The following is a 139,020-nucleotide window of genomic DNA, read 5'->3' on the forward strand; positions in this document are numbered from 1 at the left end:
AGTTTATGCCACCCTGTAGCTCGCCTGGGTGAATGTTCCTGTTGCAAGGCAAGGCCACCATTTCCCACCTGACCTTTAGTGTCAGATGTTAATTAGTGCTGTGAGGGCACCTCGTTATCACCTTACCAGCGAATGTGCCCAAAGGATAGCTCTGCATCAGGCACTGATGTCCTTGGAGAGGTGGACTCCTTTTCTGCTGAAAGGCCACCTCTGCTGGTGTCAACAACTGGTGACTGAGCTTCCAGAGCACCTGTACTGAAATGCAGATTCTGGTTCTGCATCACAGTCTCACAAAAGGCTCATTTTTAGTGAGATGATCTCCAGTTTAAGTGTGAAATCAGTTGTGGACTGGTTGAAGGGCTATTATCGTTCTGCATTCAGGGTGCCTCTGTGTTTTCATTTTGTTCATGGACCCTTTCACACAACTCTCTGCCTTTCCTGAGCCGCTTTCTCCCTTCCCTACATCCTTGCTCTGCCACTTCTTTGTTTCTTTACAAACAAATAAAAGAAGAAACGCACCAGGCAGAAATATGGTTGTGTAGTAGGAGATTAGTGCTACTTAATGTGATCTCATTAACTTGGCCTTTTCAGCTGAAGGCAGCCAGTCAGCTCTGCTGAAAACTGCTGTGTTGTGTGCAAAGACTTTGGTCCCGTTTGGGGCTGCGAGGTCTGTGTCTGTCCTTTTTGTGCCTACCGCCTCCCTGCTGGAGTTACTGCTGGAGTCACGGCTGGAGGCAGGCAGTGGTCACTGTCGATGGAATGGATGAGCTACCTGCAGTGTCTGCAGCTGCTTTCCCTCCCCACCTGCGTTACAGCAGCGTTCAGTAAGCAGCCATGGGAGATGTCTCCTTCTCACAGGGATGCCAGCCAGGCTGTGGGCTGGTGTCCTGTCTCTGCAGAGCATCCCCACCTGGTGTGGCTGTGTCTCTGGTGCCTTATGGAAACCTGGTATCAAAGGTCAAGTGATGCAAACCTTTGTGGGCAGTAACCAAAGCCAGTGCGCAGTATGGATGCAGTGTCTCCATTTGCTAGCTCAGGAGAGAGATAACATTTGTTAGCTGACAGTTCCTGCTAATTCCAAAGGCAGCACCAACCTTGCCTCCTGTGGAGTGGGCTGCAAGTTGTCTCGTGCTCAGCCTGGTTGACCCCAAACCAGGAGATCCCTTAAGGATCCTGCCTAGAGAAAGTGCGTTGGAGTGCTTTGCATCATGCTGTAGCTCCCAATTTCATCCATCCTTTATCTTCCTGTAGCTTCTCCTCGGTGCCAATACTCTACTTGTTCTTGGAGTTAACAGGGAATTTTATGAATTGAATGTTCAGAATAAGTGGTCTGTCTGGATGCGTGCTTATAAGTGAAAATCACTTGGTGCTCTTTTGGGGACATGTGAGAGAGCTCCTCAGTTAGAGAGAAAAACTCCTTGTGTTCCACATTGCTAAGAGTGGGCATTGCCAAAGAAGCAATTTCTGATCAGCAGAAAAGGGAAGGATTAATTCCTTGTTCAGCTTCTCAAGTTAGCTGTAATTGGGATTGAAAAGAGCTGAAGTCCAAGCACAGTCTTATCATAACAGGGTATTCACACCGTGGGTTGATTGGTGCATAAATTCTTACTTGGGTTGTTTTCCTAGGCTTTCCTCGCACATTGTCCTGTCGCCTCATTAACACCTCCTCGGTGCTCAGGACCTTCAACCTTTACATTCCTGACGATGGCTCAGGAGAGCCCAGTGTCACCATTTCTGATCTGATGTTGGACAACACCCTCCCATCTCGAAGAAGGAGGAGTCGAAGACAGGTCAGGCCGACTGAATTTACCATCACTCCTTGCAGAGGGATCATCCAGCCCCAGGGATTCCAGGATATCCAGGTATGGGAACAGTCTGGCCTTCAGCAGGTGGAGCTGAAACTTTGCTCATGTACAAGAGGGTTTTAGTGCTGCTAGCATACACAAGTAAGATATACGCACTATTGTGAGGCATTTCTTGGCTGGGTTACTCCGGGGAATTTCTGAAGGAGCACTTTTTTGCTCACACGTGCCCTGATAACTGCATGGCATAGTCAACAAAGCAGATATAGTCACAAGACTTTCATTACTCCCAGAGACTGTCCTCTACAGTGTGGGTCAGCAGAAGGATTAGGGTAAAACCTTCCCTTTCCTTACTGTGGGAGGAGAACCAGAGGACACCATGCATGGCCAATGGCTTTTGGGAGCGATGAAGTATTTCATGATCTTCTCTTCCACCAGATCACCCTGTGTTCCAACACTGTGAAGAAATACCGTCTGGCACTGGTGGTGGACGTGGAGGGTGTTGGCAAGGTGTCTTCATTGCTCCTCAGAGCCAGGTATCAGCACTGTCCCTGCAGTTCATTTTCTCTCCTCATGCATCCACCACCAGCACACTGCCTTGCTCACGGTTTGCTAGCCCCATCTCCAAAGAAGAAGTGCTGCCGAACGAGCCAGCTCTGCCCAGCCAGATAGGAGAACAGCAGCGCTTTGAAAGCGGCCCACGTTGCAAAGCACCTGGGCTCAGTAGACAGGCTTGGCCCCGAGCCTTTCTCTAAAGGGAACAGTACTTATGTTCATTATTGGCCTGGTTTTCGATGCTTGAGGTATAACAAGTTTCCAAAGGGCTACCTCTCCTCCTTCCTGCAAGTGCTGCGCTTGGGCTGGGTTGCAACCAAAATGCAAAACTTGTTTGGTATGCAGGGAGCCTGCTGAAAGCTGGTGTCTGGTTCAGTCAACAAAGGTGTGTGCAAGGGGGAAGGGGCTTGTGGCTGGTCTGGTGGGGGGAAAAATAAAGGTAACATTTCACAAAGGGCAGAACAGTTTATGAGGTGAGGTCGGGTTTCTTCCCTCTGGTTCCTTTGGACATTCTCAGACCCAAGCAAAACGTTGTTCTGGCTGCAGCCAGTTCAATCGTGTTGTGCTGCAGTGGATGTGAGTTTAATCGTAAGAGGGTTGAGTTTCCCCTCGTCCAGGCAGAGCTGTTCAGTCAGTGTCTGGGCTGCAGTTTGGTAAAAGAAGTGCAGATGGGAACCGAAAGGTATGGATTTGTGGGGATGGAACTGGGAGAGGGCAATCACCCACTGCGTAAGGCAGATGGTGACTTGCGTCTCTATTACTGGGACACGTGGCTGAGTTTTCAGGCAGAGCAAGAGCGCTATGGGAGAGAAGGGAATCTCTCAATTTTTATTGAGATACTGGAGTGCTGTGGTCTGTGAGCCTTGACAAGCACTGGGCTTTGGTGGGAAGGCTCCCCCAGAGCTTGCATCTTGCTGGGACTATTGGGAGGGTCCTCGCAAGCCTCCTGCAGTGAAGGTGCCCATCAGACAGCTCTGGCACAGGGCATCATGCTCTGCCTGGGCACCTGGCAGCCTCTGTCATGCTGAGTCTCAGGGTTTGCCCCTCCTTTACAAGAGGTTATTCGGTAAGAAGAAGTTAAAGGTGGTTTATTGCTCTAGGGGTATTTAATGTCTGTTTGGGAGTGACAAACATGTTATGCTCCATTTCACACTATTTGGAGAGTAAACAAACTCTGTGTTCTATGTCTGGTCATCTCTCTGCCTAGGTGTGTCATTCCTCAGCTGCGAGTGCTCAACCCTATTGTGACGTTTGAAAATTGCTTCCTGAAAGTCCCCTGTCAGCAGACGCTGACCATTGTGAATGACAGCAATCTTCCAGGCTGCTACAGGGTTCTTCCTCAGGTTTGTCATTGCATCCGCCTCCTGCCCACAAATGTTATTGAAGGGTTTATGAGAGAAAATAAAAGGCTTCTGGGTAAGACCTTGGTGATCATATTCAGGTTGGTTCCTGAGTTCATATTCCTACCTGAATATAAACTCTTTGGGAAGCAGATTGTCTTCTAATCTCTGGGATTCTTTCATGCACAAGAGCTTAGAGGGTTGTGCAAAGCTGCTGCAAGGAGGCTGCCTGCACAGGAGTGGGTGTTTGTGGATGCAGCAGCTTTTGGACCCCCTCAGAGTGCTACGTCCATGCTGGTCTTACATCTGGCTTTGTGCCTTCTGCTTTGTCCTGGGGCATTTTAAAACGTGTTAGATGTCAAGAAGTTAAGTTTCCTCTGAAGTTGGGTTTGATTCTGTCCCTTATAGGAACACAAGGACGCTGCTGCTGTGCAGTACTCCAGCCCTGTGCCGTGTGGGATTATCCAGCCTTGCAGCTCAGTGGAGGTCCCATTTACACTGGAAGCCCAGGTGACGGGAGAGGAGGACACTGTTGCTTGTGTTGCGGCATTTGGGAAGGAAGAATTCCCGCTGGTGAGTGCTAGGGGAGAAATATGCCATTGTGCGACTCGTGCTGGGCGCAGGGACACTAAAGTGTACAGGGATTCTTCCTGGGAAAACAAGGACTTGTAGCACACGGCTGTGGAAAATGACAGCAGGGATTCACAGCATGAGTAACAGCCTAGAGAAGAGGAATGATGGCATCTTCTTTGGTGTCTGACACAGCGTTTAATGATGGATTTGTGGTAAGGGATAACAAGCCCAGTCTGAAACCCAGCACAGTCCCTGGATCTCACACTTTGCTGCATTCTTGGATGAGCAACTGCTGCTTCACTGGGACTTTGGTTCAGGAGGACACAGGGACATGCTGTGTCAGGAACTATGCTGACAGTCAGGCCCATCGTGTCTGAGAAATATCCATTCTACCTCTCTGCCAAAAGCCCAAGCCTTTTTTGTACCTCCTGCACTGGTGGCAGAATGTACTCACATGGATCCCATTGTGCAATTCCGACCTCAGGGGAATCACTGCAATGCATTACGAGAACGCAAAACATAAGCTTGGTCTTGTTCTCTTAGGTTATGCTGTCTGGTATTGACGCGAGGTCTTTATAGAATTGGGTGAAGTCTCACATGGATCTTTCCTCCGGGCTGTGAACGGTTCCTCTGTGATTCTGTTCCCTGGTGTTTTCTTTTCTGGTGACTGCGTGCCAGCTTCCATTTGGTGTGTGCCTTCTCCTACATTGAGGGGCTGCTGGTGGCCGGGCAGCCTCGTGTGCCACAGGCAGGGGGTTTGGCAGCTGTTCGCTATCGGAATAAGCGGTCACCCACACTACGGCTGCTTGCTGGGACAGATGTTCTTCATCCAGAAGAGCAGGCACAGGGGAGAGGAAGGAAAGCTAATGCATGGAGGAACTGTGAAAAAGCAAGCATGGGAAACTGGGTTTCTTCATCTGTTGGTAATAGGAATCTGTGGCTTTCAGATGGGATTGCTTCGGGTTCCACGCTAGCTCCAGGCCTTTTGTTTCAGTCTTAAAACACTGAAATCTTCAAACAGCAGTAATTATCCTTGGTCTAGGAGTACCCTTAGAGCTGTCTGACCTTTTTAAACTTTCCCTGTTCTTTTTGATCTTTCCTACCGGCTTCCTGGAGTAGGAAATCCATTTGGTGAGCATTGCAGAAGGACCAGTTGTCTATGTCTGGCCAAGTAAAATAAATTTCGGCAGTATCCAAGTCCTACAAGACTCTTCCCGGACTCTCCGCCTCTGCAATCAAACCATCATCCCTGCGTCCTTCACGGCACAGATGGTAAGTCTCCATGGGGCTATTTTCCCACAAAAATGGCTGATCCATAGCAGCCTGTGATTTGATTTTTGTATACAAAATGTAGATCTGTGACCCTCGGCACAAGTGTGTCATCCTGTACTCGTCCACTGCATCCTGTGTCTGTCTGAGGTACTTTTCCTTGTCAGATTGCTCTCCCAGCTGCCAGGCTGCCCTGTTAGAGCATCCCCTGGATCCAGCAAGGGGAGGCTTGGCCTTCTTCCTGGGTAGAAAAGACTGGAGCAGTAGGTCAAGACGAAGGAGCTGTTGCAGCTTAGCCAGAGGACTGATGTGACTTGCTGGAAAAACTGGCTGTTTCTCCTTCTTGCTGCCACGGCCATCTTCTTTTCCTGTTTCCCGAAGTGCCTGATTATTGCCACATTGACCAGTGCAAAAGCTTTGTATGTATTAATGGAAGTTTTTGATCTCCCTGCAGAAAGGCAGAGAGGACAAAGGATCTTTCTTTGGTCATTTCCTACTTTTTCTGAGTCCTGCTTCTTCTTCTCTTGTATAAGGACAGAATGACCCTATCACTTTAACTAGCTAACCTCAAGCAACTTCAAGAGAATGGAGTGTGGTGGCTCCTCAGCCATCCCTGAGGTCAGTGCCCATCCATCTCTCGCATGCTGCTGGTAACCAAGCTGTGGCAGCTCTTATTCACAGGAGAAGTCCTCTGGGAGAAGATAATGATGAAGTGATTGATTCCCACCATTGTCTAGCACACAGGGACTCTGCTGCCCAATAGCACAAGCTCTTACAGGGACAAAATCAGCCACTATTTTTGTCTATCCAGTGCATACAGATATTGCATTGTTTTCCAGAGCATTCCAGGATGAGCAAGGAGCAGGGATGTTGTCAGAAGTTAGATTTTGGTCTTCAAAGTGGGAGGATTTTTTAGTGTGGGTCCAAGAAATTTCTTGTCCCTGGGACACAGCCTGGATCAGTGTAGGCAGAAGCTGACCTAGAAACCTGAGTGAAACTGGCCCAGCAGAGCTTGTTGGTCCTGGCAGGTCTCCTCTTTGGTGCTGCCCCTGGACCCACTCCAAGTGCTAACAGATGCAATGAGGACTCCATGCTCCTCTGGAGTGGGCTGTTGGCCTGGCAGGGCATGGTGGGTCTCTGCTGGGTCACCCTGAGAAATTCAAAGTCTGGCTCCCTCGAGACAGCCTATCATGACTCCTCAGTAACAGTTTCTTGGGTACAATGTACTGCCGTGCTTGTTGCCAGGCTGTGACCGATGGACTTTGGCAGAAGGCACACTTGCAGATTCACCTCTGGAGCAGAAATGTCAGGTTTCCTTTACAAGCGAGCTGCCCTGTGTCAGCACGACCAGAGGAAGAGATGCACACGAATGTCAATGAAAACCTGACCGCCACCAGCTGGGTGTGAATGTGTTGTCTGGGTGGCCCTCAGCTGGTGGCAACGCAGTGGGTGCTGCTGAGGCTCATGATCAGCTACGCACAGGATGCAGGGAGAGCAACAGAGGGCTGGTGGGATCCTGTGTTGTCAGTGAGGCCCCAGTGTTCACCCTGTGCCACTGCTCCTCCATCCCATTCTCATCTTGCTTTTTTTAAGACTTTCTTCTGCAGCTCTAGAGGAGAAATTAAATGAAGCTGGGTTTATAAATTCTGCCAGTGCCTGGAATCATTTTGATGCCTTTGGCATTCTCCATGCTGAGATGCAGGCATGCAGACCTGACCTGCTCTCCATGCAGGGCACAGTCAACCGAAGGAGTTATTGTAGCTGGGGCACCCACACATGCTGCTGGGACCCTGAAAGCACATCAAATTCTTGCTTCCCTGCCCTCAAGCTTGTCTTATCCTCGCCATCCTAGCCTTCTCCTGAAGATGACCAAGTAAATGAGGTATCTCTGTTAACGGAGGGTAAAATACAGGCTGTATAAGTTCCCCCACAGTTGCTGTTTCCAGAGAGTGTAGCTCAGATTTAGGAAAAGTAACCTGCTGATTTTTACCTCATATTTTTAGTCCTTCCTTTTCCTGCACCCCATAAGAGACCAGGGTCTGTGTTTTCCCTCCTCAATTAGTGTCTGGCTTGTCTTTCAGGCTGGCAAACACTCACGCTGGAGGATTGAACCCAGTCAAGGAGTGATTCCCCCCAACACCGACCTGGCTCTGGCTGTTATAGCAAACTTGGATGGCATCAAGAAATTCAAGGATGAGGTGAAGGTCTTCATAGGGAACAGCCGGAGCTACATCATCCCCGTTCAGGCTGTTGGCGTCGGCACCACGACGGTTATCAACAAACCCATTGCTCCAGAGGTCAACTTGGGGCCCCACTTCAGGTAGAGTGTGTCTGAGCTCCTGCTCCTCCTGTGGGTTGAGCAAGGAGGAATTTTGCTGTAGTCCTTCAGCCTCGCTCTTCAGTGCTCCATGTCCTGGCTCCGTTTCACCAAAGCCACAGGAATTCCTTCAGAAACATTGAATGGCCATGTGAAAGTTGGTAGATATCCTCAAAAGGCACCAAAACGGAAAGCCGTTGCTAAATCATCTCTCAATTGCCCGTAGTTAGAATACATTTATTTCAGTCAGAAAGGCAAAAACACATGTCCCACGTCCCTATCCAAGCAGGAGAATCCATGTAAGCAGTTTAACAGGTTTTACAGTGATTAACAAATGTACTTTGGTGACTAAAATGGGGATTTAGGCTAAATTCAGATCTGTAAGGCCCGGAAAGCTGGATCTATACTGTCGACACTCAGTCACTTGCAGTTCTGTCCATAGAACCTAACTCTGGAAGCACTTTAAGCTTTTTATCTGTGCAGTCTGTATCTCAATATGGTTTGAAAATTCATGCCTAAAGTCTGCTGATGAACAAGAGAAGCAACTCTTGTTACAGCTCAAAGATAACAGGCAGCACTTAATTTCTCTCTCTTGGAACCTGCATGGACGCATTCTTCTGCTATTCTCAGAAGTCATATTGCAGATGTGACCGATTTCCGCAAAGTGTGGCAGCAACAGTCACCTTCATAATAAAAAGTAGAAGTGAGACAAGAATCACAGAATCACAGAATCACAAGGTTGGAAAGGACCCATTGGATCATCGAGTCCAACCGTTCCTAACACTCACTAAACCATGTCCCTAAGTACTTCATCCACCTGTTCCTTAAACACCTCCAGGGAAGGCGACTCGACCACCTCCCTGGGCAGCCTGTTCCAGTACCCAATGACTCTTACTGTGAAGAATTTTTTTCTGATATCCAACCTGAACCTCCCCTGACGGAGCTTCAGGCCATTCCCTCTAGTCCTGTCCCCTGTCACTTGGGAGAAGAGGCCAGCTCCCTCCTCTCCACAACCTCCTTTCAGGTAGTTGTAGAGAGTAATAAGGTCTCCCCTCAGCCTCCTCTTCTCCAGGCTAAACAACCCCAGCTCTCTCACCCGCTCCTCATAAGACTTGTTCTCCAGCCCCCTCACCAGCTTCGTTGCTCTTCTCTGGACACGCTCCAGAGCCTCAACATCCTTCTTGTGGTGAGGGGCCCAGAACTGAACACAGTATTCGAGGTGCGGTCTCACCAGTGCCGAGTACAGAGGGAGAATAACCTCCCTGGACCTGCTGGTGACCCCATTTCTGATACAAGCCAAGATGCCATTGGCCTTCTTGGCCACCTGGGCACACTGCTGGCTCATGTTCAGTCGGCTGTCAACCAGCACCCCCAGGTCCTTCTCTTCCGTGCAGCTCTCCAGCCATTCTTCCCCCAGTCTGTAGCGCTGCATAGGGTTGTTGTGCCCCAAGTGCAGGACCCGGCATTTGGTCTTGTTAAACCTCATCCCATTGGTCTCGGCCCAGCAGTCCAGCCTGTTCAGATCCCTTTGCAGAGCCTCCCTACCCTCCAGCAGGTCGACACTTCCTCCCAGCTTAGTGTCATCTGCAAACTTGCTGAGCGTGCACTCAATGCCTTCATCCAGGTCATTGATAAAGACATTGAACAGAGCTGGACCCAGTACTGAGCCCTGAGGAACTCCACTTGTGACTGGCCTCCAGCTGGAGTTAACTCCATTGACCACCACTCTCTGGGCCCGGCCATCCAACCAGTTTTCAACCCAGGAGAGTGTGCGCCTGTCCAGGCCAGAGGCTGACAGTTTCTGCAGCAGAATGCTGTGAGAAACTGTGTCAAAGGCTTTACTGAAGTCCAAGAAGACTCCATCCACAGCCTTTCCCCCATCCAGTAGTTGAGTGATTTTGTCATAGAAGGTGATCAGGTTAGTTTGGCAAGATCTGCCTTTTGTAAACCCATGTTGACTGGGCCTGATCACCCGGTTCTCTTGCGTGTGCTTCATGATAGCACTCAAGATTACCTGTTCCATGACTTTCCCTGGCACTGAGGTGAGACTGACAGGCCTGTAGTTCCCCGGATCCTCTCTGCAACCCTTCTTGTAGATGGGCACAACATCAGCCAGCCTCCAGTCTAGTGGAACTTCCCCAGTCAGCCAGGACCTCTGGAAGATGATGGATAGGGGTTTGGAAAGGACATCCGCCAGTTCCTTCAATACTCTTGGGTGGATCCCATCCGGCCCCATAGACTTGTGGACGTCTAGCTGGGCAAGCAAGTCTCTAACCGCCTCCTCTTGGATCACGGGAGCCTCAATCTGCCCCTCTAACTCTTGGATTTGTAAACAGAAGGAACAACTTTCTTTGCTATTAAAGACTGAGGCGAAGAAGGCATTAAGTACCTCAGCCTTGTCCTTATCCCCTGTCACTGTTATTCCTTCTGCATCCACTAGAGACTGGATATTCTCCCTCGTCCTCCTTTTCCTGTTAATGTACTTGTAGAAAGACTTTTTGTTGTCTTTCACAGACTTAGCGAGTTTTAATTCTAGTTGGGCCTTGGCCCTCCTGATTTTTTCCCTGCACGATCTCACTTCGTCCCTGTAGTCCACCCAAGATGCCTGTCCTTTCCTCCAGAGCACATAGAGCTTCTTTTTCTTATTGACGCATCTTGAGATCACCCTCTTCCACCAAGCTGGCTTTTCCCCCCGCCGGCTCCTTTTCCGGAACACAGGGATGGCCTGCTCTTGAGCTGCTAGGATTTCATTTTTCAAGAGCGCCCAACCCTCATGGGCTCCCTTGCCCTGAAGGACTGTTTCCCACGGGACTTTGCTAATCAACCTTCTGAACAGGCCAAAGTCTGCCCTCTGGAAGTTTAATGTGACTGCTTTGCTAACCCCCTTCTTAATCCCACCTAGAACTGAAAACCCTATCATCTCATGATCACTTAATCCCAGGCGTCCTCCAACCGTCAAATCCCCAACAAGACCTTCCCTATTCACAAACAGCAGGTCTAGGAAGGCACCCTCCCTTGTTGGTTCGCTAACCAGTTGTGCAAGGAAGTTGTCTTCGATGCACTCCAGGAACCTCCTAGACTGTTTCCTTTCTGCTGTATTGTACTCCCAGCAGACATCCGGAAAGTTAAAGTCTCCCACAAGGACAAGAGGCAGAGATTTAGAGACTGTCCCCAGCTGTTTATAGAAGAGTTCATCAACAGCTTCTTCTTGGCTGGGTGGTCTGTAACAGACTCCTATCACAAAGTCCCCTTTCTTGTGGGCTCCTCTGATTTTAACCCATAGGCACTCGATCCCGTCCTCACCGTAATCCAGTTCGAGAGTTTCAAAGCACTCTTTGACATAGAGGGCTACCCCGCCTCCTTTCCTACCCTTCCTGTCCCGCCTGAAGAGTTTATATCCCAACATAGCTGTACTCCAGTTATGTGAGTCATCCCACCACGTTTCTGTGATGGCAATGACATCATAGTCACCTTGCCCTACAACAGCTTCCAGCTCATCCTTCTTATTGCCCATGCTGCGTGCATTGGTGTAAATGCACTTCAGCTGGGCTGATGAACCTTCAGCCCTCATAAAGGGAAGAGAGTTTATTCTCGATTGACTGGTCCTTGGAATAACTAATTCCACAGACCCAGTTTTATCCTTACTGTCCCCACTTATACTCGCCCTCACTTGCCCTGTTGTGGTGTACTGGTGGTCCTCTCCAGCACACCATTTCTCAGCCGCTGGTTTCCCACTTCCAGGCTCATTCCCAACTAGCCTGGTCTCCTCCCCTTCCCCCTTCACATCTAGTTTAAAGCTCTATTTAAGAGCCTAACCAGATTTTTAGAGATAACTTTAGTTCCCCTTCGAGACAAGTATGACCCATCCCTAGTAAGAAAACCTGGGGGTGGGTGGGTCACCCCATGATCAAAGAAGCCAAAGCCTCTCTCCTCACACCAGGCTCGGAGCCAGGCATTAATCATCTGTACGTTCCTGACTTCCTGCTCCATATTCCTTAGTATTGGGATGGAGCTAAACACCACTTGCGCTCCAGAGCCCTCAATCATCTTCCCTAAATCCCTGAAGTCTCTTTTGATGGCTTTCAGCTTTCTGCGCTGTAAGTCATCATTACCTATTTGAAATACTAAGAGGGGATAGTAATCCGTTTCCTTCACCAAGGAAGGGAGTTTTCTATTGATATCCCTCACTGATGCCCCCGGCAAGCAGCAGACCTCCCTGTGGAGCGGGTCCGGTCTGCAGATGGGACCCTCCATTCCTTTAAGAAGGGAATCCCCTAAGACGATCACTCTCCTCTTTTTCTTGACAGAGGATGTTTTTAGGGCCCTCCGAGGATGCTGGAGCCTAGGGAATGTTTCCAGGCTGTGGGGACCATCTCCTTCTTCCACTGCTTCTTCCTGGGGAATAGGTTCTACCTGCAGCATTTCATATTTATTTCTGAGGGCTATCTGGGGGTTAATTGTCTGGGTGGGGGGAGCAGGTTTCCTACGCCGGACAGGAACCTGCTGCCATCCCCCATCTCTTGTTCCCCCTGCCTCACAGATTATAGGATCAAGCTGCTCCGCCGCATTGGCTCCAGCAGCCTGCTGGGTTTGTGCGAGGGCACTGCTCCAAAGATCTATGTCCCTCAAGACAAGCTTGCTTTCTGGTTAGGGGAAAGACTGAACATGTGGGTTCAAACTGAGGTTCAATCTCAAAAGACTCAAACCCAGATTCCTTACTTCCTGCAAGTGTGCTCTGCCTGCTGTGCAGTACAACAGTCTGGGTTACCATCCCTTCTAATTGTCATTCCAAACTAAAGCTATTAGATCAGAAAGATGGTGTGTGCTTGTGTGGAGGGAAGCAGCTTGGGGGTGTCATACAAGCAAAACACTATCTCACTCCATTGCCAGCTTAAGTTGAGGGTATTCAGCTTGAGAAGGGAACTCAGGGAGGGTCTTTTCTGATCACCAGGTTAATACGCAAGTATCGCCGTTTAGCCCTGGCCCGGCCCAATTTGGCAGCTAAAACCAAGCAGCTGGGCTCCCAGTTCCCTCCTCCCGTGCTGCCAGGGAAAGGGGAAAGGGAAAAGAGCAGAAAGGACTTGCCAGCTGGAAATTCAAACTAATAATAATAATACATACAAATATATGAGCCTGTGCCCCCATCCCACCCCCTGATGCCTATCCATCACCACAAATGCTGCAGAGCAGGTATGGAGAAGAGTCAGAGGCAGGAAGGAGATGGACTCTCGAACAGGATTCAGGAGTGCATAGATCCAGGATCAGAGGTAGACAGACAAGGTCCTCACTGGACGTTAGCCACCAAAAGAAGAGCGACTGACCCTCATGTTAGATAAACGTGTATCAAATTCAAAAATGTTGGTTCCAATTACTTTTTTAATTGCATTTTAAAGTCTTAGTCACACATTTAAAGATATTGCTATTCACAAAATTAAATTGGACAGCTCAGAAATTGAAAGTAAGGCAAATATCTGGGTTTTATCTTCTTGGCATTACATATCAAAGTCTACATAACATTAAAGTTTTTTTCCTACTTGCCTCAAAAATTGAACGACTTATACAAAGAAGTGTCACATTTCACATTTTTTAACAACTAACATCCTTCTCTTCCAGATAAGCAGACGACGTTGGAAGGCAGCTATCATACAGGAAAACTTCCCAGAAGTTCTTGAACTTTTCCAGTTCAGTTTGTATCAATGTTTATAAATGCCTCCAAAAAGCCACAGTCATACAACCCATACTCAGTCTACATGGTACCATACTGGATAACAATTGTCCCCTTCAAAAAGAAAAATAAAGTTAGAACCTGACCGATTCCCCCATGCACACACAAAGAACAAATCTTTTGGATTAGAAAACCAAAAAAAAAGTCATTTAAATTCTTACATATTTAAATATAAGAATATAAATTCTTAAATATTTCAATTATCAGGTTTCCTTTAGCTGCTTTGTGTTCCCCCCTAAAGAAACTGACATTACTGGGAGCGGAGGAATCAACTTTCCCAGTGCAGATCTGCAAATACCTTCACACTGTCCTAACTGGAGCGGATCTCAGCTCTCGCCTCCCAGCCAGGGACACAGAGGGCTCATTGCTGCTGCCCATACACAGATGATGAGCAGCACTTCTGTACCCTTAGTGCTGAGGTGTCTTCTCCATGGGTCTGCCAGATAATGGAGCTGTCATGGGAGAGCTGTGCCCTTCTGAAGGGCTGCCCAAAACACAGAAGGACTCTGCAGGCAAAGAATCAAACATCACAAATGCCGTGTCCCCCGAATGGAGAATCTGGTCATTTGCATTGCCCTGAACCTGCTGATTAGGAGAGGGATTGGTCTCTACTCCCATGGCTACACCTGCATGGCAGGACCCGCGGGACTGATCTCTGAACTGCAGCTTAACCCAAACCCAATCCCAGAAGGTCCAGTGGTAAGAACCAGGTGAGCGAAAACAGGAGAGGGAAGAGGGAGACATGCACAGTGCTGCTGCAGAGGGAGACAGCAGAGACATAGACAGTCAGGGGTTTGGAAATTTCTCCTTTGAAGAGCTGAAGGTGCTGATAAGGTGACTGACCAGCCATGGCCTGAAGAGAAGAGGTGGGAAAGGAGAGAGTGGGTTTGCTCCATCATAGATGTTTGCACTGCAGGGGATGGCAGGGAGTTGCCTCAATCCCCATTCCCATGTTGTTAATGGGAGCAGATCCTTGTCCGTCCCTGCTCATGTCTCTGCTGCCTGGAGCTTGTCCCTGCTGGGAGCTGTTTGTCCCTGGATCTCCTCCCTGTCTGTGCTCACAGCCCATCCTACCCACTGTGTGCTCAACTGTGCCCTGCAGACCCCTCCTGGCAGCAGGGGCCCCTCTGGGTGTGCAAGAGCTGAGGAGAAGCTCAGACGGATCCTAATGGGAACTGGGGTCCCAGTGCCTTTCAAGAACAGAGAAATAAATTCCCATCCCCACTGTCCCCCCTTCCCCCCGAGCACCAGGAGTGGAAACCTGAAAGCACAGACTCCATTGCTTCCAGGTAGATGCTATCCTGATGTCATTCTTCAAAAAGACCCTCTGCAATTGCTTTGGGGATGATCTGGAGCGCTGAGCAGCCCTGACGCACACAGCACCTTCTTGACAGCAGGAGGACCCTGCCCTGCCCTGCCGGGAGTCGCTCCTTCCACCCGCAGGACTGCAGGGAGTTTCCTGGCAGGACTGTCCAGGGCACCCCTGGTTGCACTCTCAGCTTCACAGCCCTGCAGCCACCTCTGGGAGAGGGCAGCCATCACCCCCAGTCCTTTGGCGGTGCAGTAGAGAATCCTGGCTCCAGAGCAGTGTCTTTCTCCTCTGTACCAGAGAAACTCCTCATAGAGTCCTCCTGATAGATTCCAAAAGCTGTGGCCTGTGCCAGCTTTCGGAGATCTGCAGGGAAGCTCACAGCTTGGAAAGAAACCTCATGGAAATACCCAAGTATCTTAATGATGGTGTTTCAGTAAGCAGAGTCAGCCCTTTCCTCAGGGAATGACACAGACTGCTCTGCCCACAGTCCCACGGGTGAGGTGAAAGCTTGGACACTGCATTCCCACAGACACACCTGCATGGGAGGAATCAGAAGATCAGTGCCTGTCTCAACTGCTGAAACTCCCAACCCCAGAGAGCCTGGCAGCGAGAACAAGAGAACAACAGCAAGAACACAGACAAACAGAGAAGCCAGCAAAGGAGCTGTGCAGGTCCATCTGTGAGGCCAGGGCAGGGGCAGACGGGCACTCAGGGCAGCGTCACCCTAACCCAGCTGTGCTCACTCCCTCCCAACTAGGAATTTTGTGGCACTGTTGCTCTCAGCCCCTGTGCTCTGAGACGAAAATGGACTCACGATTAGAGAGCTCTACCACAGCTCTGCTGGAGCTCTGTCTGCAGAGGCAGTGATTCAGTCTTGGACCCCAAGCTGAGGGCAGAAGCTTTGCTGGGTGGGAGCGGAGGCAAGGGGACTTGCTGAGAGGAAGGGTCTGCATTGGATGTGATCATCTGTTTTAAGTTTCCTCTCATTCTCTGATCCTATCCCTTCTGCCTGTAGATTTCCCTCCTGGGAGTTGTCTCCCTGTCCCATGTCTTTTCCCTGACAGTGCTCACTGTCACACTGAGCCTGATGGTTCCAGCAGAGGTGATGCTTGTGCTGTCCATGGGTGGAGGAGCAGCTGGAAACACTTTCAGAGGCTCCTATCAGACCTACTGACCACTCAAGGACAAAGCTCAAGAGTCTCAGTGCTTTGTTCAAGCACGACAGCCTCTTTTATCAGTTCTCCCCTGAAATTACCCAAGTGTAGGAAAGTAAAAAGGCAGACTCAGGAAAGTTTCTTACCTTTAACGTAATCCATGTCCTGATCTTCCCCTTGAAATGTCATCTTAGAATTGTCCTGGGGTGCGTTGGAGCCGTGAGCAGCCCTGACTCACACAGCACCCTCTTGAAAGCAGAAAGACCCTCTCCTGCCAGGAGTCGCCTCTTCCAGCCACAGCTTCTCCCTGTCCCACCATGAGGAGCTCTCAGGGCAGGCTGAGCGCTGACCCTGTTTTTCCTCTCTGCTGGAGACACGGCAAGAGCCCTCGCGACAGACCCCACAGGCTGTGGCTGTGCCGGCTTCAGGACACCCCTCCAGGTGAGTGACATTTTCAGGCTGTAGATGAGTGACACTGTCCCCTCGGTGCGGGAAGCGCCGGCGTCTCGGTCAGGGTGGGCCCGAGGGAAGGCACGGTTTGCGATGCTCTGGAGCCCGGCGGTGGCTGAGAGGTGTGCGGCAGCGCCGTGGGAGCGGCTGCTGCGGCCGATCCGGAGCCCATTCGCGTCTGTCACAAAAACCGATACGATGGTAAAAATGGCAAAAAAAGCCCCCGCACCGCTCCCCTCGCAGCTCAGGGCTGCCCCCGTGTGGCCGCAGCGGGGCACTGCGGGAATCATAGAGTCACCGGGTTGGAAGGGACCCTATGGATCATCGAGTGCAACCATTCCTATCAATCCCTAAACCATGTCCCTCAGCACCTCGTCCACCCATCCCTTAAACCCCTCCAGGGAAGGTGCCTCCACCCCCTCCCTGGGCAGCCTCTGCCAGGGCCCAATGACCCTTTCCGTGAAAAATTTTTTCCTGATGTCCACCCTGACCCTCCCCGGCACAGCGTGAGGCCATTCCCTCTTGTCCTGTCCCCTGTCACTGGGGAGAAGAGCCCAGCTCCCTCCTCTCCACACCCTCCTTTCAGGTAGTTGTAGAGAGCAATAAGGTCTCCCCTCAGCCTCCTCTTCTCCAGGCTAAACAACCCCAGCTCTCTCACCCGCTCCTCGTCAGACTTGTTCTCCAGCCCCTTCCTCAGCTTCGTTGCTCTTCTCTGGACACGCTCCAGAGCCTCAACATCCTTCTTGTGGTGAGGGGCCCAGAACTGAACACAGTATCTGAAGTGCGGTCTCACCAGTGCTGAGTACAGAGGGAGAATCACCTCTCTGGACCTGCTGGTCACACCATTTCTGATCCAAGCCAAGATTCCATTGGCCTTCTTGGCCACCTGGGCCACTGCTGGCTCATGTTCAGTCGCTGTCAACCAACACGCCCAGGTCCTTCTCCTCCAGGCAGCTCTCCAGCCAGACTTCTCCTGGTCTGTAGCTGCACAGGGTTGTTGTGCCCCAAGTGCAGGACCCGGCATTTGGCCTTGTTAAACCTCCTGCCATTGGTCTCAGCCCAGCGGTCCACCCTGTTCAGATCCCTAAACAGGCTTCTTCCTGAAGATCAGGAAGGATTTAAAGATTCCCACCACCCCCCCTCCAAAAGCTGCTCCTTCCCCGTTTCCCCCCTGGGTTCACAGGCCGTTCCACAGACTTTCCTCTGCAGAGCCGCCGCGGTTCACACATACTCAACCCCTGATCCTGTGGGACAATGAGGGAAACGGAAACAAACAATTTATTGGGGGAGGAAATTGCATTGCGGGGCTCCCAGGGAGGTGCACATCACCTTCTTTTTGCTTTGTTTGTTGCCAGCATTGCTTGAGGCGCTGCTGCCACTCCCGGTCTGCTTTTATATTTAGCTTCTCTAGGATGACTTTATTTGACTTGAGTTTTACGTAACACGTAAGACATTGCTGTATGTGATGGTAATGCTGGGAGAATGGCGAGAGGAGGATCAACAAAGAGCAGAACACACCTTCTAGAGTTTGCTGCTCATTCAGCTGCTGAGAAACAAATGTCTCTGTGAATTTGCTACTGCATAAGACCAAAGAAGTTTAATAAAAGTTCAGTTCTATCTAAATGGTAAATGGGAATATGCTTACGTAAAGCATATTGTACGTAACTGTTATCAATATCCTTCAAGGCACTCTACCTCAGTGGCTAGAACATGGAAGGAATCTTTTAATCTGGATGGGTTTTTAACAAAGGATAATTGACATTTAGTGGTTTAATGATGTATATGCCGTTAACTTATGTATATACCAAGCCTGACTGTCGTACATGAACTTTCAGTAAACCACCATTTTATATTTGGAAGTAATTTCTTGTTATCCATCCTAAGTGGGATGCTAGTTTTGATATTATAAGGGTGGGTCTTGCTCAAAAGCCCCTGAAGGTAATAGTTGGGTTGGTTAAGTCTGTGCCACATCTGTGGTCACCAATTAGGTACAGGTAAAGAGTTTGCCCCTTAAAAGGGCTCTTGATGTAGTGCCCACTCTCACGTGCAGCAAGAGCACTACGTGAAGTGAGGGGTCACAGAAACTTTCCTTTCTTTGCTCTGTTTTGAATGGTCATGTGCTTTTCTTCTTCACACATTTGAGCCTACTATGATCGTCTATTCCGTGAGTTTCAAATAATTATTTTGATTGCGGGTTTGCTTTTTAGTTTTAGAGTAAAATCGTTTTGGAACGTGGCAGCTTCAGAGAAATGTTACCACAAACATTTGCAGTCCATGATGTCTTGTCTTTCTTTGTTCTTGTTTTATTATTAGAGGTAGGGATTTTTTTGTTTAGCTTTTTCTTTTTGATCTATTGAGGCACAAAGGATTTAGGCTCAGCCTAAATGAGATTTCCAAAGTAGCTGTAGGAATAGCTGTTACTGGATTTCTCAAAGATGGTTTGTTTAATTTGGGTTTCGTGTCATAAGGAGTTGAAAACCATGTTTGCACAGAATTTTTTTAAGAAATACCTAAGAAAACTGTTAGCTTGCCTGTATTTCTGAGTATTTTTTTGCTTAATCTACATCGGTACCTGAGGACTCCAGGGAGGTAAATATGAGGGCAGTTTTAAAAACACTTTCTAGGGGAGGGTCAGCAAACTATTCACCAGTAGGGCTGTGACAACTGTGTAAGGCAAGTTATTAGAAATGGTAACAAAGCTTGGAATTAGAGAGTATGGATAAGTGTGTTTGTATGTGGAAATCCTACTGCACGCATCTGTCAGAGTTTTTTGAGGAAAACTGCAACCATGTAAATTGGGATGATTTGGTTAACGTTGCATTATCTACTATTTATGTGGTGTTTTCTCAGAAGCAGGAAGAAAAAGCTATTCCTATACTCTAGCTAAAACTATGTAAGGATTCTTTTGCCCACAGACAGAACTGTTGAGTTCTGTTGACTTACTGAATGAGAATATGGGGGAGGGGGAATTTCTGCCCTGTTTGGTGTTTTTCTGTTGTTGTTTAATTCCTGCTCAGAACTTGAAAGTGTTTTGAGTACAGAGAATGTAAGAGGCTTTAGATCGAGTGCCTATTTATACAAGAACATTTTGGAAAATGTTTTCACTTGTGTGGTGACTGTTCCAAAGTGTTTCATGTAGAAAACCTTGTGTAAAGAGCAATGAATAGTGAGCTCTTGCAGCAGTTAAGGTTGTTCAGACAGGGTGAGTGAATCTGGTCCAGAAACACTGCTTTTCAGTCAAGTGAGCAAAACAGAAACTGAATCATCCTCTTCCTCACCAAGCTGTGTGCGGTTGTGTGTTTCATCGTGTGTGCACCAGTCTGGTGTGGTGCCTTTTGGCAGCCTGGGGGGTTGGTGTGTGCCCAGCGGATGCTCTTCCCCTTCCAGCCCTGACCCAGGAGCTCTTTCTCCTCCGGCAGGGTCAGCAGCAGCCCTGGCACAGAACTCCAGGGACAGGAATCTCCCTGCCCACTGTCCCGCTCGCAGGTGTCCCGGCAGCAGGAGTCATCGAGCCGTGAGCTGGAGGAGCTGCGCCAGGAGTCCTCTCGCCAGGCGCACACCCTGGCCGGGGTGTCCAAGCCAGGTGTCCAGCGCACATCGTGGAAAGGAGTGCATTGGGGAAGCAGAAAGCTGGGCTTTAGAGATGAGTTGAAGACACAAGGCAAAGGGCAAGGTCCTGCATCTGGGTCAGGGCAATCCCAGCACAAACCCAGGCTGGGCTGAGAATAGATTGGGAGCCGCCTGGAGGAGAAGCACTTGGGGTGCTGGGGATGAGAAGCTCCACATGAGTTGGCAATGTGAGCTCGCAGCCCAGAAACCTGTCCTGGGCTGCATCCAAAGCAGTGGCACCAGCAGGGTCAGCGAGGGGATTCTGCTCTGGTGAGAACCCACCTGGAGCCCTGCATCCAGTTCTGGAGTCCTCAGCACAGGAAGGACGTGGAGCTGTTGGAGTGAGTCAAGAGGAGGCCACAGAGATGATCTGTGGGCTGGAGTATAAATCACTTACCAAAAGGAGAGTTAATTGATGACACCAAGCTGAGTGGTGCAGTTGCCACACTGGAAGGATGGGAAGCCATCCAGAAGGACCCAGACAAGCTGGAGAAGTGGGCCTGTGTGAATCTCATGAGTTTCAGTAAGGTCAAGTGCAAGGTCCTACACCTGGGTTGGGGCAACCTGCAGTTTCAATACAGGATGGGGAATGATGAGATTGAGGAGAAGGACTTGGGGATTCTGGTTGATGAGAAGCTTGGCGCGAGCTGGCAATGCGTGCTCGCAGCCCAGAAGGCCAGCCGTATCCTGGGCTGCATCCGAAGAAGTGTGGCCAGCAGGACGAGGGAGGTGATTCTGCCCCTCTATTCCCCTCTCGTGAGAACTCACCTGAAGTGTTGTGTCCAGTTCTGGAATAACATAAGAAGGACATGGAGCTGTTGGAATGGGTTCAGAAGAGGCTATAAGGATGATCAGAGGGCTGGAGCACCTCTTGTATGAGGACAGACTGAGAGAGTTTGGGTTTTTCATCCTGGAGAACAGAAGGCTCTGAGGAGACCTTATAGAGACCTTCCAGTTCCTGAAGGGGCTACAAGAAAGCTGGGAAGGGACTTTTTACAAAGGCTTGTAGTGATAGGACAAGGGGGAATGGCTTTAAACTGGAGAGGGGCAGATTTAGACTGGACATGAGGAGGAATTTCTTCACAATGAGTGTGGTGAGGCATAGGAACAGGTTTCCCAGGGAAGTGGTGGCTGCTCCATCCCTGGAGGTGTTCTAGGCCAGGTTGGATGGGGCCTCAGGCAGCTGGATCCAGTGCGCCGTGTCCCTGCCTATGGCAGGGGTTGGAACTGGATGATCATTAAGGTCCCTTCCAACCCAAACCATTCTATGATTCTATGAATTAGAAGACTGACCCTGAAGAAGCACTCAGTGAATCCTTACTAGCAGGCCTCTTCCCAGGTCAACTCAGACCTGTGGTCCTTTCCGTCAGCAACAGGGCTCTGTCTCCTACCAAGCAATTCAGTGTAGATATGTCTATACATCAGCGTCTAAAAAGTCCTTGAGAAATCTTAAGGCCAGTTGAGACCAATGTCATGATCTGTCTTTACTTTGAGTCCAGCTGCTTCCTGTTTGCCAGTTCTGAGATTTCACCCTTTCAAGACATGCAATCAGCAGTTTTAGCTCTGGATAATGAAATGTTTTTTCTGTCCGTTTAAAACTTTAAAATCTATGAGTCTCCTGTATATACCTTAAGTATAATCAGTTTTCTGACTTCAGCTCAGCCTCATTTGAGTAACTTCATTTTCTGAAAGTTCGCTGCAGATTTTCAGACAGGGTTTGTTTCCAGCAGGGATCACACGTGGCACTGGGATGCAGAAAGGCCAGTGCTGATGCTTATTCCTGTAGAAACCAAGGCCAGCCTGGAGCTGGTGGAATGTCCTAAGTCAAAGAGGCAGAAAAGGGTGGCACCTGCAGGGAGGGGTGGGCAGGACGGGTGACCCCAAACTGACCAGCAGAGGATTCCATCCCATAGACATCATACTAGGGATAAAACTGGGAGTGTGACTTTTCAGAGGGAGGTGGTGCTTGCTGATCAGCTAGAAGAGGACCCAGCTGTCCAAAGCCCTAGGTGACCAGTGCAGGTGACCAACACAGTAGGATATGTTCCCTGCTCTGACTCCTGGACTTCACTTCCACAGGAAGCTGGCAAATGCAGGTGTCCAGGTGGGCAGGCACTCTGCCCTTCTCTTTCCACTAGACTCTTGGTTCACAAAAGCAGAAGCAACCTAACACCCAGGACATGATGAACCTCCTCCATGGAAGCTAGAGGAGGACCCAAGCATTCAGGATTCCTTCAACCCTGCACTTCCTCTTACCCATGGGAGGACAAAGGCATGCAGGGTCAAAGCACCCTCTTCCTGCTATAAGGTCAAGGATTCCACCCAGCTGTGAGGAGAACCCAGAGCCCAGGAAACAGGCCCCACAGAAGAATCCTGTCAAGAAACCCATCTTCCATGCTCCCACACCAGCCTCCATGGGAAAACACAGCCTTGATGCCTGTCCTGCCTGTCCAGAGGGCCCTGCTGAGGGGCAGCACAGAATCTTCCTGCTTAGAGTCATCCCTCAATTCTACAGTCCCCAGAAGCTTACTGATGTCGTGTCTGGCCTCAAGTCCTTCTTGAACGTCATGGTCACCACAGGGGAGAACCACATTTGAGCCATGTGCTCAGTCTTCGCAGCCTTGGAGATATATGTAAGCCTCCATCTTCTACAACTGGTTAAGGGTCAGGGTGTCTGACAGTGAGACTTCAGCACCGAGTGATGGCAACGTAGTCATGCGGTCTTGGCCCAGTTAGGTGATCTGGTCTCCTCAGCAACTGCCCTTTGACCTCATGGCGGGGACCACCCAACACTTGGAGATGATACTGTAGCACCTTGGCAACCCCTGGGCCCATGATCCCGATCATGACATTTCACCTCAACATACCAACACAATCAAACTTGGACTTTGGTGATGACCTCTGGGACTATGGCAATTACTCCAACCCATTGAAACTTGGAGCTTTTCCTGTTACTTCACCTGCCTTGTGCCCTCTTGAGTCCCCCGTTCTCCTTTTGACACCATCTCATCATCTTTGTGTTGGGTTTATGTGGCCTTGTTTAGGAAGTGGCAGGGCTGCAGGGGTGGCTTGTGTTGAGAAGACACCAGTAGCTGTCCCCACGTTGACCAGAGACAATTTTAACCAGCTTCAAGATGGACCCACCGCTGACCAGGGCCGAGCTCATCGGCAATGTTGGTAGCTCTGGGATAAAGTATTTAAGAAGGAGTAAAAACTGCTGTGCAGCAGCAGCTGGGCAGGAGTAGTGGGAACATGTAAGAGGAACAACTCTGCAGACCCAAGGTCAGAGAAGACGGAAGGGGAGATGGTATGCCAGGTGCCAGAGCAGAGATTCCCCTGTGGCCCATTGAGAAGACCGTGGTGAAGCAAGCTGTGATCCTGCAGCCCAAGGAGGTTAAGGTGGAGCAGACACCCACCTGCAGCCCAAGAAGGTTAAGGGTGGAGAAGATACCCACCAGTTGTCCATGACCTCTCCATGCCCCTGACTGCACTGTTACTGAAGGATCCACCAGCACTGCAATATTTATTATTGTACTTTATTTCCCCGACCCTCAAGGCATGCAACAGAACATGCTGCCCTGTCACCTTCAGTGGCCTAGGACCCCTGTCTGACCCCAGACCCTTCCTACAGGCTTGAATTGCCTCTGGCAGGTCTGTGGCGAGTCCATGGCAGGTCTGTGGCAAGTCCCAGCTGGAGCCATGGTGCTCTCGTGGCCCAGCTGCCAGTGTCCCTTTTGTAGGAACGTGCTCACAGTCCACCCACGTGGTCCTGCAGCCTCCCCAGCACTCCTTGTGCCTGCTTCAGCACCTTCTTCGCATCCATACCATGGAAGGCCTCGCTAGGGGTGATGGGGAAGGGGTGGTAACTTGGGTACTGTGTGGCCTTGTCGTCCACACCGCAGCCACGCAACCACTTCACCTCCTCTGCCAAGCCCTCGAGCTTTGGCTCCACCACCTCCAGCCATTGGGCTAGCTCCACCAGCCCCACTGGCGCCTCAAGGGCCTCACCATGGCAAAGCACAGCAGCCACCAGTGCCTTCTCCAGGGTTTGGTGCAACTTGAAGAGGACCCAGTTCGGGCAGTTGTGCCTGGTGTCATTGAGGGCTGCCTGTAGGTCACTCCTGGCCTGCCGCAGCCAACGCTGGGCCTCTGGGATGGATGGAATTGGAGTTGTGGCCTCCTCATTGCACAACCAGGAGCCATGGCCTTTCTGACCCCAGAAGTCCTGCTGGGCAGTGCCCTCAGGGTTGTGCTGGGGGTAGAGGTCCCGTAACACCTTTGGCTGCTTGACAGCAAGCCACCGCAATGAGGCTGTCAGGCTGTGATCTGCATGGCCTTTCACCTCTGACATGAGGCCGCATTGGTCCTTCTGTGGCTTCCCCTCTGCCACAGCCTCCTCCTGCAGCCTCATCTTCAGCTTTGGCTCCAGCTTTGGTGCCATGACCTCCTCTGGCTCTGGTACACCACCCACCAGTGCCACATCATTCTCCTCCAGAACAGTGGCCACTTCCCGTGGCACCTGGCAGACAAGCATTTCACGCAGCACTGACAAGGCAGGTGCTTCCAGTTGTCCACCCATGATGGTATTGATCTCCTGCACCAGCGTCTCCAGGACCCTCAGCTGGTGCCGGTCCAGCACCATATCTGTGTGCCGGATGTAGAGGAGCCGCTGGCCACCACCAGCCAGAGATACATGGACGGCCCGTGACTGGGAGCTGCCCTCCACCTTTGTACCACAGTGGACCAGCACAGTGCGGATGTCCTCACAGCACTGCACTTTCAGCTGCTCCACTGCAATGCCACCGTTCCCCTCCATTCTCATCACAGCCTTGTGGCTCTGCCACTGGAGCAGGGACTCCAGCCCCATCCTAAACCACGGGGATACCAGAAGGGTCTGCAGATGCCTCTGCACAGGGCAGTGAGAGCCATAGCGACATGGCTGCAGATTGTCCTCCTCCAGCTTCTGCTCCATGATCTCTGAGAGTGCCTGAGGCCGCAGGCGCTGTGGGAGCATTTGCAGCAGCCACCAGGCATTGCACCTGATCCCTGGCAGGTCAGCCATAAACACAAAGGTCTTCTCCAAGGCCTTGGAGGTACTTGAGGACACGCAGTCGTTGAAGTACAGGCTGTTGGACGGCTCCAGGCGGTCAGCAGTGCTCAGCAGGTACAGCTCAGACACAGAGAAGAAATCAAGGCGCTCCGGTGGCTCCTGCAGCAGCCGGAAGAATTGCTGTGTGGCCAGCAGGACTGTCTTCTTCTGGTTAGCATTGAGAATTCTACTGACAAGGCTCTCCTTGTGGATTTGGGCCAGGATATGGCTGTAGTGAGTCAGCGTGGGGAGCAGGGCCACCCCAAGGTGTTGCAGAAGGTCTCCGTAGGCAGCCACGCAAGGGTTAGGAGAGAAGAGATAGGGATAAAAGTCAGCCTCGTTTGGGAGTGACATTACTACTTGCCGTGGCATAGCCATGTCTCCTGACTTGGCCAATACCACAGGCAGCTCAGCAAGGCGCCCTGCATCCACCTCCTTCAGATGGGTCTGCAAGAAATTGTACATCTTCTGGAGCACCCTGGTCCTTGTGTTCACCTGCTGTTGTGTCTGGCAGGCTGCCCTGCATACCTGCTCCAGATTGGCCAGCACCAGGGCAGTGGGTATCTCTGCAAGGACTCCCATGGACTCCTGGAGTTTCTCCTGGAGTACTAAGGACATTGGCAGGATGGTAGCTGAAGTCCATAGGAGCTCAGCCACATCTTGGCGGTGGTAAACGCTGCCCCTCAGGGCCACAGGCTTAGTGCAGGCTGCAAAAGGGGGATGCAGGTTCATCAAATCTGTGGGAATCTCTAGCGGAGGCAGAAAGCGGATTGCGGCAATTTGTCTCAATGAATCCTCTGACAAGGGATCGTTCAGCAAGGTGCCAAGCTGCTTGATCATCTCCTTCTGTCGCGCCAGCAGGTCTTCAGTGCGGTGCCTTGCCTGACTGGCTTCATGCTCTATCTCCAGGGCCAGTGCCACAAAATCCTCCAAAGAGAGGCTGGTGCGGACACCTACCTTTAACAGGAAGATCTGAGCATCTGACCGGCTGCAACCCAGCTTAACCAAGAAAGACTCAGGCACAAAGCGGTTTTGGAGCCGCAGAGTACGGAAGGAGTCCATGTTGTCGTAGAAGTAGGAGGGCAGGCACAGAACACCATGGGCATCGGGTATAAAGGCCACAGACTTAAAAGCTGCCACAACCCTTTCTTTGGACTCAAAGTCAAAGATTCTTTGCTGTTTCAGGGCAAAGAACAAGTGCACGGCATTCATAAGCTCTTGCATTGTGAGCTGGGACAGTTGGGGCAGCACGATGGTCATGAAGAGCTCCTTGTCATTTGTGAGCTGCCACTGAAAATGCGAGGCCAGCTGCCTGTGGATCTTGTTTGCCGTGAGCAGCAATGTGTCCTTCTTCAGGCTGTACAGGGCTTGGGCAGCCCGGGGCAGGTTTGGGCACTGGCTGTCGAGCAACAGCACCTTGCGGTAAGGTGCCACAGGTACGTAGCCCCCACCATACTTGTGGAAGAGAGGCAGGAACTGAAGCTTTTTCAGTACTTGTGAATCCAGGTTTCCCTGCACAAAGCGCAGCAGGTCATTGACATCATCATCGTTTAAGTCCTTCCAGCAGAGATTTGCTGTGGTGTCTGCCAGCTGGGCCACCACCGCCCTGGGCACTGTGGTCTGCAATGTCCTTGTCTTCAGGCAGTGGTAGGCAAAGTCAAAAGGCAGCAGGGACTGCTGGAGCACCGGGATGCCCAGCTTGTGCAGCACTTTGGACACGGCTGTGTCCAACTGAAAAAGAACTTTGGGGAGGGAGGATAGCGGCAGGAGGTCCTCTGAGCCTGCCTGATGTCTCTGAACAGGCAGCACCAGCGCATTCTGGAAATGATCCATGAATGAATTCATACCTGCCTCCAGCTCCTGTTTGTCCTTTAAGGCTGTGTAGACCACACTGCTGAAGAACTTCCACAGCTCCTTGAGCCACTTCTTCTGCTCTGTGGTCTGTTTCAGCTGATCCAGTGCCTCCTGGATGAGTGGTGCGGCTTCTTGGAAGCCAAGCTTCTTCACAAAGTGAGGCAGGCTCAAGTTAGAAATTAACTTGTCAGCAAAGCGGTGGGGATGGTAAGGGAAGAGGTGGGCAAAGGAGTTCTCGAAGACTGGGTGGTTGATGCTGAGGGTATTCAGGCAGCCATCTTGTGTGACCAGCAAGGGGAGGCCTTCCAGTTCTGCGTGGTTCCTATCTGTGGGCTCCATGCACTGTCTTAGCAGGATGGAGCAGTTCTTCGGGGTCCCTAGGGGTGTCTCAGACAGTGTGCAGGGCACAGGGAGCGGCAGGGCCTTAAGGAAGCACCGGAGAGAGGCTGGCTGCAAGGTGACAGCCTCCACACTGGCTTCAACAAATGCCTCGTAGATCCACTGCATGTCAGTGAATGCCGGCACTAGGTTCATGTTCAGGTGCTGCAGCACCTCCTGGACAGCTGGGTCAAGTGCCACCTTGAGGAAGTATGGCTCTGTTAGCACATCCCCACCACCTGGAGATGCCCAGGTTACCGTCACTGTGCCGTCAGGGGAATTCACGTGGTGTACAGGCACCAGGGGCAGGCGTGCATGACTGAGGTGCCTATAGACGTCCTTTACCAGATTCTTAAAGTCAGGTAGCACTTTTTTCACATCAGGGAAGAACCGGAGGTAGTTGTAGGCCAGGTGCTGCTGGCAGGCCCTCAGGGAATTGAACTGGAGCCTTTCAGACCCCAGGGCTTTCCACTGCTTGGTGAGAAAGGCACAGTATAGTGGAGCCACCAAGTGCTTGAGCAAGAAGACGTTCCAGGCTGCCTCTGTGCTACCTGGGTCCCAGCAGACACTGCGTCTGGCCGCATCCACGGAGAAGTTGGCATTGATGTGCACAGGCAGCCCTGTGCTCAGTGGTAGTGGGAGGGTGCAGAAAGCTTTGCCTCTGACTTTGTCCAAGCCCGCTGGCTTCAGGCAGGCAGCCACAGCCCCGTAGGGCATCTGCCCAAGCACCGGAGACTCCTCCGCCCCCTCCCACACCCCAATCTGGGAGATGACTCTCCACGCGGTGCTGGCCTTGGCCTTGGCCTTGGCCTTGCTGGTTTGGACTGTCATCATATAGGAGACATAGGTGGGGCTGTTCCCATCCACAGCATGACTTAACCTTGATTGAAAACTCTGTCTCAGCTCTGCATCACCATCTGTCATCTTTGTGGTAATCCGTATCTTCTGCAACATTTCTTTCCCATTTGGGGGAATCTCAGAGAAGACCACGACCCGGAGATGCCGGAGGAAGAGCACTAAGTCCTCACCTTCCTCAGACAGTATTGCCTCCATATCCATGAGGTCTTCATCCCGCACAGCCATGCCGGACACCTTGGAGATGGCAGCCCCAGCTGCAGTGCGGAGAGGCAGCCGGAAAAGGACACCCTGGTTCAGATTGAAGAGAGAGGGTAGGAAGGTGCCGTAAACATCTGGAAAGGTCTTCTTGAATTCAGGGTTGACAGCGAACATCCCACCAGGAGTCTCAGTTGTGGCTCCTGGCACGTAGTGGAGGTGGGGATCAAAGACACACAGGGCACTGTCTCCAGTAAGGAAGGCTGGGCAGTCAGTAAAGTGGAAGACAGTGTTGAAGCCAAGGCCGTATCTGCCTGTGACATCCTGCCGGCCTTGCTTGCCACCCACTCCCAAACGCTGAATGCCTTCGATGTCCTGCTGCTGGAAGGGAGCGTCGTTGTAGATGCAGAGGGCAGGGCCTTGCAGGGAGTTCCAGTTCTCACTGAAAGTGGAATCCACTGGGTGCTGCCGGCGGTCCCACACAAAGTGCACAAACCCCGCACCAGCATCGTCTGCATTCTGGAGCAACTCTGTCACCAAATCATGAGCAGCTGCTCGATACTCACCCAAGATGTTCTTCAGCCGTGTAGGCAAATCTTCACGGGCCCCAAATGGCTGTGCCCAGAGGCTGAGATCTGCAGCGTGCAGTCGGCTCCTCTCTAGTGCCCAGTGGCGTGTGGTAGGCACCCCACAGTGCAGGGCTGTGGCTCGAGACAATTGGTCATGGCACAGCAGGACATCTCTGTCCACTGGCATCCATGGCGTATCATTGAAATGGAGCTTGTCCCGTGGACGCAAAACACCCTCATGGTCAGGCAGAAAAAGTTGCTGGCTCTGGTAGGCATCTGGCTTTTTGTCATCTGCCATCAAGCCACAAGACACCAGCCGCAAGGCCAGAGCCAGCTCTGCGGCAGGCAGTGGCTTTCCAGCATGCATCTTTGCCAGGGTGAGGAGCACTTGGGCATAATCATCCCAGGTGAATGTGTGGCGCAGCCCCACACACTCCCAGAGTTGACTGTAGGGCCGGTACTGCTCTGGGAGCTGGTGAAGATATGGGACAGCCTCAAATGATAGAGTCTCAGCCACAGCCGTGACTGGCATAAAGCGGGAGCCCACTAAAATGAAGGGCTCCCCTTGGGCCACTGCAGAAGCCACCTCGCCGCGGATGGAGTGATCTCTCTGGAGCAGTGTGTGCAGGTGCCTGTAGCAGCAGTGGGTGCTGTGCTGCAGGTTCTCCAAAGGGAGAGCGTTGGAGGTACAGCTCAGTGCCTGCAGCTGCTTAAGGACCATAGCTACTGATGGCTGCTGGTCCAGCCCCAAGAAAGATGAAACCTCATTGGAGAGGCTGAAGTCTTCTCTCAGCATTTTAGGGGCCAAGATAGGCTGGATGAGTCCCACTAATGGGGCATGGACGTTATGGTAGAGCTGGGCTGCTGGCAACAGCACGTGTTCACCAGTGGGCAGTGTACCAGGGAGGAAGGGCACAGTCCTGAAAGCTGCCTGCATGGTGTTGTTCACCCTCTCCTCCACTGCATCCTGAAGCAGCTCAAGGATGCAGGCAGCCCTCTGGCAGCCCTGGGCACGGTTCTTAGTCCACACAAACTCCACTGTCTTTGCCACCTCCAGCAGCTCTGGCAGAGTCGTTTTGTCCTTAACCATGCCCAGCCTCTCCAGTTGGCTTAATCTTTCTGGGGAAAGAAAGGCCTTCCCAGTGGGGAAGCGTCCATCCTCAGGGTCATATAAAGAGGCAGCACGGCCTCTGGGATGCACCAGACGACTGATGAGCTGCAGGCGGCCATGAGGCGTGGCTGGAATGCAGGGCACTGTCCGCAGCATTTTGTCCACATCTTCATGGGACATATCCAGAGCATGGAGAATTAGAGGGTCTCGGTCAACAACAGAGAGATTTTCCAAGTTGGGAAGTACGAGTTCACAGTAAAAGCGGGGCCAGTCATAGGTGCCAGCATTCGCTGCCTTCCTGAGGCCCTTCTGCACCTTCTCTGGCAAGGCCACAGCTAACAGAGGATGGGGCAGAGTGGTGGCAAAGACGCGCTTTGCTACAGCACCCAGCTCGGGGTGTCTGACCACTGCTTGGTGCAGGAAGCGGGCATCCTGCAGTGAGCACCATGAGCGACCATCAGAAAAGAGCCTGGGGCCATTCTTGCCTGACACAGCCTCGTAGAAACCAGTGACAGCTTCTGTAAAGGGGTAACGGGCAGTGCTAGTGTCTGGCCAGAAGTCATGATATTCATAGCTCTTCAACTCACCCGCCTCATGCATGGTACAGAGATGGTCCAACGCCCGGAGCCAGGCAGCTGGCACAGCACTGCGGAGTAGCACCCGGTTCCACTTACCCCGCTCTGCCGTGTCCCACAGCCCCTTACGATTTGAGAGGATGCTGAAGGCTCCGTGCACGTGGATTGGCAGCCCTGAGGCAATTGGCATGGGAAGGTGGCAGAAGACTTTCCCCTCCTCAGCATCCAGGCGTGGCACCCACTTGCCATCTGCAGTGAGGGAAAGAGGAAGGGCCACACCAGCCACTGGAGGCAGAGGATGGAGCCCTGCCTGTGAGTTTTGGTGAAACAATTCCAGCGACTCCCCGTCACCCAGACACACTAAAACTAGATAGTGCAGTGTGGTCTTGGATGCCTCCTCACAGGCTGTGAGCTGCTCGATGGCTGCCCAGCTTGGGGGGTCCCCAGGCACCCCCAAGTCTCGGATCTCCTTTCGCCGCAGTATAGCCAGAGGTGTGGTATCCTTTGCAGAGGTGGCTACTTCTGGCAGCGTCTCCAAGGACACTTCCCTCACTTTCCGCAGGAAGAGCAGCAGGAGCCGGTTAGAGCCAAGGAAGCTGGTGCCAAGGGACTGGATGCGCTCTGTACCAAAGGCCTCCGAGCAAATCTGAGATGTCACAGCTTCCTCTTCAGTGCGAAAAGGCAGGCGGAAAAGGCTCCCTGGAAAAGGTCCTGGCTCAGGCAGGCGGCACCCAAAGATACCGTGGTAAGGCCAGAATTGCTCAGCAAAGGCACGGAGGATGCGTGGTCGTCTGGAGAAGTCCAGGCGGATGCCAGGGCAGCCGCCTTTGGGGATGTGCTTGCCCAGATGGGTGCCATTGGGATCAAAGATGAGTAGTGTCTCCCCACTCAGCACTGCTGGCACATCTGTGACACGGTAGACAGAGCTGAAGCCCAGCCCAAAGCGTCCGATCTTGTCTGCCTTGCCCTCCTTTGTAGCAGCCCCAATCCGTGTGATGTTACGGAGGTCATCCTCAGTGAATAGGGCATTGTTGTAGGCCCAGAGGGCTGGGCCATGGCAGGCAGCCATGGCAGGGTCCAGCAGCCCAGAGGTGGGCTTTTTGCAGAGCCGGAGGTCCAGGAGGAAGCGGCATATGGTAGCTCCAGCATCCTCTGCGTTCTGGACCATCTCCGTAAAGAGGTCACTCTCCTCGCCGTACTCCCGGAGGATGTTGCGAAGCCGCAAGGTGATGGGCTCTGAGGGGCCACAGGCTGCGAATGGCTCTGGCCCCAGCACCCGCGTACTGAGCAGTTCCGTGCCGAGGAATGTGGCTATGCTGGGTGGCACTGCCTTGTGCACCACCTCCTCAACATCCTCTTCTGCCTCCAGTTCCATGTCCAGGTACACAGTAGAGGCAGCTGAACGGAGGGCAAAGCCAAAACTCTCCAGGATCCTCACAGGAATGGGCACTGTGCCCTCGCCATGGTGCCCTCGGCTCTTAAGCCACTCCAGGACAGCTACAACCACCTGCAACTCTGCTTCAGTGCCGGCTCTGGAGCTGCGTCTGTCTATGTCCTGGCCCAGGCAGCGCAGGGCTGCAACCACCCTCTCCTCGCTCACCCTTGCCTCCACACCCCAAGCCCTGAAGAGGCAGCTGTAGGACAAGAAGTCATCGGGCACCCGGGGCACCAGTGCCCCCAACTCCACCTTCTCTGGGTAGTACAACACAGCATCACGTGGCAGGACAAACCCAGCCCCGGTCCACACCACAGCATCATCTGGGGCAGCCCTAAAGGTCTTCAAGTTTTCTTGCATGTGCTGGTAGACAGGTCGGAGTGCAAGACCTACCTTGGCCAAGTCTCTGCACGTTGCCAGCTTTCTCAGCTGCTCCCACACTCTCTCTGGTGGTGGGGTCTGGCTCAGCCCGAGCTTCTTCTCTGCCTCTGGAGCAAAGGTGTCAGTCAGGTGCATAGCGAGTCCCACCACGGGCTGGTACTTGGTAGATCGTAGCTCCCTGGGGGGCAGGAAGGGCTGTCCAGGCTTTCCAGTGCACTTGGAGCGAGGCACCCATGGCAGCTCCTGGAGCTGCCTGAGCTCTGCAGCAGTGAAATCATCCAGTGCCTTAGGGTGGTTGCAGACCTCAATCAGTGCCTCAGCCCTGCCCAGAGCCACTGCATCACCCCGACGCACACTTGCTGCAGCCTCTAGGATGTCTGAAGGCACCAGGCACCCCTTGCCGTGCCGCAAGCCGAGGGTTCTCAAGGCACGGAGGACAGGCGACGTGCAAAACGCAGCAGGAGGAAAGCGCTCAGGGCCCAGCAGTGCCTGCAAGGAGTTCTCTCGGGGGTCATAAAGATCTCGTGGGCGTGCTGGGCCTTTAGAGGTCTCCAGGAAGGCCAGTCTGCTGCATGCCTGCTGGAGCTGGGGGTTCTGTGCAAAGAGGAGGTCTCCGTGCTGCAGCACCCAAAGCAGCAGAGCCTGTCTCTCAGCCACCCGCCCTGCATAGGCACCGTGGTCCACAGCTTTGATGGCCTTCAGTGCCACGTGGGCTGCACTGACGAAGGACCTCTGGAGCCTCCCCAGGAGCCGCCGGTCAACTTCATCCCTGCACTGCAACACGGCCTCTGGGAGCACCACATCTTGGGGCACCTCCAGCTCTGGCTCCAGTGCTGGCATGGCACCGGCCGGTACCAGCTCCGTGGGCTGTGGGGTGGCCAAGCAGGGCAGTTGGACAAAGAGGGGCAGAGCAGCCAGTGTGTCCTTGTCTTCCTTTGTCAGGGATGGGACGTCTGCCAGGTAGAGTCGGAGAGTGACCACATCCGCAGCAGGCAGTGAGGCCAGGCGGGAGGCCACAACTGCAGGTCCTTGCCTGCCCAGGGCACGCAGGGCATTGAGTGGGGATGGAGGCAGGATGTAGTGGGACAGGGAGCGGTGCCACACGCCTGGTGGTACCACTGCACAACCCAGGACCTCCAGGACAGAAGCCACAGCAGGTGGAAGGCACTGATCTTCCCACACCTGGAAGATAAGACTTGACTGGTGTATCAGCGGAGCAAGACGGATACTGGGGCCATCCAGTGGGGACAGCGGGATGAGAGGGAGCCCTTGCAGAGGACTCAAGTCTTCTACATGGTGTTCCAGGAATTTCCACAGGGCTGGTAACCAGGAGCCTGGAGGCTGAGGAGGTCCTTGGGCTGGGCACCAAGTCACTGGGGTTGAAGACTTGGAAATCCAGGTGCAGGGTAGAGCCAAGCATAGCATCTGGATGGTCACAGTTGGGTCCAGCAGAACCAGGTTGGGGAAGAGACCTGTGTGTGAGAGGCAGAGGCTGGACAAGGAGCACGTGGGACCCAGGATGTGGGAGGTGGACCCAGGACGTGGGAGAAAGAACCTGAGATCTGTAGGGAATGGGGAGCCCCCTCATACTGGGAATGTTGGATACTCTGAACGGGAAGAACAGGGGAACCCAATATTGCAGGGGATAGAAGAGATCTGAGAGGGTCAGAGGTGTTAGAGGCACCAGTATTGGAGGGCACAGAGCACCTCAGATGGGGAACATAGGGAGACCCAGGATCCCAGGGAGCACTGAAGGGGCAGGAGAATGTGGGAAGAACAGCAAGGACAGGGCAGTTCCTGGAGATGTAGGACAGGAGAGATGGACCTGGGCTCAGCCAGTGTGCCCCAGACTGGAGAGAGACTATGAGGCTTGGGATTCATTGCGCTGCTGAACAGATGGTAGAAGCCCAGAGAGGGGTCTTAGACAGGGATCAAGGGACCCCAGAGTGTACTGGGAATATCAGCATGGTACACGGGGATATTGGGGCTACAGAGGAGCCCAAGGGCGCCCAGGGGTTTTGGTGTTTAGAGGGAGATCAGGGGACCCAAAGGCGGCCCCAGAAGCCCCATCTCTTACCCGCTTTGGCAATGTCTCGCAGGAGGCTGTCCAAGCCTGGATCCAGGTCTGAGGGCAGGAAGGACCCAGCCAAACCAGGCAGGAGCTCCCTGTGGGACAAAAGGAGGTGCTGTGGGGCTACCAGGGCAATACCTGGCCACATGGTGCAGCTCCCACTTGCTGAGACTGGGGCAGAGGAAGAGGGCAGTGAGATGCCCAAATGTACAGGTTCAGCCCTGCCCCTCATTTCAGCTCAAGAGCAGGAGTTAAACCCTGGGCAACTTGGGCAACTGTCTCACCTCCCCACTCCCGCATGGGGCTGCCTGAGGCCATGGACTCACCTGGGGCAGTCGGCCGTGTCCACGTAGACCATGGCTGATGCAGTCCCAAAGGCCACAAAAGTCCCATCAGCGCGAGGCAGGAGGGGGAGACCCCATAGCTCAGCATGTCTCCCATCCCTGGCCACGTAGTGCAGTAGGGTGAGCCGCTCGGCAGCCGGGAGTCCTATAGCCTCATGGCGCCGCAGCACCTCCCGTACGTGGCCCGCCGTGGCCTCCCGCACACCCTCTGCCATCCCCAAAGCCAGTGCCTTCTGGACATGGGTTGGGACCTCGGCCACTGGCTCCCCGGCTGCCACCAGCAAAGTCCGGACCACTCGCCGCATGGCCATGTCCCCCGCCGTCTCCGGCAACAGCACGGCATCAGCTGCCCGCAGCCGCCCCAAGGCGCCCTCCTTGGCAGGCACCAGGGTGTGGGCAGCTGCCAGCTCCTGGCAGACACGGGTCACCAAAGAGTGGATGCGGCCGCAGCTCGGTGTGCGCTCAGGGTCTGGCCAGATTCTGTAGGCGTCTGCACCAGGCAGAGCCATGGCCGTGGTGGCCATGTGGCTGTAGACCCGTGGCAGGAGGCCAAGGAGCAGCAGGGCATTCCAGCGGGCATCTTGCTCACCCTCCTCACCCTTCTCGGGCCAGCGGAGGTGGCGGCGGTCGTCAGAGAGCGCAAAGGGGGCACTGGCATGGACAGGGAGCCCTGTGGCTGTCTCATCTGTGGCTGGCAGGGGTAGGAAGCAGCACAGCCGCCCTTGGCAGAGCCCACGGAGGGGGTGCGCCAGGCTCAGCTCAGGACGGCACCCCAGCCTTCTGCCCAGCTCCATGGCTGGCCCCTCCGTGGCCCTGCCCGTGGCCACCAGCCACTCGCTCCTGTCCTCCACCCCATCCCCATGCAGGGACAACAGGCACCACGACAGACTCAGTCCCTCATCCCCTGATGGTCCTGGGACCGGGAGAGGCCGAGGAGATGCCACAAGGGTCCCCATGAGTGTCTGGATCCCATCAGGGGCCACACAGTGCAGGGTCACGCGGCGGACATGGCGGAGGAAGAGAAGGGCAAGGGGGGCCTCAGCAAGGAAGGTTTGGAGGAGGCTTCGGATGTGCTCAGTATCAGAAACCCCTGCAGCAATTCCAGAGGGCTGCCGGCGGAGGGGAAAGCGGAAGAGGGTGCCATGGGCAGAGCCACGGTGCTGTCCTACAGCTTCCAGCCCTGCCCAGAAGGGCTCGAAAAGGCCAGGAAGGTCTTGGGCTGCAGAGACGTCCCAGCGAGCACCAGCACCTGGCAGGACCTGGCATTCGGGATCCAGTAACCCCAAGGATGGAGGGCTCAGCACACCTGGCAAGTCTTGAGATAAGGGAACCATGAGGCCACAGAGATGGCATGGACACCACTGCCTCCCCAGATTGTCCCAAACCATCAGTGCCCACCCAGAACCCTCAAGTTCAACCCCACAGTGCCTCCCATGATCCCAAGCTGAATCCCAGTTCATCAGTTCTCCCACAGTTTGCTCCTGCAGCCCTGCCCTCCATTACCACCCAGCATCCCCCCAGTCTCCTGGTGCTCCAGGTTACCTCACTTCAGCCACAGCCCCCATTTTGCACCCCCAGTACCAGCCAGTACTCTCCAGCACCTGTATCTCAGTGCCTCCAGTACAACCCATAAGCCCAGTTCAATTCCAGAGAAGACCCTCAGCACAGCTCACCGGTGAGGTGGTAGACGGAGGTGAAGCCCAGTCCGAAGCGCCCCACAGTGCTGGGATCCTTCCGCTTGTGTGACACCCCTGGGCGCATGAGCCCTGTCCAGTCTCGGGGGGACATCACGGCATCATTGTAGGCCAGGAGAGCTGGGCCTGGGGTTCAGGACCATGGGTTAGGTGAGACATGGAACATGTAGGTGGACTATGAACCACAATCAGTGTTCCCACAGTCTCAGTCCCCCCACCTAGTCCCACAAAATCCCCCTCGGTGTCCCCAGTACCACTGAGCCCTCCCAGTGCCTGCAACACATCCCAGAACACCTCACTAGTTCCAGTTCCCCCAGTTCACTCTGATCCCTCTTTAGTTCTTCACCAGTATCTCCCAGTCCCTCCCAGTGCCATTTCTGTCCTTTATCCAGTCTGTCCTAGTGCCTGTAGCACCTCTCACCCTGAGTGCCCTCCAGTCCTCCTCTGGTGATGTCAAACTCCCGCTCGTCAGACACAAACACGACCTTGTTAGCGCCGGCGTCATCTGCATTCTGCACCAGCTCCTGTGTTCAAAGATCAGTACGTTGACACTTGCCCTCTCCCCCTCAAAGCCCCAGAGAAAAGCACCATCCCGTGCTTCCAGATGGCCAGCAAGATCCAGAGGCTGCTGGTGGTCAAGGACAACAACCTACCTCCACTGTCTATGTTTCTCTGCCCGGCTGGGCAGGAGCCCTTTCCCCACTGCCTGAGCTCCCCACAGATGAGCTTCCAGATGGGTTCCCTGGGGGGTCTCACCTTGAGGATCTGCCCCCCGTTGGGGTACTTCTGCAGGATGCTGTGCAGGTAGTCAAGGAAGATGGGTGCCCGCTGGCAGAAGGCCTCCCTGCAGAGCAGACAGACAGGTCAGGGGCACTGACCTCCATGGATAACCAGGACCCCCATGTCCCCCTCAGTCCCTCAGGACACTCTCCTCCCTGCACTGCAAGGAGCATATCTCTTCCCAGGATTCACTGCAACAACCACCTGCAAGGACCTCTCCGCCTTCACAAGGCACCCATCTCTTCCTGGGATAATTCAGCAACCCTGAAACTTTCCCATATCCCACCCAGCAAGTCCTAAGCCCTCCTAACCCCCACCTCCCTCAGTAACCCTTCAGCTCTCCCCACTAACCTGAGCCCTCAGTTCCACCAACAGCCCCTGGTAACCCCCGGAGCCCTCCAGCTGTCCCTCATGCTCCCCTCCCAAATCCCAGTTACATCCCAGTGCCCCCCCCCCTCCAGCCCCACTCACGCATTTGGCTGCTTGAGGGCCATGACAGACACTTCGGGGGGATGCCTAGGTCCCCACTGGTGAGCTCCTGGACGCTGGGTCCCCTGCGATGAGTTCCCGATGCCTGTGTCACCAGTGATGAGCTCCTGGATGCCCGGGTCACCGGTGATGTGCTCTCAGACCCTGGGCCCCCTCTGATGATCTCCCAGACACTGAGTCCCTACCAGTGAGCTTGCGAACACTGAGTACCCACTGATGAGCTTCTGGACACTGAGTCTCTGCTGCTCATCTCCCAGACACTGGGTCCCCTCCGATGATCTCCAGAAGCCTTTATTCCCCCAGCGGTGGCCCTGGCTCCGCCCCTCCCTCTGCACCAGTTTCGTTTCCTGACAAAACAGAACTGAGCTTGAACTGAAAACCGGCAGCCGGGAGGGAGGAGAAGCGGAGCCAGGAGGACACAGCGATGGATCCTAAAGTCGTGAGGCTTTTACAAGGAGCTTAAAAGAAGCAGCAGTTCCGCAGGAGCTGACAATGTGTGATCACAGCTGAGAAAGCCAAGCGTGTCCTGGGCTGCATCCACAGCCGTGGGACCAGCAGGGAGGGAGGGGATTCTGCCCCTCTGCTCCGCTCTGTGAGACCCCACCTGGAGCCCTGTGTCCAGTGCTGGAGTCCTCAGCGCAGGAAGGACCTTCCTATAGGAGATATTGCTGTCTGTGATCTGAAGAAAGACACTCCAGGGCAGGTGGGAGGAAACCGAAAGGGAAGCCGAGTTACTTCCCTCCTGTTCCAACCTGTGGAGCCACCAAACCTGCGCTGCAGCTGTGGGAAGAGCAGAGCCTGGGCACAGACTGTGGCTGGACCCAGTGTCCTTTCCCTCTCTACCACCAGGCTGGGGGGCACCATGCGGGACTTCTGGGTGCGGCGAGGGTGCACGACACGGTGCAGAGGTCTGCCCGGACCTCAGTGAGAAAGGCCTGACCACAAAGGGAGTCATAAAATATCTGTTCTAATGGCATAGAATGAAAAAGAGGAATATAGAATCATAGAATGGGTTGGGTTGGAAGGGACCTTTACAGATCCCCTATGCCAATGCCCTTGCGGGAGCAGGGACTCCTTCTACTGGATCTGGTTGCTCAGAGCCTCATTGTGGAATGTTTCCAGGTATGGAGCCTCCGCAATCTCTCTGGGCAGCCTGGGCCACTGCCTCCCCACCATCAGTGTCAAAAAATTTCTTCCCAATATCCAGTCTAAATCTCCCCTCCCTTACTTTACAACCATTCCTGCTCATCCTGTCACAACAGGCTTTGTAAAAAGTCCCTCCTCAGCTTTCCAGGTGTCCCTCTCAGCACTGGAAGCTGCTCTAACATCTCCCCAGAGCCTTCTTTCTCCAGGCTGAGCAACCCCAACCCTTTCAGCCTCTTGTCATATGGGAGGTGCTCAGATCATCTCCATGGCCTCCTCTGGACTCGCTCCAACAGCTTCTTGTTTTTCCTATGCTGAGGACTCCAGAACTGACACAGGGCTCTGGGTCTTGTATGGATATAGATCACAAGTAAACCTTAGTTCCTGTGGGAATGTAATGGGAAATCGTTGAGGAGGAACTATAGATGTGTTCAAGTGTCCTTGCAGCTGGGATGTAGAAAAACACATCTGTTGTGCTAGTTGTTGTGTAGCCTTGTGTGCTTGATGAGTAGAACCTCTGCATTCACCTAACACAGCCCTGTGAAACTGATTCCAGCTCCGCCCTGAGAAAGACCAAAAGGCTCTGCTCTCCCCTGATAAAGAGGGGAAAAGTAGCAGTTTGCTCTCACACTCTCTAGCAAGGAGGGAGCTCCATGGTGCCTGCGTACCTAGTTGCATTTCCTCTTTGCCTCCGTGCTGTTCAGAGCTGCCCTAGATCATGAGGTAACAGGAATAAATGTATTCATTTCCTTTTATTGTTGGCTTTGTGGTTGTTCCTGCTCCCTGCCTGCATTCAGCTCGTACGCCCCCCTTCAGATGCTGGGCATGTCTCCACAGATGAGATTTGTGTGGCATGTTGTGGGAAAACCTATCTGGGGTCCATCAGTCACAGAATCGCAGAACCACTAAGGTTGTAAAAAACCTCTAAGCTCATCCTGCCCAGCCTCACCGTGCCTGCTAAACCATGTCCTTAAGTGCCATGGCCACATGGTGTTTGAACCCCTCCAGTCTGCCCTGGGCAGTTGGTTCCAGGGCTTCACCGCTCTGTCAGTGAAAGAATATTTCTTAATATCCAATCTAAACCTCCCTTGGCATATCTTGAGGCTGTTTCCTCTCCTCCTATCACTGCAGGAACACGGGGTGCCCTGCCTCCAGAAGGATGTAAGATATCCTATATAGCCCCATTTTTATTTTGTGTTGTTAAAACAGCTGCTTTATGACACCACTGTTGAAGGTTTCTCACGAAGGGTGAGAAAGAGCCTTGCGCTGTCTCTTCTCCCCGCCCTGGCTGCAGAACATCATCCTATTTCGCAAGGGCCATTTCCCCATCAAGTGACCAGTGATAAGAAAGAGAAACCAACCCCTGATACCTCCTCTCCAAAGGTCTGCAGGGTCCTAAGAGCAGGTCATCGCGGTGCACAGCCCTGGGTAGGTGACTGGGACATCCCAGTTCAACCATCTCAGCCCTGCAATTGCACCTGCAGAAACCCAACCTGTGGGACAGAAGGTGGCTTGTGGCTACGAGGGCATTAACAGGACCCACAGGAAGCCACTCAGCTGCTCAGTGCCTCCGAACCAACGCCTCTCTCTGAAGAAGCTCTGAGGACAGAGGGAGCCCAGAGGGCCGCGATGCTGGCCGTGACCTACGGGCTTGCCTTTGGTGAGTGCCAGACCCTGTGTGGGCTCCCAGAGATGGACTCGAGGCATTCAGAGACATTACACGGCTGTTTCTCTTGCAGGTGCTTGGCTGGTGGCACAGAACAAGGCTACATCAAGTGAGTATCATGAGGGGGTATGAGGGGAGTTTGGACCCCCACCCATCTTCTAGGGCTTTTCCCCAGCCCCACACGACAAAACTCACACTTGTGTGGAGTTGGCAGGGCAGCCAGACACCGGGCACTCCCCGTCTGTCTGGCAGCATCTCTCTCCCTGTGCAGGTCCCCCCACAGTCTTCATCTTCCTACAGCCACCTGGGGTGATCCCACCAGGAGGCTCCACCACCATCTGCTGCAGTTGCCGTTGTGACAGTGGGAAGTTTGTGCTGTACAGGAATGGCATAAAGCTCCGCACCCTGGAGCTGCGTGGCAGCAGGGCTGAGTTCTCCATCTATAATGCCACCAAAAGCGACAGAGGTAGCTACAGCTGTCATTACCTGGATGGAGGCAACGTGCTGGCTTACAGCAACTCCGTGGAGGTCAGGGTGGAAGGTGAGGGATGACTGTTAGCCCTTGGCGTGGGGTCAGACCGGGCAGCATGTAGCCACTTGGCTTCCCTGTCCAGGTGATGATCAGAGTTTTTTCTCTCTTCCTTGGCTTGGAAAGATGAGGACCTTCTTCACCTCTGCCTGAGCCAGGTGGTGTGATCACAGAGATCCTGTTGGCTCCTGGCATTGTGTTGAAGCACCTTGTCAGGCCCTTTCCCCTTCCCACAGATTTCCATCTTCACAAACCTGTCCTCTCCATCCTTCCTGGGCTTGAGGTGAATGCAGGAGCTTACGTGACTGTCCGTTGCACCATCGAGGACTCCGATGCTGGCTGCTTCCTGTACCTGGAGGGCCAGGCCAAAGACTTTCCCTTCCTCCCAAAGGGACAAGACAATATCAATCTCTCCCATGTGCATAAAGGCAATGAGGGCCGCTACAGCTGCCAGTGTTTCACCGGGGTCAGTTCTATCAAATGGTCTGCTACCAGTGAGCCCCTCTATTTGGTGGTGAAAGGTGAGACATCCCCCCAGCCACATCCAACTCTTCTCTTCCTCTGTGTCATCTGCTGCATCCTGGGGAAACTAGAAAAGAGGATGTGGGGTAAGAAAGCAACTGTAACACGGCTTCAAGCAGAAGGTTGCAGCTTCAGCTTTGAGTCTACCCGACTCCTCAGGGACCCTATAGGTGACCCATAGACAATATGGACATAGGGCTGCCAGGTGGGGGGCAAAGAACACCTATAGGAAGCCCCAGGGATGGCTGTATGGCTGGTAGCAGCCCAGTGGCACTGTCTGTCTGGCAGTGGCAGGGAGAACCAGCTCCATGTCCCTGTCCTCTCCACCAGCAAGGGTGACAGGTCAGAGGCTGAGGGTTGCAGGTACCCTGGGAGCAGGGATCATAGAATCATAGAATGTCCTGACTTGGAAGGGACCCACAAGGATCATGGAGTCCAGCTCCGGTCCCTGCACAGGACAACCCCAACATTCACCCTGTGTGTCTGAAGGCATTGGCCAAACTCTTCTTGAGCTGTAGGGGACAGAGCCAACAGGAGCCCTTAAGGTTCCCTTTGAACTTCCTTCACCCCTCCGTAGCCCAGGAGTTCCCTTGTCTCCCTGCCTCCATTTGCCCTGGGAGCCCCACATTCCCATTCCATCCCCCTGTTGCTCTCATGGTCTCCCTTGGCCTGGGGGGACTCTTGGTGACCAGCCCTTCCCGTTCCCTGCAGATTACACCTGGATCAACATGGTGCGTCTGGTGCTGGGTTCGGGGGTCCTGCTCCTGCTGGGGCTGATCGTGGCCGAGGCCCTGTGCACCCACCGGCTGGGGTCCCGCTAGCCCGGCCCGCAGCGCCCTGGGGCCCTGCACACAGGGCTGCCAGCAGGCGGGACCAGCAGGAAAACGGGATTCCACCCTGGCGTGGGGGTCAATAAACCATCCCTGCCCATTGGCTGCTCTGGGAGTCACTGCGGGATGGGATGGGATGTGATGGGAATGGGATAGGAATGGGATGAGGTGGGATAGGAATAGGATGGGACAGGAATGGGATGGGAGAGGAATGGGATGAGATGGGACAGGAATGGGATGAGGTGGGATACGAGTGGGATGAGATTGGACAGGAATGGGATGAGATGGAGCAGGAATGGGATGGGACAGGACAGGATGGGATGGGATGGGACAGGACGGAGTGAGATGAGACGGGACAGGAGGGGGCTGGAGTCTGGCCTGGGGTCCTAGGAGGAGGGGGCACTATGGCCTGGGAGATGGAGTCTAGAGGTCTGTCCATGTCCTCTGTTCCCAGTGTCCCCAGGGCTTAGTAACCAGTCCCAGACATTGCTCACATTCGTTTATTGTTTCAAACCACGGACGGCACACAGCACACCATGACCCGTATATATAAATTTATATCCGGGGCACAGTAAATCTATATATACAGGACCTTTACACCTCGCTATACTTGGGACACAACGTTCCAGAAGAGCTTAACCGGCTACAACAAAACTCTTTTTGTTATGAAAACACAGAGAGGAGGTGCCAATATCAAAACCACGGGGGGAAAAAAAAGAAATTAAAAACAAGTGCAAAAATGAATGAAAGTGCAAAAAAGCTTCTGTCATCATCATCACACTCCTTCCAAACCACCCCTTGTCCCCACTCCAAGGGCGAGTGAGCCGCAGGCCCCAGCAGGAGCTGGGGAGGAAGGGAGCCAGGCTGCAGCCGAGGGGTCTCCATCCCTCTCCGCTCTGTGTCCCCTCTCTGACACCCCTCCTTGTGCTCACATCCCAAGATTTACCTCTGCTGCTGGCAGCTGCCCAAAGCCCTCAGCCCTCCCAGACAGCTCCAGAAGCCTTTATTCCCCCAGCGGTGGCCCTGGCTCCGCCCCTCCCTCTGCACCAGTTTCATTTCCGGACAAAACGGAACTGAGCTTGAACTGAAAACCGGCAGCCGGGAGGGAGGAGAAGCGGAGCCAGGAGGACACAGCGATGGATCCTAAAGTCCCTAAAGTCGTGAGGCTTTTACAAGGAGCTTAAAAGAAGCAGCAGTTCCGCAGGAGCTGACAATGTGTGATCACAGCTGAGAAAGCCAAGCGTGTCCTGGGCTGCATCCAAAGCCGTGGGACCAGCAGGGAGGGAGGGGATTCTGCCCCTCTGCTCCGCTCTGTGAGACCCCACCTGGAGCCCTGTGTCCAGTGCTGGAGTCCTCAGCGCAGGAAGGACCTTCCTATAGGAGATATTGCTGTCTGTGATCTGAAGAAAGACACTCCAGGGCAGGTGGGAGGAAACCGAAAGGGAAGCTGAGTTACTTCCCTCCTGTTCCAACCTGTGGAGCCACCAAACCTGCGCTGCAGCTGTGGGAAGAGCAGAGCCTGGGCACAGACTGTGGCTGGACCCAGTGTCCTTTCCCTCTCTACCACCAGGCTGGGGGGCACCATGCAGGACTTCTGGGTGCGGCGAGGGTGCACGACACGGTGCAGAGGTCTGCCCGGACCTCAGTGAGAAAGGCCTGACCACAAAGGGAGTCATAAAATATCTGTTCTAATGGCATAGAATGAAAAAGAGGAATATAGAATCATAGAATGGGTTGGGTTGGAAGGGACCTTTACAGATCCCCTATGCCAATGCCCTTGCGGGAGCAGGGACTCCTTCCACTGGATCTGAGGCTCAGAGCCTCATTGTGGAATGTTTCCAGGTATGGAGCCTCCGCAATCTCTCTGGGCAGCCTGGGCCACTGCCTCCCCACCATCAGTGTCAAAAAATTTCTTCCCAATATCCAGTCTAAATCTCCCCTCCCTTACTTTACAACCATTCCTGCTCATCCTGTCACAACAGGCTTTGTAAAAAGTCCCTCCTCAGCTTTCCAGGTGTCCCTCTCAGCACTGGAAGCTGCTCTAACATCTCCCCAGAGCCTTCTCTTTCTCCAGGCTGAGCAACCCCAACCCTCTCAGCCTCTTGTCATATGGGAGGTGCTCAGATCATCTCCATGGCCTCCTCTGGACTCACTTTGGCTTCTCCTCTGGCTGCTGTGGGAGTCACTGCAGGATGGGCTGGGATGTGAGAGAAATGGGATGAGGTGGGATAGGAATAGGATGGGACAGGAATGGGATGGGAATGGGATGAGATGGGATAGGAAGGGATTGGACAGGACAGGATGAGATTGGACAGGACAGGATGGGGTGAGATGAGACGGGACAGGAGGGGGCTGGAATCTGGCCTGGGGTCCTAGGAGGAGGGGGCACTATGGCCTGGGAGATGGAGTCTAGAGGTCTGTCCATGTCCTCTGTTCCCAGTGTCCCCAGGGCTTAGTAACCAGTCCCAGACATTGCTCACATTCGTTTATTGTTTCAAACCACGGACGGCACACAGCACACCATGACCCGTATATATAAATTTATATCCGGGGCACAGTAAATCTATATATACAGGACCTTTACATCTCGCTATACTTGGGACACAACGTTCCAGAAGAGCTTAACCGGCTACAACAAAACTCTTTTTGTTATGAAAACACAGAGAGGAGGTGCCAATATCAAAACCACGGGGGGAAAAAAAAGAAATTAAAAACAAGTGCAAAAATGAATGAAAGTGCAAAAAAGCTTCTGTCATCATCATCACACTCCTTCCAAACCACCCCTTGTCCCCACTCCAAGGGCAGGAGCTGGGTTGCAGGAAGGGAGCCAGGCTGCAGCCAAGGGATCCCTTCCAGAGGCGAGGGAACGAGGAGCAACCCAATTCCATCCCTCTCCGCTCGCCCTCCTTCTCTGACACCCCTCCTTGTGCTCACATCCCAAGATTTACCTCTGCTGCTGGCAGCTGCCCTAAGCCCTCAGCCCTCTCAGACAACTTGGAGGGTTTCTGGGTTTCCTTCTCTCCTAAAAGTGCTTGTGACAGGCATGGGAATCACGGGACAGAGCTGGTGGCGCTCCATGGAGGGGGCACAGCCACCCTCCACACTGACAGTTCCTACAGCCAGGGAGACCTCACACCCTCACCATGCTGCCCCTTTCCATGAGGAACACCTTCCTGAGAGGCTCCAACTGCTCCCATGGACCCAGAGGCACCTGCGGACCAGCTGCCCCAGAAGACAGCCCATGCTTGAAGATGGAGCACGTAGTGGGATGTCTCTGATGGCTCCAGCTGAGCCCTGCCACCACCACTGCGTGCAGCTGCAGGGGCTGGAAGGGCGGAAGTACCGGCTTGGGGCCTTCACTCAAAACAGCATTTGACTTGAAAAAATCCTTCACTGACTTAGAAATTTTGGCTGCAGCCACATCCCTCAGAAAGCCCCCCCAAGAAGAACCTGCAGGCTAGACTCAGCTCCATTGTCCTCTCCGGCTTCTCAGTGGACATCCCTGTAAGAAATTTGGTCAGGAACAGAGGAAGGATCAAAAACTTTGGTGCTTCTGCCTTGGTCACAGCTGCTTCCTGAGGGCAGAACACCCCATCGATGCTCTGTGAAGAGGGAGGGCTGCCAAAGCCAGAGGTGCAGCAAACCTTCCTTCTCTTGGTGGAACCACAGACAAGTTCTGCTCATGGAGGACACATCGCCCGAGACACCAGGAGTGGAGGCTGCTGCCTACCCAACCACAGAAACCACCACATGAGAACAGCGACAAACCAACAGCAGAAGAAACAGTGGTGTGGCACTCCCACAAACCCCCATCCACATGCACACACACAATGCTTTGGGTCTGGTTTGGTTTAAAGGAAACAAGAAGGTTAAAAGTTTAACAGTCAATAGCCCTTGACCACCTACAGACCCTGCAGCTCTCACCCTGATGAATCCAGAAGCGGAGTCAGCCCGGAAACTGGTGAACTGGTGCTCAAGAACAGGCGAGTGTGTGTGACAGCCCCATCACCCTTCCAGCAGGGTTGGTTTTCCTGGCAGCTGCTCCCCACACAGAGCTTGGACCTGGCAGTGACCTGGGATTGAGCTGTACAGCCAGACCCCACAGCCAAGTGAGATACCCTGGCAGTCCGGTCTGCTTTGCTTCTGTTCTTGTAGAGGTCAGAGGAGCTCATGGAAGGCGGCATCCTGCGGGCACAGCCTCCTGCCAATGCCCAGCGCCTGAGCATGCGCCTCTGCTGGTGTCCAGGCAGAGCATGGCCAGAGCCGATGGTGTTGGTTGTTCCCAGTCGTGTGGACCAGCGATTGCTTGGGTCATGGCTCCTCTTCCCCTTCAGCAGGGATCTTCTGGGCTCACCACCACATGTGCTCTCCAGGGCAGCCCGTGAGAGACAAGGCTCTCCATCCTTCATGCAAGTTTCAGATCCGACACCTGGGTAGCAACTCCTCTCCAGGCACCCAGGAACGCTTTGGCCCTGCCCCAACAGGAGGAACGACAGAGGAGGAGGGAATGGAGCACACAAGAATAGGATGCTTTCATGAGATGTTCCCTTATAAGCTCAATAACCATTTCCTGTGCAAGGGTATCAAGAGCCAAAGAGGAGCCATTCTGTTCCAGACCACACCTGGAGAGGTCTTGGCACCGTTCACAGAGAATCTCACAGCTGAAGGTCCCAGCGCCCCTCCTTTTCACCCCCAGCACAGTAGCCCAGCAAGAGACTCCCCATCACTGAAGACCAACTCCAGGACCATTCACTGTCTATCAGGTGTGACTTGGGGAGTGACTATGGAACCCAGGGATGTGGTTGTTCCTTCCCACTCCCCCTCTCTCCACTACACTGTTTGGAGAGATGGAAGAAAACAAAAAAAGGAAAAGAGAGGGAGAGCTGCCTAAATCAAACCCAAGCATTGACAAAACAAACACATGGAGTAGTTGCAAGTCTTATGGGAAGAGCAAGCAGCAGATGTTTCAAGAGCTGGTCAAACGTGACCTCAAATAGTCAGTAAGAGAGTCAAAATGCTACATTTCCATGGGAAGCCAAGATTGACCCAGGTGTGATGGCAGCTCCCAAGGCAGTGCTGCTCCAAGACACGTTGCTGGTGCACTTGCTAAGATTCCTTCATCCCTGTCTTTGGGCACTGGGAAAGGGGGAAAAAATTGTTTTGCTACTGATATGTCACTCATGGGAATGGGAAAGAAAGCGGACATGGGACTTGGATCACATCACTGTGGACTACAGAGAGTCTTGGAGGCAGATGCTGCCCTCCAGCACTGTCTGACCACACCACTGCCCAGGAGGAGCAGAGACCATGGCAGGAGCAGCGCGGGTGCTGCCGGGGGACACAGGAGCAATCAGAACTACCTGGCATGCTGCTGGGATCCCCTGGCCTACTCAGCCTCTCCTCTGAAACAAGGGACAGTGCTGCATGGGCATTCCCAAAGTGCCCACACCTTTGTTGGAAAGGTGCTGCGTTGCTAAAAGGACAGAAAAAAAAACCAGTTAACTGCTGAATGTCTTTTAGCTCTTCAGGTAAGGAATCAGGGACAGCAAGATCCTGCTCTTCAGACGCTAAACCTGAGGGCCTCACAAGGGCAGAAAAGGGGGAGAAGGCAGCTCAGGATGGAGTCAGCAAACTCGGGAATGCCTTCTGAAGCGAGCTGTGGATCTGCCTGGGGAGGAATGGGTGCTTCTTGTCCTTGGCACGTGTCTCTGCTCTGGAAAGGGCCTCGCTCCTAAAGCGTGGCCTCTCCTTTGCAGATGATGTTTGAATTGCTGCAAGGGGAACAAGTGACTCGAGCAGCCTTTCTCCTGGAGACGTGTTGGCCAAGCCAGCCTGAAGTGCAACAGGAAACAGAGCTTGTTCTGCACGTGGGACCCTCAGATTGCTGTGGTAGAGGAATAAAGCACAGCTGCTGGTGGTGGGCACAGCGGCAGCCAGGACACGTTGCTCCCTGGAAGAGGCAAGAGGTAGGCCACTGGTTCCCAGTGCAGAGAAGGGGCAAAGTAAAGCCATCATCTGGCTTTCAAAGGGGAAGCCAAAAGAATTCAGAGGAAAAGGCAAATTGAGCAGTAGCTCCTTGAGTGCACCCTTTGGGAATGATGTAAACACAAGCCTCTGCAGAGGAACACATTGAGGAAACCCAAATCTCTCAGCTGCTGAGCAAAGCTAAGACTGACCTTTGAACGGTGTGCATGGGCAGTTGGTCCCTTCCCTTACCTGGGTGGCTTGAGCAGCAGTGTCAGCCTCCAGCTGCTCCCCTCTCCACACTGCTCCCCCGTCCCTCAACACCCCCCAGGCCGGCACAGTCCCAGCAGGACACGGGGCACAGCTGCCACGCCAGGACAGGCTGGTCCCATGTCCCCCCTGTCCCTGCAGCTGTCCCCGAGGCCGGGCCTCAGCCTGTACCCAGCGCTGGAGGAGAAGGGGCAGAGTGGAGGGGGTGGGAGAGGATGGGAGATGGACTCGTAAAAGAGAGGAGATGCGTCAGCCGAGAGGACATGAGCAGGACATGACAAGCTGCTGTTGGTCGAGGGGAATCTCTGTCCTGACCAGAGAGTTTGGCAGCACTGGTGCTGAGGGTGGGACCTCCCGATCGGGCCAAGAAAAGTCACTTTAAGGTGTCATCAGCGTTCTTGAACATGAGGATGGCATTGTAGATCTTGAGTGCTGGGCCCAACTTGACACTCATAATCTTGACGATGTCAGCCTGCGTCAGCAAGAGGAACGCTTCGCCATCAATCATCTGGAGAGGAGAGCACAGACAAAGGCGTTCACGGAAAACCCAGGCAGTGACTTCCTAAGGACAGCCAGCATGGGCACAGCCTGGGGACGTGCACAGGCGCACTGGCCCTCAGCCTGCTGCCACAGATAAGCCAAAGAAGCAGGGCAGCGGCCACCCACAGCACCACCACACTGACAGATAAGCCAGAGCTGGGAGCTGGTGTGCCCAGAAACAGCGTGAAGATGGGGGAAGGCCCTTCCAGGGGCCATCCCAGAAGCTCACGCTGCAGCTTCAGCACCACACAGCAATGGCACCAAACTGCTGGGCCAGCGAGAGGGTGCACGTGGGGAAGAATGAGTGGGTGAGGAGTAGGCAGCTTCCCTCAGGAGGTGATGGTGCAATAGAGTTTCCAGGACCACCACTCTCCAGCTCCCCGTCCCAGGCTTCTCAGAGGGGCTGTCCCTCAGCCACGCTGGGAGAACAGGGCAGCACAGCATCTCAGGGGTCAGCATCTCCCCCTGCCACTGCACACCCGAACACAGTGGGACTGCCGGTGGCATCACTGCCAGGTGCCAGATATGCTTTTGGCATTCAGCAGCAATCTGCTGCAGGAAGGACACTGGGCAGTTCATCCCTGTCCTTGGCCACCCGCACTCATGCCCCAGCCCTTCTCACCTCATCCTTGAAGAGCTTGGCTTGGTCCTCACAACCCGTCAGAGTCTGAACAAAGCTAAAGACCTTGGAATAAACAGAGAAAAATGTCAATACAGAAGCAACGTTTCTGTTGGGAGAACCCCTACGAGCCACATCCTCACTTCCACAGAGACATTTTGCACTCCATAAGGTAACACGTGGCTGTCAGGGCAAAGGCTGCAGTTGCCTCCCATGCCTAGAGATAACCCTTAGAATCATAGAACCACTAAGGTTGGAAAAGACCTCTCAGCTCACCCAGTCCAACCGTCAGCCCAACCTCACCGTGCCTGCTAAATCCAGTCCCCAAGTGCCATGGACACGTGATTTTTGAACCCCTGCAGGTATGGTAACACCATCACTGCCCTGGGCAGCTGGTTACAGTGTTTCACCGCTCTGTCAGTGGAGAAATGTTTCCTACTAGCCAATCTAAACCTCCCCAGCACAACTTGAGACTGTTTCCTCTCATCCCATCCCTTGTTCCTTGGGAGAAGAGACCAGCACCCATCTCCTCTGTGTCTTTCCTAGAGTGAGGGGCTGAAAATTGAACCCAGGATTCAAGGTGTGGCCTCACCAGCACCCTTCCTGGCACAATCCCTTCCCTGCTCCTGCTGGCCACCCCATGGCTGATCCAAGCCAGGAGGCTGGTGGCCTTCTTGGATACCTGGGCCACCACTGGCTCCTGTTCAGCTGCTGTTGACTAGCAACTCCAGGGCCTTTCCTGCCGGGCAACTTTCCAGCCACTCTTCCCCAAGCCTGGAGCATTGCATGGGGTTGTTTTGGCCCAAGTGAAGAACCCATCACTGAGCCATGTTGAACCTCATATGATTTACCTGGGCTCATCAATCCAGCCTATCCAGATCCCTCTGTAGACCCTTCCTACTCTCAAGCAGATCAACACTCCTGCCCAGTTTGGTGTCATCTGCAAAGAATATGCAAAAGCCACCACACTTGGATATGCACAGTGTCACACCTATAAGTGCAACCACCCTTGGACGAGGGCACAGGTGCTGGCCTCTCAAGCCCTAGAGCAGCAATTCCTACAGCAGTTCCATCTCCAGCACAGCGAGATTGTTCCCATGGAGGGGTCGGGGCAGGAGAAGGGCACACAGGAGGGTGCTGGGGAAACTGGGCAGGGCTGGCTGCCGGAGCTGGGGCCAGACATGTGCCATTGCAGGCGCCCAAGAAAGCGAATGATGGTGATGACGAAGAATCTGATGTAAAGTTTTCTTTACAGGGAAGTGATATCTGTAGAGTCTATGGTTTAATTTTTTAACTTGGCAAAGTTAAAATTGATTTCTTTGGAAAACTGTAAACATGCTAAAGGAGGAGATTGCCGCTAGTTTTCAGCTGCCTGCTCTGAGAAGGTCCTGCACCTGAGTCGGGGCAATCCCAAGCACAAACTCAGGCTAGGCAGAGAATGGATTGAGAAGGACTTGGGGTGCGGGGGGATGAGAAGCTCCACATGAGCCAGCAATGTGCACCCACAGCCCAGAAACCAACCACATCCTGGGCTGCACCCAAAGCCGTGGGACCAGCAGGGCCAGGGAGGGGATTCTGCCCCTCTGCTCCACTCTGGTGAGACCCCACCTGGAGCCCTGCGTCCAGTTCTAGAGTCCTCAGCACAGGAAGGACATGGAGCTGTTGGAGTGAGTGCGGAGGAGGCCACGGAGATGATCTGAGGGCTGGAGCACCTTCCATATGAGGACAGGTTGAGAGGGTTGGGGTTGTTCAGCCTGGAGAAGAGAACACTCTGGGGGGACCTTAGAGCAGCTTCCAGTCCTGAAAGGGGCTCCAGGAAAGCTGGAGAGGTGCTCTGGATCAGGGAGTACAGGAACAGGACAAGGGGGAATGGTTTTTAACTGAAAGAGTGGAGATTGAGATGAGATGTTAGGAAGAAATGTTTTCCTGTGAGGGTGGGGAGGCCCTGGCCCAGGCTGCCCAGAGCAGTGGTGGCTGCCCCATCCCTGGAGGTGTTCCAGGCCAGGCTGGATGGCGCTTGGAGCAACCAGGTCCAGTCGGAGGTGTCCCTGCCCACGGCAAGGGGTTGGAACTGGATGGGCTTTGAGGTCCTTTCCAGCCCAAACCATTCTGACATTCTATGATTCAAGCCAAGCAAGGACGTGGTAGTTCTGCATGTGCTTCTCAGAAGCTGCCACCAGGGCTCACAGTGCAGCTGTGCACAGAGTTGCCCACAAACATCTCCTGCGGGCTCCCTTCTCACTAGCCCATGGAAGCAGCTGCTGAAGCACCTCTGCACCTGGCACGTGTACCATGGTGCTGCGCAGCCAGGCAGAGCACTCTAAGCCATGCCAGCAGGTTAGGAGGCAGCACAGAGTCTTCAGAACCACCTTACCTCATCAATGGTCCACTTGGCCACTGTAGTTGCTGTGATGCCAGCCACTCCCGGCAAGAGTTTGCAGTGCTGCTCCCAGCAGAGTGACAGGGAGCGGTCAGGGTGGGCCGACAGGGCAGACATGAAGAGCGACTGGTGCATATTGTCTGAAGAAATAGCTGTCAAGAAGAACGCAAGATGTGATACAAGGTCGAAGGATGAGAAGATCCCACCCCATCCTACAAGCTTTGGGGAGGGCCTTGTCCAGGGGAGGGCCCAGGGCTGGCAGCAGATGGTCTCATGGGTTCAAGTATCAAGTGCTAGTGGTTTTCCCTTGAATCAACAGGATATCAGTGTATCCAGTTTGGTGGGATTGAGGGTGGCAGGGAAAGAAGTGTAGAGGCAACCTCAGCTTTCCCTTGTTCTCACCACCTTCAATCCTTTGTTTTCCATACTAAATCTAGATTTCAATGTCAAATTTTACCTGCCATCCCATATCATTCAGTTCATATCACGTTTTTAACAAAGCTTTTCCCTTGCTCTCTGCTCCAAGGAGTCAAGGATGGCTCCCAGGAAATCCTCTTCATTCACCCCGAGCGCTGGGGTAGGCAGCAGGACAGCACATGGTAAAATGGAAGAAATGTCAGTCATCACAACTAAATGCTAAGCAAACCATTCAGCATCAGCTTCTGTGCTGAAGCAATAATAATTCGGCACTTCCCAACCACATAGATGGTTTGGGGGATGGCAGCCACAAGGTGAAGCATTCCTGTCTGAAAAGCGGCATGGAAAATGCACTGCCATGAAGAGACGATCCCAGTTCCCTGCACTAAAGCACTCACAGATTCACAGACATAGAATCATAAAATGTTTTGGGTTGGAATGGACCTTAAAGATCATCTATTTCCACCCCCCGCCCTGCCATGGGCAGGACCACCTCCCACTGGATCCGGTTGCTCCAAGCCCCATCCAACCTGGCCTGGAACACCTCCAGGGATGGGGCAGCCACCACTGCTCTGGGCAACCTGGGCCAGGGCCTCCCCACCCTCATCATGAAAAATTTCTCCCCAATGTCTAAACTAAATCTTCCTTCTTCCAATTCTAAGCCATTCTCCCTTCTCCTGTCACTCCAGGCTCTTGTAAAAAGCGCTTCCCAGCTTTCCCGGAGCCCCCTTCAGTACTGAAAGCTGCTCTAAGGTCTCCCCGGAGCCTTCTCTTCTCCAGGCTGAGCAAACCCAACTCTCTCAGCCTGTTCTCATAGCAGAGGTACTCCAGGCCCTTGAGTCATCTTCATGGCCTCCTCTGGACCCGTTTCAACAGTTTCATATCCTTCTCATGTTGGGGACTCCAAAACTGGACATAATACATAAACCGAGACACATGAGGAGGGACCCAACAGAGCTGTGGTAAGAGGCAGGGAAGTTCCTTGTCAGATGGTTGACCACAAGCTCCCCACTGGAGCTCACCTGAGTGAGCTACGGAGACCTGCCTCCGACAGCCACCACCCCAGCTCCTCCAGCCCTGTCCCTGTGATGAAATGGCAGCAGAGGACAGCACTTACTCTGGAAGTCTTCCTGCTGGATCTTCCGGTACTTTGGAGGTCGCCCTCTAAAGAGATAGGAAGACTGATTTCCAACTAGGTTGGGACTGGCCCAAGGGCCCTCCTCCACACCACACGGAGCAATGCCTCAGCAGTGGGAGCAAAGATGACCTCTCAGACCCAAGGGGTTGACAGCTAAAGATACAAAACGTGTGAAGAAAAACCAAGAGAGGTACCCAACGGAGCTGGAAGGACAACACCAGCTGCCAGCAAACATGCTCCCCTGTGGTCCAGGGGCCTTTCCAGCTTGGCAATCCCTCCCCAGCGTGGCAACTGCAGCACAGGGGCCCTGCACTGCAGCACGGGGCTCAGCAGACTTGTCCCTACCTCCCATGGTGCCGAGATTTCTTTCGCTGAGGGAAGCCTATGAGGTTCCTCTTGCGAGTTGAGGCCTCGGTGTCGGACAAGTCTGCCTTAAGCCTGCCCTGGTTCTTCTCTGCCAGCGGGCACCCTGAGAGGCAGTAATGGGCTGTGAATCTCCCAGTGACGTGTCCTGAGCCGTCGCAACCCGGCGTCGGGCACTTCCTAGGGAACAGAGGGGAAGCAAGTGTTGGACCTGGCTCAGAGCAGCACGGGGGATGAGCCAGCAGGGCCAGCCCTCCACTCCCAGGCACGGAAGCCAAAGCCCTGACCACAGAAAGCAAAGACAAGACATACTGAACAAAGAGGCAAAAGAAGGTTGTGGTGAGGTGGGTGCTGGTCTCATTTCCCAAGGAACAAGGGATAGGATGAATGGAAATGGCCTCAAGTTGTGCCGGGGAAGTTTAGATAGGATATTAGGAAACATTTCTTCACTGACAGAGTGGTGAAGCACTGGCAGAGGCTGCCCAGGGCAGTGGTGGAATCTCCATCCCTGGAGAGGTTCAAAAACCATGTGTCCGTGGCACCTGGGGCCATGGTATAGCTGGCACGGTGGGGCTGGGCTGACTGTTGGAGTGGATGAGCTGACAGGTCTTTTCCAACCTTAATGATTCCATGATTCTATGACATTCCAGGGGTGAAGGTGCTGGGTGCACAGGCAGGGCACTGCCAGTCCCCCCAGGTACAGCCACCCATCCCACCTTCTCTGCTGCTGTCACAGCCACCCTGTGCAAGTCACGACAGTGCTGAACAAGCGGGTGACTGGGGTTCAGAGTCTCCGTCTTCCCTTCCTTGCCCCCACAGGCATCTGGCCTAGGCTGAGTGAGGAGGATGCAACTGTCATGAGTGGGACCAGTAGAAAACACCCCTGGGAGGCAGATCTGCCCTCCCCATTTTCATGGATTCTCCACCATACTGACTCGTTTTGATACCAGCCTGCCGTGCTGGGGTTGGCACTACACTGTGCCCTGTTTCCCCTGGAAAAGGTCACACAAGGGACTGACTGAGCCACGGGGGACGCACTGCTCCTTGTCAGGACTTCCCAGCTCATGACCTCACACTGAAACGCATCCCTGAGGGGAAGGAGGAACACCATCCTTGAAGCTGGTATCAGCTAACAGCATCTCAGGGGCACCGCCCCTAGGTAGCCCATATGTTGCCACAGATATATGGGCACGTAGGGCAACCCAAGGGGCTCTGGGTGCCACAGGACAGGCACAGAGTAAGAGCTCACAGGAGCTGCTCTTGCTGCAGGCACCAGGCTGTGTTAGGACCTCGCTTGGGGAGAGTGAGGGGGCAGAGCCGGGCATGGGGTGGGTGCAGGGAAGGGTTGAGTGGCGGTGGAGGTGGTGGGTGCAAAGGAAGGGCCAGTGTGGGCCAGGAGGGAAGCTGTGCCCCTCTGCGCTGTGCTGGGGAGCTCACCTGTGGTGAAAGCTGTACTTGGAGCTTTTGTTGTGAGGGATGCTCTTGCAGCCCAGGGTTGGGCAGCCCCCGTGGGCAGAGGAGGCTGGTTCCTTTGGCCCTAGACCAGGAGGAGAAACAGGAGAGAGATTGTCATAGCTGTGGCCCCAGGCAGAGCCAGGGCTCCGGGCTCCCTGCTTGTGCCCACCAAGGAAGACTTTTCCACTGACAGCCCTATGAAAAAGCCCTTCCTCCCCACCCATCTCCGGCCAGCACCTGCCCTCCTGATTCTGAGCATGGGTAGCGGTGGTGACAGTGGGAATGTGGGATGCTTTGGCCCTGGGATAAGGGCCTGACCCAGGCACGAGACTCACTGAGAGGAGGCTGCAGTGGGTGTCCAGTTTTTGAGCACCAGCCTATGGGGTGGATGTCTGGATGATCTGCATCAATCCAGAAGTCATAGACGTGGCTCCAGCCATCAAAATGGATCTGGGGAGACAAGTAGAGAAGTTGCCTTTAAACTTCAGGGCACCTCCATGAGGAGCTCTGGAGCCCTCTAAGCTGCCAGCAAGCAGTAGGGTAGAGCTGAACTGCAGCACAAAGCTCTGCTCCATTCCTGGGACCTGGCACTGGGATCTGCCCTCCTCCACACAGTGTGCTTCCACAGATCTCCACACATTTTGCAAAAGGGCAGGAGCAAGGCAGCACAGTGCCTGGACACAGGCTCAGCACCACGTCTCAGCACCCACCTTTATCCTGTAATCTTCCACGTCCTCCACACTGGCCACTCGGATGAAGGAAGGAGTCCTCCTGTCCACTGCTTCCAGCTTCATGTTGACCAGGAAGCCGTGGGGCGGACGCTGGGGCCAGGAAAAGCCCAGGTCAGTGCAGAGCAGGGCTGGGCTTCAGGCTCCCACACCCCTCAAGAGCTTCCCCAGCACCATGTGCTCCTCGAGCCCAGATCCCATCCCTGGCCTGTCTGGGTAAAACCATCCCAGCAAACAGCAGCGACAGGAGAGAGTGGGGATGGGCCTCCTGGATCTGAGCTGTGTTTTAAGAAGATGGGAGACCTCTGCCCAAGGGAAAAATGCCTCAAAGAGAGATATTTTGGGGATCTATACTGCAGCCACACTTGGTTGGACAAAGCTGCTGCTGCAGATGGAGACAACAACTATCCAGCAAGCCTAAATGATTTCCCATCTCCCACCTCCTGCCTAGCCGAGAGGATGGGTCAAACTTTCCATTTTTTCCAGTTTTGAATTCTTTGCCCAGGATGGCCCTGAGTTCTCAATCTTGGGTGTAGATGCAAACCCCAGGCTTGTGGCAGGAGCATCCTGAACTTCATTTGACTTCTCATAAAGGCAGAGGGCTGACAATGGAGAACCCTCAAATTCCTGCCCAGGACAGCAAAGCAGATGAGAGGCACTCACCACTTTAAAGGCCCAAGCTGGGACAGCAGATGCTCCAGTTTCTTTTAAGTACTTCTCCCAGGTGAAGTTGTCGGGGTCAGGATAATCTAGAGGGGAGAAGATGCTGAAGGTGAGATATGGCTGCAGGAAGATGGCAAGTACCTCAAAATGTCATAGAATCATGAACATTGGAAAAGACCTCTAAGTTCATCCAGTCCAACCATCAGCTCCACCCCACCGTGCCTGCTAAACCATGTCTCCAGGTGCCATGGCCACATGGCTTTTGAACACCTCCTGCCTTGCCCTACTGCCTTGAAGGACCCAGCTGAGAGACATCAAGAAGTGCTACTACACAAGGAAGTACAAGGAAGCAGAAACATCTAGGTCAGCATAGACATCTTCGGTCCTCTTCGTCAGTCAGCCCAACACAACCACCATGCTGCACCAAACAAGTGTGCAGGAGCGTCGGCAGAAGCGTGCCAGCTCCTTGGCCATGGCCTCACTGAAGGAAAGGCCACTGCCTGGCCCTTCAGAAAAGCAAGGGTCATGGGGTTTGGATGCCCAAGCTCCATGTGCCACGCTGGGAAGTCTGTTCCCAAGGGATGCACCAGTGTAGGCAGCGCTCCCGGGCCGCTGACTCACCTTGGGGAGGTGTGAGGGGTTTGCCGTGCTCCTGACACCAGCCAACAGGGTGGATGTATGGGCTGCTGGGGTCGCACCTGGAAAACACACCCAAACTCTTACACAGGGCTGAGATATCCGGCTTGTCACCACCAGACACACGACAGCTGAGGTCTTCTACAGAACCCTTGTGACCCAGGGAAGGCAAAGCAAGGGCTGGAGCAGGGGGATTCCAGTTCCAAGGGGCAAGACACGGGTGCAAGCCCTGCTGCAGAACTGCCCAGGGAATAGCAACTCTTCTGCGACCAGGGAGAAGCAGCTCAGAGCAGCGAGACCTGAGCAAGGGAGGTGGCTCACGTCCTGGTCACAGCTTCCAGCAGGTCACAGCAAACTCAGGTGCTGCTGCCCCACAGGTCTGCCCTTCCCTGGGACAGAGCCAGCAGCTGCCCAACACCAGAGGGAGGAACAGCTGTGGGCAGAAACTGCTGCAACCCAGCAGGTCTTTGGGGCAAGGAGTGAGAAAAGGTTCAAGAGCTCCGGCTACAGAGGAAACAAGAGTTGCTCTCAGGACCCTGGTTGTGCCAATTGGCCCTTTTAATTAGCCTTAACCAGCCTCAGCTGGGAGAGCTCCCCACTCTGTTCACAATCCCCTGCCTGCAGTCCCAGGAGCTCCTTTGGAGACCAGACTATCAGTCTCTGCACTGCAGGTGGCCCTCTCTGCAAACTGGGTTTCAGGTGAGCCCACAACATGCAATCACGTCTGTCTTTGCCCCACTTTAACTCCAGGACCATAGCAATGTCCCAGGAGTTGACACGGAACAAGTAAAAGTTTATCCTCCAGCATAGAGGCGTGACACTGCCTCCCTGGACCACCAGTGGCCTGTCTACAGCAGCATGCTGGGATTGTCCCACACTTTCTCAAGCATCCCATCACTCTTGTTCAAGCAGTGGCAGGGTGTCCCCCCCCGGCACAGGAGCTCCTCTGCACTTACCAGTAGTCATAAGTATCATCCCAGTTGTCGAAGTGCACCAAAAACCGATTGTCCACCACGTCAGTCACTGTGGCAACACAGATCAGGGAAGGATTCATGCGGTCCACAGCTTCAAGCTTCATGCCCACCTCGAAGCCTGGGGAAGCCTCATGCTGGGAGGAGAGATGGGCAGGTTTCCATCAGAGCTGCGGTCCTCCTCACCACTTTCCTTGCCTGCCCAAACCCTTGTAAAACCAGATCTTCCCTAATCTCCAGGCAGGGTCAGGACCATCCAGGATCCCAGAAAGGCAGTGCCCTGCTGTGCATACCAGAAAAGAGGCAGAGGGTAACATGCACAGCCTGGCCACGCAAAGAAAGAGGAAAATAAATCTTCAGGCCCTCAGGATCTTCTAGAAGTAGTAATCTCTAAGAGAAAAACTGCTGCCAGCTCACACTGATTCGGATGTCACAAAAAAACCTTGTTCGAGGTCACAGTCCTTTAGTATTTGCAGCAACCAATGCCCAAGGCTTGGCAAGAGAAGCTGGGATGGCTTCACCCTACCTTGCCTTTATTTCTTGGATCCAAAATCTGTGCAAAATACTGCGTTATACACACCGGTGGAATTGCTACAGCAATGAACAGGAGGGCTTTAGACACAATAAATAACTTGGAGAGGCTGATTTATTAGCAGGTTGAGTTTCCTCTGTAGCTGACAAAGAAACCCTCAGCATTCTCACTCTGCTATATTGCCACTTCCCTTACCACATGAAAAATACAGGTAGAGACAGAAGCAAGCAAGATACAACCAGAGACAAAAGAATTATACTTATGAAGCATAAACAGAGGGGGATTGGCAAAGTAATTGATGAGAGTAGCAGTTACTTCTCCTCCCCAATACTTTTACAACAGATTTAACCATCCACAAGACCTGGATGAAACAGTGAATCAGACCAACCCCAATTTTGAGACCACCAAACCATTGCCCAACCTACAGAACTTCAGCAGCAAAGTTGACCCCATTTCAAGAAGCAATGCTAGCAGCATGCACTCCTGGCCCTCCGCGCTGGGGTCTGGAGAAGTGTGGGGTGGACAGAGAAAAGCCCCACAGTGGTGGAGCTGTTCTGCTCACGCCTGAAGAAGTCACACCTGAACCTGCAGGATCTGTCAGGATGGAGAAGCTGCTACTCACAGTGTTTCGGACCATGAAGAGGTACTTAGGAGCTGCCTGAGCCTTTGTTATTTTCAGGTAGTTTGTCCAGCTGAATTCTTCTTCCTTGTAACCTACAACCCCTCAGGAAGAGAAATGAGAACAGTAAGTTCATAGAGAGCAACTGGGAGGTCATGAGGCTGAGCCTGGCCATCCCAAATAGCCCTCACCCTGCCAGGCATGTCCTGCTGTGGGCGGACAGGGTCTACAGTGGCCCTGGGAAACACAAAGCCCATGACTTAGGGCCAGTGGTTGGTTTTGAAGCCGTGCGAGGGCTGGAGCATCTCCTGTATGAGGACAGGCTCAGAGTTAGGGTTGTTCAGCTTGGAGAAGAGAAAGCTGCATGGAGATCTTAGAGCAGCTTCCAGTTCTGAAAGGGGCTCCAGGAAAGCTGGGGAGTGGTTCTGGATCAGGGAGTGCATGGATGGGACGAGGTGAATGGTTTGAAGCTGAAACAAGTGAATTTGAGATTGAGATGTGATCTTAGGAAGAAATGTTTTGCTGTGAGGGTGGGGAGGCCCTGGCCCAGGTTGCCCAGAGCAGTGGTGGCTGCCCCATCCCTGGAGGTGTTCCAGGCCGGGTTGGATGGGGCTTGGAGCAACTGGATCCAGAGGGAAGTGTCCCTGCCCATGGCAGGGAGCGGAACTGGATGGACTTTGAGGTCCCTTCCAGCCCAAACCATTTCATGATTCTATGACTCTATGAATGGAAATCCAGAGCTCAGCTTTTCCCTGGAAAGCATCAGTCCCACGTGCCCTGGGGCACAGCTGGTGGCTCCAGCCTGGGGACACCCAGGGTGACAGGGCTTTGCCTCAAAACAGGGGCAAGCAGAGATCTCTAGTGTGGTTGGTTCCTGAGACCTTGTCCTGTGGAACACCCCAGCACAGCGCCATGGAGCCATCATGGCCCCATCTTCAGCTCTGTTTGGGGACCCACTACGCACCCTCCTCTTTCAACAGGATCCGCCACTGGAGACATGCTAACTCCTTACCTTTCGGGGGCTGCAGTTTGTGCCCTGTCTCCTCAAACCAGCCAGCAGGGTGGATGTCAGGGGAGTCAGCATTCAGCCAGAAATCATGGCACTCGGAATAGCCATCAAAGTGGAGGCGCATCCGGTAACCACACACCTACCAGCAGGGAAAGGGAAGGACAATGGAATCCTTCTGTTTCTGGACAGGATTGCCTTGCACACACCTCCCCTCCCACACAGAATCTCAGCACAGCACTTAGGGACACCAAGAGTCAACCACAGGTCAGTGCCCGAATTGGGGGGCATGCATCAGTCCCAAGAGGTGTCCAACATGGAACAAGATAAGTGCAAGGCCACCACAAGCCACCCTAAGAAGGGAGCTGTGAGATGCCATGGTGGGGCACCTTGCTGGGTCCAGCAAGTGCAAGGATTCCTTTTTTTTTGCATCCAGGAGAGAGGCTGGTCCGGGGATTTTGGCTAAACACAGTGCTGCTTTGGTGAAATCACTGCAGCAGCAAGAAGAGCAGCCACTGCTGCATGGGTGACCTCCCTAACTGCCTGGGGAGCACAGCGATGCGAGGCTGGTTCAGTTGTCACATGGCTCAATGGAGAGCCCCACAGAAGGCCTCCATGTGATACCAGAAGTAGTTCCTGTTACAAAAAGTGGAATACATTGATTTAAGCTAAAGTAGAGTTAAGTTTCATCCGTGTAATGGTGTCCTCTGAAAGTCAGGCAGAACGTCCCTCTGAGAGCAGGGGTTCCTTCAGCCAGGGTTTTTCCAGACACTGTTCGCTCTTTGGGGATGAGAATGCCTTATGTTCAGGGGGATCTGTGCTGAACAGAGGGGGCTGCTTCTGGAATCCCCTCTGGTGGGAGTTTTCTCCCTATCCGACAGGCAAGGTCAGGCCGAGCTGGACCCCAGCTCCAAATGACAAGAGTTTTGACTGTTGCGAAGTTTCATAATGACATTGAAATTAGACCTTGGAAAGTTATAGAATATGCATAAGATTTCTGGGAAAATCTATGCATGTCCATGGAAGTGGGAAATCCTTTCTGTGCCAGCTCGTGTCTCGCTGCACACGATCGATGGGGATCACTCCTGGTGCTGCCCAGGGCTTATAAGGGGCGCTCGCCTTATAAAACTCCAAACTGGGTCTGAGAGAGATGATTTGCTGGCATTTTCAGTGTCACCTGGACACAAGGAAGAGCAATGGGATACCTCCATATCCTCCATCAGCTCAGCCCTGTCTGAGGGGCATCAGCTCGACAACAAGAAGTTGTGGCCATCACTGCAGTCTCTCCTCCTGTGGCCCTGCTGTGTCAGGGTGATGGAGAGAACAACCAGGCTCGGGCACCACGGATGCTCCACAGCACAGCTCCTGCCCTCGAACTGGAAGGAAAGTCCCTGTTTGCTTGACCGAGGTGCTTCCACGGGCCAACCTCCCCCCCCACAGAGCATCCCACCACATGAGGAGGAACAACAGAACACAGGAACTGAAGACGCCTCACCTCAGCCACCGTTAGGATGAAGTACATAGATGGGTGCTGTGGATCGATCCCCTCCAGCTTCATCCCCACTTTAAAGCCATTCTTGTGCTGGGAGGCTACTTGGTACTGAAAGCAAAAATTAAACCACAATGTAAAAACTAACAGGAATAGTTGAGTCTAGAACCACCCCAAGGAGCAACCATCAGGCAATGGGAGCTGCTGGGACCAGCAGTCTGTGGGCCACAGGTTATGGTGTCCAAGTTTTATTTATTTTCCTGGAGAAAGCCACATTCTTCCACCTCCTTGTGGGTTTGCGTCTCTTGGTACAGGCAGGACAAGGTGTCCTTGGACCCTTGGGAGAGTGGGACATGGGCCTGGCTCTTCTTGCACCCTGGCGAGGGTGCAGCACAACAACATGGCCTCAGGAGAACCCACACCTGGGTTTGAAGAAGGGCTGGAAAGGCTCCACCGCCCTGACAGAGCCACAGGGGTGACCTAGGCAAAGGTGGGGTGCTTGGGATGGGGGACAGCACCCTGCTGGGGAGCGGGACTCTGGGCAAATCAAAACTGGAGGCTGACCAGTCACCTCCGGGTAAAGATGGGAGCTTGCCTATTGATCAGAGCCCTGCAAAACAGGGAAGCAAGGAAGAGAGAAGGAGGAAGGGTGGGGAAAAAAAGGGAAAGAAAAGAGAAGATGAAAGAGGGAAAAAGACAGGAAAAACCCAACTCACATCCTGGAAGAGATCTAAAGGGGCAGCGACAGCTTTCTGCTCCTCCAAGTAGGACGCCCAAGACCAGCCTTCTTTCTTCTCCTCACTGGCACCTGAGCGCAGCACAAACGCACACACAAGAGGTGCTGCTGAGGGTCTGCTCCAGCCTTCTTGGAGTACCTGCCTGCCTCGGGGCAGTGCGGAGGGCAGGCGAGCGCGTGGGTCCTGCTGGGGCCACATCCCTCCCTCACGCACAGTCCTGCACCCCTGCAAAGCTCAGCACCATCCTACCTGAGCCTCTTCTCCAAGAGGCTCCCTCTCACCCAGGTCTCCATCACCCAAGTGTTCTCTGTTGCTCTACAACGCTCTCGTGGGACCTGAGGGACAAGGCACCCTGGATGAAGCATCAGGACACCTCTGCAACTAGTCCTCCTCCAGCCAGTACATCCACATGTATGGCCACAGTGCTGACGGATTCAGGACAGCCACCAGGATCCATCCAGTGATGCAGGAATTGCTCCGAGCTGCAAGGGGCTCCCCAAAAGTCAAATCAGTGGCACGCTCACCTCCTGCCTCCGCTCCAGAGGCACCAGCTCTGCTATCCTCTGCTCTGAGACAACCACCTGAGCCTCTACCTCGGCCCACTAGGGCCACCCTGATGACCTAAAGATGCATTTACCCTTATGGTAGCTATGAAAAGCCAGCATCATCTCTTCACAAGCAGGGAGGTGATCCTTCACGCCTTTGACCCCTCTAGAAAGACCAAAGGGCCTTGCTTGAGGAACACAACACACAGCTCAAGTCTCTTGCTCTCCAGACACTTTCTCTCCCTGCTTCACAGTGCCTGAAGGGTCTCCAGGAGCACCGAGTAACTCAGAGCCACGGCAGAGAGCCTTGGGTAGGGCAGGGCAGAAATGCAAGGGAAGCCAGGCCACCTCCTGACTCCCTTGGCCTTAGGAGAAGGGGAGATGATAAAACCAGGAACTTGCAGAAGAAATTAAAGCTGAGCTTCAGTGAGCAAGGTTATTCAACTAGATGTGTTGTTAATACTTAAGAACACCTTTATTATTCCTCAGGACACACAAAAAGCGTGGCAGGCATGCTTGGGGAATCCCTGCGTACGAGCTCTGTGCTTCTGGAGAATGCAAATACACCTGGAGATAGAGCATACAACGACTCTGCTGCACTGGAGCACCTGGCTATGCATTTTGTTTCCTGCTGTCCTTCTAAAATAAGAGAAAATAAAATGCTGAAATAACAAAGCTCAGCACTGCTTACTTGTATGCAGCAGGGAAGGTTACATGCTTAGGGCTCAGATTGTAGAGGAAACGACCTGACAAATGAGTAAGAACCACAGAATTGCTTGGTTGGAAAAGACCCTAGAGATCATCGAGTCCAACCTGTCCACTACCAAATCAGACCCCTGAGCACCTCATCCACCTGTCTTTTAAACCACTCTAGGGATGGGGCCTCCACCACCTCCCTGTGCAGCCTCTGCCGGTGCTTGAGAACCCTTTCCATGGTGAAATTTTTCCTGATGTCCAATCTGAACCTGCCCTGGTGTAATCTGGGGCCACTCCCTCTCGTTTTATCACCTGTCACTTGGGAGAAGAGACCAGCACCCACCTCACTCTAACCTCCTTTTGGGCAGTTGTGGACGGTGATGAGGTCTCACCTCAGCCCCCTTTTTCTCCAGGCTGAACAACCCCAGGTCCTTCAGCCGCCTCTCATAAGGCTCCTTCCCCAGCTTTATCTGGGGAAGTTCCCCTTCTCTGAGACCCCTTTTTCACAGTGGGTAACTCAGTGTAACATCAGGCATTAACATCTGGCCCCTGCTGCTGTCTCTATGCTTGGCTATGGAGAGGAGTATGAAGTGGAACAGTTTCATTTTAAAACTACTTTGACCATGACCTTTTATTATTCAAAGACAAAAGGTTTCTCATAAATGGTTATATTCAGTATTTCTTCAAGTTTTCCTTCCCCTTCACCCCCATCCCACTTCAGGGAAAACCCCAACAAACAGACACTGCATTCCTCAGCTCCTCTTCTTTCCCTCTGTGTTGACATCTCTGCGTTGGAGATCTCCTCTGATATAGCCCAGGAACAGATCCCCATGAGATACGACAACCCTCAATTACTTGGCTTCAGCAGCATCAGACCTACAGGAGCAGCTCCCAAACTTGTGAGGTCCTCATCACTTGAGGGAAGTTCCCTGTAAGACTGTCCAAAGCTGAAGCAAAGCCCGGTAAGGCTTTGTTGTTGCTTGGGATAGTGCCTCTAGCATCAAACATAGCATCCATGAGCAAGTAATTAATTCAACTCCCAGGGGGGGAGCAAAAAGCACAGTACAGTACAGCCCAGTGCCGGAGGACAACAAAGCCGTATCTGTAAGGGTGCACCCATCCCATGGAGAGAAAGAGAGGAAAGGAGAGAAACGGAAAAGACAGAACAGGAGCAAGCACGCAGAGGAGCTCTCAAGCCTTCAGGAACGTGTACCAGTGTGTTGCACTGGGTGTTTGACTCTGCTGGAGCACCAAAATGCTGGCCTGACCCTGCAGCACGACCCCACAAGCTGTGGCAGAAGTGCTCACCCCATTGCCCACCTGGTCCCTCCATACCGTGCTGGTTCCCATTCCACGCATCAGGCTCTGGATTGCTGAAGGCAGAGTCTCCCACAGAGTTATTCTTCTCTTCCTGCTTTTCCTCCTAGACAAGAAGGCAGATAAAACAGAAGCCCATCATGCTGGAGGTCTGCACAGAGGTTTATTCTGTGTGTTGTACCCTCACACCGGTGCCGAGGGCCATACTGTGCCTCTGCAACATCCATGGACAAGTTACCCACTGCAGTCGTGGCTGCCCCATCGCTGGAGGTGTCCCTACCCCTGGCAGGGGGTGGGACTGGATGGGCTTTAAGATCCCTTCCAACCCAATTCATTCCATGATTTTATGATTTGACTGATGCTTGGCCTAGAAATGGGCAGCCAAGGCAATCTGATGACGGCAGCCTGAGGGGAATTTTAGTTCCAAGTGATAGCAATCACACCTAGAGTGGATCTGCTACAGTCAGGGCTGGCAAACAGAGCTTCTTTGCCTTGTCAAAGTCACTCTCCCTTCCTCAAGACTCACACCACGCACACAGACACACTCGTGACTTCACCACTTACTTTGCTGGCCAGGACTCATGAGAGCAGTTGCGAGCAGTCGATACCTACAGCTCACTCAGGACAAGCCTAGCAGTGCCCAAACTGAGGTTCTCGGCATGCCAAACAGCCAGCCAAGCGTCCAGAAACCCTGATGCTCCACACATTTAACATTAACACATTTTGGCATCAACAGACAACAAGTTACCCCTTCATTGTACAGTGGACACATCACTGAGAAGCACCGAGTGCCGCACACACCGGCAGCACTCGCAAGGGTGCCCCATGGCCCACCCTGACATCGGCACATGCACACTCGGAGCTCTCCCTGCCCTCTTCCTACCATTTGCTCAGATTCATATTCTTCCTCTGAAGGGCTCTGGTAGTCCTTCCTCTTTCGTTTCTTCACTGGCTTGAGGATTTCAGTGGCATTGGTGGTGCTGGCAGAGTTTTCTACAATGACGGACCTAGACAGGGGAAGGGAGAGTAAACCATGGTGGTATGTGGTGATGGCTGGGGTAGGGGAGCGGCTGCTGGAGAATCCCTGTCACCCCATTTCTTATTCCCACACCTCCCAAATAATATATGTCCACAAGTTGGCAAGAGGTTGGAACCATGGCACAGACCAGAATTACCCTCATATCCTTGGGTGTCAGAAGCCTGAACCCAAGGACAGATCAAACGTGATCTAGTTTTGTAGCAGGGCTCTAAGCTGCATCAGAGTACACAGAGATGCTGGAAAACCAGTCCCAGGAGTCATGCGTAAGCAGAGGAGCTGTAAAGGCTCTTGGGGCCCACGCCTCCAACTGCTGCTCATCCTGGAAGCACCCTCTGCAGCGGTCTCCTGCTGCAGCCCTGCTCTAGCGAGGCCACAAACTGGGCAGGAAAAAATCTGGCTCCTGTGCTTCCTGCTGCCCCCTGGGACAAGTCTTCATCCTCCCTCACTGCAGTCAAAGTACTTTGCCTACAGGAAAGAGGGAAACAAGTGGGATCCCCATCACCCACTGGAGACAGATGCACATGCTGAAGCGTGTGGACTAGGGGAGGGAGGGCAGATGGGTGGATGGTGATGGCTCTGCATGGAGCAGACTCAGAACAGAGTGGTTTGGGTTGGAAGGGGCCTTAAAGCCCATCCAGTTCCACACCCCTGCCATGGGCAGAGACACCTCCCACTGATCAGGGTGCTCAAAACCTCATCCACCCTGGCCTAGAACACCTCCCTTTACCTTTCTTTGAACTGCTGGTGACAGTGCTCACTGCAGAAGCCCCTGCCTTCCCGGGCTCCATCTGACACGTGTCTCCGGCCACAGGTATCACAGTGGCACACGGTTTCTGCTGTTGGCAACTTGGTCTGCTCTGGCACGTCTGAATCAGAGAGAAGAGGAGGAGTGAGGCACAAGGTGCAGTGAAGGAGGGCAGGAAGCAGGAAATGTTTGCCTTGCTCAGGCCCTGCTGGATGATGGTACCCACCCCAGAAAAGTCACCATGGTGCCCTTACCCTGAGCCACAGTAGGATTGTCCCTGCCGGTGGGTGTCACCTCTGAGTTCCCATCTTTCTCTGTGTGACCCTCCTTTACGGCTTCCACTGGAGGCATCTTATCAGTACTCACCACCTTCAGCGTCCCGTACTCATTTATTCGAAACTATGTCATTGAACCAAAAATCAAGGAAGAACAGTTAACAAGGAGAATAGAAATATAACTTGATAGCTAGCGTGAGCTCTGAGAAAGAGGGGGACATAGTTTGATCATTAGTGGGTCTAACAAGAGGACAGTTCTTCTGATGGTAGAGGCAAGCACAGCACTGAAGCCGCCTGTCCCACTGTCCTCCCTGCAGTCTGTGTCGGCCGCTGAGCATGCCAGGGCAAGACAGCAGCACAAGGGGTAGGGGGTAGCAGGACGATGTGGTGGTCCAGGGCATTGGTGGAGTCTCCATCCCTGGAGGGGTTCAAAAACCATGTAGCTGTGGCACTTGGTGACATGGTTTAGCAGGCACGGTGGGGTTGGGCTGATAGTTGGACTGGATGAGTTTAGAAATCTTTTTCAACTTTAATGATTCTGTTATTCTGCGTAGCAAGGGGTGCACCTAAAGGCACGTGCTGCCTGATGAGCACATGGTCACTGTTTCCAGGGTGAACGCAGGCGTTTGGTGAGAGCCAACTGCATGGCACAGCCTGGAAAGATGCCCTACACAGCAAGGAGCATCCCTCTGCCTCCTTGTGCAGGGCAGAGCTGCTGCAGCCTCCCTGGCACCACGTGTGGGCTCTCTCTTCTAAGCTTAGACAGAAGGGCAAGGAGCCATGGGGAGTGGTGGCTGGGGGCAAACACAATGGCCCAGGACTACACTTACCCGCAGATTACTTCCAGGCAAAGTAGCTACTCCATCTTTCCACTCCAGCACACGGACTGTGCTGCAGGTCTGCACCCCGCTGATCTGGGGGATGACGGTGGCCGTGATGGGCTCGCCCGCCGTGCCCCTCTCCGGCCTCTCGGCCCCTGCACTTCTCTGCGGCTCCCGGGAGAATCGCTGAATTTCTAAGGTGCTTGTGGGAAGGCTGATGGTAGTGGCATTTGCTTGAGAAAGGAAGAAAGGAAACAAACGACAAGAGGTATACACAGAACACTTAACTGAGACGAACAAGGCTCAGAGGCACCATGAAATGACAGAGAGGACACAGCCAGCCAGCTGAGAGCTCCGCAACATGGGCTAAAGCACCCACAAGCAGGCACAACCCAACACGACCCATTTGTGCTGAGGAGTGGCACCAACACTATCCACATTCAAGGGTTCCTACTTCAGTTTCCATGACCAGGATGCCCCGATGCTACCTCTCCCAGTGTGGTTTCATTTCAAAGGAACAGACTGTGCAGTCCACAGCATCTCCGCAATAGGAACTGAGGCACCAGGGGCAGGAAAAATTTGGTGAATTGCTTCTAAAGAAAAGCCTTAATCCCACCTAACACGCATCCATGCTTTGCTCGCACACCAGACATTGGTCAGCCAGGATGAAAATTGCTGTCCTGACTTGCAAGAAGGGCAAGAAGGATGACTCTGGTAGTTAAAGGCCTGTCTGTCTCACTTAAGTGCCTGGGGAAGGGTTTAGAGCACAAGCCTTGCGAGGGGCGGCTGAGGGCCGTGGGGCTGTTTAGCCTGAAGAAAAGAAGACTGAGGGGAGACCTCATCGTACTCTGCAGCTCCTGAAAGGAGGTTTTGGTGAGGTGGGGGTTGGTCCCTTCTCCCTAGCAGCCAGTGACGGGACGCAGGAAAATGGCCTCAAGGTGCTTCAGGGGAGATTTAGGTTGGACATTAGGAAGAATCCCTTCATGGAAAGGGTTGTCCAGCACCGGAAGAGGCTGCCCAGGGAGGTGGTTGAACCACCATCCCTGGAGAGGTTTGAATGATGAATAGATGTTGTATTTGGGGACATGGTCTGGTGGTGGACTTAGCTGGGCTGGATCAATGGTTAGACTCGATGATCTTAAAGGTCTTTTCCAACCAAAACCATTCTGTGGTAAAATGATGGAGAATGTTATTCTGGGAGTTAATAAAAACCACTTGAAAGACAATGCAGTCATTGTCGCAGCCAAAACAGGTTCATGAGGTCTTGCTCAACTAAATGTTGTTTTATGCAAAGGTCACCCATCGAGTTGGTGGTCAAGGCAAGTAGACGTGGGGCTTGGGGATTTAATCGAAGCTGTTGCTGCTGCCTCTCACAGAATCCTGATGGACAAAATGTCCAGCACACAGCCAGACTAGTCCATAATACACTGGGTAAGCAACTGGCTGATGAGTTGATCTCAAAGACTTACAGAAAATGGGGTCACACCAGGCAAGTGTCCAGGCACAGTACGGTTCCCCACGGCTCCATTTTGGGGCCAATGCTCTTTCATGTTTTTATGAATGAACTGGATGCAGGAGTTGAAGGCACATTGAGTAAGTTTGCCAATGACACTAAACTAGGAGAGGCTGTGGACTCCCTCAAGGGTAGTGAGGCCTTACAGAGAGATCTGGATAGACTGGAGAGCTGGGCAGTCACCAAGAGAATGAAATTTAACAAGAGCAAGTGCCACATTCTCCACCTGGAATGGGGTCATCCTGGTTATCCATACAAGCTTGGGGACAAGAGGCTGGAGAGTAGCCCCTCAGGAAGGGGTCTGGGATGATGGCAAGTTGAGCAGGAGCCAGCAGGGCACCCTGGCAGCCCAAAGGGCCGGCCATGCCCGGGGTGCATCAAGCACGGCACCGTGAGCCGCTTGAGGGAGGGGATTGTCCCACCCTGCACTGGTGCAGCCCCAGCGCCAGCACCGGGAGCAGCTCTGGGTGGAAGGAGGATATCGAACCGCCAGAACATGCCCAGGGCAGGCAACTCCAATGGGGAAGGGCCTCGGGGGCAGGACTTTCGAGGAGCAGACGAGATCGCTTGGCTTGTTCAGCTCGGAGAAGGCTGAGGGGTGCCCACATGGCAGCCTGCAGCTTCTTCAAGGGGAGGTGCCAATCCCTTCTCCCTGTGACCAGCGATGGGACACGGGGGATGGAATGAAGCCACACCAGCGGAAGGTCGGGTTGGACGTTAGGAAAAGGTTTTTCATGGAGAGAGTGGCTGTTTGCTGGAAGAGGCTCCCAGGGGAAGCGGTCATGGCACTGAGCCTGTCAGAGTTCACAGATTGTCTGGACAACACTCTGAAGTCATGCGGTTAATGTCAGGTGGTCCTGTGAGGAGCAGGGATTTGGACTCAATGATCCTTTTGGGCCCCTTCCAACCTGAGATATGATTCTATGATAATGCGGCAACCCAGGAGCCCACGTGTCCTTCAGAGCAGGCACCCAGCACACTGTGCTGCACTGGCACAAAGCCCTGGACATCAAAGCTTTGATTTAAAACTCCAGAGGTTTTAATTTGCCACAAATCATCCAAGTGATGTGGGATAGCCACAGAGAACCTCAAAGATGTCAACCAGCAGGAGGGCTTTGCCTCCCAAGGGTTGCACAGACAATCAAGGAGTGTGAGGTATCAGTGTAGGGGGAGAAGGCTGAGGAGGCACTGGTTAGAGAGGATGGTCCCGCATACCTGGTATGATGAAGGCAGTTGTTGGCAGATGGGTGCTCTGCACAGTGTTCTCGGTGGTGACCACGTGGACGCTGACCTCCCCTGTGGTATTCCCCTTCGTGGTCCTCACAATCTCCATCTCTGCTCTGCTTTCCATTGCCTCGCCTGGACACAGAGTGAGACACTGGAAAACAGCAAGAAAGAAATCAAGTTGGGTACAAGTATAAACATGACAAAGGGGTGAGAAAGAGACAGTGGAGGATGGTCCCTCCCTTTCCATCACCTCTCAGGAGAAACACCGGTAAGACTTGTTAAAGACTGATTGAAGCCCACAGAAAACAGCATGAAGGTTACAGCCAGTACAAACATGACCCAGCAAAGCCCCAGTTGTGAGATCTCAGCTCAGAGCCTGCCAGCACTGAAGATTTTTTCTTACCTGACACCACCATAAGATGGCACAATCACAGCAGGTCCACCACAAACTATAGCTGCTCCTGGCTCCCACAGAGGACTAAACTACTCTGATGCAGACTGGGACTGAGGGCTGGCAAATCCTACCCTGGAGAAGATAGAGGTCCCTGGAGTTCCCCTTCTGGTCCTCCTGTTGGCCACTCACCCTTGATCTTCTAACTGCCTGTAAAAGAGAATTTCACAGGTGACACAAGTTAACCAACATGGTGGCAGTGGGGAACAAGATTGATGAGAAACTCAACATGAGCTGGCAATGTGCTCTCATAGCCCAGAAGGCCAAACCTTGTCCTGGGCTGCATCAAAAGCAGCATGGCCAGCAGGGTGAGGGAGGGGATTCTGCCCCTCTGCTCTGCTCTTGTGAGACCCCACATCACCCCTGTGTCCAGTTCTGGAGTCCTCAATATAAGAAGGATATGGAGCTGTTGGGACGGGTCCAGAGGAGGCCACCAAGACGATCAGAGGGCTGGAGCAACTCTGTTATGAGGACAGGCTGAGAGAATTGGAGTTGAGCTGGAGAAGTAAAAGCTCCTTATAGCAACCTCCCAGTACCTGAAGCTACTACAAGAAAGTTGGGGAGGTATTTTTTACAAGGGTTTGTAGTGACAGGATGAGGGAGAATGGCTTTAAATCAGAGAGGAGAAGACTTAGACTAGAGTGGTTTGGATTGGAAGGGACAGCAAAGTCCATCCAGTTCCATGCCCCTGCCATAGGCAGGGACACCTCCCACTGGATCCATTGCTCAAAGAAGACATCGCTTCTCGGGGCAACCTGGGCCAGAGCTTCCCCACCCTCACAGCAAAACATTTCTTCATAAGACCTCATCTCAATCTCTTCTCTATCAGCTGAAAGCCATTCCCCCTCATCCTGTTCCTGCAATCCCTGATCCAGAGCCCTTCTCCAGCTTTCCTGGAGCCCCTTTCAGTCCTGGAAACTGCTCTAAGGTCTCCCCACAGCCTTCTCTTCTCCAGGCTGAACAACCCCAACTCTCTCAGCCTGTACTCGGATGGGAGGAGCTCCAGCTCTTGGATCATCTCCGTGGCTTCCTCTGGACTCGCTCCAACAGCTCCATGTCCTTCCTGTGCTCAGGACTCCAGAACTGGACACAGGACTCCAGGTGAAGTCTCACCAGAGCAGAGTAGAGGAGAGATGACATACAGCCATCTGTCCACAGTCAGGACCCACCAGCCTAGACAGCAAGATCTGATGGCTCTATCAATGTAAAATCTTCAAGTTTGGGAAGCCAAGTGCCCATCCAGAGAACAGGGTCTCTGCTTTGCCCCTCACGTGGCAGGGGAGGGCATCAATACGGAGCATGGGCTGAACACCCCCAGTGCCAGAGCGTGGCTGGGGAGCATTCCTCAGTGCACACACATACACAGGCAGAGGGAACTGGCCACAAACCACACATTTTATGGCAACTGGGCTGCACTGGTTCTGCTGGTCACAAGATCGTTATCTCCTCAAACAAGAAATGGTGGGTGCGGGCACAGCAGCACGCCGGACCAGTGACAAAGCCCCTCAGCCTCCTCTTCTCTACTGATCCACTGTTTGAAAAGAGGAGGGATGTGCTGTGTGCAACAGGCCATTGAGGGGCACGGAGTAGCTGCACAGCCCTATCAGCACTTTATAAAGCACATTGGTCAAAAGATGCACTTCTTTTCATCACAAATTTGGCTTAATATAACTATTTCAAACAATATTAACCTGCCTACTGACTCTATGGCTTCTCAGACTTTTAAATATTCTTGAAGTCTCCACTGGTACGTGCTGGGGGCCGCCCAGCAGGAATGCTAAGTCTTAGTGACAATGGCCCTGGGGCTCCTGGTGGGCTCCACAAGGTCCATGAGTTGTCAATGTGCTCTTGGCCAAGTGTCCTGCATCAGGACAAGGGTCCCAGCAGGCAGAGGGAGGGGATCTTTCCCCTCTGCTCACACCCCTGGAGTCCGGGGCCCAGCACAGGGCTCCCCAGGCCAGGAGAGACAGGGAGAGCCTGGAGAACCCAGCCAGGGGCGAATCCAGCTAATGGAGGGACTGGAGCATCTCTGGCAGGAGGAGAAGCTGAAAGCTGGGACTGCTCAGGGTGGAGAGAGCAGGCTCAGGGGGTCCCATCAGTGTGGGTCAATACCTGGAGGGAGGATGCAGGGACAAAGGCTGTGGGCACAAACCAAGAGACACGAGGGTCCTTCCAAACATCAGAAAACACTTTTCCACTGTCAGTGTGACCAAGCACTTGGGCAAGGTGGTTGTGGAATCTCCATCCATGGAAACACTCAAAAGCTGTCTGGATATGATCCTGAATGGCTCTGGGTGGCCCTGATGGAGCAGGGAGCTGGACAAGGTCACCTCTGGAGGTGTTTCCAAGCTCAACCAGCCTGAAGATATAATTAATTTGTATGGTTGGGCTTGATGATCTCAAAGGTCTTTTCCAACCTAGTGATTCTACAAATCTTTTTTTTCAGGAATTCCCTCAGCCATAACAGAGAACTTACCCATCCTCAACCACAGATAAGCTATGGATTATTAATTAACTCCAGTGGCAAAATCGAGCCCTTAAGAAAAAGCATCAGCTGGGATCATGCTAAAACCGCCAGTGGTGCACCAGAGCCCTGCAGAGATATGGTGGGCTGGGAGCTGCTCCCTTGGATCTTCTCCTGTCTTCTGGCATTGCTCAGGGCAGGCGTTTAAGAGACTAATGGCACTATAGTATTTGCTCCACATCCACCCAGGAGAACACTCAGTAACACTCTTTGCACAGGCAGCAAGCCCGGTGGAGAAAGGCGAATGCACACTTTTTTCCTTCCAGATCCAACTGTTGCTTTAAGCCCAGGAGGCAATGCCTCCTCTGGAATAAACCAGGGACCACAAAGTTCCCCCAGGTTCTCCAGCAGCATGGAGTGAGATTTGCAATGGACGGTGATTTGCAATGGACTGTGGGATTTACCCACACCTGGAAACAGTATGGAATGTCCTTCCGTGCAGTCTGAGACTGGCCATGTTGCACACCCCCAAAGAGTGAATAGTGTGTGGGAAGCAGAAGATCGGAGGGAGAAGCATAAGGCAGCAACAGGCTGCCCTCAGCTTAGGGTTCAGGAGATGCCTTGGCTGAGTGTCACCTGCTGTCCCCAGCAGTGCCCCTGCCACCAGGACCAGCTCTCGGGCTGTGGATCTGCTCAGACCCACCAATGGGGAGAAGCAGCCATCCCCAGCGACCTCATGTGCCACCTCAAAGGGCTCAAGGGGACACCATCCACGCTCCATACCAAGGCCAGAAGGCAGTCTGAAGCCGGGGTAGCTCTGAGTAGGCACAGACCCCCCAGCTACTGTCGAGAGAGGCACAACGGGGACACCCACATCCCACCTTCCCCTCTTCTGCCGTAAGCAAACTACAGTGCCAGTCCTGCGGCAGCATCCAGGGCATCACACAGGACCTTCTTCCCCAAGTTACACTTAAAAGCAGGTGGAAACATCCAGAGGATCGACACACGTCCTGAAATATTTCAAGATGTCCCATCTTTTATAATTAGTGAAGAAATAAAGCCAGGACCTGTCCTGGTCCATGTGGAGCATCCTCTGCACAGCCTGGGTGCTTTACTCCATGTCCTGCCAGGCCAGGCCCACGTCCCATGTCACAGGGCCCACTCCAGGCCCGCAGCCCTGTCGTCTCCAGGCCCGCACGTGCTCATGCGGTGTTTGAGAACCACCAGCAGGAACATGGGCAAACATCCACACTGGAAGGGGCTTCCAGCCTCTGTACACCCCTTGGGAAAGCCAGGGAATAACTGTCCCATTCCCTGTCTCTGCTGGGATGATGCAGGGCACCCAGCTGCGACCACACAGCCCCTGGCCAGGGGGAGAAGCCCCTGTGGCCCTGGAGGAGAGCCTGGCTGGGGGGGGAGAAACCCCTACAGCCCTGGAGGAGAGCCTGGCTGGGGGGAGAAATCCCTGTGGCCCTGGAGGAGAGCCTGGCTGGGGGGGAGAAGCCCCTGTGGCCCTGGAGGAGAGCCTGGCTGGGGGGAGAAGCCCCTGTGGCCCCGACAGAGACTCTGGGCCGGGGACTGAAACCCCTGAAGCTGCGGCGGCCCCGGTGCAGAGCGTGGCCTGGGGAGGAGCCCCTATCCTGGGGGAGAGGTCTCTACAGCCCCTGCAAACCCTACAAGAACCCCTGCAGGCCCTACAGCCCCTGCAAGGGGCAAAGAAGCCCCCTGCAACCTCCTACAGGGGAGGATAGAACCCCTTTGCAGCCCCGTATGGGGGGGGAAAGCCCCTCCATGCAACCCCCAACGGGGGGGAAAAAAAGAACCGCCCCACAACCCCCTACAAGGGGGGAAAAGAACCCCCTCAACGCCCTACAAGGTGGTAAAGAACCCTCCTGCCACCCACTTCGGCGGGGGAAAGAACCCTCCTGCAACCCCCTACAAGGGGGGAAAAGACCCCCCCTGCAACTCCCTACAAGGGGGGAAAAGAACCCCCCAGCAAACCCCTACAAGAGGGGAAAGAACCCTCCTGCCACCCACTTCAGGGGGCAAAAGAACCACCCTGCAAACCCCTACAAGTGGGGGAAAAAAAAAACCCAGCAAACCCTTACAACGAGGGAAAGAACCGCCCTGCAACCCCCTACAAGGGGGGAGAAAGAATCCCCCAGCAAACCCCTACAAGGGGGGAAAGAACCCCCCTACGACCCCTACAAGGGGGGAAAGAACCCCCCCTGCGACCCCCACGGGGTGGACAGAACCGCCCTGCAACCCCTGCAAGGGGGGATGAACCCCCTGCGACCCCCACAGTGGGACCAGAAGCCCCTGCAGTCCCTCCCGGGGTGGGGGGGGGAGGACAAGCCCCCGCAGCTCTCGCAGAGAGCGAAACCCCCTTACAGGGCGCGGGGCAGAAGCCCCCGCAGCCCCCCCGGGGGGAGCGGCCCCCCCCGGCCCCGACGCGGCCCCGCAGGCTCCGGGCGGTGCGCACCCCCCGCTGCCCCCGCCCCTCGCGCTCCCGGCCCAGGGGGCGGTGCCGCGGCCCCCCCGCCCCGCCCTTACCTCGGTCCCGGCCCGGGCGCTGCCGGAGCCGCGCTGCCCGCGGGCCCGGGCCGGGGCGGGGATGGCGCGGGGGCGGCGAGGGGCGGGGATGGGGGGGATGCGGGCGCGAAGGAGCGCCGTCGTCATGGCAACGCGCGGCTCCCGCCCGCCGCTGCGGCCGCGCTCCATCCCGCAGCATCCCGGGAGCTGCCCGGGACCGGATCGCCATGGCAACGCCGAGGGGCCGCACCGGCGCCCTATCCCATCCCATCCTCTTTTATCCCGTCCTGTTTTATCCCATCCTGTTGCATCCCATCCCGTCCCATTCCCTGCTATCACATCGTGTCTCGTCCTGTCCCATCCCAAAGCAGGGGCAGCAGGCATGGAGCCCCCTCATCCTATCCTACCCTATCCTGTTCCGTCCCATCCCATCCCACAGCAGAAGCAGTGGACACGGAGCCTCCCATCCCATCCCACAGCAGGAGCAGTGGACACAGACCCTCCCATCCCATCCCATCCCATCCCACAGCAGGAGCAGTGGACACGGAGCCCCCCATCCCATAGCAGGAGCAGTGGACACGGAGCCTCCCATCCCATGGTGGGGGCTATGGGCATGGAGTCCCTGGTCTCATCCCACGGTGGGCACGGAACTCCCCGGTCCCATGGTACCAAGGGCCTGAAGCTGGCGCTGGCTGATGGAACACTGGACCGTGTCTGCCCCCTGAGCCTGAACATCAATTTCTATGACCTCTCTGCTATAGCATCTTAATGTCTCCATACCAACTGGGGGATGAGAACTGGAGAGCAGCCCCTCAGGAAGGGTCTGGGATGATGGCAAGTTGAGCAGGAGCCACCAGCAGGGCACCCTGCAGCATCGAACACGGCACCCATGAGCTGCTCGAGGGAGGGGATTGTCCCACCCTGCACTGGTGCGGCCCCAGCGCCAGCACCGGGGGCAGCTTTGGATGACCCGAAGGAAGGAGGACATCGTACCACCAGAATGCGCCCAGGGCAGATGATGGGGAAGGGCCTCGGGAGCAGTACTTTCGAGGAGCAGACAAGGTCTCTTGGCTCATTCAGCTCCGAGAAGGCTGAGGGGTGCCCATATGGCAGCTTCCTCAAGGGCAGGTGCTGATCCCCTCTCCCTGTAACCAGTGATGGGACACAGGGGATGGAATGGAGCTGCATCGCGGGAAGGTCAGGAATGCTGTAGTTGATACACTGAAGGGAAGGGATGCATCCAGATGGACCTGGGCAGGCTGGAGAGGTGGGGCTGTGCAAACCTCATGCAGTTCAACAAGGCCGAGGGCAAGGTCCTGCAGCTGGGTCAGCGCAAACCCAGCACAGGCGGAGAATGGATTGGGAGCTGCCCTGAGAAGAAGGGCTTGGGGTGCTGGGGGATGAGACGCTCCCTGTGAGCCGGCAACGTGTCCTCAGCCCAGAAACCAACCGTGTTGTGGGCTGCATCCAAAGCAGTGGGACCAGCAGGGCCAGGGAGGGGATTCCACCCTGCCAGGCGCGTCCTGCTGTAGGCAGACAGGGTCTGCAGGGGCCCTAGGAAAGCCTATGGCTTAGGCCCAATGGCTGATTTTGAAGGGGTGCAAGGGCTGGAGCACCTCCTGTGTGAGGACAGGCTGAGAGAGTTGGGGTTGTTTAGCCTGGAGAAGAGAAGGACTGAAAGGGGCTCCAGGAAAATTGGGGAGGTGCTCTTGATCAGGCAGTGAAGGGACAGGACCAGGGGGAACGGTTTTCAGCTGAAAGAGGGGAGATTGAGATGAGATTTTAGGGAGAAATGTTTCCTGTGAGGGTGGGGAGGCCCTGGCCCAGGCTGCCCAGAGCAGAGATGGCTGCCCCATCCCTGGAGGTGTGCCAGGCCAGGTTGGATGGGGCTTTGAGCAACTGGATCCAGTGGGAGGTACCCCTGCCGATGAAAGAGAGTGGAACTGGATGGGCTTTGAGTTCTCTTCCAACCCAAATCAGTCTCCGATTCTGAGATGTGATGGAAAAAGCCATTTTGAATGGTGTGTTTTGTGGCAGCACCTTTTAAATGCTCTTATCAACCCCCCAATTTTAAGCCCTCATTTCCAAACTCCTGGCCTGAAGCAGGCGTGTCCACCTGTCTACTATAGCACACTGCAGTATTTTTCATGGTGGCACTGGGAACCCACTGAAGCAGATCCACTCATGTGGACTTGGACAGTAGCATTACTAGCTTCAGAAGACAAGTGTTGTGGATGCAAAGGCTGAGGCAAGCCTTGCTGGGCCCTGGCATCAGCAGGGAAGTAAGCATCTCTATTCCCATGACCCCTTCAGTGGCTTTGGGGACAATCAAGGCCCTTCCTCGCAGCAGGGCGCTCGCTGCCAGCCCCAAACCCTAAAGCACTCCTCCTTGTGGGTGTCAGCACTGCAGTCAGTCACCCTCCTAGAGCAGGAATGATCCCATCTGGCAGTTTGCTTCCTCACCACACCCTATGCATTAGAATTTGTTCTCTGCTCCAACAAAGCGCTGAGCTGGAAGCCAAAGCATGGAAGAAACTTTGGTTTTGGGCTGGGAAGAAGCATTCTGCTCTCTGGGTAGTCACCGATATTCCGCTCCAAGCGATGGGTCACCCAGAAACTCCAAGTGGCTCTGGTGCCCATCTGTACGTGACAGCCATTGCTGACCAAGGGGAATGGCGCGAGGATTCCGAGGCTACAGAAAGCCTGCTCTGACCACCCGCACGAGCAGCAACACTCTCCTGTGATCTGCCAGTTTTTCAGTGAGGCACCATCCAACATGAACACAGATATTTCACATCATACAAATGGCTGATTTAAGGACAGAATTTGCACTTACGATGAACACCAAACTACAGGGAGGGATGACTATTTAAATCCGGGAAGAGGCAGGGAACAGACTGCAAATACAGCCCCAGTTTCCAAGGTTCACTTTTTTTAGTGATGGAGAGTTGATTTCTCATTTGCAATCTGCCCTGTGACACTGACATCAGTCAGCCCTGCACTCCACTTATCTGGTGAGAGGGCAAGTTTCCCTCGTCTTTTTAACAACTGATTTATATTGGTTATACCAAATGTAGAAAGAAGTCAGAATGCCTTCTCCTAAAGCACAGGAAAAGATGGCTCCACAGGTTGAAAACTGAGATGAACACCACCAGCTGGTTTTGCCATCAACCATTGTGCTGGTGCAAAGCACACGCTGCAGCAGGAGTCCCTACGAATCTCCACCCCTCCAGGTGGTTTCAGACGTTTATCCAAATCAGTTTTGCAATTACAACTACACAGCAGACAGTTTTCCACCCCTACCAAAACAGTGCTACAGGGATCAGTGTTTGTGTTCTTTAAGGAGTTACTACAAGCATTGCACTTCTCTGCACTGGTTCCAAATATGCCACCACCAAAATCCCGCTAGCTTTCCAAAGGAAACAAATCCAGAAGGATGCAAGTCACACCAAGGAATTTCACTTTCATTTCACAAGATCACAGTGCCAGGTTGGAAGGGAACTAGGCGATCATCTGTTCCAGCCTTTTAGGTGATGCGTAGTTTAGATGAGATGGCCCAGCATCTGCTCCAGCTGAGCCTTAAAAGAGTCCTGTATACAGGAATCCACCCCTTCCCTGGGGAGATTACTCCAGTGTTAAACTGTCCCTACGGGGAAACATTTTCTTCTGGAATCCAACTGGCATCTCCCCAACAGCAATTTATAACCATTGCCCCTTGGCTTTTCCACGGGACTCCTCCTAAAATGCGAGTCTCTGTCCTCTTGGCAGACAGCCTTTATGCACTGGTACAAGCTTTCTCCCCTCAAGGCTGAACAAGTCCAGTTCTCAGCCTTACTTTGTATGGAAGGTTTCCCAGTCCTTAGTTCCCATCACCTTAGCGCCCCTTCTCTGGGCCCTTTCCAGCCTGGTCACATCTTTTTTGTACAGCAAGGATCAAAACTGGACACAGCACTCCAGGTGTGGCCTGACAAGTGCTGAGCAGAGTGCGATAATGACTTCTTTATCTCTGCAGGTGATGCCCTTCTTGATGCACCCCAGCACCCTGTTGGCCTCCTTTGCCACTGCAGCACACTGCAAAGGATTTGCACAGCAAAGGGCCATTTCTCTTCTGCACAAGAGATATTGCATGTGGATCCTGGAACAGGGAAAGAAATCTTCCACATGTAAAGGTGCAGGCAAGTTGGCCAGCCTTGGCCCTCCATGTCGGTAATGTGTGAATAGAGATGACTTCAACAAACCACTGTCATAAAGTTGTCATTTCAGAAAGCTAAGAATGCAGTTGGTAAAAGCCATCGTTAACCAAGATTGGGGCACACTACCAGCTACTGTAAGACCGAGACATTCTCACACTGACACAGGAAACGTTTTAAGAAACAAGCTGTTGTCAACTACAAGAATGTGCAAACCCAGTAGTTGTCAACACCTTATTACTGCAAAGACACACAGACACTGGAAAGATGCATTTATACCTTTGAATTTACTGAGCTCAACTCTTGTTTTTGCAGTGATATTTTGCTCTGGCAACTCTGCAAAGAGGAACAGCTCTCTGTGGCCACACCTACTCCGCCACAAGCATCAATAAACCAGGGGGACAGGATGCTCATATGTCAAGGGAGGTCATCATTCCCACAAGAGAACTTCCACTGCACCATCCCTGCACTGTCCGACTTATGTAGGACAGAACCCAAAGCAGAGAAGGTTCTGCCTGCAGGGATTGGCACCACAGCCATCTCTCTAGTCAGCACGCTAACACCTTAGCTAAAGCAGCTTCCACTCTTTTTAAAATCAGTTATCACAAATTAACAAAACAGAGGCAGGTGCAGAGCAGCCCCAGTACTGAACACGCCCTGCAGCAGCATGGGTTCAGTCATCCCAATTATGTCTCAAGATCCCAAAGTTAAACAATCATGGGGAAGCTTGGCTTGACAGCTCAAATACAGCTGCTTTCCTATGCTTGGGATAGAAACAGCATGGAAAGGCATACAATACATACGCAACAGCAACCTGATTTTATGGCAACACCAGCTGCATCGTCTCTTCCCTTCAGGTGCCATTAGGGATGAGGGCTTACCAGGCAAAGACAATCCAAATGATCCCAGGATCCTTCGTGCTAGCACAGCTTCTCACATGGAAGACGGAAAAGCTCAGGCTTTCCAGATACAGGCAGGAAACAGCAAGAACCTGAATATTAATTTTAAAAACATCTCTTTAGATTATAAAGCAGTTCCAGAAGAGAACCATTGGCATCAGGCTGCATTTGACCACGCATGGAACATGCTCCTTGCGCCTGATCCAATCCACCTGAACAGACAAGAGGAGCGGCTTTCCTGTCCAGTCCCACCTGCAGATGGGACAATGCAGGGCTGACAGCACTTGGTCGGTTGCCTGGCCTCCTGCACAAAACTAAGTGTTTCCTGAGAGCGCCCAAGTCCCTTACCGAAACAAAGAAGTAACTGCAGCAAAAGAAGCAAGCAGGATAAACTGATTTCCTCAGGATGAGAGGCAGAAAAAGAATCCCATTATGTTGCAATGAACACAAGAGTCTGAGTCACCAGTTTAATTTTATACAAGTCAAACTACACGTTGTATAAAGAGTACAAGGCAGTTCTAATGTTCGCTACTGCATGTTACAAAAATCAATTTAGCTATAAAGGGGAGGTTTTGGGATGAGTCCTATTCCACAATTTAAGTGAATTGGCAACTGTGGTTCAGCAAAGCCTTTAAGACTAGAACTCTAGCTCAGAGAGATTACACTTCCAATAAAGTTCAGACTCGCACACAACAGGGTTATAGTTCTCCTAGTTTGAAGCGAAACGCTAACATAAATGAGCCCACAGGGAGGGAAGACAGTTTTTATTTACCTAGTTTTCATTTCCAATAGGTACTGAGAGGCTGACAAACCATACACCGTACTAGTGACTCGGACCACACTCAGGGGACACCAGCAGTGCCCAAGAGCTGAGCACCACTGGGCACTGAAGCAAAAAGGGTCAAAGCCTTCACTCCTTTAAAGAAGTCTGAGATGTAGCATTGTTCAGAAATACTGTGCAAGACAGGTTCCTGAGTACCTTTATCACTTCAATACACTCATCACAAGAGGGGGGGGAAATGCTGTTTTGGCAAGTGAAGATACAACACAATGCTCCAACTCGAGTTTATTGCTGGTCTAAAAATCTCCCTATTATTGGTACCGGTTTATACAGTTTGCAGCCTGCGTCCACAAATTAGGATAAACCAGAGAATGATCTGAGCTGCACAGCAAGGCAATCCTGCCTTCGGCAGCAAGCTGTCACCTATTTAAGCTAATGATACCCATAGTTCTAAAACCATGAAAAAAATAGGAAAAAAATGATACTTTCAAAAAAAAGCCCAGATTTAAGCCTGTTTATACTCAGTTTATTTTTAATATAAAACCCACTTTGCACTTGAGAGTAGTTAAGTTACTCCTGCAGAAATGCTATAAAATCAAACTTTTAGCTGAATTCCTACAAAAGAGGGACTTTTCCTGCTTTGTGCCACCATCCGGTCTCGGATTTTCAAATCTGGGATACAAATTAAACCTTTATGCCTCTTACTTAGTTCTTAGGCCATTCATTCCTGCAAGAGAAAAAAACCAACTTCTGAAGTACTAACATAACACTAACGGCCTGACAAGTAGGAAAGTGTTCCGCAATAGTGTGCAACACAAGAGGAGAGTTCTAGTCTTAATCTCTCGAACTAGATCTTGATCGTGAGCGGGATTTTGAATGAGACCTGGAGCGGGACCTCGATGCAGCTCTTTTGGGCGGTGACTCTGAGCGAGCCTTGGCAGATGGCTGCTGCTGTGGAGAATTGGAACGAGACCTGCTCCGTGACCTGGACTTAGACTTAGCATCTCCTTTACCATTTTCTTTGGGAGAGCGAGACCTGGACCTGGATCTGGACCGAGACTTCTCAGACTTCTCCTTGGATCTGCTGTGAGAGCGTGAGCCCCTGTCAGACTTGGGTTTTGATTTGCTCTTTGATCTCGACTTCCTGCTTTTAGATCTGGAACGTGAGCGGTCTTTGCTTCGTGACCTGGATTTGGATCTTTCAAAAAGAGACAGAGTTTATTCTGCATGAAAGAACGCATGTACAGCGGTTGTAAAGATCTGTCAGTAAATGAGTAGTGATTCCTGTGCAGACAGAATACAACGTATCACTTACCGTGATCGGCTTTTGGAGACACTACGGGACCTGCTGCGGCTGCTCCGGCTCCTGCGACTCCTGCTTCTAGACCGCCTTCGAGATCGTGACCTGGAAACATCGGAAATGTCATTTGTTCCTTATTCCTTGTCTGTTGTGCTCAGCTGTGGCATCCAACAGAGAAGCTGCTAAAGAACTTCCCAGAAAGCATATCAAGATGTACTATTAATACACCTAGACTCGATATGCTGCCAATGAATCACATCTGACACTTCACATGTGAAACACTCAAGCTCACTCATGTAAAATAATTCCTTCTACATTTTCAAGCATCCTCCTCTTCCTAAAATATTGATTGACAGCAATGACTGCAGGCAGGGCTCACCCACTGCTAAGCTGCTTGGATGCAGAGACTTACGCATCATATCCCAGCCATTACCTTGACCTGCTGCCGGAGTATGAGCGCCTATGGCTTGACCGCGGCTTGTCCTCAACCAGCCTGATCTTCCTTCCATTGATCTCAGTGCCATCCAGCTTGTCCAGGGCACGCTTCATGTCCGAGTATGATCGGAACTCAATCACTCCTTCATTTGTACGTTCTTTGTGAGCATCTGCATAGGTGACCTCCCCAGCTTGCCTCATGAAATCCTTCAGGGAGCAGACAGAGTTACTCAGCCATCCCACATGCTTACGCTCAGTAAGTACATTAGCTTAGGACAAGTCTGAGCCTGCGCGAGGAGCATTAATCGCGTGTAAACATTCATGCACAAACACTTCTCAATAACGTCTTCCCAAATCAGAATAAACACCAATATTAAAGAAAGCTCCTGCTAGTCGCAACAGGCTCTAGGATAGAATGTTCATACGTACTTTCAAATCCTGCCAACTACAGCGACTGGAAAGGTTTTCAACAATCAGTCTGTATTCTGTACGAACAGGCGGTCCGTATTTATCTCTTCCAGATTGTCTCCGACTGCTATATCCGCCACCACCCCCACCTTTATTGTACAAAGAAATAAAGTTAGACTGTCTCCTAGCATGAAGGAAAATAAACGTTCTGAAAAAGTTAGTTAAACAGTTATATTTACTGGAGTAGGACTTTATTTCTCTAAGCCTCCAATAAACTTTGCAATTTTTGCCATGATCTACATTAATGGCAAATCAAACAGACTAAAATCCTACAAGTCTGCGCTCCTAAGATCTGTTAGAGAGTGACTGCTCCTTATTAGATTCACCTTGCTAAGTTTTATTTTACAGAACATTGTAAAATATAAAACTTAACTGATTACATGCATTTCTACATTTTACAAAAACGTTTACTAGTTACACTAAGTACTTACATCACAGTATGAGGTTTTTGGTGGTGGTTTGGCCACAAAACACGCAAGGTAACAGTCACCTAGTTCAGTTTAACCAGTTTTGTCTAACCCTTGGAATCCTCACCATCACCCTGCGTCTAATGGCAAAAGGCTGCTGTCGTCATGGCTTCCGGTAAGGTCAGCCAAAGGGTCATAGGGCAAGGGTCACACAATGTATGGAAAAGCCATGGCCAATCAGGAAAGGCAGTCATCTTAGCCTCAGTGGACACAGCCTCAGCCCCACTGGTCACTTTTAAATTGAAACATCAAGGACTTGTTAAAAAGTTTGAATTGAACATGCAACAATTTTAAACAACATACATTTGATTCTTGTTAACAAAAAGACAGAAACCCACCCCCCCAACACCACACTTCCAGAGATTGCTGCAAGATGAGCCCGAGTGCTTTAGTTACGGCACTAGGCTGGTTAAGCTCTACATAGCTCAGCTATAGAAGCTATATGAGCCAGCGGAGCACAGAAATATTTATAATATCCCCCATTAGCACCAGATTCCTGCTTGAAAACCTCCCCCCACCCCTCCTGCACAGCTGAGCGCTTCCACCCCAATTATATAGCACTATTTATTCATTAACTCCAGTGATGCAACATCACTGTTGCAGCAAAGCGCTCCCAAGCACACTGGAGCCCGTAAATTAGCAGAGCATTTCGGTTTTAATTAACAAGAAGCCCTTTCTAGAAGGCTGCACTCTGGCAGCCAGAATGGCTGTGCCCCAGCAGCTTTTAGGAGGACGCCTGAGCGCAGGTCTAGTGCTAGGGAACAAGCCCGCCGCTCCCAGTCCTGCGCCAGGCGTCGCCAGGCGTCCCGGGTACCCCCAATATCCCAGTCATTCCACCTCCCCGCCCCTCCCCAGCCCCCCACCACGGGCCCTGCTGCCCTACCCTGCCGCACCCCCCCCCCGCGTCCCCCCGGCCCCAAAACAGTGCGGGATGCCGGGCCCGGACTCACTGCGGCTGCTGTAGCTGTAGCCATCACGGTCGCGGCGGGGGCCGCGGGCGTGCTCCACGATCACGCGCTCCCCGCACAGGTCCTTGCCGTTCAGCTCATAAACGGCATCATCGGCGTCTCGGGAGTCCTCGAACTCCACGAAGCCGTAACTGTGGGGATGCAGGGAACAAGGGAGGGAGAGAGGGAGGTGGTGGGTGCCGTCAGCCGCCCGCGCGGGACAAAACGCACCAGTCCGGCCCCCCTAAGCCACTGCACACCCCTCCCTCCCGAGAGCGGCCCTCCCCCCTTCCTCCCCACCGCGTGCACTCCCCTAACCCAGAAAGCGCCCACCGGCCCCAGCGCGCCTCTCTCCCTTCCCAGACCGCCCCCAGCCACTGCGCCCCTCTCCCTCCCCAAAGCCCCCCCTCCAGCCAGCCACTACACGCCCCTCTCCTTCCCCAGAGCGGCCCCCCAGCCACCGCCCCACCCCCTCCAGCCAGCCGCTACACATCTCCCTTCCTTCCCCAGAGCGCTCCCCGCAGCCACAACGCGCTCCCCTTTCCCCATTCTCCCTCCCCATTCCCCCCACTACTGCGTGCGCTCCCCCAGGCCAGCGCGCGCCCATCAGCCTCAGCGCCCCCCCCTCGCCCACAGCGCCGCCGCCATCTTGAGGCGCCCGCCACGCGGCAGCGGCCGCCAATATGGGGGAACGGAGAGGGGGGGAGAGGGGGTACACGGGTGGGGAGCGGGCACTGCGAGGCTCTCGCTCACCCGTTTTTGAGGTCGACCTCGAGCAGGCGGCCATAGCCGCTGAAGAAGCGCTGGATGTCCTTCTCCCGGACGTGGTAGCTCAGGCGGCCGATGTAGACGCGCGGCATCTCCGGAGGGGAAGGGGGAGGAAGAGGAGAAGGGAGAGAGAGAGAAAGAGAGAGGGAGAGAGAGAGAAAAGGAGAGAGAGGGGCGGGGCGCTGCCAGTCCCGAGGCTGCACCGCCGCGGCCCACTCCGCAGCACAATGGCGCCCGCGGCCCGCCGCCGCTTTTATACCGGGGGCGGGGCGCGCCCGCTGACGTCATCACGCTCCCGCGCGGCGGGGGAGGAATGCGGCCGGGGGAGGGGGCTGCGCGCATGCCCGGGGGGGGTGCCGCGTGCGCGCGCGCGCGCTGCTGACTGCGGCGGGCGGGGCGGCAGGCGGGCGGTGGGTCCGGCGGGTCCGGCGCCGTGTGTGGGGTGGGAGCGTATGGCCGAATCACAGACCCAGAGAATGAGAGAGCCGTACGATCACTAGGTTGGAAAAGACCTTAGAGATGATCAGCTCCAACTGTACCTGTGCACTACTAAATCACACCGTAAGGACAGGATGTCATCCAGAGGGACCTGGACAGGCTGGAGAAGTGGGGCTGTGAGAACCTCATGAGGTTCCACAGAGCCAGTCGAAGGTCCTGAGCCTGTGTCAGGGCAATCCCCGATTTCAATACAGGATGGGGGATGGAGTGGTTTGAGAGCAGCCCTGCAGAGAAGGACTTGGGGTGCTGGTCAATGAGCAATGAGAAGCTTGACATGAGCCGGCAACGAGCACTTGCAGCCCAGAAGGCCAACAGTGTCCAAGGCTGCATCAAAAACAGTGTTGCCAGCAGCTCAAGGGAGGTGATTCAGCCCCTCTGTTCCTCTTTTGTGAGACCTCATGTGGTGTAACCTTCCAGTACCTGAAAAGGGCTACAAGAAAGCTGGAGAGGAATTGTTCTCAAAGGCTTGTAGGGATAGGACAAGAGGCAATGGGTATAAACTGGAGAGGGGCAGGGTTAGGCTAGACATAAGGAGGAATTTTCTCACTATGAGAGTGGTGAGGCACTGGCACAGGTTGCCCAGGGAAGTTGTGGCTGCCTCATCCCTGGAAGTGTTCAAGGCCAAGTTGGATGGGGTCTTCGGCACCCTGATCTACTGGGAGATGTCCCTGCCCATGGCAGGGGGTTTGGAACTAGATGATCTTTAAGGTCCCTTTCAACCCAAACTACTCCATGATTCTATAAATCATCACCCCAAGCATGTCATCTACCCACCTTTTAAACACCTCCAGGGATGGGGACTCAACCACCTCCTGGACACCCTCTGCCAGTGCTTGACAAACCTTTCTGTGAAGAAATTTTTCAATGTCCAATCTAAACTTCTGACGCAGCTTGAGGCCATTCCCTCTGCTGGGTTCTTCCCAGGTTCCCTTTTGCTGTTGTTTCATTCATTCTGGAATCCTCAACATAAGAAGGACATGGAGCTGTTGGAACAAGTCCAGAGGAGGCCACAAGGATGATACAAGGTCTGGAGCACCTCTCGTACAAGGACAGGCTGAGAGAGTTGGGGTTGTTCAGCCTAGAGAAGAGAAGGCTTTGCAGAGACCTTAGGGTGGCTTCCAGTACTGAAAGGGGCTCCAGGAAAGCTGCGGAGGGGCTCTGGATCAGGAATTGCAGGGTTAGGATGAGGGGGAATGGTTTTCAGTTGAAAGAGGGGAGATTGGGATGAGATCTTAGGTAGAAATGTTTTCCTGTGAGGGTGGGAAGCCCTGGCCCAGGTTGCCCATAGAAGCGGTGTCTGCCCCGTCCCTGGAGGTGTTCCAGGCCAGGTTGGATGGGGCTTTGACCAACTGGATCCAGTGGGAGGTACCCTGGCCCATGGCAAGGGGTTGGAACTCGATGGTCTTTGAGGTCCCTTCCAGCCCAAACCATTCCATGATACTATGATTCACACGCTGGATTTTTCCACAAGTGCAAGCAGCTCCTGTTCACCCAACACTTCGACATTGAGCTCTGGGGGCCAGAAATGCAGCTGCCAGTGTCACATTGCCTCATGAGAATGAGATCTGCAACAGAGCAGCTGCTGAGGTTGAGCCGAAGAAGTGGGGGAAATCTCATCCTCTCCCAAGTTACGAGTGATAGAATGAGAGACCTTGAGTTGTGCCAGGGGAGATTTAGATTGGATATTAGGAAAAAATTCTTTACTGAAAGAGTGGTGAAGCACTGGAACCAGCTGCCCAGGGTAGTGGTGGAGTCTCCATCCCTGGAGGGACTCAAAAATTGTGGCCATGGTGCTTGGGGGCATGGTTTAGTAGGCACGGAGGTGTTGGGCCATTGGTTGGACTGGGTGATCCAACCTCAATGATTCCATGATTCTGTGCTTTTTCTCATGTAAGGTCTTGATCCATGCAGTATAACAGTCAGTGAGCGGCCTCGTCCATCACAGTGGGCAGTGCTTGGAAGAGTCCATGGGATCACAGAATGCTTTAGGAAGACCCATGCAGATAAGTCACTAATTTTCAGGCCTGCTGTGTTTTTTCATACCATATCACCAGGAGATGTTTTGACTTGTAGGCTGAGCTCTCCCCTCTGACGACCAAGGACAAGACCTGAGGGAATTATAGCAAGATGTGCAAGGGGAGGGTTAGGTTGGATATTAGGAAACGGTTCTTCACCGAGGGAGTGGTGGAGCATTGGAACAGCTCCCAGGGAAGCAGTCATGATGCCAGACCTGAAAATATTCCAAAAGCATTTGGACAACGCCCTCAGACACATGGTGTGAATATTGGGGTGGTCCTATGCAGGGGCAGGAGTTGGACTTGATGATCCTTGTGGGTCCCTTCCAACTCAGGACATTCTGTGATTCTGTGAATTTAGCCGTACTGTTCATCAGTTCTGTGCAGAGAATTCAAAAGGCCCAGAAGGGATCAGCACAAGCTGTGCGGTACTCTGATATGAGCCTACTGAAATAGAAGCTCTCCTGGAAGAGTTGAGATGTGTCTCATACTCATGGCCTTCACCTTCCAGCTGTTCTATTTAGAGAACAAGCTCTGAAACACCAGTGCTTTCTCAGAAACAGGTAGGTGGGAAAAGTATTACAGCTAGTTACTGCTAAAATGTAATTGCATCTCCGAACCTCTTCCACGGACAACAGTGCTGCATACATAGGACTAACGGATGGCTTCTCCTACCAAAAATTTACAGGATAAAATAAATACATTCATTTACATAGTTTGTGCCTTCTTTGAGATAACTGAAGTTTATAATGTCTGATCATAAAGATCCTCTCCCCACTACTGCTATATTCTGTTATTTTCCACTCCCGTTCTCATATGAGGATGATGATTCACTGGCCCAAATTTTAAAAACCTTGAATATAAGTATTCATATGAAATTATCTGTGCTAGCACCTACGGAGTAGGAGAGCTGCATGCTAAGAATTGCTGGAAACAACCCAATTTGATAGTTCTTGCTAAAATGTCCTGTGCTTCGTTAAAGATAGCCTGTAAGCCTATACTGAAGTTCAATGATAAGGAAAGCTAAGCCTGTTTGTAAGGGCTTCTCTGTAAGTGAATGCTCTTCAGGATCAGAGCCTTAAATAACTGCCCTTCCTGAAAGATCTGCACTTCTGTACTTTTCTCACAGCCCATAAAGCTGCTGTCTGGTAGGTGATGACACTCATTTCAACATCTCTGCCTCTTGGTATAAGGAATTTCTTTCCTCTTTCCAACAGGGAAAAATAAATTCTTCATGACAGAAGTGCTGTCTATGTATCCCCTGAGCTGGCTTATGTCACTGCCTTTTCTGGGGAGAATATCATAGAATCATAGAATCATTAAGGTTGGAAAAGATCTCTTAAGTTCATCCAGTCCAACCATCAGCCCAAACCCTGATAAACCATGTCCCAAAGTGCCACAGCTCCGTGTTCTTTTAACCCTTCTAGGGTTGGGAACTCCCTTGGCGACCAGTTCCAGTGCTTCACCACTCCATCATTAAAGAAATGTTTCCTAATATCCAGTCTAAACCTCCCTTGGACAACTTGAGGCCATTTTCTCTCATCCTATCCCATGTAACTTGGGGGAAGAGACCAGCATGCACCTCACTCCAAACTGCTTTCAGCTCTGTTCCCCTTCTCCAAATGTGCTCCAGCAACTTGATGTCCTTGTAGTGAGGGGCCCAAATCTAAACCCAGAATTTGAGGTGTGGCCTCAGCAGCACTGAGTACAGGGGAACAATCCCTTCCGCACGCAATGCCCTAGAAATGGATGAGAGCCAGGCTGCTCAGCTAAGGCTCGTGTGGAGCATGTGAGCACAGGCAGACCAGGGTCGCTTTCTGGTCTGACTTTATGCATGCAAAGAACTGAGCTTGGGCCCTACCCATCCTGAGCGCTGGGATATCCAGCCGTGGCAAACAAGAGCCCTGGGGCTGAGGCATGGGGACCCTGCAAGTTCGCAGAACAGCTTAGCACATCCACTGACAGGGGTGCCGTGTGACTGTCTGCATGTGCACAGTGCCTGTTTCTCCAAAGAAGTATTGTTGCCCGTGCTCTATATGCTTTTTAGAAGTCTACAAAAGATGTGAAGTCTACAGGCAGTGTGATACTGGTACGCCAGTGCTGGCTGGTGTGTCTTTCAGGCTTCCATTTATGTGATGGCCCACTGAGGGAGGACATCTCAAAGGGCTTGGCAGGTGGCAACAGGAAAAGATTTGCTGTGGCCACATGGAAAGTGAGGGATGATTCATGTTAGAGTCTTGCAGCTTTGTTTTGTGTTTCTGTACCTATACTTGAGGAGGGATAAAGGGTCTTTGTGATGCCTCCTCACTGCATGCCACGCGCCGTGTCCCCCTTCAATGTCCCCTCAAGCCATTTTCAAATCCTTGATTCCCATACCACTGCCCCTTTTGTTCCCCATAATCAGTTATCTGATCAGTTATCTGATTGTCACTTTATTCCTTCTTCCTCTAGCTTTCTCCCACCTTCGGGCTTGATGTCTGAGTTAGGACCAGCCTGGTGTCTAGAAGGAGAATGTCAAAACTTCCCCCTATACCAAGGACCTATCTGACCGGCCTTGGCTGTAAATAGAATGACTTCAGTCCCTCGGTGTCTTATCCCTTCCCTCGTGGTCCATTGGTAACCCTGGAAGGCAAGAAGTGACTGTAAAACAGTGACACGGTGACCAGTTCTTTCACATTCCAGGCAGGTTGATTGGTATTGCTCGGAATCGATGCAGATAAGATCCAATTATCTTCTTCATCCTTCTGGAACAGTGATCCCAGGCCATTTTCCTGACCTCTCTCTGTTGTGTTCTATTATTTTTATGCCCTTGACTTCACAGTCCTATTCCTGCCATACATGAGCACATGCAGCAGCAGATTCAGCATTTGAATCGATAGCCTTTCTCACATACAGAAGGATGTGTGTTCCTGAGCCCCGGGAACCAGGATAAACATCTCAAACACATTCATTTTATGGCCTGATCTGCCAAATCCATTGGTGCTGCAGAACTGGAAATTGCAACTCGGGAGTTCAAACCTTTGATGCTTTTTCCCGGGCACTTAAGACAGAGACAGAAATGGAGAAAGACAAATATTACTGTCTTATCATGCCGCTTCCACAGGGGAAGATGGGAGAAATGTTATAAGAAGAAATTACAATTCATCTTTTTTCCTCCTAAGGGCAAAAAGCTTCAATCTTTTGGTACAAAGGCTTGAAGTCTGTAATTAATCATTATCAGTGAGATACGAAGCAGAGGTCTGGTAACCTTTTGCAGGTCTTTTATTGTTAGGCCAATAAAAGGTATGATATGTAATTTGTCTGTCTTATTGAGGGCTAATATTTGGCTAGTGATTATTTCTCAGGATCTGTTGTCAGAGGAGCCCGTGGGGTGAAATTCATGTTCTTTCTCTGGTCTTGCCAGCGGTGGGTATGGCCATATGCGAGCATCTCAGGAAAACAGTATAAAATATGCATATCATGAATTTATTATGGGCCAGCTGTTTGTTGTAAGACTGCTGGCTCAGGATGCTGCTGTCGAGTGTCTGTTTCTGTTACACTTCCCTCTCCCATCATCTTGTCCTCGTCATATCTCTCTGACGGAAAACAAAGTTCTGAACCCAAAATGGGCACATGAGCAGGTTTTCTTACATTTTCCCAGAGCTCCTTTGTGTGAATCCCGAAGGCACTGGCACTGGAGGGCAAATTCAGTTCCGCTCTTTGGCAGGTGAATCTGGGTGCTGTGATCATGGGGTATTTCACTGCTGTGAACACACCCGTCACCACTGGGTATCTCACTGTGGATGTTCCAGCATCTTCAATTTGTTCCTGGGAAACAGAAACTTGAAGAGATCAGAGGCTGTGAGGACCTCCCATGGCTGTGTGTCTGGCCCTGCCTACAAGCATCCCTTCTTAGGATCATAGAATCATGGATTGGTTTGGGTTGGAAGGGACCTTAAAGCTCATCCAGTTCAAACCCCCTGCCATGGCAGGGACACCTCCCACTGGATCTGGTTGCTCCAGGCCCCATCCAGCCTGGCCTGGAACACCTCCAGGGATGGGGCAGCCACCGCTGCTCTGGGCAGCCTGGGCCAGGGCCTCCCCACCCACACAAAAAACCTTTCTTCCTAAGATCTCATCTCAATCTCCCCTCTTTCAGTTGAAAACTGTTCTCCCTTGTCCTATCCCTGCACTCCCTGATCAAGAGCCCCTCTCCAGCTTTTCTGGAGCCCCTTTCCAAACTGGAAGTGCTGAATGGATTCCTTGTTTTGCTTTGCTTGTTCATTTGGATTTTGCTTTCCCTGTTAAACTACCTTTATCTCAACCTACAAATGTTCTCACTTTTACCCTTCTGCTTCTCTCCCCCGTTCCATGGGGGCCAGTGTGCGAGCAGCTGAGTGGGGCTGAGTTGCTGGCTGAGTTAAACCACAACAATCTTTTCTGGCACCCAGTGTGGGTCTTGAAGTGTTTGAGATAACAACAGATTTAATTGAAATGTGCTAGATCGAATTTATAGCTGTTATTGCTGTTTACCTCTCAGCTGACGGGCTCCTGTGCTCGCTTTACTGTAAATTGGAGCCTGGTGCTTGTTAGTGGCTGCTTTTTGCTGTCACTGCTTGCTGTGCTGCTGTACGGCTATCACTGCACTGTGCTGTGCCTGGGAATACCGATAACAGCAACAGCCGTGCGACTAGGCTGGTGGGTGGCCATGGCATCGATGCTCTTGCTGGGCTGCTGTACTGGGCGGGCTGGAACTCCTGTGTGAACTCCAGTTGGAGGGACCGGGGGGGCTATGGAGAGTCTGTGCAGGAGCAGGACACCACAAAACATCTGTGGCTGTGGGTAAGTTCACACCAGAGCAGGTATAACTCGAAGCATAGAATCATAGAATCACTAGGTTGGAGAAGACGTCTTAGATCATTGAATCCCACCGTTCCCATCTGCCACTAAACCATGTCCCTGAGCACCTCATCTACTCAGCTTTTAAACCCCTCCAGGGATGGTGACCCCACCTCTTCCCCAGGCAGCCTCTGCCAGGGCCTGATGACCTTTTCTGTGATTTTTTTTCCTGATATCCAGTCTGACCTTCCCCTGGTGCAGCTTGAGGCCATTCCCCCTTGTCCTGTCCCCTGTCACTTGGGAGAAGAGCCCAGCGCCATCCTCTTTACACCCTCCTTTCAGGTAGTGTGAAGACCAGTAAAGTCTCCCCTCAGCCTCCTCTTCTCCAGGCTAAACAACCCCAGGTCCTTCAGCCACTCCTCATAAGACTTGTTCTCCAGCCCCTCACCAGCTTCGTTGCTCTTCTCTGGACACACTCCAGAGCCTCAACGCCCTTCTTGGAGCGAAGGGCCAGAACTGAACACAGGATTCAAGGTGCGGCCTCACCAGTGCCGAGTCCAGGGGCAGAATCACCTCCCTGGACCTGCTGGTCACACCATTTCTGATCCAAGCCAAGATGCCATTGGCCTTCTTGGCCACCTGGGCCACTGCTGGCTCATGTTCAGTCGCTGTCAACCAACACCCCCAGGTCCTTCTCCTCCAGGCAGCTTTCCAGCCACTCTTCTCCTAGTCTTTAGCTGCACAGGGTTGTTTTACCCCAAGTGCAGGACCCGGCATTTGGCCTTGTTAAACCTCATGCCATTGGTCTCAGCCCAAAGTTCCAGCCTGTTCAGATCCCTTTGGAGCCTCCCTACCCTCCAGCAGATTGACACTTCCTCTCAGCTTAGTGTCATCTGCAAACTTGCTAAGGGTGCACTCAATGCCTTCATCCAGGTCATTGATAAAGATATTGAACAGGACCCAGCACTGAGCCCTGGGGGACGCCACTTGTGACCATTCTCCAGCTGGAGTCATGGATGAGTCCACACCAAAGCAGCTATAACTTGAAACATCTGTGGCCATGGTTATGTCTGTGCCTCAGCAACTACACCTCTGAAGGGACTGTGACCATGGGTAAGTCCACACTGGAAAAGGTACACCTTGAAGCATCTGTAGCTGCAGATAAATCCGTGCTGCAGCAGGTACACCGTGAAGAATCAGTGTCTGTGCGTGAGGCCATGCTGGAGCACTTTAAAGCATGTGGCCATGGATAAGCCCATGACAGAGCGGTGCACCCCTGGAGAGACTGTGGCCATGGGTATGGCCACACTGGGGCTGGTACATCTCTGAAGCAACTGTGGCCCATGGAGAAGGCCACGGTGGAGCAGGTACATCTCTGATGGCATTGTGGCCTGTGGAGAAGGCTGTGCGGGGAGAGGTGCAGCTCGAAGTGTCTGTGGAGAAGTCTGTGCTGCAGCAGGTACACCCCTGGAGACAGTGTGCCTCATGGACAAAGCTCCACTTGGAGCAAGGGCACCTCGAAGGGACTGCAGTCTGTGGACAAGTCCATGTCAGAGCAGGGGCAAAGGGAGGAGTTCATTGCAATGTTAAACCCTATGGTCTGTTAAACCCTGGCCCAAAGAGACCAGGGGTGGAGATTGTAATGGATACACCTTTAAACTGGTTTAAGCTGGGAGTTGAGTTGCATGTTCTAGGAGCTGCTACAGCAGGAACCACCTGAACCAGGGGAGGACAAGCCTTACAAGCAGCAGTGCAAGTGCAGCATGATGTGACCTGAGCTGGCTTTGGTGCTCAGTAACTCCACGCAGAACACCACCTCTCCTGTCCTGAGTGACCACTGCAACAGATGGAGCCCAAAGATGGACCAAATGAACTCATGGACATTTTGTAGATATTTGTGGACATTACAGCTTCTGGAGTTTTCACAGAGCTGGTCCCCAGCCTAAGGGAATGACCTCTGTGTGTTATACCAAAGGGGTGGAAGAGGAAGTGAGGATATATTGGGTAGTGTTGGACCTCAGCATAGCATAAATGGTGTGGAATAAGGGATGGAGAATGTGCTGGGTTTGGCAGGGACAGAGTTAATGTTCTTCGCAGTAGAGGGCACTGGGCTGTGTTTGGATTTGAGCTGAGAACAGAGCTGATAATGCAGTGATGTTTCAGTCACTGCTGAGCAGCACTCGCACAACGCCGAGGCCTTTCCTGCTCCTCACCCACACCCCTGGCGAGTGCTGAGGTGCACAGGGAGCTGGGAGGAGACACGGCTGGGACAGCTGATCCCAGTAACCCAAAGGGTATTCCAGGCCATGGAGCTGGGGGAAGAAGGAGGAAGGGAGGGATGTTTGGAGTGATGGCGTTTGTCTTCTTAAGTAACTGTTACACGTGATGGAACCCAGTTTTCCTGAGGATGGCTGAACGCCCACCTGCCTATAGGAAGTGCTGAATGGATTCCTTGTTTTGCTTTGCTTGTGCGTGTGGATTTTGCTTTCCCTGTTAAACTCTTTATCTCAACCCACCAGTTTCCTCACTTTTACCCTTCCAATTCTCTCCCCCATCCCACCGGGGGCAGTGAGGGAGTGCCCACATAGAGCTTGGTTGCCGGCTGGGTTAAACCACGACATGTCAGAGAATGCATATGAAACCTTTGGATGAACTTAGACTAAAAACCCTCTCATCTGGGATGTCTCCAAGCCTTAATCCCTGTCCTAGCACAGCCTTACGAGAACGTAAAAGTTGAGGTATTTTTCTCCTCCTATCCAGCCTCCTATCCAGCTGTTCTCAATATCCAGATATTGGGAAGAGCAAGGCAAGGATTCCCAGCTTATTTTCCTTGCCATGTTGTCCCTGGGGATGTGAGCACAGACTCTAGCTTGCCTGGCTGGTGGGGATCTTCCCCACTGAGAGATTTTGATGACGTTATTTTCCTTTCTGTGGCATTTTCATTTTAAAAATGCATGTTTTTTTTCCTCTTTCCTGCCCACCGCTGCCATTCTTTGCCACATTATTTAGCAGTTGTCCTGGCTGCCCAGCAGAGGGATGTAGAAACCAACATTAAGCCAGCAAACTCCCTCCCATATCCCCATTTTCCCATCCTGCTCTCCAGGCAGCTCCTGCCCTCATTTCAGCATCAGGAACCCTGGCAGCCTCAGGGCTGGTGGCCACGGAGAGCTGGAGGCGCTCATGCTGAGCCATGGGGCTGGAGCAGCTGTGGGGCTGATGTGGAGCAGCAGGGAAGAGAGGAGGCAGGGAAGGAGGGTGACGGAGGAGGTGAGACGCCTGCAAAACCACCCAAGAGCTTGGGGTGCTGTAGTCCAGTGCCCCTGACCTCTGTGGGCACAGTGCCGGGGAAGTGCCTTGCCTGTTGCTCCCGTGCCGCAGGCAGAATATGGACAAGACATCAGCCTAGCATCTGCCAGCCAGCAGGGTTTCTTCACCAAGAGTATGAGGTGAAGGAACCCCACAGAAAGCTGGTTCAGGGGTTGAGAGAGTTCCCATCATTTCCTGGCTTCCTTTCTTCAGAGTGGTGAGGGCTGGAGGCCTTGAGGAGCTAAGAAATGCTGCCATCTCCACAGAGATGAGGTGAGGTGCCTGGCATCTCTCAGGAGAACTGGCTGTCCTCAACCTCACTGGTGGCTGGACCAGGTCATGACTTGTTCAGGAGAGGAAATAGCGCTTTGCCTCCTCTTGTGTCCTCTCCTTTCCACCTTTGCATTCCTTGCTGGCTGCAGGCTAGGCTGCCCCTCAGGCAGCTGCCCATGATGTGTGTTTTCCTAACAAGACACTTTGGGGCCTTCCAATTATGTCCAAATTTCCTTCTCTCCATCTGCTTTCCAGCCTCTGTCCATCTGCTGTCAGTTCACGTCAGGCCTGGCTGACATTTGTCACCATGGGACAGCTCTTGGGGACACGGCGCAAGGACCCTGGCTGGGATGCTCTGATAAGCACTCACCTGCCCATCCCCAACCCTGCCAGGGCCACCTGGCAGATCCGTTCCAGGATGACCATCACTACCCGGCCACTGCCACCCAGGAAAGCTCTGTGTCCCCATCCTTGAGATGCAGCCCTGTGGAAGGGCTCGTGCCCTGCTCTCCCAGCCCTCCTGCTACACAGCAGATTAGGGTGGTGCCTCTGGCAAGAAGGGATCTCGGGATAGGGTTGGGAAGAGGCTGGTCTAGGAGTAGGTTTGCAGCTGGGTGGGATGAGATCCAAAACCCCAAGTTTGATGTGTGAATGGTGATTTGCTGAGTCCCCTTGCCATTGTGGGTGGCGTTTACCCCTCCTCCAGTGATTCCCTTTTGTCTAGGAAGAGGAGTCCCAGAATCAGAAAGACCTGATTGCCAGGGGCAGAGACACAATCTTTTTAGAGAACCATAGAATCATACAGTGGTTTGAGTTGGAAGGGACCTTAAAGATCATCTAGTTCCAACACCTCCCACTGGATCAGGCTGCTCAAGGCCCATCCAACCTGATCTTGAACACCTCCAGGGATGGGGCAGCCACCACTTCTCTGGGCGACCTGTGCCAGGGCCTCCTCACCCTCATTGTGAAGAAATTCCCCCTTATGTCTAGTCTAAATCTGCCCCTCTCCAATTTATAGCAATTGCTCCTTGTCCTATGAATGAATCATGGAATGGTTTGGGTTGGAAGGGACCTCAAAGCCCATCCAGTCCAGCACTTTCTATTCTGAATAAAGAGCAGGAATCCTCTCTACTCCAAGAGCTGAATGAGCAGAGGGACTTTGCAGCACTGTGACAGAAGTGTTGACTCATTAAACTTACGTCACAGAAAATGCTCTTTGCATTAAGGAGATTAATCACAGCTCTTCTTCTTTTTTTAAAAAAGCCTTCCTTAACTTCTGCAAATCCTTCCAATCCTTCCTGTGAATCCTTCTCTCTGCTGCCCATGATACTTGGCCTTCTTGGCTCAGCTGAAACTTATTTAGCATTAAAAATCTCACTCCCAAATGTATTAATAAAACATAAACCCTCATGGGCTAGAAAATTCAGAGAGATAATCTCCCTAAGAAAAGCAACCTGTCAGAGCTCCTTCCAAAGCACGGGGAAGGAGCAGGGTTTGCAACAAGGGGAGCATGAATAAAGATGCTTCTGGAAGGAGATGGAGGGTTAAGGCTCAACAGCGAAATGCTTGATCTGATAGAGCAGCAGTCATGGAACTGGTGGGATGGGGGGTTCTGCACAAGTCCTTTGGTTGCAGACCTGTGCTGGCCTGGTGAGTGGGAGGCTGTCCTGGGGATGCCAGCAGGGATTTCAGCTGAAGCGCCACAATGAAGGCAAGCGGGAGAGGAACAGGTTGCCAAGGGAAGTTGTGGCTGCCCCATCCCTGGAGGTGTTCAAGGCCAGGTTGGATGGGGCCTTGGGCAGCCTGATCTATTGGCATGTCCCTGCGCATGGCAGGGGGTTTGGAACTGAATGATCTTTAAGGTCCTTTCCTACCCTAACTATTCTATGAGAGTGGGACTCTGCTGTCAGAGGCTCTGGAGAAGCCATGGGTGAATGGATGCATCCTGGCACACAGGAGGGCTTGGCAATGGCTTTTAGGCAATGGCTTTTAGGCAATAGCCTTTACTGTCTAGGGAGGGGAAAAGTAATTCCTTCACTCTGGTAGGACCTCAGAGCATTTCTGTCGAGTTAGAAGACCAGCAGCCAGTGCTCATGTGCTTATCCTGGAAGCCAAATAGCTAATGAATGGTACGAGACTTTCCCACGTGTTGCAAGGATAAACATTATCAAATAATTTATTCTTAGATCTTTATACATGAGCAGAGAGAGAGATTTATTCTCAGCAGTGCAAACCGCTTTCCTTGAAGGTTATATCTTTTGGCTTTGAATTAAGATGTCTTGAGTTTATTTTTCTCTGCCATGGCATTACGTGATCGAACTTCTGAATTAATCTGGTGAATCCAGCAAAACATCTCTGCGCTGCACCATGTGTGTGAGAGAGAGAGAGATGTAATGCAGCTGTAACTAAAGGGAAGAGGAATTCTGGTGTGGGTGACTGCTTGCACAACTGGGCAGGATTTTGTGCTGTGCTTCCAGAGCCCAGGGTGGAAGATACTCCTGAAACGAGACTGGGTTTGTACCTTTTAAATGACACAGAGCAGGAAAGCAGTGTCTTTGTGGATTTTTCAAGAAACGGGAATCTCTGTAAAACCAGTTCATTAATTTGCCTCTCCCCAGTCTATATTGAGTTGATGGTTTTTTAGATTCCTTCCACTTTGAAGGATTGTAGATTTTCATATGCAAAAAAAACGTTAATTTATGGCTTAAGTTTACCCTTTCCCCACAACTCGCTGGCTTGCTGACAAGCCTGTGTGTAAGAATGGTTTAGATTCCTCTGAATACAAACCCAGGTTGAATATTGTTTGGCAGTCATTTAATGAGCTAAATAAATGTTTGGTTGATGGTTTTTTTTTTCATTTCAGTAAAACCTGAAATGCATCCACTGTTCCAGAAAAATAAAAAATGGGTTATCAAGCATGCCTGTAGCATTTGCCACCTGGTATGAGGACATTGGAGCTGGCGGCACTCCTGGCACCGTGCTGGTGCCTGTGTACAGTGGGGCAGAGAGTTTGCCAGCATCCTTGGGGCCACATTCAGCAGATCTGAAATCAAGGGTGGATCTGGGATTTTCCATGCGCTGGCAGAGAGGACCTTGAAAGTCTCTTGCTGTCACTCCAGTGACCTCCCCATGTGGTGGTGTGGGTGATCTGCAGGGATTTTCTCACTGCCTCCAGCATCCCATCCTGCTCCAACAGGGAGCTGCTATAAGCAGAGCTGAGCCCTGGAGTGAGATCCCACAGTCCTCTCCATTGGGCATTGCATGAGTGACCACCACGAGAGCCCAAGGCAAGACCAGATCACCAGGAGCAGAAATGCAGCCTCTTTAAAGAATCATAGCATCATAGGATGGTTTGAGTCAGAAGGGATCTTAAAGTCCATCTGGTTCAAACCCCCTGCCATAGGCAGGGACACCTCCCACTGGATTCGGTTGCTCCAAGCCCCATCCTGGTTTTGAACACCTCCAGGGATGGGGCAGCCACCACTGCTCTGGGCAACCTGGGCCAGGGCCTCCCCACCATCACAGCAAAACATTTCTCCCTGAGATCTCATCTCAATCTCCCCTCTTTCAGCTCAAAATTGTTCCCCATGTCCTATCCCTGTACTCCCTGATCAAGAACCCCTTCCCAGCTTTTCTGGAGCCCCTTTCAGGACTGGAAGCTGCTCTAAGGTCTCCTTGGAGCCTTCTCTTTTCCAGGCTGAACAACCCCAACTCTCCCATCCTGTCCTCAGACTGGAGGTGCTCCAGCTTAAGAAGCCAGTATCTTGATCAGGGAATTGACCCACCAGCCACTTCCAAAAGCTTAAATTGCTTTTTTCCCATCTCTGTATGGTAACAACTCTGTCAGCTGAATCTGAGCCATCAACCTTTACACCAAGCTCAGCCTCCCAGCACACACTTACAGCTGCTGCAGCCCTGGCTTAGAGTCCTTGTGTGAAACACCGCACGCAGGTGGAATCACCCAGGCAGATACAGGGCTGTAAGGAGAAAAGGAAAGTGCAGGGTGAGAAGTGATGGCCTTAGAGCTGAAGACACGTTAACTGTCTGTAGGAATTGCAAGAAGGAAAAGCTGTTCAGGCAATAGAGGCACTGGAGCGAGTGGCTGCCTTTCAGCCAAGTGTGGGAAGGCAAGGCAAAAGCTGGCCTGGCCCCATGTATTATGTGCGCTCTCTGGGATAAGATATCCCAGAGGGGTATTTAAGGGTAAAGTTCAGTGCAGAGAGTGATGCTTCACAAGTGAAATGCCTCACTCCGCAAGATGGAAAAGCCATCAGCCTGTCTGGTGTGTGATTACCAGTGACCTTCCCTTGCCACTCCTCTGCTCTTGTTTATGAATCTGGAGACATCAGCACCTTCTAATAATGCTGGAGTTGCAGGGAGGGGATGGAAAATAGATTGTTTGACCTGACACTGCCCCATTTGCAAGCATTTAACCTCCTTCTCTGAGTCCTCCTGCAGGCGCAAGGGGACTGGGCCAGCAGTGACTGCAATCTGTGTGGCTCCCGGTGCTTTGGGCCAGGACCAAACCCCTTTGAGATATGCAGTAGTGTGAAAGAATTCACACTTGCACATCTTGTCTGCACTTCCTCAGGTTCCCTGGATGCCAGCAGCAGCTGGAAGACCAGGCATGGACAACGACTTTGTAGTCCACAGTGCTATGCAACCACAGAATGAAAAGATGTTGCTGTGCAAGCTAAGCAGGAGAAACTGGATAGTCAGCTGGCAGATACGACCTCTCTCCTCCTAGGGATTTCTTCAAACTGCTTTGCTAGCAGAAGGTTTTCTCTGTCTGGGACTGAGCCCTTCTTATTAGAGGGTTTGGGCTCCACATGAACTCCTGTTGGAGATCTCTTTGGAGTTCTTCTGTCCAAATAGTTGTTGGCTGCTGAATCAGCTTCTGATTTAACCAGGTGTGATGGATTTTCCTCTTTCCATCCCCTCTGCTCTCTCTTGCAATGGGTTTGGGGCAGTGGCCGTAGAGTTATCTCTGCAGCAGTTTGCATATCTCAGATTCTCCAAGGGCATCTCCTGAGTGGCACAGTTTGCTGACAGCAAACAGCATTGATTTCTGCAGTGACTGAAAAGAGCAGCGAGACCAGAGTAGCTCCAGCGCCGATGTTCTCAGTACCAAGGAGACAGGACCCGCTAGAGGAACCTGTGGTCCCTCCATCCACCAGCTGGCTAGTGTTGACCCCAGAGCATCTCAAAGCCTTTTAAGACATAGCAGCACGTTAGATAGCATGCTTCTCACGAGTAGAAAGAAAGCGAAACAGAGTAACAGCCAGAAAAGATGACAGTCAAGGAGTTCTCCTGTTCAGGATCACCAGGTGTGTGGCCTCCTGAGCATCTTTCCTATGCCTTTGCCTCCTGAGGTGTGTGCTGAGGAGAGGAGAAGACATTGGAGAGTCCACTGGTGAGCATGGTTGGCCCGGAAGGTGACCACATCCCATGGGTCTGGGGGCGGGCACTGTAGCACCCACAAACCCCGCTGGGCTGGAGCTCTAGCAAGGAGAAGGGCTGAGCACCAGACACAAATAAAAAGGGCACGAAGGAACAGCCTCGTGGTGGTATCCCAGGTTCTGCAGATCTTTGCAGCTGTGTGGGTGGCTGGGGCAAGAGGTGCTCCCAGGGAATGGGGAGAGCAGTGCTGCTTCTAACCTTCAAACCCATTGGGATCAATTCCCTGCTGCAGTGACTGCCAAGCAGGGAAAGCAGGTAGAATTAATTGCTGGGTTGGTATTTGAGCTGCAGTGAATGTTCCCTGTGTGGAGACAAAGAAGAGAAATAAACCAGCAGCTCTGTCTGTCGCATCCCTTTGATACGGTCGGTCCTTGCTGGTGCAGCCTGCAGATCCAGTCTCAGTAGCTGTTCACAATCCAAGGGATTTCCCTGGGTTTATTCTTGTGGATGAATCTCTGCAGACATCAGCTTCTTCGGGAGTGATTTGGGATCAGGTTGGGTTTTCCAGACTGCTTTTTGCCTGTTCCTTTCCACATCAAAGAGCTTGTCTCGTTGCTAATATTAGCCTGGCTCTTTATAATCAGCTCTTACCAGAGAGCCAGAAGTGCTCTCCTGACATCTCACATCCAGCAGCACTTAAGAAGACAGCAAGGCTATCATCTTGGAGCATCCTCAGATGAGCCACTGCCTGTCGGGCAGCACCACGAGGCCAGACCCTGCTCAGCCTCCCCTTTGCCTCTCATCCCTGCATTCACCCAAACTCCTTCCACAAACCTGGCCAGCGCTTGGTTCAAAGGACCATTCCTTGTTTGTAGCCAAGGGCAGGACAAGCCTTTTGCGTATCAGCCCGCAGCCCCATGTGAGGGGTGGGCAAAGCTGGGAGCGGGCAGGCGGCACTCAACGTAGGGTGGGTGGCTCAGCTGGTGTCCTGGGGCCATGGGGCCGGCTGCAGACACGCCATCGGACTTCTTGTGAGAGCCTGGTCTGGAATTTTAATCATGTCTCATTAACGTAAAGCCTTGGATATACTTTGGTACATTGCAAACAATGGTTAACATTTTGAAGACCGACTGCTCAGGGCTGCTAAGGTGTAGGACATGGCTGACGTGGGACACAGCAGGGTCATAGAATCCCTGAATCCCAGAATCCCAGCATGGTGAGGTTGGAAGGACCCTCTGGAGCTCACCCAGTCCAACCTCCCTGTTAAGGCAGGGTCACCTCCAGCAGGCTGCACAGGAACGTGTCTAGGTGGGCTTGGATCTCTTTGGGGAAGGAACTTCCACACCTCCCTGGGCACCTGGTTCCAGTACTCTGTCACTCTCACAGGAAAGAAGCTTTCCCTCATTTTCAGGTGGAGCTTCCTGTGCTTCAGTTTGTGCCTGGTGCCCCTTGTCCTGTCGCTGGCCACCATTCAGAAGAATCTGGCCCCATCCTCCTGATCCCCATCCTTTAGGTATCAATAAACACTGATAAGGTTCTCTCTCAGCTTTCTCTTCTCCAGGCTAAACAGACCCATGTCTCTCAGCTCAAGATAAAAGAGATGCTCCAATCCCCTCACCACTGTCTGGTCGAGCAGAGCCAGGGCTGGCCCTGCTGCTGACGATACCTGCTGGCTGTGATGCCCGGTAGAGTGATGCTCACGGGTCCCTGTCACACACTGCATTTTCTCTCGTTACATGAGGACTGATTCTTGCACACAGCAAGAAGCACCATTTTCACTTCTTGCCAGGCACAAAAGAAGAGGGTTTCCAGTATTGCTTAGCCTGCAGCACGCTAGCTTGGGTGGGTTCCCATGCAGGGTGCCCCCATGGAGTCCCTGTGTCACTGCTCTGGGCTGCTGCCCCCTCCTAGCCCCACAGTTTGTCAGCTCCACGATGCTGGAACTCTGCTGGTGCTGATGCTGTGAGTTCCTGGGTGCTTCCTACATCCAGCTGATGTCGTCTGCTCCTCCGCTGAGGGGCAGGATGGGAGTTAGCACTGCACCATCTACCAGTTGGGTTTCTCTGATTCATGCCAAGTTAGCAGAAAATGATCAAAGCAGCCAGGCAAAACTCTTCATTTCCCCCTACAGATCACTGGTGGCAGAGATTTTGATCACTTCCAAGGGAAGAGCTAATTAGCAGCCAACTGAATTAAGTAGAAGGTGCAGCACATGAACTGATATTTTGCTGCTTTTGTGGCTGTCGTGAAGATTACTCATAGCAATGAAATAATTGTTTCCATAGCAACTGATGTGCTTAGCAGTGGAAGAATTGGAGACACAAATAACGAAGACAAAGGCCAAATCTATAACGCATACGCAAACAGAATAAACCACCATGCAGCGTGCTGGGATGACTCCATCGGGTGCCACCTCTGACACTCTATGGGATGGCGTAAGGGGAATTCCATGAGCAGAGAAGGATGGAGAAGAAACTGAGGAGGGCGAGGGGCTGTGTGGCTTGGTGCAAGGGCCATCATCCCTTCCAGTGATCTCAGGTGGTTGTTGCTGCAGGATTTCTTGCTCAGCAACAGCTCCCCTTAAAAGCCTGGTGATTTCACCGCTAAACAAGGAACAGCAGAGTATTTGGAAGGTAGGCAGGAATTAAATCTTGTCTTTACCTCTACTGTGGGATCATAACCAACTTTATCAAGGTGAGTGATCCACCAGTTTTTTGCCTTATTCAGGCTGCTACTCCTGTTTTTATAGCCCTGAAATTCAGTGATACCGTACACAAGAGCAAACCGCCTCCGCTGTGCTGTTTACTAAATCCTAGGGACCGCAGAGCCAGCGAGCAGCCTGGCCCCAGCCCACAGCATCTAGCTCTCAACCCTTGGGCTTTGCCACATGTTCAAAATAGCTTTAACAACTCAGCTTGCCCAAGGGCCTCGTGGAGTCCATTAACTCCTCGGGTCTGAAGAACAGGTTGAACGAGCAATCGTGAAGGCTGGCCTAGATAGATTCATCCTTTGGCGGTGCAGGGGGAGACACTCTGACCCCCAAGGTGTCTGAGCTCCTGTAGCAACCCATTAGGCAGCAAGTGCTCAAGGAAAGCTCCTTCTTTTCTGCACCACATTTCTGCCTTTATCTTTGTACCGAGAGTAAATCTGGCCAGAGAAGAAGATTTTCCTGTGCACAGGTCTTATTTAGATGGAATGCAGCACAAGGTCTTATTTAGATGGAATGCACAAGTGCAAGGTCTCAGCTCAGCAGGATCATGGTTTGGTCCCAGCACCAAAGCATCACCATGGAAGGAGGCAAAGAAAACAAGAGCCAAGCAGGTGTCCTTGCAAACTCTTGGTACAAATGCAGGACCAGGCACGGAAGAGTTGCAGATCTGTTTTTCAAAGCTCCTAGCTTTGCTCAGCACCTCCCCGGTAAGAGACCTGGGCCAGCCTGATGCCAAAGTGTGTGGGATTCCTGCTGGTTTAGCTGCAAAAAGATTAAACAAGAGGCCTACACACATGGAACTAAGACTGATTCCAGGTGATCTAAGTGCTGGAACCTGTAAACATCCTATAACAAATACAACCAGTCCTATAACCACAAAACACTCCTGCTCCACTACCCCAGATCTGAAGCTGTAGGATATACCCAGAGCTTCTTCCAGGCTTTCTGCACCACAGTCAACTGAAACATGACCAAAGTTTTACACCAGGTGATTAACAAAGCAGTCAGGGCAGATGGCTGTTTTCCTGCCATTTCCTCCCTGTGTTTATGGGGAGAACAAATGCTACCGGGGTTCTTCTTGCTGGGAAGGTGCCTCTAACCCAGCAGCCACACTGCTGCCTGGAAGGTGTGATAAGCTTGGTGGCAGGGATGGCTTAGGAAAGGGAGGAGGAAGGAGGCACTGTGCTCAAGCAAAATGAGCAAGCAAGGAGAGCTGATACTGATGATTCCCTTCCTGCTCTGGACCATAAACACTATGAGGTGTGGACAAAAGGTCCCATCAGGTATCAGGCAGACCCTGAGGTTTCAGGGCTAGGACAACCCTCTGCTCTCTTCCTTGCAGACTCTCGCCTTTTAGAGGCCGTCTGTTTAAGCACAAGGTGGTGAGGAGAATGCCATCCCTTTTTCTTTGCTGTTTTCTCTGGGGAAAAGGACCTAAAAGTGCCATCACAGCTCTAGGTTTGTAGTGCTGGCTCTTTCATTGCAGCAGCTCCCTTCCTCCATCCCCAGCCTGCCTGCGCAGCATAGCCTGTGTTACAAAACACACCTCCTGCATGCTCAAGTGCCTTTGCCCATTGCAAATATCCCTGAGGTCTCTTACATAAACCAGTGCTGGTTTGCTGAGGCAGAAGAACATTTGCAAAAAATATGAGAAACAGCATCGATTCTTCCAGAGGTAAACACAAACCCCAGCTTTTTGGGAAGGAGGAAGTAGAAGAGGTGGATAAGGATGGATGAGCCACCCTGTGAGAGCCCCAGGCTGGAGCTGCCCTATCCTCCCTCTCCCAGCCCATACCTGCCTGCTCACCTGGCCCCCAAAATGCCCCCACAGTCCGGTTCCTGGCTTCCCACACTGGCCTCAGTGAGTCTGGTTCTCCTGGATCACAGCCTCTTCAGCCCAAGAGACAGGACTGCAGCTGCCCACAGGTGGATCAGACCAAAACAAGTGTGCAGATCACATCAAGCTGAGTGGTGGAGTTGTCATGCCAGAAGGATGGGATGGCATCCAGAGGGACCTGGACAAGCTGCAGGATGGGACTGTGTGAAACTCGTGAGGTTCAACAAGGCCAAGGGCAAGGTCCTGCACCTGGGTGAGGGCAATCCCAAACATAATTACAGGCTGGGCAGACAATGGATTGGGAGCTGCCCTGAGGAGAAGGACTTGGGGTGCGGGGGGATGAAGGAGCTCCAAATGAGCTGGAAATGTGTGCTCACAGCCCTGAAAGCAGCCGTGTCCTGGGCTGCATCCAAAGCAGTGGGACCAGCAGGGCCAGGGAGGGGATTCTGCCCCTCTGCTCTGCTCCATTCTGGTGAGACCCCACCTGGAGCCCTGTGTGCAGTTCTGGAGTCCTCATCATAGGAAGGACATGGATTTGTTGGAGTGAGTCCAGAGGAGGCCACAGAGATGATCCAAAGGCTGGAGCACCTCCTGTACAAAGACAGGCTGAGAGAGTGGGTGTTGTTCAGCCTGGAGAAGAGAAGGCTGTGGGGAGACCTTAGAGCAGCTTTCAGCGCTGAAAGGGACTCCAGGAAAGCTGAGGAAGGGCTTTAAATTGGAGGGGGGAAGATTTAGATTAGACATTAGGAAGAAATTCTTCATGATGCGTGTGGTGAGGCCCTGGCCCAGGTTGCCCAGAGCAGTGGTGGCTGCCCCATCCCTGGAGACGTTCCAGGCCAGGTTGGATGGGGCTTTGAGCAACTGGATCCAGTGGGAGGTGTCCCTGATTGTGGCAGAGGTTTGGAACTGGATGGGCTGTGAGATTCCTTCCAACCCAAACCCATGATTCTATGATTCAATTCTCCTCAATCACCCTCCGCACAGTGGCAGGTGGTGCTGAGGCTCGTGCAGGAGGAGCTGGTTCTGAGCTGGTTCTGAGCTGGTTCTAAGCTGGCTGAGGTCTTGCAGGTGGGCAGATGGTCTTGCAGGAGCAAGAAGCCTGTGGGAATTCCTGGCGGCCAGCTCTTGTTGAAGAGCATCTTAGCAGAGATGTCATTCCAAAGCAGCAAGGAAGATACTGCCTTTCCACCAGCCTTCTCCTTTATAAGAGCACCGCAGCTAACAGCGATCTGACAAGCAGGGTGCTGTTGTATGCAGTGTTAGAGGGATTCCGAGCATGACAACCTTAGCCTCGTTGCTGTTATCCTCACTTTTTTTTTTTTTTTTAAACAGGATTTATTGCTTTCCTCTGTAGAAAAACCCTCTTCAAGAGAAAAATATGTACAGTCTGCAATGGGTACCCCTCCTACCCTCCAGCGTCCTTCACTTAATACAAGCCCAGCGTGTGATTCTCTTGTGTTCAGAGCACACATCAAGCCTTGGGGGCAAAGGGGAGATGTGAGCTGGAGCTCAATTACTTCATGTGCTTGTCTTGGTCATCCTTCTCCAGGCTGTTGTGCAGAGCATCTGCTGAGGACTGAGGGCAAATACAAAGCGGAGCATGATTTTGGGAAAGACAGATAGTTCAGGCATGATTCTTGTCCATTTTCACTGACCTTTGGCCACCTCAGAGGTATCTGGGCACAGCAAGGATTTTCAAAAGCAGCCACCGGTGCAAGGTGGGTGAACATTTAAATCATCTCCTACGAGACTAAGACTCAATGGGATGTAAAGTGAGAGTGGCTGCTTGCAGACTGTGACCCAGGGCCCCTCTGCTGGTGACGCCAGCCCCCTGCCTGCTCCGCTGGCCCCTCTGCAGGGCGTTGCTGCTCCAAAATGAAGTTGGATCTTTGTGGAGTGAAGGGAAGCGGTGCTCTCCTTAAGAACATCAGAGCAATTTTGTGTTTACAAATAATACAGGCAAGCATCGTGGCACAGTGGGCTGGCGGGGATGGCTGTAACACGCACAAAGGAGTCTAGAGCTGATTGGATTAGCTAACTGGGTAATTAGTGGTCAGGATTTATTGAAGTAAAAACTTGATGGACTTTCCTAAAGCAGCTGAACATAGTGGAGTACTGGGTACTGACCTGGAGATGTCGGTGGAGGAGAAGCTCAACATGAGCCTGCAATGTGTGCTCACAGCCCAGAAAGCCAAAATGCATCCTGGGCTGCATCCAAAGCAGTGGGACCAGCAGGGTCAAGGAGGGGATTCTGCCCCCCTACTCCGCTCTAGTGTGACTCCACCTGGAAGCCTGCATCCGACTCTGGAGTTCTGAGCACAGGAAGGACATGGAGCTGTTGGAGAGAGTCCAGAGGAAGCCACGGAAATGATCTGAGGGCTGGAGCACCTCCCGTACGAATATGGGCTGAGGGAGTTGGGGCTATTCAACATGGAGAAGAGAAGGCTCCGGGGGCACCTTATTGTGCCCTTTTAATGCTTAAAGGGGGGCTGTGAGAGTGATAGGGACAAACATTTTAGCAGGGCATGTTGTGATAGGACAAGGAATAATGGTTTTAAAGTAAAAGAGGGGAGATTCAGGCTAGATATAAGATAGAAATATTTTACAAGGTGGCTGGTGAGGTCCTGGCCCAGGTTGCTGAGAGAAGTCATCCACACCTCATTCCTGGAGGCATTCAAAGCCAGGTTGCACAGGCCTCTAAGAAACCTGATCAAGTTGAAGATGTCCCTGCTCAGTGCAGCAAGGCTGGGCTGAATGGCCTTTAAAGGTCCCTTCCAACCCAAACCATTCTATGGTTCTGTGATTCTGTGCCTGCTGACGAGAGAGGCTCGATGGCTGCGCCCTCCAGCAGTGGCACTGGATGGGTCCTTCAGCCCTGCCACAAGAGTGACAGAGCAGTACGGGGTAAGGGTGCAGCAGCGTGCATGGAGGCCTTAATGGACACAGCAACCTTGGAAGAACATCCCCTGGTGCACGCTAGCTGTGCTGGCCAGCACGTTGCAGAACAGGGACTTCAAGGTTGGGTAATGCCATCTTTCCAGATCTTGTGATGCTGCTTTTACCACTGGAAAATCTTTATCCGCAGGCTGGCATTTCCCCCCTCGCTATTTCTGGGATTCAAACAATTTCTTTCTTTTAGAAACCTGTGGGGATTTGTCTATGAAAGGTGAGGTCATTCCTGCTGAGCAGAGGCCTGCCCTGAAGCAAAGTGCGCTTTGGCAGCGCTGCAGCCGTGTCTGGGCTCTCAGTGGGGCTTTCATGCTGCAGCTATGGTATGGGTATGGTATGGATGTGGGTATGGTGTATGCTGTTGTGTACCAGAACACATCTCTCTGCCAGGCACCGGGAGCAACACCATGGTCCCAGGAGGTTGGTATCTAGGCAGATTAGTCTACAACCCTGTACCATGTTGGTTCAACAAGACCAAGTGAGGTCCTGTGCTTTAACAACAACAACCCCACACAACGCCCCAGGCTTGGGGAAGAGCGACTGGAAAGCTGCCTGGGGGAAAAGGCCCCGGGGGTGCTGGGTGACAGCAGCTGAACACGAGCCAGCAGTGGCCCAGGTGGGCAAGGAGGCCACCAGCCACCTGGCTTGGATCAGCCATGGGGTGGGCAGCAGGAGCAGGGAAGGGATTGTCCTCCTGTGCTCGGTGCTGGTGAGGCCACACCTCGAATCCTGAGTTCAGTTTTGGGCCCCTCACTCCAGGAATGACATTGAAGAGCTATAGCGCTTCCAGAGAAGGGAACGGAGTTGGGGAAGGGTCTGGAGAACAGGGGTTGTGGGAGCGGCTGAGGGCCCTGGGGCTGTTAACCTGGAGAAGAGGAGGCTGAGGGGAGACCTCATCGCTCTCTGCAGCTCCTGAAAGGAGGTTGTGGTGGGGTGAGTGCTGGGCTCTGCTCCCAAGGAGCAAAGAGTAGGATGAGAGGAATTGTCCTCAGATTGTGCCAGGGGAGGTTTAGATTGGATATTAGGAAACATTTCTTTACTGGCAGAGTGGTGAAGCACTGGAACTGGCTGCCCAGGGCAGTGGTGGACTCTCCATCCCTGGAAGTCACACAAAAACTGTGTGACTGTGACACTTGAAGACAGAGTTTAGCAGGCACAGGGAAGTTGGACTGGATGAGCTTAGAGATCTTTTCTGGCCTTAATGATTCCATGATTCTATGTTGTTGTCTGAGTTTGGGCCCCCAATCCAGCCAGCTCTGCGGGTGGGGGCGCTGCTGGATTTGACTTGAAACGGGATCAGGTCCCCCATTGGCACTGGCCATGCCCAAGAGCCACACGTGGTGATGAACAGAAGATCCAGCTGTTCCTTTGCTGAGTGCAGAATGCCAAGACTGTGCCTTGGCTCCTGGGTTTAGTCTGTCCCTGGTGGGTTGGCATCTCAGGTTGTGTCTCCAACATGGGGCCAAGGCAGAGCTCCCAGCCCCATGGTCAACTGGAATATGAAGCTGTGCTCACAAAACCTGGTGGCAAAAGGATGTTGGCTTTTGCATCTCCCAGCACCTCTGAATTTGCTGTGGCAGCTCCTTTGAACCCTTCATGAGGCATGAGGAGTGAATGGCCTCCAGCTGGTGTCGCGGGGCTCCCTTGGGCAGCAGCTTCTTGCCACATCATTTCCATTTTCTTTGATTTCCTCATGTTGACGGTCTCTGCCTCCTCAACCCTCTCTGATACGAGAAAGAAATGAAGTATTGACTCACACGCGGCACTTGGCATTTCAGAGGGAAAGTGCTTTCCTGCCCTTTACTGCAACTGGGAATAATAAGGATTAAATATCCTGGCTGATGCTGCATCTGGGGCTGGTTTGGGCAGGGGATTTAGCCCAAAGGGCAGGTTTACAGGAGCACAGCTCATGGCTGCGCAGCACCGCGAGCCCTTCCTGTGCCCAGCTCCTCTGTCTGCTCCTCCGGAGCTGTGGGAGCTGGGTGCAATGGAAGAGCTGACTGAGCCCAAGCAGTTTGCACCAAGCCTGCACACGGCATGGGTTGAGTCGTGGTCCTGTGCTATGATCACCAGGAGACACTGTCTCTCGCCTAAGCATCTCCTTTATGTCACTGCTCTCCTGGCACCTCGCTGTCCAAGGGGAGGCCATCACCTCGGGGTGACAGGGAGTCTGCTCTTCAGCAGGATCAGGGCAGGGCTTGGTGAGGAGGCACCCGTTCCTGTCATGCTCCGTGCCCCTTTCCTGTGACTGGACACCTCATACTTGATACAAGGACCTCCTGGCACAGGTTGCTCTGCAGGCTGACCGCCCCCTGGGTAGGGAAATGTCAATTTTACTGGTTGCATCTTTCCTGACCACTGGCTCCATGCAGCCCACAGGAGCATGGGATTCACTCCTCCAAAATGCACCTTCAGATTTTCAATGTAATCTACTTTCCTCTTTCTGTTTCCCCATCCTTTATCCCCGTTGATTTTTCTAGGAACAAAATGGTTTGTTCCATTTTTCCCAGCAGTGCCCTGGGCCTGGTGCCTCTCTCGGGGACAGGCGGCTCAGCTCACATTGCGTGGGTAACCCTGGGCTTGGGATGAGGTGAGCTGCAGGGCTTGGGTTCTCCTCTGGGCTCTCCATCCCTGCGGAGCCTTTGGCCAGGAGGGTGAGGGAGGGAATTCTCCCCCTCTGCTCTGCCCTGTTGAGACCTCACCTGGAGTGCTGTGTCCAGTTCTGGTATCCCCAACATGAGAAGGGTATGGAAATGTTGGAACAGGTCCAGAGGAGGCCATAAAGATGATCCAAGGGCTGGAGCACCTCTGCTTTGAAGACAAGCTGAGAGGGTTGGGCTTGTTCAGCCTGAAGAAGAGAAGGCTGTGGGAAGAACTTAGAGCAGCTTCCAGTACTGAAAGGGGCTCCAGAAAAGCTGGGGAGGGGCTTTTTACAAGGGTCTGGAATGATTGGATGAGAGGGAATGGCTTTAAACTAGAAGGGAGAAGATTTACATTAGACATTAGGAAGAAATTCTTCATGATGAGTGTGGGGAGACCCTGGCCCAGGTTTCTCAGAGCAGTGGTGTCTGCCCCATCCCTGGAGGTGTTCCAGGCCAGGTTGGATGGGGCTTTGAGCAACCGGATCCAGTGAGAGGTTGTCCCTGCCTATGACAAGGGGGTGGAAACGCATGGGCTTTGAGGTCTCTTCCGACCCAACCCATTCTGTGATTCTAAGAACCTCATCTTTACCCAATCCACGGGGAGCCTGTCCCACCCTTCCATGGGGAAGCTTTGCTCTCAGGAGACTTCGTGTAGTCTCGCACCCTGCAGAATGTGCCAGCTGGGATTCAGATAGAAAGAGGAGGTGGGAGAAGTGTATTTCGCCCTGAGGGAGAACTGCACTGGAGGGCTGCTGGCCTCGGTGGACGAGTGACTCGTTCTGCTGCTGCTCAGCAATGCATTTACCAGAGACACTGCACGATTTTGACCTGTAGGACTTCTCTGGAGTGTTGTGGAGCTTCACTTCCCTGGGATACGCTAGGTGCTTGGAGGACCTGAGGAGGAAAGTACTTGAGGGGCAGTTGATTAGCTCAATATTATGGGTCTTAAATACTTCCCTTGTCATCATCGCCCTGGTAGAGCCGCTGCCTGGGTCTTCGTGCTCAGGGTGCATTCAGGTTTCTACAGGCATTCACTCCCATTTCTTTGCTTGTGTGATTACTTATAATTCCTGTTTAAATTCTTCTCATTTACATAGTGCAGTTAGGCAGAGGAACAGCAGGACTGACGCACTGGGGAGGAGAGCTCCGCACGGCTGCCCAAGCCCTTTGCATGGGGTCGGTGCTCATTTCCTCTTCTCCACTCACTCTGCCCCCTTCTATTGCTCTGCTGAATTCCTGGAGAGGAATGGATGCAGAGAAGTGGGGCATAGAGTCCTAGAACGGTTTGGGTTGAAAGGGACCAACCTTCAGCCAATATCCCCTCCTCTCCCTCTGCAGCCCTCGGTTCTGTGACCTGCATCTCCTGCCCATTGTTTCCATCCTTTTTTCTCTGCAATCTGTTTAATACAGATTCTTTGGTACAAGAAGGACTTTGAAGGGCTGGAGCGCGTCCAGAGAAGGGAACAGCGCTGGGGAAGGGTCTGGAGAACAGGGGTTGTGGGAGCGGCTGAGGGCCCTGGGGCTGTTTAGCCTGGAGAAGAGGAGGCTGAGGGGAGACCTCATCACTCTCTGCAGCTCCCAAAAGGATGTTGTTGGGAGGGGATGCTGGGCTCTTCTCTCAGGTGACAAGGGACAGGACGAGAGGAAATAGCCTCAAGTTGCACCAGGGGAAGTTTAGATTGGATATTAAGAAACATTTCTTTACTGACAGAGTGGTGAAGCACTGGCAGAGGCTGCCCAGGGCAGGGGTGGAGTCCCCATCCCTGGAGGAGTTCAAAAACCTTGTGGCCATGGCACCCGGGGACATGATTTAGCAGTAACGTGGGTTGGCTGATAGTTGGACTGGATGAGCTCAAAGGTCTTTTCCAACCTTAACGATTCTATGTTTCTGTGCTTATAATACCAGCTTCTCTGAGCCTCCATCATCCTGGAGGCAGAACGTTTACTCTGTGAGCCCTTCCACCTGGTCGAGGTTTAAGTAGCCCAGCAGCTTCCCTTACCTTGGAGGTTCTTCAAAAAAGAAACCTGGAGCCATCTCCAGTCCTGTCTTTCAGTTTCTGCAGAACTGAGAGCCCCTTCTCCTGTCAGTGCTCACAAGGCTTCTAGGCAAGTGTGAGACAAAGACACCGCATCTTGTCTTACTATGTCTTTTGGGATTGCGTGTAAATCACAGCAGATATTTCCATGGACAGATCCATCATCAGCAACCAGATGTATTTTTAATACTTAATACCAACCAATTAATGAGGTTAACCCACTGCTTTAGGCCCTTTCTTTATTGCACCCTTCACTTTTCCTTAAACTCTACCTTCCTAATGGCATTTAGGAATGGCCCCATGTCCCCATGCCCCATCCATCACTACCTCGCCAGGCAGCCCTGTGCTCCAAGTGTTCAGACAGACCCAGAGGTGACCATTGAGACAGTTTGATGGATGCTGAGGATCCACGCTGCCCCAGGGACTGCCATAGCATTCCTACCCTGACCCTCCTGTACCTTTCTGCCAGCTCTCTGGGGCTTTGCAGCGTGCACCAGAGAGGAGCTCTGCACCGCTGCCCCACACCCAGGCTTCCAGCTGCCCACAGTCTCATAGCGGGCTGTGAGGGGCTGATGGAGAGGGCAGTGCTCCGTGGGCCGGCTAGCATCCGGCACAGTGGGCTCACACAGCAGGACACCGTGCGGATGGGGTCTCGGGGCTGCTGGCAGCCCTGTGCAGAGATAAAGATGAGAGAGGGGATGCTGCAGCAGGGAGCAGGGCACTCAGCTCACTCAGCATTCCAGAGCAGAGTCCTGGGCTGTCCCAGGATCAGAGCGGGTGGGTTCTGCCCAGGAGGATGGTGGCAGCAGGAGGTCATGGCTGAGGGTCCATCCCCAGGGCGCCGGTGCCCAGTCTGCCCCTGCCACCACACCAGGACAAAGCTGAAGCTGCCTTAGAGCGCACGGCAGCAGTAAATGTGTATTTGCAGGATAAATGGGTGTACCTATACGGTGTTTTAGAATAGAATCATTTAGGTTGGAAAAGATCTTTAAGAACATCAAGTCCAGCTGTAAACCTCACACTGCCAAGTCCCCCACTAAACCGTGTTCCTAAGCACCACATCCGCATGGCTTTTAAATCCCTCCAGGGATGGAGACTCCATTACTGCCCTGGGCAGCCGGTTCCAGTGCTTGGCAACCCTTTCCATGGAGAAATGTTTCCTAATATCCAACCTAAACCTCCAGTGGCACAACTTGAGGCCATTTCTTCTCATGCTGTCTCTTGTCCCTTGGGAGCAGAGCCCAGCACTACAACCTCCTTTCAGGAGCTGCAGAGAGCAATGAGGTCTCCCCTCAGCCTCCTCTTCTCCAGGCTAAACAGCCCCAGGGCCCTCAGCTGCTCCTATAACCCCTGGGCTCCGGACCCTTTCCCAGCTCCGTTCCCTTCTCTCGGCATGCTCCAGCAAGAGTCTCTCTCCTGATTGTCTACACACGGTACAGCAAATCACAGAATCACAGAATCACCAGGTTGGAAAGGACCCATTGGATCATCGAGTCCAACCATTCCTAACATCCCTAAACCATGTTCCTCAGCACTTCATCCACCCTTTCCTTAAACACCTCCAGGGAAGGCGACTCGACCACCTCCCTGGGCAGCCTCTGCCAGGGCCCAATGACTCTTTCCGTGAAGAATTTTTTCTGATGTCCAGCCTGACCCTCCCCTGGTGCAGCTTGAGGCCATTCCCTCTTGTCCTGTCCCCTGTCACTGGGGAGAAGAGCCCAGCACCCTCCTCTCCGCAACCTCCTTTCAGGTAGTTGTAGAGAGCAATAAGGTCTCCCCTCAGCCTCCTCTTCTCCAGGCTAAACAACCCCGGCTCTCTCAGCCGCTCCTCGTAAGACTTGTTCTCCAGCCCCCTCACCAGCTTCGTTGCTCTTCTCTGGACACACTCCAGAGCCTCAACATCCTTCTTGTGGTGAGGGGCCAGAACTGAACACAGTATTTGAGGTGCGGTCTCACCAGTGCCGAGTACAGAGGGTATCTCATAGTGTTTGGTGAAAAAAAAAAGGTACGTACCCAGCAGCGCCAGTGGGAACCGTGGTGGGTGCCAATGGTGTTCCTGAGCTGCCCTGTGTATGTTGGTCCCCAGCACACCCCTGGGGCAGCCCTGGCACGCATGCCCTGCTCTGCCCGCAGCTGCACTGCCTTCATCCCCAACGTGGCCATCAGTGAGGGCTGGTTTGAGGTTTTCACAAGGCATCTGGGCGATGGGACCTGCTTCACCTGCCAACATCAGTCCGGCCCTCCTGCTAATCCTGCCCTCCCTGCGTGGTGCTGGGATAATGGAATAGTTCTCCTTCAGGAGTACCATCAGTGCTGTTAGGCAGGACAGAAAATGCGAGATGTCATGCCTGTATTGATTTGTTTACCGCACTCTGAATGCTAAGTCAGGCGCTTTTTGGGTTGATGGTGTTGGAAGATGCAAGGTAGTTAGATGTTTTAAATCCTTTCAGGGGAGCCTGGCACGAGACAGCTGTCGCAGCAGTAGGGAAGGCAGAACCAGCGCGCCCGGCTTCCCCGGCTGCTGCCGACGGGCGCAGACAGCGCTGATGCAGCACGAGGAGAAGATGTTGGCAGGAGCTCTTGCAGCTGGGCTTGGGGGTCTCAGTGACACGCGATGGTTTGCCTCCTGCTGGTTTATATCCAGGGATGGGGAATGATGACTTCTCTGGGCAACCCGAGCCAGGGCCTCCCAACCCTCACACAAAAATATTTCTTCCTAAGATCTCATCTCAATCTCCCCTCTTTCAGATGAAAACCCTTCCACCTCATCCTATCCCCACACTCGCTGATCCAGAGCCCCTCCCCAGCCTTCCTGGAGCCCCTTTCAGCCCTGGAAGCTGCTCTAAGTTCTCCCAGGAGCCTTCTCTGAGCTTCTTCTGAGCTGAACAACTCCAACTCTGTCAGCCTGTCCTTCTACTGGAGGTGCTCCAGTGTTGACTGCTAGGGAGGGCGATAGCCGAGGCCCATCAGGGATTCTCCATGACAACCCATCCGATTAAAAGCCATTCCTCCTCATCCTATCACTCCATGCCCTTGTAAAAAAAGTCCCTCTCCGCTTTCCTGGAGCCCCTTTCAGTATTGAAGCCCTCTGGCTTTTATTTTTCCGGTTTACCTTCTTTTTAAGGTTTGTCAGATGATGGTTGTGATTGTTAGTTGAGTGTTGGATTCAATGTTATGAGTGGCAGGTCCTTTCAGATAAGGACTATTTGCATGTAATAACACGAAGATCTATCTGTAGCCCGGCTCTCCTGGAGAGTAATGACATCTTTTGCTATGCAGAGAGCCAGGGCAAAGCCCACTCCCTGGTTGTAATCCCCTGGAAGCCACTAAACAGCACTCAAGCAGGGTGTAAGAGGGGCAGGGCTGTGTGCCAGACCTCTCCCTGCGGTGGAAGATGTTAGCCTGGATTCATTATTCAACAAAAGGTGTCAGTCCAGCTTTTTGCAGTGGCTGAAAGCAAAATCACAGCCATTTGAAGCAGGCTCTTTGGAAACTAAAATTATCTTCACATCGTATTTCTTCTCCAGTGATGCCAGCATTACATTTTCTGAAATTCTGAGTCAGACGTCAGCAAAAAGAATAAAAATTTAATTGGCTCAAATATCATAAAATTGAGAAAAAGATCAGAATGTCAGGCTGTTTTTCTCCTTTCTGCTGTCTCTAAGCCCTTAAGACACTCTGGTGCTGTGGTTTTGGGGGGGGTTTGCAAGGAGCTATAGAAATTTCCTGTTCCTATATGTTTTAAAAAGCCAGTGCTTACCTGCTTCAGTGCCTCCGGTTGTCATCGGGTTGTCACACTGCACATGGTGAGGTCAGGGGTGCACACGAACCCCTTAATTCCCTGTTTCTTAATGTATTCTTAGAAGCATAGAATCCTGGAATGGTTTGGACTGGAAGGGATCTCAAAGCCCATCCAGTTCTGCCCTCCCTGCCATGCGCAAGAACACCTCCCACTGGATCCAGTTGGTCCAAGCCCCATCCAACCTGGCCTGGAACACCTCCAGAGATGGTGCTTCCACCACTGCTCTGGGCAGCCTGGGCCAGGGCCTCCCCACCTTAACAGGAAAACATTTCTCCCTAAGATCTCATCTCAATCTCCCCTCTTTCAGCTCAAAACCCTGATCCAGAGCCCCTCCTCAGCTTTCCCTTTCAGCGCTGGAAGCTGCTCTTGGGTCGCCCTGCAGCCTTCTCTTCTCCAGGCTGAACAACCCCAACTCTCTCAGCCTGTCCTCACACAGGAGGTGCTCCAGCCCTCAGATCATCTCCAAGGCCTCCTCTGGACTCACTCCAACAGCTCCATGTCCTTCCTGTACTCAGGACTCCAGAGCTGCACACAGGGCTCCAGGTGAGCTCTCCCCAGAGTGGAATAGGGTTGAACGTACCACCACCTTTGGAAGGTGGCACAGGGCAGTCTCTCAACCCACGTATACTGCAATACCAGGACAGGTTTGATATTGATAAGACATAGTGTGATCCTATTTGATCACTTCCAGCTGTTGTGGATGAAGCCATACCTGGCTCGACTCGTGAATGAGAAGTCAGGCTGAGGTGCTTTTTGGGTTTTACTTTTTTTCCCTATTAGAAATGAAAAGAAAGATGATATGATTGGAGATGTCAGGCTTTGTGTTACGTGGGCGGGATGCCTGTAATTCCTCAGCCAGAGTAAAACTGTGCTATTGAGAAGCTCTCTAAAGGCAGACAAGCTGCAAACATGTTTTTTTTAAACAACACACACGAGGTTTACAATCTGTCATATGCATCTAATTGGCTTTTATTATATGTGCATGCTGGTAGCGTCCAGATCCATGCCCCATCATTCATCCCCACCGCTGTGCCTCGCACGTTGCCTCCCAGGCTGCGTCGCACTACGGCTGCTGCCGGCCTGTGACCTCTGCCCCGCGCTGCCCCTTCTCATCACTCCTTTTTGGCATGGAAACCCTTTGCACCTCTTGCAATGAGACCGAAAGCATATTATTTTATCCAAACAGTGTATTTCATAATGCGAATTATATTCTAATGCAACATTTTAAAGTATCCAAAGGAAATGTACCAACTTTATTGAAATAGAACACTTCCAAAATGATTTTTTGCATGAAAACATAAATATGACTTTTTTTTTTTCTCTTTTACCTGCCCACCTTAGGAGGGATATCAAAATGTCACTACTGCCTTGAAAATGGCAACGCTGCTGCCCTCCCTCCTCTGGCTTCAAGTGGGAAATCTCCGAGCCTGTGCAGGCTCCGCAGGTGTTTAAAGAGCTGCCACGCTTCAGCGGCCAATTGTGGATCCCTGTGCCCAGGTTGCTTGTCATTGTGTTTTTCGTTCGGGGGGATGTGACGATCCCCGCAGTGGGTGACAATGTGCCTCCTTCGGGGATTTCACAACAGTCAGGGGCTCTCTGCAGCTCCTGGTCCTCATAGGCAGGTGTACATCAAGTGTCCTCTCTGACGTCTGTCATTTCCAAGGGTGGCAGATGTGGGGACAGAGGCGGCGAGGGCTGAAGGAGCACAGCGGGGCTTTGCCCATCTGCTGCCTTCCTTGCACCGCAGAAGAAACCAGGAGCTATGATACTGATTTTCCAGCCCTTCCTATGCCCGTCTGGTTTTCCCCAGCCCCTTTGACTGTGTCTGCATCTCTCAGAAGCGGTGAGATTACCACATCAAAGGGAGCCCCGGCTCCCCACCCCTCCACCCCTGGTGCTGCTTGGGGACTTTGCTTGAGAGAACAGTGAGTGACTCCTGCTCTCCTTTCCTGACTCAACGTGGCAATTAAATCTTTCATTAGCCACTTTCCATCCCCCAGGACAGAGAGTGTTTCTCCTTTGATATGAGATTTGGACATAAAGAACTGTGTTTCAGTAACACAATCCCTGGTCACCTCGACAAGGGCCAAGAACAAAGAAGGAAAGGGGAGGGGATCTGCGCTGCTCCTTGGAGAGAGGCAAACAGCCACCTATTCTCCCAAAGAGGCACTGGAATCTCTGGAATAATCTCACCCGTAGCACCAAGTCCTGATCCGTGGTCCCTCTGATGAGCAGATGACACAGGATCACTTTGCACACTGCTTCGTGCTGTCTCTTAGAGTTGCAGATGTAGTGTAAACCTTGACTTGAGTTCCTAAATCAGAGTTATTCACCCTGCTTTCCTAGAATCCTAGAATGGTTTGGGCTGGAAGGGACCTCAAAGCCCATCCATTTCCACGCCTTGCCATGGGCAGGAACACCTCCCACTGGATCCGGTTGCTCCAAGCCCCATCCAACCTGGCCTGGAACACCTCCAGGGATGGGGCAGCCACCACTGCTCTGGGCAACCTGGGCCAGGGCCTCCCGACCCTCACAAGGAAAACATTTCTTCCTGAAATCTCATCTCAATCTCCCCTCTTTCAGCCCCAAACCTTGTCCTGTCTCTGCCCTTCCTGATCAAGAGCCCCATCCCAGCTTTCCCGGAGCCCCTTTCCTTACTGGAAACTGCTCTAAGGTCTTTCTGAACACTTCTTCAGGCTGAAGAATTCATACTGCCATTGAAGGGACAGAGCCCCCGTTGGGATCCTCACTGGCAAAGGTCTCCAAACGGGGAGTTTTAAGACAGAAAGTCAGGCTAATCTTTTGCAGAGGTGAAATGGATGTGGGAAGGGTCTCTGAGCTTCCCCTGAGTTCTGGGGGTTCATGTCAGAAGTGCTCCAGCGTAAAATCAAACGTCATGTGAGCTGCTTATAGAATCATAGAATCACAGAATTGTTGAAGTTGGAAAAGACCTCTCAGCTCATCCAGTCCAACCGTCAGCCCAACACCCCTGTACCTACTAAACCATGTCCTGAAGTGCCACAGCCACATGGTTTTTGAACCCCTCTAGGGATGGAGACTCCACCACTGCCCTGGGAATGTGCAGTGCACCCAGTGTGATGGAGTTCTCTCCAAGGAGCCCATGTGCCCCAGCCTGGGCCCCTGCTGGCAGCTCACCTCTGTGGCACAGGCACTTAGAGCATCCTGGACAGCTGCAGTTCCTGGGTCCTGGGCACGGATGCCTGATCCTGCCCAGCACAGGCAACCGGATCATGTAGTCATCTGTCTCAGAGCAGGATGAAGGCAACTACTTTGGAACTCACCATGGAGTTGATGTACAGCACAAAGGTTGATGGCAGATGTGCAATCAGAGGTTTTGCCTGTGTTTGGATAAGTGACCCCTCCTGATGAGGACATCTGAGACCAGCGGACTGGCACCTCATGGAAGCTGCTCTGGTGTTCAGCACGCTGAATGCAGGGGACCACTTGTGAAGGCATTTTGGTGCCTGGAGGAGCTACTGGGGTCCTGGGGATGTGAAGCCTTCATAAGCATCTGCCTCCATCCCAGCCAGTGGTGCGGACACTTCGCTGCATCCACAAACAGATCAATGGAAGTCTCCCCATGGAGTTCCAGTTTAGGTACCCAGATCTAGAGGCATCCCTAGTCTCAGGACTTACTTAAGACATGGGCTCGTATCTTCTTCCCTGTAAAAGAGAGACAATGAGCCTTGCCTTCATTTGTAGCCAAGGTGTAGGTCAGTGAGAGCAGAGAAATCCCCGGAAGCCTCTGGAGAAGCTTCTGGGATGTGGGCACAGCCTGCCCTAAGTGCTGTGCTCAGGCTGTGCTGAGGGGGTCAGCTGTGGTTTAGATGAATATTGTCCTCACTGGAAATCTTATACAGCTGCTTAGGTTTGTGGGATGCTGGGAAGGATGGATGCTGTGACATCCACAAAGGAAAGGAAAGCCTGAACCTATGCACACAGCAGTGTGCATGAGGCTGACTGCTCCTGGCAGCCTTCAGCTCCGAGGACGGGCAGAGGCAGCCCCAAAGGGGCTCAGAGGCTCTGAACACTTAGACTAACAGTTTCCCAGGAAGTCGTTTGGAATGCTTCTCAGCTGAGAGCAAGCATCGTTGGCTCTGCTTTGGTATTGGCAGTATCCTCCAATCCAGGCATCATCCTTGCTATGCAGCTGAAGAAGGGAAGGGGTTGAGGGGGACAGATATGTGCAGAGCCAACATCCATCTCTGCCTCCTGTCCCTAAGACCCCTGCACCTGTGTCTCTGCTCACGGTTCCCTGCGTCCCCCTCCCTCCCACCCGCCTTCGCGCAGCCGCATCAGCTCATTCCCTTCCCAACCACCTGCCCCGCGCTGGCAGCGACGCTCCTGCTGTTCAAAGCAGCAGCTGGAAGGTGAAGAAACAGAACCTTTGGTCCCTCATGCTGACAAATTTAACTTCAATTAAAAGGCCCCAGCAGTTCTCTGTTGCCCTGTGCATGAAGACATCACAGCCACAGGCATCTCACCTCCTGCTTCGATGCTGTTGTGCTGAGGCAGCGTCACCAGTCTGCTTGAAAGGCAGCAGCAGCAGAACTGGGCTGAGGAGGGGGCTTCCCGCGGCTCCCCTGCCTGCCCTGGCTTACCTGGGGCTCGCACAAGCACCGGTCTCACCACCTTCCCACAGGGCTCACCATCTCAATGGGTGTGAAGCCCCCAGCAGTCCCCAGTGTTTGGCCCACTGTAGTGAGCGGCTCTGGTCCAAAGGGTGATTGTGGTTCCATCTTGCACCGATTCCTGCAGCCCCACAGTGCTTGTGGTCTCTCCAGGAGCTCTGCATCCCACAGGCTCGGGAAGAGCTCGACTTTCACACCAAAGCAAAACATTCCTATCTGCTTCTCTCTCATGAGATCCCACCTGGAGTCCTGTGTCCTGAAATCCCCAACATAAGAGGGATTTGAAACTGTTGGAATGGATCCAGAGCAGGCCATGAAGATGATCTGACTGCTCGAGAACCTCTGCTGTGAGGACAGGCTGAGAGAGTTGGGGCTGTTCAGCCTGGAGAACAGAAGGCTGCGGGAAGACCTCAGAGCAGCTTCCAGTACTGAAAGGAGCTCCAGGAAAGCTGGAGAGGGACTTTGTACAAGGGCATGGAGTGACAGGATGAGGGGGGATGGCCTTAACCTGGAAGGGGAAAGAGTTGTATTAAACATTCAGGAGAAATTCTTCATGATGAGGGTGGGGAGGCCCTGGCCCAGAGCAGTGGTGGCTGCCCTATCCCTGGAGGTCTTAAGGTTGGATGGGGCTTTGAGCAACCGGATCCAGTGGGAGGTGTCCCTGCCCATGGCAGGGGGTTGGAACTGGATGGGCTTTAAGGTCCCTTCCCACCCAAACCATTATAGGATTCTATGATTTCTCCATTGTATGGCAGAGCCAGGCCGATGAGAGCCCAGAGATGCGAGGACAGTATTTGTCAGAAAAGAACCCTTTTATTACCTGAGAATGAAGTGTGCATATTCTGACAGCCCAAACGGCATCTTCTCAGCACTCACTGTTGCTTTTGCTCCATCTCCACTTCTGCACCCTCAGGAGAGCACTGATGCCCTGAGCCATCCCATCCTGCTGGTTTTCAGCCGCGGCGCATTGCAAGCCGGGGTGCTGGGCTCTTCTCCGTGCTTGTTGAAAGCCTGGCAGACTTTGAAGAGCTTTGTCTAACTACCAGCCTGCTGGCAGCGCTCCCAGGTAAGATGGGGACACGGTTGCCGGGGCCTCGCAGCGCTATTGATGGGAAACCATTCTTCACGCAAGAAAAGTTTCCAGAGCAGCTTCCTCTCTACCCCTTTTGTTGGAGGGTGCTGCAGAGGGGTGCCCATGCTTTCAGAAATCGTCTTGGCTGGGAGTGAACTCAAGGCCACACTGAACAAGGCTGCTGGTAGTGCCTTGGCGGTGCCCTTATGTGGCTGCTGCTAATTGCTCCAGGTTGGGAGGGGAGGGAGATCAAGCAAACCTCACATCTTCATAGAATCCTAGAATGCTTTGGCTTGGAAGTAAACTGAAAGCCCATCCAATCCCACCCCGTTCCATGGGCAGGGACACCTCCCACTGGATCCAGTTGCTCCAAGCCCCATCCAATCTGACCTGGAGCGCCTCCAGGGATGGGGCAGCCACCACTGCTCTGGGCAACCTGGGCCAGTGCTTCACCACCTTTACAGGAAAACATTTATTCCTAAAATCTCATCTCAATCTCCCTTCTTTCAGTTTAAAACTATTCTTAATGACCAGGATTTGCTTATCATTTTTTCTTCTTTCCAGGACTCCCACTGATTTCTTCCCCCTTCACCTCTGAGGAAAGGGAGCTCTAAGGCAGTGCTGGAGCGAGCAGAGCTGCGCTTGCCTGCCCCGCCTGCTCTGCTGCAGCGTGACAGTGGCTAATGCTTTGACATCATGATTCAAGGGAAGTGTGCCAGAAAAGAGGACAGATAAACAGATAAAAAATCAAGGGGTCTCAGTGCCCAGCGAGGTCCCTGGCTGTGGGCAGCGCTGTGGCTGCAGAGCTGCGCTGGGATAATGGGAGGTGAGACTGGAGCAGAGAGCAAACCCTGCACCCCTGGACTCCTCGCACCACTCCTGGGCAGGAGACCAGACTGGGGGATGCCTCTTGTTTTTCCCAAGGCAATTTTTCCCTGAGCCGTGCGGGCGAGGCTGTGCAATGCTAGCGGCTCTGTGCCTGTTAATGCATCTGTGGTGCAAATTGCCCGCCAGACGCCCAGGCAGGGGGCGCAGAAATGGACTGGAGAGCAGCCTGGGGACATAAAAATGGAGCCCTGATTTAACCCTGCTGCCTTTTGCAGACAGCTCCTTTCAACTGGGAATGCCAGTTTCTCCGTGCTGGAGCACACCAATCACAGTCCTCACCAGGGAGGTGAAGGGTGCTGCCACCAGTAACAGCCCAGTAACGTGATGCAGGTACTGGCCATCATTGGGTGCTGCAAAGGATGCTGTGGGCACCTCAGATTAGCTGATGGGGAAAATCTGCATCCAGCTTTAGTTCTTTTCTTGATCTATGAGCATCACAGCAGTCGGTTCCTAGAGGACAAGCACAACGCAACTGCAAATGGCAACTCCACGACCAGGGAAAGCAGTGGAAGCAAGAACAACACTCTGCTTTTAAGAGCAATTAATCATTAAGCCATAGAACAGAAAACTAGACTGGTATGGGCTGGAAGAGACTTTAAAGATCATCCAGTTCCACCCCCTGCCATGGGCAGGGACAGCTCCCACTGGATCCGGCTGCTCCAAGCCCCATCCAACCTGGCCTGGAACACCTCCAGGGATGGGGCAGCCACCACTGCTCTGGGCAACCTGGGCCAGGGCCTCCCCACCCTCACAAGAAAACGTCTTCCTAAGATATCATCTCAATCTCCCCTCTTTCAGCTCAAAACCGTCCTCCCTCATCCTGTCCCTGCACTTGCTGATCCAGAGCCCCTCCCCAGCTTTCCTGGAGCCCCTTTCAGGACTGGAAGCTGCTCTAAGGTTTCCGTGGAGCCTTCTCTTCTCCAGGCTGAATAACCCCAACTCTCTCAGCCTGCACAGGAGGTGGTCCAGCCCTTGCACCTTCTCCACAGCCTCTGCTGGAATCACTCTAGCACCTCCATGTCCTTCCTGTATTGAGGATTCCAGAACTGGACACAAAGCTCCAGGTGGGGTCTCACGAGAGTAGAGGGGCAGAATCCCCTCCCTGGCCCTGCTGGTCCCACGGCTTTGGATGCAGCCCAGGACACGGTTGGTTTCTGAGTGCACGTTGCCGGCTCATGTGGAGCCTCTCATCCCCAGCACCCCAAGCCCTTCTCCTCAGGGCAGCTCCCAATCCATTCTCCACCCGGGCTGGGTTTGTGGTGGGATTGCCCCTACCCAGCTGCAGGACCTTGCCCTTGGCCTGCTTGAACCCCATGGGGTTTGCTCAGCCCCACCTCCCCAGCCTGCCCAGGTCCCTCTGTTGCCACAGCTTAGTGCTATCGGCAACCTTGCTGAGGGTGTGCTCAATTAATATTTTTCAAACACTTTAATGAACCTCTCCTCATTAATCCAACTCTCTCAATGAGCAGTTACTTTCACGGTGATTTTGTGCACAGCATTCAGCTTTGCCAAATTTACCCCGTTTCACTGCAAAATGAACATCTCAATCTTCTAGCGTTTTACTCCATTTCTGATTTAGGATAGAATTCAACCAAAGAAAGGCAAAACGAATCTGGTTCTTCCTTCCTCTTCAACATCCTCCTTAGGGCAGAGGGTGTTGGCAGCACCCAACACTGAGCACATCTGTCAAAACACAGCTGAAATGTCCCTTGACAGAGCGTCGCCACGCTGTGCCCTCAGGGTCTGTGCCCTCCGTGTGGCACTGCCAGCCTCACCCTGCAGCATGGACAGCCCTTGGGGGCCGTTTGCTGACCTGGTGTTCGGATAAACGCATCCCTGCACATAGATTATCGTTCTTAGTGCACCCTGAGTTGTCCACCTCTCACGGAGAGAGATGTGGAGGGAGGTGTCTGTATCCTGAGCTTGAGAGCTCCAAAGATGCAAAACCTTTCAACTCCAGACTGTTGGTTGTTGACTTTGATATCGGAGCTGTTTCTGTGCGCAACACATGCTGCTCTTCCACATCAAAACCTACACTGGCCTGGATGAGTGATCCACAATGGTCCATAATGGAGGCAATTAGCAAGCAAACTGTGATCTGTTATTTAGATTGATGGGATACTGTCACAAGGAGTTAGTCTTCCAACCTGACCTGCTTCACTGCTTTGAAGAGCTCTCCTTTCTCCCACTGGAGCTGTGCAGGGCTCTCAGTGGCACCGGCTCAGCTCCTGGTGGCCTTGCGCAGGACGAGTGGTTTATCACCACATCACCTCTCAAAACCAGGGCTGGGTGAAGCAGCTTTCCTTGTGAATGTGGAAGAACCTCCAGGCAAGTGAGAAGCAAGAGCCATGTTTCCAGCTGCTGATGTTGGTTGGTTTTTCCCAGAACTCTGTCGCTGGAATGGAGAACATAACTTCAACTTGTGGGCTTTCTTTATAAAAAGCCACTGCAGTGCTTGTGGACTTGAACTTCCAAGGTGATTGAAAATTGAAGGCTTGGAAATGAGAAGAGGAATAAAAAAGTTTCCAAACTTCTCAGTTCAAAATAACTCACTTTTTGGAGGGCCTGGAACCTGACTTGGGAACACTTGAAAGCTGGAAGCATCACGAGCAGCCTTGCCCAGCTATAACAGTGGACTGTTTTGCCAGAACCAGCTGAAGGCTCAGGTGAACAGAAACACGCTCTCCGCGGGGTGCAGGGAGACGATCCCTGCCTTTATCTCGGCCAGCCTGGGTGGGTGGCAGCTGCTGGGGTGCTCCTGGCTGGGACCAGCCTGGTTGGCTGCTGGAGGACTTCTCTCAGGATGTCCCTGAAAGCCACCTGTGACTGAGAGGTTCCACAGCTTCCGAAGCATCACCTGGGGCAGTTTTAATTTAACACAAGTTGCCTGTATGACACATGTGAGTCCTCCACACCCCTCGAACCTTCACAGAATGATAGAATGGTCTGGCTTGGAAGGAATCTTAAAGATTACCAAGGCTGCTGTGGAAGCTCCTGGGCTGTGTCTGCGATGGCATTGGGGGAGGCTGTTGGCCCCGTGTGTTGCCACAAATATTTTGCCACTGCATTGCAGCTGGGGGCCCTGAGAGCCAACCCAAGTGAGGGCACCTGGGTGCAGGGAGGACACGTTCCTCCTGGCATCTCACTGGGGTGAAGGCCCTGTCATGCGCGTGCTCACGGCTCTGCAACCTCAAAGCCACGCAGCTCACCTCTGGAGAGAGGTGCCTGGAACAGCAACAGCCCAATAAACTCTGTAAGGATGTTAAAAGTGTGAATGTATGCTCTGTTCCCTTGCTCTCTGGTATCACAGATGCATACTCATTTTATTTGTGTCTCCAAATCAGCATGGCCGGGGCTATTGGAGCATGGGATCGCCCCAGTCCAAGGCTGGGAGAAGCTCCAGTGTGGTGGCCCCTGTCCGCGCAGGAGAGACCATGCAGGGTGCAGGGCTCTGCAAAGGAGGATCATCTTAAATCGTCCCAAAGAGGTGGGAGGAGAGTGGCACCTTTGCCCTCCTTCCCTGATGGAGCTGGGAGTCGCTGCGTTGGGCTGCTCCAGCCACCGTCCTCTTATTATCTGGCCAGCGCCTCCATGGGAGAGGAAGGAATCAAGCGTAAGGGATCTGCTTCTACTGAACCCCCGAGCACTACAACATCACCGACAGGAGTGTTCACAGCAGATGAAGAGTGACCCATCTTTGTACCAGCGCCACTGCAAAGCATGTGTAACCGCTTGCTGTGCCTCAGTTTCCCTGTGTGTAAAACAGGTTGCTGTGTCACTGCCCTGCTGTTGGTATGTATTACCATCGTGAGCAGGGATGGTGTGTAAACAGATCTCATTTACACATAATGATTAAAACTCCTGTATTAGCAGAAGGGAGATCAAAACAGGCCAAAATTCCCTGGTTTTCTCATCCGTATTCCCATTAATGGCTGCAGTTAACCCCTTTTGCCCTCACTTAAGAAGGATCTGGCTTTTTGGATGTTCTTTTATAGGCCTTAATTACCTATATATTTCCTCTTCTCCCAGCTGAGAGGTCTGGCACATCTGAGCAGGCTTGGCTCTCTGTTGTTTCCCTTCACTTCGATCCACAGAGTCTCTGCTGCATCAGTCCGAGCCCCAGGGCTGCTCCCGCAGCCTCTCCCTGTGGTGCAGAGCTGTTCCCTGGGGCTGACCTCTGCTTTGGACTGACAGTCATGGAATCACAGTGCATGGTCTTTTTCCCACACTGCAGAGGAGCTGATAGCCCTTCTTTATTCATCAAGTGATGTGAAACAAATTACTTGACTCCACAGGATCATTAAGGTTGGAAAAGACCTCTAAGCTCCTCCAGTTCAACCGTCAGCCCAACTCCACCGTGCCTGTCCCAGGTGCCACGGCCATATGATTTTTGAACCCCTGGAGGAATGGGGAATCCATCACTGCCCTGGGCAGCCGGTTCCAGTGCTTGGCAATCTTTTCCATGAAGAAATTATTCCTAATATCCAATCTAAACCTTCTCCGGCACAGCTTGAGGCCATTTCCTCTCATCCCATCACTTGTTCCTTGGGAGCAGAGCCCAGCACCCACCTCACCACAACCTCCTTTCCAGGAGCTGCAGAGAGCCATGAGGTCTCCCTTCAGCCTCCTCTTCTCCAGGCTGAACAGCCCCAGGGCCCTCAGCTGCTCCCATAATCCCTGGGCTCCGGACCCTTCCCCAGCTCCTCTCACTCTTCCGGACGCGCTCCAGCCCCTTAATGTCTTTCTTGGAGTGAGGGGCCCAAAACTGCACCCAGGATTCAAGATGTGGTTCCTGCACTTCAGTGCACAGGGAGGCATCTGAATCCCTTTCCCTCCTTGGCAGCACTCACCCCTATTTCTCAGCTGACCTGAGCACAAACCCCTTTCTCTTCCACACCCCCAGTTGCGCTCGTGATTCAGTTCAACACTTTTGCTGTTTTAATTTAAGGCAAGTTGCCCGTGTGACACACGTGAGCTGGGCTCCCTCCACACCCCTTGGACTTTCATAGACCTCATAGAATGGTCTGGGTTAGAAGGAACCTTAAATACCTTCCAGTTCCAACTCCTTACTGGGGTGCTGGGGAGTATTTTCAACCCAGAGAAATGGGCTCTGGAACAGGAAGAGAAAAAGGAAACTTTTCCAGAGTTACTCAGCTGGCAGCAGCCTAAAACCTTGCAAGGAGCCTTTAGAAAATTTGCACATGTGCAGAAAAGCAGTGAGAGCAGCACATCTGCAGCAGGAGGGAAGACAATGATCTGCTGCCTCTGTCCACAACACGGCTGAGCTCTGGGCTGGGCTCAGGATGTGTGTGCATCCCTCCAGGAGAGGCTGCAGCTGGGATCCTGGGTACCACAGCCACGTATCAGCAGAGCTGAAGGAACAAGTCTGCAGCTGAAAACACCACATGGTCTTTTCCCACACTGCAGAGGATCTGATAGCCCTTTCTTTATTCATCAGGTGACGTTAAACAAATTACTTGACTCCACAACGATCCATGGAATTGCTGAGGTTGGAAGGCAATGCTGGAGGGGTCTCATTCAACCCCCTGCTCAAAGCATGGTCAAGGGGAGCAAATTGGTCAGAGCAATGTCCAGTTGGGCTTTAAGTAGCTCCAGTGATGGAGCTACTCTCTGGGCAAACTGCTCCTGTGTTCAACCACCCTTGCAGTAAAGCAGCTTTTTCTTATGTTGAAGTAGAATTTTCTGTCTTTCAGTTTGCCTCTGTTGCCCTTTGCCCTGGCACTGGGCACCACTGGGAAGAGCCTGGCTCTCTTCTCTTTACTCCCAGCCTCAGTTATTCATACACATCAATAAGATCCCTTGTGAGCCTTCTCTTCTCCGGGCTGAACAGACCCAGCTCTCTCAGCCTTTCCTCATAGGAGAGATGCCCCACTCCCTTTATCACCTTTGTGGCTGCTGGGGTTCCTGTAGAAGCCGTTTTTGTTGCCCACTTTGTCCCTTGCCCGACCCAAGTCTAGGTGGACTGTGGCTTTCCTGGTCCCATCTCGGCACGCTTGGACAGTGTCTTTGCACCCTCCCTGCATTATCTTCCCTGATTTCAGCTCTTATACGTGTCTTTTTGGTGTCTGAGTTTTGTCAGAAGTGCCCTGTTCAAGCGCCTTCTTGCCTTTGCTTGGTGCCGTGTATGCCAGGGAGAACTGGAGGAGCTGATCCTTGAAAATGAATCATGTTTCCTGGACACCTTTTCTTTCCAGGACTGCATCCTGTGGGACTCTTCCAAGCAGATCTCTGTCGGGGCAAAAGTCTGTTTTCCTGGGTCCAAATTTGTGGTCCTGCTTGTTGCTCTCCTCCCTACTCTCAGGCCTCTGAAGTCCACGTTGTCATCCTTCACATTCTCCACCCATTCTTCCATGTTTACAGGTATCAGATCCATCAGACTGTCTTCTCTCCTTGGTTCCTCGATTCCCCATGTTAGGAAGTTGCTGCCAGAGCACTCCAGGAACCTCCTAGGCTGCTTGCGCCTTGCTCTGTTGTCACTCCAGCAGATATCACAGGGGTTCAAGTCTCCCATGAAGACCATGGCCTGCAAACATGAGGCTTCTCCCAGTTGCCTGAAAAAAACTCGTCTTCTGCTTCTTGATCAGGTAGTTCATAGCAGACACCCACCAACGGATGTGATCTGTCTGGCCTTCTGTAAAGCCTTTGACACTGTCCCCCACAACATCCTTCTCTCTAAATTGCAGAGATATGGATTTGATGGGTGGACTGTTTGGTGGATAAGAAATTGGTGGGATGGTTGTATTCAGAGAGTAGTGGTCCATGGCTCGATGTCCAGGTGGAGATCCGTGACAAGTGGTGTCCCTCAGGGGTCCGTACTGGGACCAGTGCTGTTTAATTTCTTCATTAATGATACAGACAATAAAACTGAGTTCAACCTTAGCAAGTTCACAGATGACACCAATCTGAGAGATGCAGTTGCCACACCAGAAGGACAGGATGTCATCCAGAGGGACCTGCACAGGCTGGAGAAGCGGGGCTGTGAGAACCTCATGAGGTTCAACAAGACCAAGTGTAAGGTCCTATACCTGGGTCAGGGCAATGCCTGATTTCAATACAGGGTAGGGGATGACGTGATTGAGAGCAGCCCTGCAGAGAAGGACTTGGGGGTGCTGGTCGATGAGAAGCTTGACATGAGCCGGCAATGTGCTCTCACAGCCCAGAAGGACAACCGTATCCTGGGCTGCATCAAAAGCAGTGTGGCCAGCAGGGTGAGGGAGAGGATTCTGCCCCTCTGTTCCTCTCTCGTGAGACCTCATCTCAGTACTCATCTCAGTACTCATCTGGAGTACTGTGTCCAGTTCTGGAATCCTTGACATAAGAATATAGAGCTGTTGGAATGGGTTCAGAGGAGGCTACAAAGACGATCACAGGGCTGGAGCACCTTCCATACAAGGACAGGCTGAGAGAGTTGAGGTTGTTCAGCCTGGAGAAGAGAAGGCTCTGAGGAGCTCTTGTAGTGACCTTCCAGTACCTGAAGGGGCTACAAAAAAGCTGGGGTTGGACTGTTTACAAAGGCTTGTAGTGATAGGACGAGGGGCAATGGCTTTAAAACGGAGAGGGACAGATTTAGACTGGACATCAGGAGGAATTTCTTCACTATGAGAGTGGTGAGACACTGGAACAGGTTGTCCAGGGAAATTGTGGCTGCCCCATCCCTGGAGGTGTTCAGGGCCAGGTTGGATGGGGCCCTGGGCACCTGATCTAGTGGAACATGTCCCAGCCCATGGCAGGGGGGTTGGAAATGGGTGATATTTAAGGTCCCTTCCAACTCAGACTATTCTATGATTCTAAGTATGTCACCCACATCTGTCTTCCAACCCAGATACTCCCAACTGGCTCATTATCCATCGTAGGGCAGAGGTCCATGCATTCTTGGTGCTCCCTCACCCAAAGGGCAAGTCTCTCTCCTCGGTTTCTTCTAGGTGAGAAGACACCAGAAGAGTCCACCACATCCATGAAATGAGGCAGGGATTTATGGAAAAAGGTAACGAGTATCACTAAAACACATGGCAAAGTGCCAAGGGTCCAAACAGGCAGAGGTAACCTTCAGCCTGGCACACCCCACCTCCGGCGCTGCCCCGTGCTACCTTCCTGTCTCCATTTGGACGTGAACTGTGTTTCACATTGCAAAGGAATCAACTCTGGCAGCTGACGTCTGCCTCTCAGTTTCTCTTGCATCTCCCTCTGTTTTCTCTCTTTCTCTGGACGCTCATTCGTGGCTGATATTCGACTCTTCCCTTGTTTTCTGACAGTTTTGATAGCAGCTTAAATAGGGCCGGATTCCAAACTCCACGTCTGCTTGAGTAATGCCTGGATTTTCCTGACAGATTTTGCCTTCTCCGAGTGGGATGCAGCTCCATGTAGAGGGGGCTTCCAGCGCGCAGCTGGGAATGTGACACTGTCCACGTTGGCCTCCCCAGGGCTCACGCGGCTCCTGCTTTGGGCAATTACCCCAGGTAGAGAAAGCGCCCTCTCAGGTTACAGCCTGTGAACATGCAATGTTTACACAGCTCAGACAAAGTGTTTTCCATTGGTATTTTAAAATGAAGGCAGAGTTCTGTCTCCTGTTCAGTTTTAGTGGTGGAGGAATCAGTGTACAGACTGGGGGAGGGATCTGGCTGAGCCATCACCCCATCAGGGGCTTCCAGCCCCAAGCAGACCTCATTATAACCTCATTTTTACGATCAGTAGATGCTCAGCATGAAAACTCTTGGCTGTAACACAATAATCTTCACAAAGCCAGAGTGACTGATGATCTAAGAACAAGGTGATCTGCGGACACAGACCATTCTCCTCTTATCCACAGAGACACAGCTGGTGGCAGGGACCTGCACTTCCCACGCTGCCCCACTCTCCCAAGGGTTCTGCTTCCTATCAGCTTTCCACAGCCAGATTGTGTGTTTTGCTGTTTTCCTCGTGCCATCTGCGCTGCTCTCGCTTCCCTTGCTCTGTTTGCGGCACACGCTGTGGGGAATGAGGGGCGGCTGGGCAGGCTCTGGGCAGGCTCCTGGATTTTCAAAACAGGAGGGAGAGACACAGGTTCCTGCTGTGTGGGCAGAAATCCAGTCCGAGAACTGTCGAATAGTTTGGTTGGAAAAGACCTTTGAGATCATCAAGTCCAACCGTACCTGTCCACTACTAAACCAGATCCCTGAGCACCTCATCTGCCCATGTCTTAAGCCCCTCCAGGGATGGGGACTGACCACCTCCCTGAGCAGCTGTTCCAGTGTCTGAGAACCCTCTCAGTAGACATTTTTCCTGCTGTCCAATCTGAACCTGCCTTGGTTTAACTTGAGGCTGTTTCCTCTCATCCCGTTGAGTGTCCCTTGGGAGCAGAGCCCAGCACCCACCTGCCCACAACCTCCTTTCAGGAGCTGTAGAGAGCGATGTGGTCTCCCCTCAGCCTCCTCTTCTCCAGGTTAAACAGCCCCAGGGCCCTCAGCCGCTCCCACAACCCCTGTTCTCCAGACCCTTCCCCAGCTCCGTTCCCTTCTCCGGACGTGCTCCAGCCCTTCAATGTCTTTCCTGGAGTGAGGGGCCCAAAACTGAACCCAGGATTTGAGGTGTGGCCTCACCAGCACCGAGCACGAGGAGACGATCCCTTCCCTGCTCCTGCTGCCCACGCCATGGCTGATCCAAGCCAGGCGGCTGGTGGCCTTCTTGCCCACCTGGGCCACTGCTGGTTCGTGTTCAGCTGCTGTTGACCAACACCCCCAAGTCCTTCTCCAACAGGCATCTTTTCAGTCGCTCTTCCCCAAGCCTGGAGCTGCGCAGGGTTGTTGTGTTCCACATGCAGGACCAGACACTTGGCGTTGTTGAACCTCACCCTATCCGATGGGTACCGTGGCTTTGCATACCTCTTGGCAGCAATGGAAGGGGAAAAGAAAGAATTTGAGATACCTTAGGCTGCATAATGGAATCTGGAAAGGCACCCCAGCAGGTACCCCTGTGGCATCCGGGGTCCAGGCGCTGCCGAGTCCTGCTCACGTGCTGTAAGAACGTGGGCTCTGGGAAATGCACACATTTGTTTGCCAAGGACTCTGTAGGCATTTATAAACTTACCAACCCCAGCGAGGCAGGGAGTGATGGCCACGTCCATTGCTTCAAGTAGCTGTATGAGCTGGGGCTCTTGCCTGGGCTTTGGGAAGGGCTGGAAGGTAGCAGCCAAATCCCTAAAATTGGGAATGTGATGTAGTAGCTATTTAAAGGCCATAGACTACACCATACCTTTGAAATGCCCAGCAGAGCAGTGGGCATACGGAAGACGTGAGGCACAGTCTAGATCCTTGGTCTAGAGCTCAGGAGCCAGGATCTGTCCCTCCCTGTGTTGCTGATGTGTGGAGCGTTCCTGGGCTTCCTGTTCAGGATCCTTCTGGCAGATCCAGTTGTGACGTCCAGCTTGTGATGCTATGACCACGCGCTGCTCAGACTTCAGGATCTGCCAGGCTACGTATGAGAAATAATAATTAGAGCTGTGAGTTATGTCGAGCTCTCATTCTGGTGCTGGCGTTGAGGAGCAGATGGAGAGAGCAGGGTGGGTGGTGGCTCCTCTCCAACCTTGCCATTAGCCAGAGCCACCCATGGAAACTTTCTTGCAGTAAGCTGACAATGTAGGGTGAGAAATCAGCCCTGGAGATGTAACCAGAATCACCTTCTGCCATGGATTGTGAAGGGAAAAACTGGAACCAGACTGGGTAGGGAGAGGGTGAGCCATGCAGAGGCTCCTGGGCTCCCAGGAGCTGTATGTTGGGCTGTCCCTCATGGCAAAGGTCACCAGCTGCCAAACTGAGGGACTGTGTCCACCTTGTCCCTATTAATTAGTACCCTCCAGGGACAAGGGCAGGTTCAACTGACTGATCTCCCAAGGCTGGGCTGCTGCGCACGCCAGGGGCCGCAGATCAGAGCCACCCACTCTGCAGGCTGGGCAGCCTGTGTGACGCTGGCTCCCCCCCACCTCTCCCCCTGCCCGCTGGGAATATGTCCCCAGCTCACAGGAGATGGACACAGCTTAATGAGTGCTAACGAGGTGTTCAGAGTGCCTGGCTGGCATCGCTCTGCGTGTGGGGCTGATGACGCAGACTGGGCACCGCAGAACCACTGTTGAAACAGCGGGTGTTCACAGCCTACAGCTCCCACCATGAAGGGACCATGGGACACTGTCTGGAGCTTCAGATGGTCCTTTTCAGTCCTCCTTCCTCCTTCATGAGATGCTATAAATCATTACGATGGGGGAGCTCTGGGGTTTCTGCTCGAGCTGTGGTTTTCCTTAGCCCCACAGGGTGGTTTCACAGCCTTCATTGCTGTCTTTTTCCCATCTCAGCTGAGGTTGGAGGGTCCATCCAAGGCACAGCAGAGCGAGGTCCAACCCAAAAGGAGAAAGAACTGTATTTCCCATGAAATCTTTTGGGGGATGTCAAGATGAACTGCTTTTGGGTGTTCCTCATCTGTCACCACCCCAATACCTTTCTTGCTCTTTCTCACTGGTTGAGATACTTCTAACAAGTTCTTGAACGTGCCAGAGCCATCACACCTTGCAGAACCTCCACAGCTCTGGTAGGTATTAATCCAACTTTTGCTGGACTTGACAAAAGGCTCCTGCACATTTCTACGCTCACATACCATGACCTGTGTGACTTGGGGAAGCTTTAATTCCCTAAAAGCAGGCTCCACTGGTGCTGCTGTAGGGACCAGAGCAAGAAGAGAAGGTAAAAGTAAGAAGGAGGAGGTGGTTCTTCCTTCTACAGGAGGAACTGCGGGAAGCTCCTGGGTCTGGAAGGGGACTTGGGGGAGGGAATGGGACATGGAGAGTGTGAAGCAGAGGGCTCTCAGGATGCTGGTATTTCTGGATACCTGCAGTTCCCAGTTGCTGTGGTCCAGAAAGGGCTCCTGGCTGCAGGTCCTCAATCTCACAGTGCCAGTGGGTGACTCCCAGGGCGGGGGTGCTGCTGACTGCAGCAGTGGGACTGGGGGGCAGCAGCGAGTGGGGGGACCTCGATGGCTGTGGCTCTGGGTGTACACCAGGAGCCAGCATTTCCCGGGGGCGTTGCGTGAGGAGGAAGGAACCAGATTTCTAAGCAAATCACCTTTTCTTGCTCCCAGAGTTTTAGAAACACACGCTTTGGTTCAAGAACAAGGCTGATATTTGCCTTTTTTTTTTCCTCTGCCCTCAGCTCTTAGCTCAGACCAAAAGGGTTATAGGAAAACTGAGCAACTGGATCCAGTGGGAGGTGTCCCTGCCCATGGCAGGGGGTGGAACTGGATGGGCTTTAAGGTCTCTTCCAATCCAAACCATTCTATGAGTCCAAAACCAGGAATCCAAGGAGGAAAGGGATGAGCAGGGCCCTGAGGCAGGAACAAGTGAACAGGCAATGAGGAGAGAGATGCTGAAGGATGGGAAAGCAGGAAAGCAGAATAGGAACTGAGCACGGAGGCCTCCAGCCAAGCCACCCAACGCTCCTCTCAGCCTGTCTTTCACATATAGTAGTGTTTGGGTTTTGCTAAACCTAGGAAATTCCCATGTAAAGAATGTTTCATTTTAACACCAAGACTGTGAAGTGCAACCCGAATGAAGAGACACTACATAAGAACAAATGCCTAAACATTAAACCCACAGAAAACCCAAGCAAATGTTCCATTCGTTATTCCTCTAACAACCCCAGGAACTCCAGCGAAGGCTGGAGGTAGCAGTGGGAGAGGAACCAGCAGAAATCAAGAGGAACCTGGTACACTTGGGAGGAAGCCAGGGAGGAGCACGCTGTGTGCGTACAGGACTCAGGAGTAAAGCAGAGTCAGGTTCACATGGGCAGCATCCTACACCACCAGAGAAACATGGGCTTGCCAGGACTCACATAACCTGAATTCTGAATCTCCCTCCCATTTACAGATCCCATTTCCATTTAGGAACAGCTTTCTCTTTTTTTTTCTAGCCTTAAAAGTTCAGGGTTGTTTTGTCACTCTTTGGGTGTTAAGTGGAACCCCCAGCATTTACTACTTTACTCCACCACGAGCTCGGTGTTTCCTCATGAACTGGGTTTAGATACATGCAACGCTGGGTTTGTACCATGGATTTCTTTCG

At 52.8% G+C, this 139,020-nt stretch overlaps 5 protein-coding genes across 18 annotated transcripts in view; 2 read left to right on the forward strand and 3 right to left on the reverse strand.

Annotated features, from left to right (window-relative positions):
- Positions 1-14,296, forward strand: part of LOC128853848 (hydrocephalus-inducing protein homolog) — a 67,624-nt gene extending 53,328 nt beyond the window's left edge. The window contains exons 18-24 of the mRNA XM_054081839.1: positions 1,627-1,862; positions 2,241-2,338; positions 3,565-3,700; positions 4,106-4,270; positions 5,390-5,542; positions 7,621-7,859; positions 13,470-14,296. Coding sequence (XP_053937814.1) covers positions 1,627-1,862; positions 2,241-2,338; positions 3,565-3,700; positions 4,106-4,270; positions 5,390-5,542; positions 7,621-7,859; positions 13,470-13,473 — 1,031 coding nt within the window. The 3' untranslated portion in view covers positions 13,474-14,296. The remainder of the gene's footprint in view (positions 1-1,626; positions 1,863-2,240; positions 2,339-3,564; positions 3,701-4,105; positions 4,271-5,389; positions 5,543-7,620; positions 7,860-13,469) is intronic.
- An 8,692-nt stretch (positions 14,297-22,988) lies between these two features.
- LOC104063236 (sacsin-like) lies at positions 22,989-38,196 on the reverse strand. The gene is made up of 7 exons (XM_054081595.1): positions 37,912-38,196; positions 37,417-37,504; positions 37,082-37,184; positions 36,640-36,786; positions 34,949-36,281; positions 34,629-34,717; positions 22,989-34,023 (listed from the first exon to the last, which is right to left on the reverse strand). The coding sequence occupies exons 1-7, from the start codon at positions 37,932-37,934 to the stop codon at positions 23,855-23,857; spliced, it is 11,952 nt and encodes a 3,983-aa protein (XP_053937570.1). The 5' UTR covers positions 37,935-38,196; the 3' UTR covers positions 22,989-23,854.
- A 1,466-nt stretch (positions 38,197-39,662) lies between these two features.
- On the forward strand, positions 39,663-43,544 carry LOC104063237 (immunoglobulin superfamily member 1). 4 transcript variants are annotated; one of them, XM_009565398.2, is made up of 6 exons: positions 39,663-39,795; positions 40,282-40,732; positions 40,812-40,847; positions 41,010-41,279; positions 41,504-41,788; positions 42,501-43,544. In XM_009565398.2, exons 2-6 carry the CDS (start codon positions 40,702-40,704, stop codon positions 42,608-42,610), a joined length of 732 nt encoding a protein of 243 aa, XP_009563693.2. In that variant the 5' UTR covers positions 39,663-39,795; positions 40,282-40,701; the 3' UTR covers positions 42,611-43,544. The 4 variants fall into 4 exon arrangements, with proteins under 4 accessions (XP_009563693.2, XP_053937573.1, XP_053937571.1 ...); XM_054081598.1 differs by lacking the exon at positions 42,501-43,544 and having other exon boundaries at positions 40,282-40,477; positions 40,557-40,732; positions 41,504-42,481; XM_054081596.1 differs by lacking the exon at positions 42,501-43,544 and having other exon boundaries at positions 40,282-40,455; positions 40,557-40,732; positions 41,504-42,481.
- Positions 43,545-43,757: 213 nt separating this feature from the next.
- L3MBTL1 (L3MBTL histone methyl-lysine binding protein 1) lies at positions 43,758-82,166 on the reverse strand. Of its 11 annotated transcripts, none has more exons than XM_054081303.1 (23): positions 81,843-82,166; positions 71,850-71,925; positions 71,313-71,475; positions 68,594-68,817; positions 67,743-67,887; positions 67,471-67,609; positions 66,588-66,711; positions 65,708-65,810; positions 63,126-63,217; positions 62,416-62,520; positions 60,927-61,062; positions 59,918-60,018; positions 58,749-58,900; positions 57,778-57,854; positions 57,157-57,242; positions 56,476-56,586; positions 56,101-56,215; positions 55,748-55,847; positions 54,293-54,490; positions 53,927-53,973; positions 52,387-52,544; positions 50,016-50,078; positions 43,758-49,361 (listed from the first exon to the last, which is right to left on the reverse strand). In XM_054081303.1, the coding sequence occupies exons 3-23, from the start codon at positions 71,446-71,448 to the stop codon at positions 49,227-49,229; spliced, it is 2,547 nt and encodes an 848-aa protein (XP_053937278.1). In that variant the 5' UTR covers positions 71,449-71,475; positions 71,850-71,925; positions 81,843-82,166; the 3' UTR covers positions 43,758-49,226. The 11 variants fall into 11 exon arrangements, 10 of the variants coding, with proteins under 10 accessions (XP_053937278.1, XP_053937279.1, XP_053937285.1 ...); XM_054081304.1 differs by lacking the exon at positions 81,843-82,166 and adding an exon at positions 76,793-76,854; XM_054081302.1 differs by having other exon boundaries at positions 43,759-49,361; positions 71,728-71,925.
- Positions 82,167-82,313: 147 nt separating this feature from the next.
- SRSF6 (serine and arginine rich splicing factor 6) lies at positions 82,314-87,266 on the reverse strand. Its single transcript, XM_054081311.1, has 6 exons — positions 87,012-87,266; positions 86,262-86,410; positions 84,806-84,933; positions 84,375-84,583; positions 83,957-84,046; positions 82,314-83,839 (listed from the first exon to the last, which is right to left on the reverse strand). The coding sequence occupies exons 1-6, from the start codon at positions 87,116-87,118 to the stop codon at positions 83,476-83,478; spliced, it is 1,047 nt and encodes a 348-aa protein (XP_053937286.1). The 5' UTR covers positions 87,119-87,266; the 3' UTR covers positions 82,314-83,475.
- Between the last annotated feature and the right edge of the window lie 51,754 nt (positions 87,267-139,020).

The sequence above is a fragment of the Cuculus canorus genome, chromosome 16 (assembly GCF_017976375.1).
Source record: "Cuculus canorus isolate bCucCan1 chromosome 16, bCucCan1.pri, whole genome shotgun sequence".
NCBI lineage: Eukaryota > Metazoa > Chordata > Aves > Cuculiformes > Cuculidae > Cuculus > Cuculus canorus.

Excerpts from the sequence above, each read along its gene's own strand:
- LOC104063236 (XM_054081595.1), bottom strand. The coding sequence starts at position 37,934 with ATGGCCCTCAAGCAGCCAAATGC. Across the intron at positions 37,505-37,911 it reads GCCCTCAAGCAGCCAAATGC|GGAGGCCTTCTGCCAGCGGG; the intron begins GTGAGTGGGGCT and ends TCTGCTCTGCAG. Across the intron at positions 36,282-36,639 it reads CTCCGTCTACCACCTCACCG|ACTTGCCAGGTGTGCTGAGC; the intron begins GTGAGCTGTGCT and ends CCTTATCTCAAG.
- LOC104063237 (XM_054081598.1), top strand. The coding sequence starts at position 40,702 with ATGCTGGCCGTGACCTACGGGCTTGCCTTTG. Across the intron at positions 40,733-40,811 it reads GACCTACGGGCTTGCCTTTG|GTGCTTGGCTGGTGGCACAG; the intron begins GTGAGTGCCAGA and ends TTTCTCTTGCAG. Across the intron at positions 40,848-41,009 it reads ACAGAACAAGGCTACATCAA|GTCCCCCCACAGTCTTCATC; the intron begins GTGAGTATCATG and ends CTCCCTGTGCAG.
- SRSF6 (XM_054081311.1), bottom strand. The coding sequence starts at position 87,118 with ATGCCGCGCGTCTACATCGGCCGCCTGAGCTACCACGTCCGGGAGAAG. Across the intron at positions 86,411-87,011 it reads GAGGTCGACCTCAAAAACGG|TTACGGCTTCGTGGAGTTCG; the intron begins GTGAGCGAGAGC and ends GCATCCCCACAG. Across the intron at positions 84,584-84,805 it reads GTAGTTGGCAGGATTTGAAA|GATTTCATGAGGCAAGCTGG; the intron begins GTACGTATGAAC and ends TGCTCCCTGAAG.
- L3MBTL1 (XM_054081303.1), bottom strand. The coding sequence starts at position 71,448 with ATGGAAAGCAGAGCAGAGATGGAGATTGTGAGGACCACGAAGGGGAAT. Across the intron at positions 65,811-66,587 it reads AATATGAATCTGAGCAAATG|GAGGAAAAGCAGGAAGAGAA; the intron begins GTAGGAAGAGGG and ends CTTCTTGTCTAG. Across the intron at positions 55,848-56,100 it reads CCCACTGCAGCCTCCTCTCA|GGCCAAAGGAACCAGCCTCC; the intron begins GTGAGTCTCGTG and ends CTCCTGGTCTAG.